General features: G+C 45.9%; 2 protein-coding genes across 3 annotated transcripts; one reads left to right on the top strand and one right to left on the bottom strand.

The window, feature by feature from the left end:
* Nucleotides 1–20,640: 20,640 nt before the first annotated feature.
* On the top strand, nt 20,641–107,785 carry CCDC149 (coiled-coil domain containing 149). Of its 2 annotated transcripts, none has more exons than XM_058670255.1 (12): nt 20,641–20,825; nt 48,415–48,576; nt 50,706–50,744; nt 66,199–66,306; nt 77,539–77,655; nt 78,376–78,548; nt 79,368–79,440; nt 80,721–80,805; nt 83,906–84,050; nt 92,151–92,227; nt 97,598–97,711; nt 107,167–107,785. In XM_058670255.1, exons 1-12 carry the CDS (start codon nt 20,778–20,780, stop codon nt 107,580–107,582), a joined length of 1,557 nt encoding a protein of 518 aa, XP_058526238.1. In that variant the 5' UTR covers nt 20,641–20,777; the 3' UTR covers nt 107,583–107,785. The 2 variants fall into 2 exon arrangements, with proteins under 2 accessions (XP_058526238.1, XP_058526239.1); XM_058670256.1 differs by lacking the exon at nt 20,641–20,825 and adding an exon at nt 33,299–33,368.
* A 6,619-nt stretch (nt 107,786–114,404) lies between these two features.
* SOD3 (superoxide dismutase 3) lies at nt 114,405–118,420 on the bottom strand. The gene is made up of 2 exons (XM_004579339.2): nt 118,266–118,420; nt 114,405–115,555 (listed from the first exon to the last, which is right to left on the bottom strand). The coding sequence occupies exons 1-2, from the start codon at nt 118,403–118,405 to the stop codon at nt 114,820–114,822; spliced, it is 876 nt and encodes a 291-aa protein (XP_004579396.2). The 5' UTR covers nt 118,406–118,420; the 3' UTR covers nt 114,405–114,819.
* Nucleotides 118,421–143,880: the final 25,460 nt, after the last annotated feature.

Genomic DNA, 143,880 nt, shown 5'->3' on the forward strand with positions numbered 1-143,880 from the left:
TCATTGAAGAAGATAGCTTTCCAGTGTTTTTCCTCCCTGACTCACTGGCCCTCGCTGCAGTCAGACCTTGGGCACCGTTGCAGCAGGAAGGCCGTCCTCTGGAAGAGGTTAACTGCAGCTCCTTTCATGCCTGGTTGGATCACAAAGGCGTAATTAGAACACAGCTCCTCTCCCCGATCATTGCTGTGATGATTTTAAATTGTTTTTGCACAGTTCCATTTTTTTTTCCTTACACGCACAGGACCTTGGCCTTTCTGGGTGTAGATCCACAGGGTTTGTGACACTTCACTCTGCAGCCACATTCTCCCTGGGCTGTTCAGGTATGCTGGCCTATGCCTTTGATCTTAGGAGCTCCAGGGCTGAGTTGTAATTTGATTTTTCTAACTTTTGTCTGTAGAAGAAGATTCATGGTCCATGGGAGGGGATTGGAGCTGATCAGGAACCCTGACTTAAGCAGGCAGACATTCTGTCCAGGGACCTGGATTCATTTAGAGAATTTGGGGTCTTAACAAAAGATCAATCAGGCCAAGCAGCCACACATCCCTGCTCCTGGTTAACAACCTCTTACACACCGAATCAAATACAATATGAAGAAAGTGGTTCTAGTCTTTGCTGTGTCTCATCTTTATTTCCACTGCCTTCCACCTGGGTGTCCCCTAGATGTCCCCAAAGTCTCCCTCTGTCTTCTGTGAAGCTCTGTCACTCTCTAAGGAGAAACACTTGTATCTCCTGGAATGGTTCCTGGGATGGGGGAAAGAACCTGGCCATGTTGAAGAAATCATGACAAGATCAGGTGTGCTGAAGGTCTTGCTAAGAGAAGCCACTGAAGCCACACAGTGTCTTCAGAATACCTGCCACAAGCCTGAAACTATAGCAGGCATTGATGAGAAATGAAGAAATGGATTATTGCTCTGTTTTACTCTCTGCTAACATGGCAATGAAAAAGGTAAGTCATAGCATAGGATAGTGTGAGTGCAGAACACACACAGAGAAACTAAACTGCCTGTGTTAGAATCCTAATAGAAGACTGTGTCTCCCTGTGCCCCGGTTTGCTCATCTTTAAACAGAGCACAGTAAGAGTGGCTACTTGTGAGGGCTTAAAAAAGTGGCTACTAATGTTCTTGCTGAGGGCCTGAAAGAGTCAGCAAACATAAGCAGGAAGATATCTGGCATCCAGTAAGTGGTTTGTATTTTATGTGGGTATAGATTATGGAGATATGCCTTTCTCTCCATAGAGACAGAAATTACCAGAAATCACCATGATCAAGGATAGTATAGACGATGCAGACAGTAGTCACGCAAAAGAAGCATTGTTTGCCACTCAGAGGAACCAGCAAGGCTTCCTAGAAAATGCATAAGGCAAGGACAACACGCTCATTAAAGATTACCCTTTCCTTGGCTACCTTCCAACCCATTTGCAATTAGACAGGTTCACATGACTGCTGCTGGTCAAGGGGATGTGTGTGTGACTGTGACAGTGATGGCATATATGGTGTCCTCTCTCCTGCTGCAGGGACTAACAAGTTTTCCGATCCCCGATGCTGCAGTTACACATGGCACAAAGGCCATCACCTAAATGCCAACATGGGGTAGAGACGTCCCCCACTGAAACACTGTGGCAAGCTCACCATGGATATGAAGCACGCATAAGTGAAACACAGGCCTGTTATGTGCTAAGCTTCTGAGGGTTGAAGCTTGACTTGGTATTGTGGTATAAATTGGCCTGTCCTGACCATGGATATCTGTGTGTGTGTGTGTGTGTGTGTACGTGCAAAGATCATATATTTCATGTGTACATTAATAGTAGTAACAGTGGTGTATAACAGTCTCCCAGACAGAAATAAGACAAAACACAGCAAATACAACAAATTTTTTGCCTGGAAATCAATATTAGGGTCACATCACAATAAGCCTCAAATTCTGTACTAAAGAGCTTCAATTTTATTCTGCAAGGCCACAGGAACATTCAGTGGTTCCACAGCAATTACACCAAGCTAGTAATACCAGGGATGCACTTTGAGACCAAGTGGAGAGTGACACCCGTGTAAGGAGGAGCCCTTTGCTTCCTCAGAACAACTCAGAACGTACAACATTGTTTTTGTTGTCATTGTTAAAGATGTATTTAATTTTATTGGAAAGGCAGATTTGCAGAGAGAAAAATCTTCCATCCATTGTTTCATTCCCCAAATGACCACAATGGTCAGAACTAAGCCATTCCAAAGCCAGGAGCCAGGAGTTTCTTCCAGGTCTCCCATGTGGGTGCAGGGTCCCATGGCTTTGGGCCATCCTCTACTGTTTTCCCATGCCATAAGCTGGCAGCCGGAAGGAAGTGGTAGCTGGGACACAAACCAGCACCCATCTGGGATGCTGACACTTGCAAGAGGGGATTAGCCAACTGACATATTGTGCCAGGTCCAACATTAGTTTTTGTAATTGTCAAAGTGATTGGGTTTTATGAGCACTCAGATAGACATTTCCTATCATAATTTCTTTTTTTTTAACATTTACTTTATTTGTATTATTTGTATTAGAAAGCTATACAGAGAGGAGGAGAGACACAGAGGTATATCTTCCATACTCCCCAAGTGGCCCCAATGGCTGGGGCTGCGCCAATCGGAAACCATGAACCTGGAGCCTCTTCCAGGTCTTCCACGTGGAGATAGGATCCCAAGGCTTTGGGCTGTCCTCTACTGCGTTCCAAGGCCACAAGCAGGGAGCTGGAAGGGAAGTGGGGCTGCCGGGATTAGAACCAGCGCCCATATGGGATCCTGGCGTGCGCAAGGTGAGTACTTTAGCCACTAGGCTACCATGCTGGGCCCTCCTATCATGATTTCTAACCTGTGTGGAGAGAAAGGGCTGCTTTCTGCATCTGCTGTTGGATCAGGAGCCAGGCCTCTGTGTGGCAGCTTTGAGGGAGAGCACCCCACACCTCGGTTGAGTCAGGCTCTTTGCTGAGCGAGAGCATTTCTGAGCATGGGATGGACATTCAACACCTCCCAAACTAAATTAAAAGTTAAAGATCAGCCTATCTGTGCCCAAAGTAGAAAAAAATCAGTTTTTCTAGTTATATCAAAGCCTATCAGGTAGGTTGAGATAATGCTAAATGCTATAACAGATGAACCTCAAAACAGGCAAAGGCTCAAACCTGGCGGACAGTTACATCCATTCGCATCAAATTCTCCAATGCTCTTCCTCACAGGTGAACAATTTTCCTGTAGTCATAATCTAAGGATGCAGCTTCTAGCTTGTGACTTTGTCAGCTTCCAGATATGGTTCCCCAGGTCACCATGCTAAACTGCATCAAGCTGGCAAGAGGAAACTGAGGTCATGGGGAGGCTTAACATCTGTTTGTGCTCCATTGCCCGGAACCCAGCTAAAGGTCTGCTGCAACCGGAAAATAGACAGAAAAATACCATTCGCCTGTGAGTCCAGAAGGGAGAGGCGAGGTGACTGGAGGGGAACCCCATGCATAGCCACATCTGGTGTTGTTCTCCACACATTTTTCTTTTCATCTTCGGTTAATTAAGAGGACAATAGTAACTTCCAAGTTCTTTCAGGAGACACTGTGTAGGCAAAATATAAAGCACCAAGTAGCAAAAGCTCCGGGAGCAGCTAAGATGAAGTCTGTTTGGAGGATGTCAAGAAGGGATGGAGAAGCAGGATCTTGGGATGATGGTGGTGGGTGGGGCACTGTGCAAAACCAGAGTGGAGCATGGAGTGAGATCGTGTAGTCTCCACTGCAGGAAGTTAGGGATTCACTGAGACTCCTCTGAAGGCTGAAAGAAGTGGAGTGAGCTTGAAACCTTCACCAGTGTCCAGTGCCTCAAACTCTCCCTGAGTGCAGGTGCCATGTGTTTCTGAGCAATGTCATGCAGTCAAATCTCACTGTGATGCCTATCTTTCATTAAGCAGGTCACTTGCTCCCTTCCCATTTCAAATGATCAGAGAGATGATCAGGGAGATGATAGTGGTGGTGGTGCTAGTGATTAGGAAATGGAAGCAATCTTGTGAAATTCTTTCGTTTTCACAGAACTCTCCCTGTGTTCCTGGGAGGAGGAGGCTTCAGCATTCATGAGTGACTGTGAGCCAGTGTATACATTCCCAGGAGCCCATATGAGCAATGTGTGGGGATGGTGGCCTGCTTGGGCGAATCAACAGAGCAATTAAGTTAGAATGTAGTACCTTCAGACCAAGTCTTATCAGGACAAAAATCTTTACTGAACTTCAACTTCACTTCTGTTGTTGAGATGGAATTTCCGTACCCTGGATCTTTTTTCAGAGCACCGTGGATAAAAGCTGGAACATTTACGCTACTAAGGTGCTGAGGCTTCCTATATACTAGGCAGACAGACCTATCCAATGTGTGACACCATTGCAAGCCAGCAGTGAGGTTCAGCAATCCCAGAAGAGTGTCAACATTGACCTTGAATATCTCTTGAAAGGAGGCATGTGCTGCCCAGCTGGGGACAAACACAGCTATTCCTGCATTGGGTCCTCATTACCGTCTAGACTCTTTATAGCTGCAAGAGCACAGAAGTGTCTGCTGCAGGTTCCTGGGGCTGTTGCAATGTATGACCCAACTTATGGGGCTCAAAGCTGAAGAAATGTGTTCCCTCGTGGCTGGGAGGGGTTCGGAGGTGAGAGGCATTCTGGTGCCTGACCAGTGTGGTTGCAAGAACAAGAGCAGCAAGGGCTGAGAGCAGAGTGCTCACTCTTCAGTTGGGGTCAAGGTCGCACCCTGACAGGAATAAGGAGTCAGCAAGTTCATCACAAACAAGAGGCAGCTAATGTTCAGCATCTACACATTTACCATCCTCTCTGCTGAAATTTCTAGGCATACCTTGAGCCTAGCTTATGTCCACTTCCTCTGATTCCTTTCTGTGTGTCCTCCCCTCACCATCTCCTCCTTCCAGGACAGCTGCTCCACCTAAACATCACACTAATGTCAACTGTTTAGTACCAGCATCATTCAATGCAGGCATCTCTAGAAAAGCATGCAGCACATGACTGTGGTTATGGTAAGTCCTAAAGGGTGTGTCCCTTTCTTATCCGTTAAACTCCTTACCACAACTGCAGGAATTTCCACTGAAAATCAAAATTGAATGGAATTTTTAGTAAAGACCCAGTTTATGTGTAGACGCAAAGAGGTAACAGAATCCTTTCAAAAAGCTCTCTTGCTAATGATAAATCTTTGGGAACAATGCATTGTCTGGCATTTTCAGACTCCCAGACCAGAGATAGAATATGATAGAGGGTAGAAAGGAGGTGAGGCATTTTATAAAGGTTCTTTGGCCCCACCCTCCTTGCAGACTATATCTTTATTCATGGGGCTAAGGAAGGAATTCATTAATGAAAGAACAGATTTCTTGGATGTGCAAGGCACAGGTTCCCTGATTTAATGTTCAAGATGCATTTTTGATATAAGAAGAATTATATTCACCCTAAAGGATATAAGGAATTTCAGGGGAATACAGGAAAGTTTGTGGATGCCGTGTGTGTGTGTGTGTGTGTGTGTGTGTGTGTATGTGTGTGTGTGTGTGTGTGTGAGAGAGAGAGAGAGAGAGAGAGAGAGAGGGTGTATGTTGGAAATGAGGGAAAGGGTAGCAGATAAAGATAACACAGTAACTTTAATGAGAGAGTGACATCATTATACAGGAAGGGGGTTGTGTGCAAGTAGGACACTCTTCAGGCTGGGAGAAGGTTTCAGCACCTGCTTTAATCAACCTTACAACTATTCTTATGAAGATTTACACTTATGGGAGCTTGAGTAGTTTTCCTGAGTTCCTTTCTTTTGCTTATAGTTTGGAATTTTTCCATGTTTTCAGACGTAAATAAATGCAGCTGTTTGCTCTGTAAGAGCTATGGAAAACATATATTTATGCTGCATTTGTAATACAGAGAATGTTCAATTGAGACTGAATTTGGCTTCTTGCCTTATGTTTCAACTTTTCTTTTTAATAACATAAGGTCCTTCATTCATGCAAATGACGTTATTGACTCATCAGTATGGTAGAGCAAAAAACAGGGGTCTGGGCATAAACAAAACCAATTTTCAGATCTGCTTTGTCAGGAGTGACCTTCCTGGATGTGGCAGCTTCATTCTCCACAGATGGCTTCAAGGCTCACATCTCACTGACTCCTTTCCAATGTCACCCTGACACCCCCTCACCAAGTGGAAGAGTCTGTGTCCCCTCCCTTAGAACCCAAACGGATTGTGATTTCTTGTAAGCAGAACAATGTGGTCAAAGTGACCTTGAAAGACCTTGAAACATGGGTCTTGAAGGCTCCTCTGCTTCTGCCTTGTTCATCATGTCATTTGCATTAGATACTGGGGACTGACTATCCCGAGTCAGCCTTATTGTCAGGAAGCTGAGTGCTATAGAGTGATCATGTGGAGCCTCCTAAGTAATAGTACTGGTCTTCTCCCAGCCCAGTTGCAAGACATTTAGTTGAAGAAGTCTTCTGATGACCCAAACTCTAGTCATGAAGTCAGGCTCACCTGCCAAGTATTCACACTTGAGGGCCCAGACTGGCCAGACAGTACCTCCTGCCATGTCCTTTGTGAACTGTTGATCCCTACATCTGATGACTACAATAAAATGCTTATTTGGTGCCATTATTTAGGGAAGGGTCCCCAAATTAAGAAGTGGATTTTAGGGAACTATTAATTCAGGGTAGCGGTGTAAGTTCCTTGGGCAGACACAACTACTATGTCCAAAAAAATCTTCCAGAAAGAGGAATGTTCTCTTCATTAAATAATAAGACTTCAAAAGATCTTCAGAGCTTTGACCCATATAGTCCTTCACACAAAGGCCCAAGATAGAGAAGAGCCTGATTCAAAGAAATATATAGATTTGGTTTTGTAGTATTTATTGCATATTGGCATGTGGTCAAAAGAGAACATTAAAACATGTTTTTATTGATTGAGAGGAGGAAGGGAAGAGAAAGGCACAAAGGGGGGAAAGGGGGTTGGAGAGAGAGAGACTATCAATCCCTAAGTACTAGCAATCAGGGATTCAGTCCAGATCTCCCACAAGGGTGAAAGGAACCCAAGTGCCAAGGGCTTGAGCCATCGCCTGCTGCCTTTCAAGGTACACATTAACAGGAAGCTGGACTGGAAGCAGAGAAGAGATTTGAAAACAGGTACTCTTAAAGCAAGATGGCTGAGCCCAAACAGCATTTCCATCAATGCTCCAAATACCTGCCTCAGGGTGCTTTCTTTTAAAAAAAAATTATATTTCTTTATGTGAGAAGTGGGGAGAGAAGCAGATAGGAAGAGAGAAACAGAGATTGAATCCCTATCTTCTAGTTTACACAACAGCTCTAGCTGGACCAAGATTGAAGCTCAGACCTGGGAATGCAATTCAGTCCTTCCGTAGAAAGGGCAGGAACCCAAGAACCTAAGCCATTATTTGAAGTCGGCAAGGATCTGCATTAACCGGAAGCTAGAGTCAGTACTCAGAACCGGGAATCGAACCTAGACGTTTTGATGTGGGACAAAGGAATTCTAGACACTAGATCAAACACCATTCCAATCTGGACAAATTTTTGACTGGCTCATAACCAAATTCATTTAGTGTGAGTGATGTTTCATGACTTCTAAGGAAAGATGATAAGAGGCCTTGGTCACGAGAATAGTAATTCTTGTAACTCCACAGCACCATGCGAGAAATTCCTTACTCTTGAGCTGCTACCACCCAGAGGAACCACCTGTAGGCACTCTGGCCAGCAGTCTTAGTGTCTTCCCAGATTAGATGACAGGTATGGGAAAGAACCAGCCCTTAGATAACTGCAGCCGTGGAGTCACATACACCTTTGAGTCCTCCTAGTGGGCATCCCATACATCATGGAACTGAACAAGCAGGACTCCTGTGTGCTTTCTGAACTCCTAAACATGAGCTTTGTGAACATATGAGCTATTTTACACCAAAAAGTCTGGGCTGGTTTTTTTATACAGCAACAGAAATTTTGTTTTCATTTATATGATGAAGAAGTTGGTCCAAGTGACTTTTCTGTTTTTAGCTACAAAAATCTAATTTTCTTATTCCTTTGGGGTTTAAAACTCCCTGGGTCAGACTGGTGCTGCTCCCCTCGCCTTAAATCTGCTTTGCTCCTTTTGGGAACCTGGCCTCTCAGTGGGAGAACATTTCCCATCCTCCTTTGAAGTGGTGTGTGATCGATGGTTCAGTTCTCACTAATGGAATATAAGCTGATGTGACATAGGCCCCTTCCCTCTCATTTGCCTAAAAGGAAATTACCTGGGCTTTTTCTCCTCCCATAGGCTGGAACACACTTGGACCAGCAATCCAGCATTAAGTCTGCCTAGAGGACAGTGTCTGAAGTGAAGCAGCAAGCTGCAAATGGCAGTGAACGTTAAGTTCTATGTGGTCTAGGGAGCAGGGCTGCCCTGCCAGCCTCTTGAACTGATGGAGGAGATAAATTGTGTCTTAGTCAAACCTTTATGCATTTGGATCTTTCTGGTACTGTGTCTTACACGAGATCCTAACACACCCTTCAAAGGACTTATGTGACAAATTCTAACTTCTTCAATATAGCTAAGGCTCTGGTCCTCCCTCCAGCCCAAGCAAGAGCCATTCTCTTTCCCACCCTCTTCCCTCCAGTTATGCCAGTCTTCAGGAGATGATTCTGTTCTCACACTCTTCTCTGCCTGGGGGTTATTCCTCAGGGCGTCTTCTCACCTACGTTTTACACATTCTTCAGCTCTTTCAATGACGGTTAGGTCCTCTATTATACATTTTTGGAACAACCCTTGTGTGTGGGTGTTTTTTCCTTCATAACACTTATCACCTTGATGATCAAATAATTGTTAGCTTAATTCTTTGAGCTTTCCCACCATATTATATCCATAATCAGGACAAGGCCAATATCCTTTACTTTTTTCTTTTTTATTTCTAGCACCTAAACAGTGCCTAGCATATACTAAGGATTCACAAACTATTTGTTGCATGCTATTGAATAAATTTTAAAATTGCAATTTGGGTTTGCAGCTGTAGAAATAAGCAAAACACCAACCTTCTCCGATGGAGACCAACTTGTGAGCTTGGCTCCATTGCTGTTATCAGCACAACCAGCTGATCTCACCCTACTATGCTATGGTTCTCCTGAGTTTCTTCCCCATAGCCCATGTTGAGTGTCATCAGGGACACTTCTGATAATAGGATCTCTCTCTTTAAAAAATTGGTTTATGGATGAAAAAGTCACAAGTATATAGGATGCTGAGTTTAGCAGAATCTGTATGTAAATTGGTATTTTGCTGGTGATCAATCTTATGCTAAAAATGGAAAATCAATAGAAAAAGAAAATCTAAGGGGAAAAATAAGTTGTAGACATTTTTGGTCCAATGAGTTTCCAAGTCTAAGGACACTGCAACTAAGATCAAGGTTACTGTGTTTCAGAAGAGTGTGCAGGAAAGCCAGACAACCATCTTACCTGCTCAGACCGCAGCAGAAACCCTGAGGCAGATGTGAGTTGCAGGGGCAAAACCTCCCTGCCTCACTCTTGGGGGACCCCTTTGTACTAGCTCCTTGGGATACTGTAAGAAGAAGGTATTCATCATGTGTGAATAGCAGACAGAATCTCTCAAGCTGCAAATTCCACTAAACTGATGAAGGGATGGGAGTTCAAGTGCCAGTCACTGATTATAGGAGCAGCAGGAGCTGACGGACATAGAACAGGCATGGAGAAGAATGGAAATAAATAGAAATGTACTATCTCACAGCCTTCATCCAGACAGCAAAATGGGTTGGTACAGTCGAAGTTAGGAATTGCACAGAGGAGGGCATGTTGCACAGATAAATGGATCAACACTAATCCAAACCACTTCTGTCTGAAGACAGGGAGGGGCACCTCAGGAATTATTAAATATTCATTGGGACCTGGTAGATCTAGATAATGTGAACTTTTCCTACATGATTTATGCAGACGCTTAACTTATTTGGTTACACATGGGAGGAGTTCTCTTTGCAATGCAAGAAACTGTCCCAGGTTGAATTGTGCCCCCCTCTCAGATTTGCAAGTTGAAGTCTCAGCCCGCAGTACCTGAGAATGAAACCTTATTTGGAAACAGGATCATTAGAGATGAAATGACTTAAGATGAGGTCATATTGGAGCATGGCAGACTCTTTATCCAGTACAGCAGATGTCTTTACAAATAGAAATTTAGACACAGAGTTGGATGCATACGAAAGAAAAATGATGAGAAGAAGCAAGTCAAGATGAGAGGCCTGGAACACATTCTTTACTCAGAGACAGCCAAGCCTGCTGACTTGACTCTCTAGCCTGCAGAGCCTGTAGACAATAGAAGGTTTGTGTTCATATACCAGGTCTGTGCTCCTTCATCAGAACATCTCTACAAAATAATACAAGGATGTGGTACGATAGTGGGTGTGTAGATTTTGAGGGATAATTTAGATCTAAATTCACAAGCTCCAAGACTTTGATAAAGTCCTTTAAAACACTTCCAAAAAAGTCTTCAAATGCAGATAATTAGGACTCCACAGCCATTAGGTCACATCCAATAAGGATGCAGCAGAAGTTGCCATGTCCACAAGTGGTCACACGAGAATGCCTGCAAGTACTGTAGTTGGCCCAGCATTGTAGCCTAATGGGTTAAGTTCTTGCTTTGCACACGCCAGGATCCCATACAGGAGCTGGTTCATGTTCTGTCTTCCCCACTTCATATCCAGCTCCCTGCTTGTGGTCTGGGAAAGCAATAGAGGATGGCCCAAAGCCTTTGGGACCATACACCTGCGTGGGAGACCCAGAAGAAGCTCTTGGCTTCAGATCAGCTCAGCTATGGCCATTGGGGCCACTTAGGGGATGAACCAGTGGTCAAAAGATCTCTGTCTCTCCTTCTTTCTGTAAATCTCCCTTTCCAATAAAAATAAATAAGTATTTTTTTAAGGGTACCATTGTCCTTGAAGATCTAGGTTCAGTCTTGTACAGCTGGGCAGGCATCAAGCATTTACCTGGGAGGTGTTAACACACCTGTAGCACAGTTCTACCTACCTCTTTGGGGTCCTGCCGTCTCAGGCCAGAGAAGAACACAAGAATGAGAGGAGCTCTTGGGTGTGAGGGAGACTCCTAAGTCATGCCCACTTGGGTCTCTCCCAGGCTGAGGTGCTGAGTAGGGGAAGGGGTGTGAGGTTCAGGAGTGTTCCCTCAGGAAACACAGAATAGCTGCTATTTATTAACTCAAATGAAAGCACTGTACTAGTCTAGCAACTGATAGAGACTTGCTGGCTTTCACCTGCTGAATATCTGACCTAAGGTAATTACAGTAACAGTTTTGTGAGGATCCCATGGGGTGACAGGCATCCAGTGCTTAGCAAAGTACTCAGCTTCTTGCAAGTGTTCACTAATGCTTATTTACTTCATTACTGAGAAGAATAGCGTTTAATTAGAGCTCAACAAGCATGCAGGAAGCACATGGTAAGAGCAGGTTCCTGTCCTTGGCACTGCATTGACGTGGCTACAGAACCAAGGGATGGCAGAGCTGAGACATTTTTCCTCCATTTCCCTTCTTTCCCCAAAGGAAGGGAATCCAGAGTCATCCAGTGTCTCAGTGTCTCAGTGTCTGCTGATTGGCCACCTTCCTTTTCATACTTGATGTTTTCATAGTCCTCAATGATTATTTTTTAAAACTCGCTCCGTTGCCATATTTTGGTTTAAATGATCCTCGATCAGTCACTTCTAAAACAGAAATACATCTATAAAGATATGCTATTTTGTTCACATCAAAATGACAATGTCAAGTTTGGTTAATATTTGCTCAATATTCTTTTTTCAAATTGAAAAAAAGGGGGGATACTTTGCGATAATTTTCTGCTTTTGGTTATTTATCCCAAAAGTCTGCTACACTCCATCTTACCCCTGCCTATCTTCATGGTACAACTCTACCCTCAGCTAGAATACATCCCCTTTTCCACCCACTTGAATAGACACAAAACAGTGAAAGAGGCTCTGCTGGTTCTAGAGCCAGCCATCAAGAAGACTAACAACTTCCAATTTCTGCTCCTGAGACACCAGCTCTTGGGAAGCTTCCTTGGAGGTCCAGTGCCTGCATCATGAAAAGCCCAACATGGACATCCATATTTCAGCTGATGTTCTCAGCTGAGTTCCCAGCTAGCAACCGAGAGTGATTTCCAGCCATGTTAGTGAGCCATCCTGGATGCCCAGCTCAGCTGAACCTCCAGATAAACACTATTCCAGACTCCATCTGACATCCACCCAGGGTCATATCACATGAACACCACCCAGCTGAGTCCAGTCAACCCCAAACCCACAAAGTACAAAAGTAAATATGTAAACCACTAGGTTTTGGGTAGCCTTTTCTTTTCTAAAGACTTATTTGTATTCATTGGAAAAGGTAGATTTACAAAGAGAAAAATCTCCATCTGCTGGTTCACTCCCTAAATGGCCACAATGGCCAGAGCTGAGCCCACGTAAAGCCAGGAGCTTCTTCTGAGTATCTAATGTAGATGCAGGGTCCCAAGGACTTGGGCCATCCTCTTCTGTTTTCCCAGGCCACAAGCAGGGAGCTGGATGGTAAGTGGAGCAGCAGGATCACAAATCAGTACCCTTATGGGATGCTGGCACTCGGAGGTGGAGGATTGCCAGTTGAGCCATTGCTCAAGTCCCTTGGGTGACTTTTTGCATAGGAATCTGTCCACTCTGAACTTCAAATAACTTCAACTTGTAAGCACCATGAAGGAGTCAGGGCAGGAAAATTGAGAGCCAGCTATAGCCCTGTTCCTAACACACATTGTGGTTACTGCCTTATCGATTGGATCAGTTTCTTCTCTTATGAAAAATAAAGGATCCTTATCTCAAAGATTCCTCACCTTTGCAATGTTCTAAAGTACTATAACCTTTCTTGGATGACTGCACCAGTTCCTATACTGATCTTTAGTATAGAATCTGATCGAAACGTGAATTAATCTCATAGAGATACAGGCCTTCATGATCTTCTGGCCCAGTTTGTACACCATGATACAGGAACACAAAGTCACATATAAGGGGACCAGCTCACACAATCACAATTCCAACCCACTGAATTCCTTCACTGAAATGTTGTCCAATTATTAATTTCTTCCTTTCTTTCTTTTTTTCCCCAAGTGTTTTGAACTTCAGCGAGTATTTTAGCTCAATTCGTTCTACATGTCTTTGTAGACTGGCCCCCTCCAACCAACTTTCCCAATAGACCTGGTTTTTCCTTCTTCCTTTTTTACTTCATCTTGTTTTAATTTTCTGAAGTTTTTCTTTTTTTGTCTTTTTCATTATGATAAATCAATATCTTTATACATTACAAAAGTTACCATTTTCAAAAGTTTAGCTGTACATGATGGGCCCCCCTTCATGGTTCATTCCCAGTTGCTGAAGAGGCTGCTGTGTGTTTCTCATGGGGAGTCCAACTGTGAAGCACTGCTCCAGGTTCTTGCTTGGGAACATGGCCTCTGCAAGAGCTTATCGGCAGAGTACTATGGCTGAGCTCAGTTCAGCACGTTAGACAAGCTCAGGAAACGCTTGGCCAGTGAACAAACAAACCTTACATTAGAGGAGAACCCTGTTGGCTCCCTTGAAGATCATTTTTCCTGTTTCTGGGGAACAAGCACAGTTCATGGATGATAACTACTGAGTCATAGGCAGACAGACAGGGACTACCCATGGCCTTTTGTGTAGGGGGTGAGCTCCTTGGTGCGCTAGCAAAGAACACGACAAGCCTGGGTGTTGACAATCTCTGTTTAGATAGCACATTGACTTGCTATTTTGAGTTTCTACCAGAGAACAGAGGCATTTGACCACATGAGGTCAACACTGGAATTGGTGTTACCTGGGGCTTACAGGTCCTGTCCCACACATGTGATCAAAGTGCCCTGCCCACTGCCAGCCTTGGCATCTGATGCCCAAAGGAGCCCAAAGACCAAGGCCATGGCGACACCTGCTCTGTCACCAGCAGACCAAGCAGGCTGGGGTCACTCAGGGCCCTAGAATGAAAGGGACAGGGACAGCAGGTGCAGTTTGGGGAGAAGGCCAGAATCAGTGCTGGGAAGATTCCTTTTGCACAAGGAAGGAAGGAACTGCCACACTTTCCAGCATGGGTCTGTAGCTTCATGTCCTGCACCTCCTGTTTCAAGGATGTGGCTGGCTAGGGGGAGGGGATCCACTCAATGGGAGCAGTTTCAGCTGCTGTCCTAGACATGGCTAGGCTGTAGGCTGCTTCCCGCAGGGAGGGGTGCGTGGCAGGATAAATGCCTTGACCTGGTGTGGGGGTAATGGGTAATAAAAGTCAGCATCCAGCTTTCTGAAGGACAGCCTAATGGACAATAACCATTTCACCAGCTGCAGCCTTTGATATAGAACGCCACCTTTTCACCCTCTCCATCAAATTGGTTTTCTTCCTCCAGCCCCGTTATTCTTTGATATTGAGAAGAGAAAAACATCACTCTTGCGAGCGAACTTTGTGCCCACAACAGGTCCTACATCATCTTCATTCTCTTGCCTCTTTTTCTTCCCTATCCATTGAAATCAGTTCTCGCTTCCCCAGGCCTAAGGCATGATCAAGGCGGGAGGACAATGTAGGTGATCCTTTTTTAGACATCCATCAGATTTGCGTGTTTACATGCCTTCCCAGCGACAGGGTCAGCAGCTCCTTTCCTGACCCGAGAGAGAGGCCACAGGCCCCCAGGCCAGCTGGTTCTATTTTCAGCTCCCCAAGACCAGAGAGCAGGAACCTCCACCTTGCTTGGGGCCACGCAGGCCACACCAGACACACCGACCTGCTGCTTCTGTCATTGCCATTTCCATATATTTACATTCGATTTATGCTGAATCACAGCCCCCACACTGGAGAAATGACCCCCATTATCTACGCAGAGGGTGGGTTGGAGTAAGTGGAAAGCCAGCAACTCTGCCTGTCTGCCTGTTTCCCATTTACCCCCTCCCAGGGCTCACGCTCCTCACACAGGCCTGGGGCTGCATCTCCTCCACCCACCCTGCCTCCAGATGGCCAGGAGCCCCAGGGTCCCTCCTTGTTTGCTCGCCAGGCTCCCAGCTCTCTTTCTGCAGCTCAGGTCGCTGCTCATCCTTTCCTGTGGACATCCCATGGACCCCTCCCACTCGCCAGCTACCTGTCTCATTGCCCAAGCTGTGCCCCTTTGAGTGGCAGTCCTGATCCTGGCCTGCCAGACCATCATGAGCCACACTCCATTCTCTCACCCGCCTTCTTTCCAACTTCTCCTCTGACCCCAAACCCTGCTGATTGGTGGCCCATGTGTTGGTGAGAGAGGGTGTCACCCACCTCTGATTGTTGGCCTGGGAGGGACATGGGAGGTGGGGGTGGGGCAGCTAGAGAGACAGGCTGCTCAGAGAGCAGATTCCAATCTTAATGCAGCAAGGCACCTCTGGCAAGGCCCCTGGTAGGGAATCCTTAGGGAAAGGAGCTCTGTATTTTATGTCATGGAGACCAGGGGCTTCAGGTTAGGTACCTGGTCTGGCTGCAGTGGATACTGGAACTCCCAGGGCCCTGTCCCTGCTAGAATCAACCAGGCCAGGGTGGCTCTGGCAGGACCTGTCATATGGCCTTTCCTTCACAAGAACAAGAATAGGGAGGCAAGGCTCAAATAGCATACATGACGCTCCCTTCCTCTGATGTCTCTGCATTGTGCCACCAGCATGCCCAGGCTTCAGAAATGTCCCCACTAAGAAAACCTATCTTTTAATTCCATTGTTTATGAAGTTTTCAAGTGACCTGGAGACAGACACACACACAGAGTAAATGAAAGTCATTGTAAGTCACTGTCTTCTCAGATTGGGTCTTTTTCTTTCTCTCGTAAAGATTATTTGTATTTGGAAGGCAGAATTACAAGAGAGAGGGAGGGAGGGAGGGAAGAAGGAAGGAAGGAAGGAAGGAAGGGGAGGAGGAGGGGGAAGAGGAGGAAAAAGGGAGGGGGAGGAAGGAGAGGAGGAGAAGAGACACAGAGGGAGATTCCATCTGCTGGTTCACTCTCCAAATGATCACAACAGCCTGAGCCGAGCCAGAAGTTTCTTCCATGTCTTCCATGTGGGTGCAGCAGCCCCAGCATTTGGGTCATCTTCTGATACTTGGTCAGGCCATTTGCAGAGAGCTGGATTGGAAGAGGAACACTGGAACTCCAACTGATGTCCATATGGATATTCTACAGGCAGAGGCTTACACTGCTATGCAAAGGCACGAGTCTTTGTTTTTTTGATTTTATTTATTTTAAAGGCAAAGTGACATGTGCTGGTTCATGCCCACAAATGGTCACAGTGGCCAGGGCTGGGCAGGGATAAAGCCAGGAGCCCAGGACTCCATCTAAGGTTCCCACGTATGGAAAAGCCCAACCTCTAGGATCATCCTCTGCTGCTTTCCTAGGCATGTTAATAAGGCACTAGATTGGAAGTGGCTCTGCTATGTGGGACTGGCAGTGCCAGTGGAAGCTTAACCCACTGTAGCACATGATGCTGGTCCCCAGGGTTGCTTGTTTGTTTGTTTGTTTGTTTGAACTCATGCCAAAGAAAATTGACTGAAGAATGGAGTATCAATGCATGTTGCCTCGATGATAGTTTAGAAAAAGCCCAGCCACAGTATCTCCTGGAAATCTGCTTTCTTTTCATTTTTTCTCTTTTCCTTTGTATTTCTTGCCCTCCTCTTTTTCTCTACCTCCTCCTTCTCTTTCTTCTCTTCCTCTTCCTCCTTCTTCTTGTTTTAAAGAGAACTCTGACATTGTGCAGCTAGAATTTGAACTAAAAATACTGACTGTGGTAGTTGGATCACAGACCTGCAGATTTTCCTACATGTCTGGAGCTCTTGGGACTGGCCAGAGCCACCTGCCAGTCAACAGCAAACTGACAAAGAGAGGTTAGGTCTAACAATACATACTGTCTGTTCTTTGCAATCTCTTCAGAGATTTTTTTTTTTTTTTTTTGAGGGCTTGCTTTGTTTTCATCAGTATATGCTGGTCCAATTTCTCAGATTAAGCCATTTGGAGTTTCCCCATCTAAAACCCTCTAAAACTTGTTAAAATTGAAAAATGCTCCAAAGCATTGAAACCCTTTCTTCTAGAATGATAGATGCATTATAAATAAATCAATACAACTGGTCCTGGGGCTATGATGAATATATATGGAAAAATTGGGTCTCTGGAGAAGATTTTTCCAAACACTCAGGGGATGTAAAAAGAGAGGCGCAAAAGCCGATGTCTCAATATGTTGTGCCGGGCTGGCAAATTTCAGACAAGGGCACCTGGGTTTAAATTGGCCCTGTGCAAATGGGCTGTCAGATGGAACATTTCACATACTGCTTTTATCAAAGGAAAAGATGGTTGGTGAGTGGTTTTATATTTTTCCTTGGAAACAGTGAACAATCTAATTGGCTTTGTTTGTGTCGGTCTGGACTGCTGCTGATGAGGTATCTAGAGGCCTTCCGGTATAGGTGCCTGAAAGCTTAAACTGCATTTAATTATAATTATTACTCAATGTCAGGCCACATAAATGAAAAGAGATAAGAAAGAATCGCTTGCAGCTACACTGCCTTGGTTTGTGATTTCATCTCATCTTACAACCTAAGCAGCTTCATGCTGGCACTTGGGGTGTGAAATCTCTAAGGACAACCCAGGCAACTAGAGATGCCATTTCTGCAGGGCTGTTAAGTCTCTCTAAGTGCTGGTGAAGGTGCAGACTTGCCCCTCTCTGATTCTGCTCTGTCCCCATCCCTACCCAGCTTTTTTTTTCAGATACCTTAATACGATCAGACTTATTTCAGGGAAGCGTATGGGGCAAGCGTATGGGGAAAATGGAGTCACACAGTTGTCTTAAAGTGCACCATCTTCTGGGGGAAGGGTACATGGCTCCTAGTGATGGCACGTCCTGCTGTCAGATATTGCGAGCGCTCCAAGGTAGCAGCGGTAGTGAGAGACTTAGCAAAACCAGGTAACCAGAAGGGGCTTTCCCTCCTGAAGGCCAGCAGAGAGCAAGACGCTGACAAGGAGGCCAAGGAAGGCAGATGGGGTAGGTTCTGCCCACTCATCCTATAGTCCATTTCATCGACAGGTCAGAAGGAAACCAGATGGCTTGCCAGAGGGCAATATATTGGCAGACAGTACCTTGATTTTTAGGCGGGAGATGTCAGCTGTTAGGAACAAGTGCTTGGCACTGAGTTAATTAACCCTACATGTTCAGTGCAAGGTTGACCTTCTTTCCACCTCTTTGGCTTAAAAAGTGAATGAGTAAGGGCCTCACAATGGTGAGAAGACCAGAAGGTTTGGCTTTATTCCAGACCTTTCTTCTTCTCCCCAGTGTTACCTTGTTTTACCTCAATGGTAAGGTTTGCTGTCCCTCCAGAGATCCTGGGCCACAATATTCTTGAACTGCCCCAAACTGAGTATAGTTTTTTTACACTGCAGGCTGACTAGTAGACTGACTCTCATAGGCTCTGGTCTTTCAGAGTCCACAAGGGCACTTTGACAAGTCAATAGAATATGGAATTCAAAGATAAGTTTAGTTTGGTGCAAAGAAAATTGAAAATCATGAGTAGTTTTTTTCATCATAGGCCTTTTTTGTGAACTCTTGAATATCCGGTGAGTTCCAGAACTTTCTTTTAAAACATATTTGAAATTCAGAGTCACAGAGTTAGAAGGAGAGACACTGATAGATCTTTCACCTGCAGATTCAGTCCCCAGACAGTTTCAATGGCCAGGAGTGAGCCAGGCTGAAGCCAGGAGCCAGGAGTTTCATCTGAATCTCCCACATGGGTGGCAGGGGTCCAAGCACTTGGGCCATTCTCCACTGCTTTTTTGTTTTGTTTTGTTTTTCAGGCCATTAGCAGTGAGCTAGATCACAAGTGAAACAGCCGGATTTTGAACTGGGGCCCATTTTGGGTGATGATGTAGCAGGCTTTACTTGCTACACCACAAAGCTGGCCTGGTGAACCCTTCTTTAGATGAAGATCCAACAGTTACTGATGCCAGGGGGCTATTTTTTTAATAGCTCTCAGGGAGATGCAGGCCATTCAGTACCTTCATCCTCAATGCCGTCAACTCTATCAGTCATCTGTTGACACAGAGAAAGCCATCCCAAAACATGGTGATTTAAAGAACAACTGTTTATTGAGCAGCAGATCATTTGCATCAGCAGACTGGGCAAGGCTCAGCCAGGCAACTCTTCTGCAGGTCTCTGCTGACTGGCTGGCAGTTGGCCGTTCTGGGAAAGCTGTTCTAGGATTTTTGCCCTGATCACAATCACAGGGTCCCAAGATCAGTAACCAAGAATAAGCCCCACTGCCCGGGTGCTTGACAAGCCTCTCTTGGTGGCCCATTTGCAAACACTGCTTTGGCTAGTCACTGAGTCAAAACTTAGAAACAATGGCAGAAACAAAGAGGGAGGGAACTGTGACCAACAAAACCAGGTCACAAATGGGGTTAGATGTTTCCAGTTCCCAGGGCCAATACCTCCTCCCCAGGCTCCCAAGATGTCAGGGCCAGAACTGCTCCTTGCAATTGCACAGTTCCTCCCCTCTCAGGCTTCATTCCTTCATCTGATCAGTGGGGATAACATCCACCTCACAGGGTTGATTCAGGTCCAACAGGGACTAAGCATGATTAATAAATGTTGGCTGGTGTCACAGATGAAGGCTCATCACCTATGTGCCTATCTGTACAAGTAGTGTTTCTGCAAGCACATAAGGTTCCCTGTGGGTGGTGGTCCCTGACTGCACCTCAAATAACGCGGACTCAGCCAGGACCTTCCCTTACCGGTTGTAGCTGTCTGTGGGTTCTCTGTCAGTCTTTCCTCTGAGAGCAAAGCCTAAGTTGGAAGCTGATGTCTTTAACGCCTCTGCTGATTCATGCTGGGCTCCACTCTCAGAACTTCTGGCCCTGTTTGGAATTCAACGATGTTGCTTTTTCAATTCTTTTGTACTTGCTTTCTGTAAATGTCAGCTGATCCTTCGGAAAACATAAGCAAACATTAGCAGCTTTACAAACAACTCAAAATATATAATAACATGTGGCTCAGGTACTTGAATACTCAGCAAATAGGAGGGTGAGCCAAAAAGCTCATGGAAAATGGAATTGAAACGTAAAGTTTTAGTGGTGAAAAAAATCTTGTAATCTGTGTCTATGAAAAAGGTCTTCAAAAGCTACTGGAAATGCATATTACTGAAAGACAGACTTCAATCAGTTTTGCACCCAAATGAACCTTTTAAGTGCATTGTCTACCACCTTTTCAATCACCAGAATGTGTGTTTTATGTGCCAGGATAGTAGCAAGCAAATCATCAGTGAACAAAGGCAGGCCTGCCTCTCAAGATGACATTCTAGTGGCCAGAGACCTGATAATGGTCAGGGGAGGATGGATTTGATATAGACTTGTCTCCAAGGCCCCTTTCTGCTCCGGACAGCGGTAATTATGCGTTGGGGAGTAGCGGGCTGGGTGAGACCCCCGGGCAGCCCTTGCCTCGAGGCGGGGCATGGAGCAGGAGGGTCCCGGAGCCGGGGTCTGCGGTCGCGGAGCGGGGCGGGCACGCTGGGGCTCAGGTGCGGCCCCGGCCGGTCGCGGCTCCTCCTCCCCTTCCTCCCGCGGAGGCTGACGTGGAGCCAAGAGCGCGGGCGGCCGCGGGCGGCGGCGGCGCGGCGGCTCGGAGGCGCCGGGCCCTCTCGGGGTGGCGCGGGCCCGGGTGCGGCGGCGGCGGCGGCGGCGGCGGAGGAGGGCGTCCCTCCCGCTCGCCGGCGCGAGGAGACCATGAACGGCGACCGCACCGAGAGCGACTGGCAGGGGCTGGTGAGCGAGGTGAGCCCGCGGCGTCGGCCAGGCGGGATGGGCCGCGCCGAGCGGCCACCAGCCCCGGGCCCGCGACCCCAGCGAGGGCCCGGGCCCGCGACCCCAGTGAGGCCGAGGCGGCGCAGGGACGCGCGGGGGCCGCGCCTTCGGGGACCCGCCGGATGCTCGCTTCTGCTCGCACTTCTGGGGCCCACGCCATCTGGTGCAGGCCTGTGGGGAGGGGCCCTCAGCTGGGCCCGGTTTGGCCTTGGAACGGAGGCAGCGCCCCGGGATCCGGGAGGAGGCGCCAAGCCCCACCTGCCTGCCTGGTCACCGCTGTCTTGGAGCCAAGCGATTGGACGCTGGTCCTGAAAGGGAAAGGCGGTGCCAGGGAGGAAAATACGGGCCGGGGGTAATACCTGGGCAGGGAGGGATTGCCTGCAGGTGCGGTGTTGGTGTTGTGTTCGTTGGGATCCTTTATAACCATTAATTTATTCATTGACTCGGTTCAGTCAACGCTGGTCTACTTGGTGCCTGGGATTATGTGGAAGGTGTGGGTTTATTTGTTGACAGAGTGGAAAACATGCAGAGAACACCAGACCCTCAAATGGGATGGTCCTAAATGTACCCTTGGGGTCCCCTGTCAGCCTCCTGTTCCTTAGTCCATCCGCCTAAGGTGTTTGTGGACGTGGGAGGAGCTGCTGGCTTCCTCAGGTGAGAGGAGACACTGATGTGGCCCCGTCACAGCTAGGCGTTTCTGGTGTAACCCTGCAGACCTGATCACCCCAGGCGAATTGCTTCTCCCCCAGCAGCCCCAAGACCATCCTGGCATTCCCAGGTTACAGCCAGGCACACATTGCCCAGTGGATCCTACTGGTTAGCTACACTTTTCCCTACTTGTGGAGTGTTAGAACAGAAGCTCTGTGCTCTTGCTTCTGGAGTCGTTTTTTGGACTTGAGGACACCACCTAATATTCAGTGTGTGCAGAGTACTGCACTAAAGATTACGTTGTAGCACCTCCCCTAGCTTAGCTGGTTCAGTATTGGTCCAACCACGCAAAAGGACCCAACATGGTGTTGCCAGCTGCCTCCTTCCCCTCCGATTGTTGACTGTCAAGCTTCCTGTCAAGGGTTGGGCCTTCTAGGGCAGCTGTCTCTGGACCCATCAAATATCACACATAGAAGAGCAGGCCCTGTACACTGCCAAGAAGGTGCTGCTTGAAACAGCTGTGTGTCCTTGTGGAGTGGCTGGGCTGGATCCAGCTTGATCACTTGAGTGCTTTGCTGTCTGCTACCTGGAAGGCCTGGATTGAGTTCTCGCTACCCGATTCCCATCTCTAGCCAAAAATGCGTCACCCTAGTAATCCACTGTTAGGTTGTGAAATTGCAACAGAGTGTTTGCTACTCCAACAAACATATGTCAGTGCCTGTTAGAAGACATGTGCATGGCTAAGTGTGTGAATTCAGGAGTCAGCAAGACAGACAACCCTTCCTCCCTTCAGAGAACTCCTAGGTTTACCGGAATATTCTGGAAAGAAATTCATGCAATAAACAGAAAGAGGTCACAAAAGGATTAATTGTCCCTGTGTGCTCAGTTGCATAGTATGTCCTTTAGTGTACCTCTGGGTAGTGAGTGCACCTCTACCTCGCACTGACCACATGGTATTGTAGTGATTGCCTACCAGACTGTGTTTTAATAGTTGTTTGTTGAGCCATCATAGATCCTGAAATGTGTCATCTAGGAACTGCCTTGTCCAGCCCAAGTTGGTTTTTCCCAAGTAGCACCTTCTTGTCTTTTGCAAGCATCCATTAGACACCATGATGTGGAGGTCACACAACGAGGGGCCATGGGAGTTATGATAATAAAGCAGTGTGCTTTGTGCTTTAATAATAACAATGACTATTTTTTGTGCATCCGTTTTATGTGGCCTAAGTTGGAGTATTCCTTTATATGCAAAGCGTGGCTCAGATGTAGGCTGCAAAACTTGTTCAGAGCCTCATAGCTGGTAAGTGGAAATGGCAGCATTGGAGCCTAGAGACTGGCAGGGGAAGGACTCGTTTTGAATATGAATCATTGGTTTGCCCGATTGTCTTCCATGAAACAGCAGAGCTGAGGGAATAGGTCTTCTCTGTGGACCCTCGGTAACTGGGTCAGCATTTCTCAGTGGGTGGCCTGCAGATCACCTCCGTTAGAGTCTTTCTGGGCGCTCATAATCTGCCAGGCTCCAAGTCTCACCCCAGATCTGTGGTAGTGGGCTGACTTTTGTGCCTCTTCCCTCCTCCAAGTTGTAATACTCAGGAGCCACGAATGTGACCTGCTTAGGAAATAGGATCTTTACAGGGATGATCAAACAAAGGATCTTGCAATGAGATCCTCCTGCCTTGATATTGGGCCCTAAATCCAATGACTAGCGTCTTCCTCAGAGAGACGAGACTCAGAGACCTAAGGGAAGAGGCCAAGAGAGGACCGAAGCACGTGGAAGGGAAAGGCAGGCTCTGCAGATGACAGAGATGAGAGTTAGCCAGCAGCCAAGGAGTGGCCAGCTACCACGGGCAGCTGGAAGAGGCCAAGGGCAAATTCTCTAGGAGAGACTGCGAGAGAGGCCAGGGCTGCCGTCCCCTGCATTGTGGATGTCTGCCCTCCTCACCATGGGAGAATAACTCTGTGTATGGATTCCTCAGTTTGTGGCACCCTTTTGCAGCAGCCCCAGAACCTTTGGCTTGATTATATCTGGCGTGCAGTGCCAAGTTGCCTTTTTCACAAACTTAGCTGTCAGGTGGTCCCACCGCCCATTCATGTCTGGCTGGCAGGGGCTCTATGGGTACAGACTCTGATACTCAGCTAGGTGGGATTCAGGGAAGAGTGGTCAGTGACTGCTGATGTTAGGAAGGGGTTTGGGGACCCAGCAGAAGGAACTGTGGAAGGCGTCATCAGGTATCTAGTGAAGGTTGGAGCAACTTCTGATGGATCTCACAGCTGTCTCTGCAGACGTGAGTTCTGCCTCCCACCTGGATTCTCCTTTTGTTGCCCTGGGAGCCCAGAGCCCCTGCCCCCATCAGTCACTTCATGTCCTCAGCTTGTCCCTAGGAAACAGTTCCCATTGCAAATAGTCTTTAGGTTTATTTCTATATTTTTCATATAACAAGCTGGAATTATAGCTTTCTCTTGGATCCTGAGGTAAGTACAGCCATGTGTGTGAAAGAGGCATGGCTGGTGCCTTATTCAGGAAGTTAAATCTCTGGGGCAGGGCAAATTTCTTGTAAACACCTGAGGTGAGCTTTCAGAAACTCAAATGCAACTGAGTAGAGAATCAATAACTTTTTATTTGCAAGGGGAAAGTCCTGGTCATCTCTTGGCCCACTGCCCCATGACACACAATGTATAATGTGTTACTTTGGATTGGTTAATTAGAGAGCAACCAATCTGCTTTCCTTGAACATGTTGTATGTAGTGGCTGTGAGGCAAGGAGAAGACTGCAAACTGTTAGATTTTACCCAAAGTCGTGCTGCTCCCCCACATCACTCCAGAACTGTGCAATTGTCCACATAGATATATCATACAACACTACAATTTGGAATTTGGGTCCAGGGAATTTGGAATGGTTTTTACTTCCCAAGAAGATTCCATTTGTTAGGATGACATATAAGCTACTGTAATTAAGAATCTTACCCTCAAAGTATGGTTATTTAAATGAGACATTGATTTGTCTTCCATGTGACAATGTGGGAGTCTGGGCTGGATTGGTAACTCTACTCGGCAAGCCATTGAAGAAGTCACGTTGCTGCTGTCTTGTTGCTCCACTGCACTGTAGTAGGATGTGGTTTTCACCTGCAACTAGATGTTGCCATGTATGTGTTCCAGCTCAGGGGGAAGGAAAGAAACATTGGGGTTAACGAGAGCAAGTGGGCTTTTCTTTTTTCTTTAATTGGGGATGACTGGAGAGCTGCCTGCATCACTTCTGTTGATAATCTCATTGAGCTGTACCTGGTCACCTGACCATACCTAGCTGCCAAGAAGTGGAATCCTTCATGGTGTATGTCCAACGTACAGTTGAGGGAGTTGTACAACAAAATAAAAAGGATGTAAGACATAGAAAACATAGATTGTAAAAGAAGATAATGGATAATGGGAGTTTTTTTAAATTAAAACTTTCTCTTTGAAATACTGCTTAAATAATTAAAGCATCAGACATAGGCAGAGATAAAATGCATGCAGAGCACCTAGCTTGCACCTAGAATATATAGAGAATTGTCACAACTCAATAACCAAACAACTTCATTTTTTTTTCAAGTGGGAGAGTTGAGTAGACACTGCCTTGAAGAGATAGTGTTGGTAGAGAAGTTGGTGGGGAGGTGCATGCAATCATGTCATTAGGGAGATGTAGGTGCAACCAGAAGGAAGAGGGCAGAATAGGTTGAGATGAGAAGCAGCTGTCAGCACTGGGCTGCTGGTTGGCTTCTGAGTGGACACTGTAGATAAGGACAGAAACTGTTATTGACATGGAGCAGAAACTGGGGTTGAATACCAGAGTGGACCAGAGATGGACAGGTTCAGAAGCCAGGTAACAGGGCACACTGATAACATGATGGGACTTGAGAGTCATCATGGAAGATGCAAATGAAAGATAAGTTTATTTTGGTGCAAGAGCCTTTTAAATCCATACATATGAGAATCCATACATATGAGGAGACGTTGAAAAGCTCATGAAAAATGCATATTATGAAAAATTTTGCATACATTTCAAATTTTTGGTGTCAAAGTAAATTTTCTTTTAAATTTTGTGTTCCATGAATTTATTGAGGTACACTTGTAGAGAAGCACTGGGTGCTTTTTTAGATGCAGTACAAATTGGTGCAAATACCTGGGAGAGATTCGTTTCTGTGGAACTCCGTGGTCATGAAGACTCTGTTGTTTGTGAGGCACTGTGCCAGGCAGGGCAATGTAAAAACAAACTTGCTGACTATGCCAAGAATCAGAAAGGCAAGTTGGGATGAACTGCCAGTAATCTAGTGTTTTCCGCCACCATTAATTCCTGGTAACTCCCCTTGCACTTAACTCATACCACTCACTGTATGGTTTCCTGCCTCAACTTCAACTTATCTGTTTCCTAACTAGACTCAGAAGTCTTTAAATTGTTTGAGAGTAACCATAGCCCTGTATCTTGTCTGTTTTAGATGGTGTGGTAAATGTAGAATAGGTGTTTGAATGGATGTTGGAAAAAATGGAGTGAGAATGCAGCAAAAGACATTACCGTGAGAAACATTTTGAAGAGAGACTCTTGTAGGACTTCATAGCCAGCTGGACTAAGAGGATAGAATATCATGAGCCCAAGGTGGTCCTGGAGGGGTCGCTGGAGACAGGTGGGACTGGGTAAGATCAGAGCCTTGGGGGCAACTGAATCTGGTAAGGAGTCTTATTTAGAACTCTGCATTGTTCAGAGTTCCCTGGGAGCACTTGACATCTTGCAAGGCAAGCTAAGTGCTTACTGGGAACATTTTTGATGAGCAGCTATCTTCATAGTGGCAGACTAATTTCAGAGTAAGTTTATTAAAATTAGCATGTGGGGGAAAGTGAGCACAACTGCTATTTTTAACTAATGGGATTCATGTTCGCTCCTGTGCAAGGAGATTCGCATATGTGCTTCTAAAATTGACAATTTCTACTCTTATTATGTTAAAAAATAATTTAGTGAGTTTCACATTGAATAAATACATTGGCTGTGGATTGGAAGAGGGCTTTACCTAGTTCCCAAATGGAAACAACCAGAGTGGCATTCTTGCTGCCTGCTTTTCCATCATTACACTATGGATGTTTTGGGTACCTCATGGCTGAGAACATGGCACTGTTGAGCCCAAACCTCTCTCTGACTCATCAGGAAAAAAAAAAATGGTGTCATGGTCACAGATATCTGATTCCACAGAGTTCCCTTTGGTTGATTTTCACCTTGAAGGCTTCCGTTTTCCTTTTACTTTTTCCAGGTGATGCTATTTCTTTTATCTTAAGCTGATTTACTGTAACAAGCATCCTAATTTTTTTAAGGATATCCGATCTTTTTCAAGCCAGTCTATCCTCTGTTATACTAGCCAGTTAAACCAGTTCTGAAAATTAAACAAAACTGTGTTTGTTTCACAAGATTCTCTTCCTCAGAAAATTTTTCTAGCTCCCTACTACCTGTATTGAAGTCCTCCTTAAGCGCTCCTTGACCTATCCTTCTAGCCGTCTCTTTGCTCTCTTCTTACATTGGCTGCTTCAGCCAAACTGGCCTTCCTTGAATTCTAGCTTCTATTTTCTCACACCCTGACCTCATCCAAATGATTCTTCTGCTTCTTTCATGACCAGAGCCTTTCATAAGTCATCAAGGTAGCATGAAAAGACACATCTCCCCTGAACTCATGCATGACCACCAAGCTAGAAGTGAGCTGAGCTCTTTGCCCTGCTGTCTTAAGGAATTTAGCTTAAATCATTACTCATTTAGAAGGTGTATGATGCCTGGGTTAAGAAGTTACTTTTGCCACACGTGGATGTTAACTACTAAAGAAGTACTAAGGGGAGGGACCCTGGCCACTTGTATAGGGGTAAAAGATAGGAATGCTGGAATGTTGAGGCTTCATGCTGTGATCAAGCATGATTTGGTGTCCTAGAACTCATGACTGTGGCTCATTTCACTTTCTCATTCATGGCAAGAACCTATTGGATGTGCCTGCTTGTATGTTTATCAGAGGCAGGCATAAAGATAGGGGCTATCCATCAGGATGGATTTCTCATTGCCTTAGGTTGACTGGTTGACATAAGGGTAACAAAACACCAAAACATTTGTCAGTGGGACAAGAGGGATAAGGGAAAAGGGTCAACATTCAAGGGGACAGGCATGTTCTGAGCACTCCTATGTGCAGTGCCTACTGTATGGCTGTTGTTCTCAAGGAGTTTATAATCCACTGTTGGTAGAGAGTAGGGATGGGGCTGCTGCACTGACACACCTTGTGATTGAGAAGAGCTGTGCGGGACATAGGATGTCAGCAGGTGGAGATGCAAAAGGTGGTACTCCAGGCACAAGGCTTGGGCTGCAGCAGAAGTGCTGAAGTGATGCAATGGGGGCTTGTTGTGCGAATGCCCAGATTGTTTGCTCTCTGGAGGGCAGGTGTGGTTTGCTGGGCAGACCTTGAGTGTTCTGTCAGCTGTATTGAGAGTGCTGGAGTGCTTTGTTCTGGAAGTGCCTTGGGATATGTTTGTATCCTTGGAACAGAGGTTGTCTTGAGAAGATCCGTGCCCTTCCAAGAGAGCATGTGAAGGTCTGGCCAGGGATAAGGGTTGAAGAGAGCACAGGGACTCTTCTGTAACACTTTACCTCTGTTCCCTTCCTCTTATCTACCTCCAATTCCCTGCAGCGTGCCTTCCATCCCTTCTTTGTCTAAGGAGTCCTGACACATGGCTGGTATCTTGGCAGGTTTCCTGGTTCAACAGTGGGTTAGCTACTTAGTTTTAAGAAACTTTTTTTAAAGCAGTTTTTCTATCATTTTCAGCCAGCTAATACATCTATTGTGTATCTCTCTCTCTTTTTAAAGATTTATTTATTCATTTATTGGAAAGGCAGGTATATGGAGAGAAGGAGATACAGAAAGATTTTCCGCCCACTGGTTGTTCTTCAAGTGGCCACAATGGTTGGAGGTAAGCAGATCCGAAGACAGGATCCAAGAACTTCTTCCGGGCCCCAAGGCTTTGGGTCGTCCTCCACTGCTTTCCCAGGTCACAGACAGGCAGCATTCTCAATGGGAAGTGGAGCAGCCAGGATATGAACTGGTGCCCATATGGAATCCCGATGAATGCCAAGGCGAGGATTTAGCCACTAGGGCATCATGCTGGGCCCCTTGAGCAAGTTTGAGGACCATATGTTCTCTGCACTCTGTGCACTAAGGATAACACTGCCTACCCTGAGTAAAGAGGGGGCATGTGAGATCAGATAAGACTGGGTGGGATGGAAAGACAGAAAGAGACACCAGAGGTAAACAAGGTGTTTGTTCTTTGTGAGCATGCACTGTATATTTTCCTTAGAGCACTTAAATCATATCACGTTCTTGGATCTGATTAACCAGGAGGATGTTGTATACATAAAAGTGTGTTGTTGGCCTAGTGTAGTAGCCTAGTGGTTGAAGTCCTTGCCTTACATGCGTTGAGATCCCATATGAGCACCAGTTCATGTCCTGGCTGTTCCACTTCCCTTCTAGCTCCCTGCTTGTGCCCTGGGAAAGCAGTATAGGACAGTCCAGTGCCTTGGAGCCCTGCACCCACGTGGGAGACCTGAAAGAAGCTCCTGGCTCCTGGCTTTGGATCAGCTTGGCTCTGGCTTTTGTGGCCACTTGGGGAATGAACCAGTGGATGGAAGGTTTTTCTCTCTTTCTCTCCTTCTCTGTAAATCTGCCTTTCCCATAAAAATAAATAAATCTTTTTTTAAAAAGTATGGTTTAAAGCTCCCAGTCCCCTTCAGCCAAGGTTACCTGTAGGAAATTCCTTTCCCACCATGTTAGAGAAATGTCTACAGAATGAGGTGCCGTGTCAGCTGTCAGTACAGTGTTATTGACAGCTCATTGAGACACACAGATTGATATGTCTGCTTGCTGTATCATCGGCAGACCTGCCACCAAGGCAGTACTGGCAGTGACAGAGGTGGGAGTTCCGTGCTTCAGGCCTGTTCCAGTTTGGTTTGGATTGACCCCAGCCAGGGAGGACTTCTGAGATTGTCCTCTTTCCTGTTTCCAGCACACTCAGACCTTCTGGCATTTTGGCAGGATGCTCCATCAGTCCCAGGCAAGTCCTGAGTTCTCAGCCTCTTCTGAAAATCATTTTAACCTTTTGACTTTGTACTTCTTCCCTTGCCCCCACTGTCATCTCACATCCAAATGATTCTGGTCCCTGGTCTTCAGGGCATCTTCTGTCCAATCTACTTCACTTGTTTGCTGAAAGTTTGAATAAGCCTTTTGTTAAACTGCTTTCAGTTCTGGGAAGAAAACCACAGCCCTTGCTCACGAAGAACTATCAGTGCCCTCCATCCCCAACTCCAGGATTCTGGCAGGTGCCTTGGTCTCAGCCTTCCTGCCACCTGCATCTCTTTCCATTCATTCCATTCTGCCCAACCAGGTGCCTGGAGGCAGAACTAACCAGGCATGCCTGCTGCTGCTGAAAGACCCACCAAAGCTTACACAGGTTCTGACTTTGGCCCAAGCTCTGTTATCGTTTAAGGCCTTTCTTACTTTCATCCACACTACATTTTGCAGTTTTATTTTGCATTTTCTCTTTGCACACATCCTGAGATCCTGGCACACTGAAGCACTTTTAATTCTCTGCGAGAAGCTGTTTCCACAGAGTGCATCCTGCACTCCTGGCACCTGAAACCACTTCCGGTTCTCTGCTGGAAGCCTATGTTTCCACACGTGTGGCATTTTAGGCTGGCTGCCTGTTAGATAGTCTGTCACGACTGCTTTGCTTGCTCCCCAACTGCATGCTCTCTGCTTTCTCCCTGATCCCAGAACTGTAGCCATATCCCTCAGGATCTCTCTGGTCACCCTGTCAGTTACTTGAGTTTATACCTTGCTTCCCAGTGTGCCCAGGGCAGTATCCTGCATGTAGTGAACAAATGAACAAGAGATGACAAGCCTCGTGCTTTCCAGTGAATCCTTGACTTGAAGCACACTGGAATTAAAATGAGGACACTCATAGCCATTTTTTTTTTTGCCCGAACAATGTCCTCATCTGCTTCTTCTTCTCAAAGTCCTCTCATATCCATTTTTATCCCACAGAACTTCTGACTTTCAAAATACAGATTGTGATCTTTTAAAGGTAAAAAATTATTACACTTTTTAACAAGTTCTTGGGGATTTATGAACTTTCTATGAATCTTTTTTCCCCTCCCACCCTTGTTTTCCTTCCTTCTTCCAGACTGTAATTTTATTATATCAGATAAATTTCTTGCAAAAAGCCATGCAGAGGCTGCAGGTGGGAAATCATTTGGTTGTAAAGAACCACTTTCTGTAATGGGATCTCTGACCTGTAGTGTAGTACGGGTCTGAACACACTCCAGGCTGGGCTCTGTGTTGAGTGAGATTTAAGCTGGTTCCAAAGGTTACTGGCCCCCCACGGTTGCTTCTCATGCAAAGAAGCTGAGAGATTTCTCTGCTTCTTGTGGTCCTTTTGAGAAATAATAACATGAGGAATTCATTATAGCTGTCCTTCCTCAAGGATGTGTAAGAAAATTTCATCCAAGAAAAGTTGGGGTACATAATTCAGCAAGGATGTTGTCACTTTCTTTTGTATTCCTCTATTGAATTTTCATAACCACTTGAAAACAAGTGGATGGTGTCCTCATTTTATAGAAGAAAAAGCAGGAATTCAGTGTTGATGAGACACTCACGAATTTATAATCCTTGTTTGTGGTTATTCAGGCAGAAGCTAGTATGTAGAGCTAGACTTCAATAGCAAGCCAGGCATTTCTCCTTCTGAGCCCTGGTTTGTGCTGGAACCTTGAGTGCTATAAAGAGGAAAGAGTTTCTGTGTCACAGTCTCATCACCATCATCATTATCATCATCATCAATCATGAACACAAAATAAGAGTCTAACTTGTTGATAATTTTGTGGGATTTTAACCATGTGTCATAGAAATACTCTGTGCTTGCTTCTCATTGTCAGAAAGTACCGAGATATGACATCAGGGATTCTGTTTACCTCTAGCCCCAGGTTCAGGGTCAGTGGTCTCTAGGGGTGTGTGGGTGTGTGTGGGTGTGTGTGTGTGTTCAGCAAGACTTTTCTATGCCTTCTTATACATCAATTTTATGCTGAATGGTCTAATCATTGAGCCTGTGTGTCTCAGCGGATACTCAGCATATAGTGTGAAGGTGTTTTCAGTACACCAAATTCTGCAATGCTAATTTATCCCATTTTACATCTTCTTTTAAAACTCTATTTTTATTTTAAAAATGTTTTGAAAGATTCATTTATTTTACTTGGAAGTCAGAGCTGAAGCTGGGAGCCAGGAGCTTCTTCTGGGTCTCCCATGTGGGGGCAGAGGTCCTGACCTTGGACATCTTCTGTTGTTTTCCCAGGCTATTAGCAAGGAGCTGAATCAAAAGTGGAGCAGCTGGGACTTGAACTAGCATACAGATGGGATGCCTGCACCGCAGGCTGTTTAAAGGAGATGAGAGTCATTGGACAAAGTTAATACCTGAGTTTATCTTTTCTTTAAATATTTTTGTTTATTTAAAATGCAGAGAGGAAGGGAGGGAGGGAGGGAGAGAGAAAGAGAGAGAGAGAGAAAGCGATGGGTGTAGGATGTAAGGAGACTGTCTCTCATCCCATTTGCTCATCTGCTGGCTACTTCCCTGAATGCCTGTAACAAGCAGGAGGCAAAACCAGTACCCAAGAACTGAATCTGAGTCTCGCATGTGGGTATCAGGGACTCAAGTATTTGAGTCCTCATCTCCTGTCCCCCAGGAAGTTGGACTGGAGGAGCCAGGACTTATACCAGGTACTTCCATGTGGGATTCAGATGTACAACCAGTATTCCTACCTGCCACACCCAGTGTGTGCCCTGATACCTAGGTTTAGGACGACTGTTGAGGGCAGGGAAAGCAGCTGTTTTGATGACTGGAATCATGCTTGAAGAAACTAACAAGAAACAGAGAAACTCCATTTTTCTCCTAGAAACACCTACCCAATACTGAGCAGTGGGGTTTGGCTTGTGCCTGCACTGGCTTTGCAGGTTGGAAGGCCTTTCGCTCTTCGCCTGCTCTCCGTTCAGCATGTGATTATTTTATTTCCTCTGTTACTAGGCTGCTGCTTTGCTGGCTAACTGGTCTGAGCTTGTATGGGTATAACAGGATTCCTGAGACTGGGTAATTTAGGAAGAAAACCAATTCATTCCTTATGTTTCTGGAGGTTGAGAAGTTCAATGTCAAGGATCTAGCATTTTGTGAGTGTCTTCATCATAACATCGCAGTGGCCATCACTGATGAAAGTGGGAAATGTGTGTGTTGTCTTCCTTCTCTTTCCAAACCACTAATGGCATGCTGTGACCTCATCCAACCCTGAACACTACGTAGGGGCCTTCCCTCCCAATACAAACAACATATGGATTTAAGGATCGAATTTCTAGCACATGAACTCTGGCAAAGACTCTCACAGTATTCCTCCCACTCTTACTGCCATTACTGATAGCAGAGAATGTACATGTCTCACTTGTAGTGTGCCAGTCACTGTGTGCAGCAGTTTTGTATGTAAGGCTCAGTTGAGGCACTTACTGAAAAGTAGAAAGAAATAGCTGATTGAATACATTGTAATGCTCCGGGCCCTGTGTCAGATGCTCTGCCCATGCTCTATGCTGTGTTCCTCACGGTAGCCTTGGGAATTAACAAACGTTACCCCCAGTCTATATATATGGCCAGGTAGCTAATGGATATGTAAATACAGGAATATGTAAACAATGTGTGAGTTCTAGAATTTTCTGATTCTGAAGCCCATTTTCCCAGCTCTGTCACAATATCACCAAACAAATGAGTGAGTGAAACAACTCACTCAGTATACCAATGGTATGTCGAACTGCCCATTTCTCAGGAAGGATGTATTTTGGGTTATGGTGCCAGAGGAAACCATCCTTTCATTTAAAACCTCACTTAATTCCCTGCCATGGGGATTACACACTTTGGTTTGTTAAAAATTCAATGTCAACTGTTAATGGTGATCTCAAATTTTGTTAGGAATCCAACTGTAATCTGAGAATATAAGGTGCCAGACTGTCTTCGTGTTAGTTGTTTGGGTGTGTTGGTATAGTATTAGGTTTTTTAAAAAAGTAGCTGTAATGCAAAACTAGAACAGAAGCATGCTGAAAGGAGGCAGCCTGTATTTCTCTCACACTGGCAGGATATTAGGATATGAGCAGTTGAGGGCTGGTGTGCTGGCTCACAGTGTCAGACCCATTTCTCAGGCCCATCATGGCAAGAGGCAGGCTTTCTGGGCAGGATGAAGAGGGTGCCTCTCCCTTGAAGGAAACATCTGGGAAGACTCACAGGACACTTTCTCTTCTGCCTTATTGACCGTTATCTATTTGTCTGGGATTATTGACGTGATCTCCCTCACAAGGCCTCATGCGGGTCATTTGAACTAACATGCATGCCCAGAGCGGTGCCTGCCATCCATGTTGTGGCTGATGCATCCATGGACAAGTCTGAGATCTAGGTCAGTCAGGCTTAGAGAGGTGCTTTAATTTAGTCTTTGAATCCCTACGTACACTGTGGATGACAACCCATGCTGATGGTATTTATGAAGATGATGACTGGAGGAGGAAGAGGCAAGAAGAGAGGAAAGAAGCAAGATGATTTCTTAGTTAATGGCAGCCTCATGCTGGCTACTGGGCTAAATACCTTGCTTTCTTTGTCTCATTTGATACCATCACAAGTGCTCTATGGAGATACTATCATGGTTTCTATTTCAGAGAGAAAATAGGCTCAGCAAGTGAACATTTGGCAGGGACTAGAACCAGGCAGAATGCAGATTGGAAGGTTCAGGGTCTTCCTTCAAGTTTCCACTGCCTCCCTCTCCTCTGAGGTCTCTGGCTCTGAATTTCATCTCCTTTTGGGATGTTCATCATGATTATACAGTTAGCAGTTCATTTTATGTGACTATTTTTGGTGATCCTGGTTTTTGCTAACCTTACCTGCATGAGGGCTTGTCTATGTGCATTTCTCCAAAGGAAATTTTTGTTTCGTGTCAGGCCCTGTGGCTCTACATGCTCAAGAGAAGGTTGAACAACCCACTTTATTGTTATCTAATTGCTCTCCTGATTAATGGTGACAACAGAGGCGGTGGTGGTGGACAAAGGCAGGCAAGTAAAGTTATGCCCAATATTGGCTGGTAGGCCATTGGTGATTTGCAGCTAGTGAAAAATTGGCCATCTTCCTTGAAAGCCATAATTAACTCAGGTCACCCAGGGGAGCCTTTTGCTAACATAATCAACCCATTTGCATAGTTAGCCAGAGAAACAGACCTGAATGGAGAGCCTGCCTTGAGAAGTGTTTACAATTTAGTTTGTTCTCTTCAAACTTCTCTGATTTGAATCACCAGGATGGGACCCAAAAGGAATATCCACCAGACTTTTTTTGCTGGGGGGCTGAGTTCTGAACTGACAGTTCTTGTTGAGGATAATTTTCACTCCTCAGTAATGCCTGAAGGTGGTGGGAAGATAATCACAAGGAGGAACATGAAGTCGGCAGCCAGTTAAGAGTGCTTAGAGAAATATGAGCAGGATGTAGGAAGAAGGAGAGAACAGCTCCCAGCCACAGGCATTGGCTGGCAAGCCTCCGTCCTGTAGGCGGAAATTCAGGACCCAAGTGGCCCCTTCGCACTGACTCTGAGGTTCTCAACCAGAGAGAACGACTGTCATGATCACGATTGGTTAAAATCTTGGCAGATGGTGGTAAGAGCTCTATTTACTTGGATAATTAAAGTGGTGATGGATTTGCATGGCTGATTTCAAGATCTCAGTCTGCAGATGAGTGCCTTGGGGGTGGACGGGAGGATTCACCTCCTCCTGTAAGAGGATGTGCACCTGACTTGAGGGGTCCCCTGCATGCGCCTGCGCCATGTCGAGCTGTTCTGAATCCATTGTTCTTGTTCTCTTATGGGCCTGTTTGTCCCAGTAGGGGGATGGTATTGCTCAGTAAGACTGCCAACAGACTTGGGAATAAGATGCTTTTCTTTCATTGAATGGTATAGATAACACTTTCTTTTGATTACTTTGATGGTGAGGTTGGCCTTTGGAGTTATGGAGTACTTTTTTTTTGGCATGCGTTGTTTACAGAACCATTATTCCTCTTTTTTGAGGCTGGTCTGTGTTCGAATCTCATATTTTCCACATATAAGCTTCATGATCATGGATTTTTGCTTTGTTTTAAGTACCAATTTTATTTCTACTTGAAAGGCATGGATACAGAGAGAAAGAAATTCAGAGAGAAATTGAGAGAGGGAAATATCCTCCATCTGCGGTTCATTCCCCACACGGCTGCGACAGCCAGGGCTGGGCTGATCTGAAGCCAAGACAGGAGCTTCCTCTGGGTATTCAGTGTAGGTGCAGTGGCCTAAGAACTTGGACCATCCTCTGCTTCTCTCTCAGGCCAAAAGCAGGAACTTGATTAGAAGTGGAACAGCTGGAATATAAATTGGTGCCCATATAGGATGTGAGTGCTATGGGTGGAGGCCTAACTCACTACGCCTTGATGCCAGCCCCTGCTTCTAATTTCTTGCAGCCTTAGACTTAGGCCAAGATAAAATCAGGAACCAGAAATTCAATCTAAGTCCCCTGTGTAAGTGCCAGGGAACAACTAGTAGTACCAAGACCGATTGCCTTGTAGGGTCTTGATTTGCAATAAGCTGAAATAGGAATTGGAGTTAGGATTTGAATCCAAGCACCCAAATGTGAGATTTGGGGGCCCAAGTGGCACCTTGACTTGGTACTCAATACCTGTTCTGGTTCTCCATTTTTTTAAATTTATTTTTATTACATTGTATTATGTGACACAGTTTTATAGGTACTGGGATTCCCCCCACCACTCCCCGAACCCTCCTCCCATGGTGGATTCCTCCACCTTGTTGCATAACCACAGTTCAAGTTCAGTTGAGATTCCTTCATTGCAAGCATATACCAAGCAGAGTCCAGCATCTTATTGTCCAGATAAGTTCAACGGCTTTTTGGGATGACCTTCTCTGGGTTCTCCGTTTTTAAAAGTGGGTAAGTATGTCTGCTTTTGGGGTGGCTCAGAGTGACTGGTTTGCACATGTGAAATATGCAGCAGCATCTGGGGCCGTGAGCAGGCTCCAAGGTGGTTATCAGAGCTGGGTCCTCACTGACAGAGGAGAAAACCGAGGTACTTTGGTGAGGGGCTGCTTGTCGACTCCAGGGCCAGTGATGACAGTGAGCCCCATGTCGTTCACGCCGGAGCCTGGGCACTTGCTCCTGTTCCTGATATTGTCCTGTGTGTGCCTTCTGCATCCTCATCTGTAAAAGTGCCGTTCTGGAATCAATTCCAATTCTGCAAATGCTGCCCTCTCAATATGACATCCATGAAGTGGCACTGCTCTCCCGAGTTTCCTTTGCTTCCTGGTCTTGATGAGCAGGTCTGATAGACCTGTAGGGACACTGGCCCCTGGCTTCAGCCTGACCCAGCCTTTGCTGTTGTGAGCTTTTGAGAAGTGACCCAGCTGATATATGTTCTCTCTCTCTGTTACTCTACCTTCCAAATAAATAAAACTTTATGGTCTGTTTCTGATTTCTTTTTGAGACAAGGCAAAGATGAGCTTCGGCGGTTTTACAGCTTTAAAGTCAGTTTGACTAAAATGTTGTCCATGCTTTGTTAACTTTTTACTGCTACCCAGCCCACTGGCAACACCCTACCCCCACAACTAAATAGAATTATTATCCTATAATGCAGGACGCATTCAGTGCATGCTTCCATCTGCTATATGACTGTCACATGTTCTGATATGTAATTGCACTATATAAGGGTTGGTGAGATACGCTTGTCAGCTCTTCCCTGCATGCCCCAGGTATCTGGTACCCTGGACATAAAAGGGGGAGCCTTGGACGCCTAGGTGATTTTCATATTCTGTCCCAAACACGTGATCTTTGGCACAGACCAGAACTGCACGCCCTACCATCAGCTTCTCTGCTCAAGGTAAGCTTGCATCAGGCTGCCACTGGGCACAGTGAGCATTCACTCTAGGCAAGTGATGATTTAAAATATAGAGAGTACTGAAAGGGAGTTCTCCGGCCCAGTGACGATGCATGAGAAGGGAAGCCCATCTTTTTCTTGCATTTGCTCCTCATTTTTATAGACCTGAAATGCACAGCGATGTAGTTGATACTCAGTGGTTACTGAAATGATTGGGAGAGGGAGGATTGAAATAGACATTCAGGCAAACCTTCCCTATTCAAAACTTGAGCTAACCAAAGCCATCAGTGAATTTCACATACCCCCTAGCTACTATAGTTCACATTATAAACTCTTCCAATTACCTGGAATCTCACTTAACTTAAATTTCAGCACATCCCTTGGGGCACTCAAATAATCAAAGTTTGTCTGTCAAAAGTAATGCCAGAGAGGGAGAAACTTGATGGTAAGTCTGGGAAAGATAGATCATAAAAAATTTGCAGAAAATGGCATTAGAATCATTAAACAAACCACCTGAAATTGCTGAAATGTGTATCTACAAGCTGCAGAGGTGAACACAGATGCAGCAAAGGGCCGTGGAAATACTCAAGGTGTTGAATGGAGTGTAGACCCATGCAGAAGAAGGCTGGCCCCCATGACCTAAGGATACGAGCATCATGGGCTGGGGTTCTCTGTGCCAGAGGGCAGGAGCAGTGTGAATGCCCCACCTAAGGTCTTCCTAAATCGCAGCTCACATCTGGAGATGTTAAATGTACATGCACCTCCAAGGGATAGTCCTGAGCACCTCCCTGGTGTTGGTGAGCTTGTAGCATTTCTCAGAATGAAATTGGTGAGGGGCAGACTACTGGTGCAGTGGTTCAGCTGCTGCTTGGGACATTCATATCTCATTTTGGAATACTTGGGTCTTCAAAAGTATTCCAATTCCAACTTCCTCATAATGCATGCTTGAAGAGGCAGTGTTGATGGCTTTAAGTAATTCGAGTCCTGCTACTCATGTAAGAGACATGGATTGAGTGCCTGGCTCTGGCTGCTGCCCAGCCCTGACTGCTACAACCAAACAAGAAAAAATAGAGGAGCTGAAAGTGAATGCAGGAAGGTGGGCTATGACAAGATACTGAAGGCTGTTATGTCTGTCGGCTCTCCAGTTTGTCTGAGATTTTTTTAAAAAGAAAATGAAGAGTGGCAGGGCTTGATTTCTGTTTTCCAAAGGGATCAGTCCGTGGATGAGATGCTGCTGTGATGGCTGAAGAGCCCAGTAGGGGTTCCAGTAATGGAGAAGGTGCTTGTTTGAGATTGGAGAAGGTGTGTCCATTGCTGAATGCTGTCTGCCTGGTGCTGCGTGTTGGATGGGAAGCTAGGAGTTACTGGAGAGAAATGGAGGACAGAAGAGGGGGGGACAGAAACAGACAGTGCAGGGCGACTCAGGGAGGAAGGGCCTCTGGGCAACGAGTGGCTCCGAGGGGTTCTGCAGTTGAAAAGTTTCTAAGGACCTCTCCTACCAGCTGTGTCCCTCGTCTTGCATGAACAACCTACGTAGACCATCAAGCGTGGTCTTTGCAGTGGCTAATGATGACCGGCCTGCTCCCATCAGAAAAGACCACTGAGGGACTTAGGCGTTATGGTTTGATGAGCAAGTCACTTGGTGGAGAGGAGCCCTCCCAACACCTCAGCCACTATCATGTCTTCCTGGCAGCTATCAGGTTGTAAAGCCATGTGATAGTAATGCAGTGTGTCAGATGGTCACTTAGTCATGGTAACTTTGCTGTTGCAATGAAGACTTGCTTTACAGTAGGTAACAGTTAAGGAGTTTGTCAACCCCTCCCCATGGTGAACGTTGTGGGTTTGGTGTCTTGTGATATGATGCCCAGGCTGCCTCCATGATGTTTGTATCTGGGTATGTGTGAGGAGGTCTGCTTTATGCATGTAGCTGAAATGCAGTCCAAATGACATTCATGTTTGAGTGGATTGTGAAAGTACTTCATACTATCTAGTATATTTGCCAACAGTTGAGCATAGAGTATTGAGGTTATTCCATTCAGGCTTCACCAATGACCTAGCCTGCTTGCTATATAGCTGTAACCTTTCTCCAGTCAGCAGGTGTTTCCCCAACTTCAGCCCTACATGTCTCCCCTTGAGTGTTTTTAGTAACTCCTAGTGCCCTGTCCATGTGCTTCTGTGTACAATTAGTAGAGGTTCAGAGATCAATTACAACAGAAGGGATTATCATCAAATGATCACCATTTTCTTCAACCTAAGGGGAACCTTGGCAATGGTGAGTATTCAACTCAGGAGAGTGAGTTCCTGCGGTCGGTAAACCTGGGTGGTTTTCTTACTTCCCAGCATTCATTTCTTATTAAAATCTGACCTTTAAGGGTGCAACCTTTGGGTATGGTCTCTTAATAGTAAGGACTGGGAACAGGTACCTGTCTCCTGCAGGCAAAGAGTGACACATAAGCAGCTACAGGCCACATGGACACCCCTGGACAGAAACAAAACACTGAAACAGGGGCGTTCAGCTGACCTTTGTGGACAACCTCTGTCCAGACTGTCCTTCTGTGGGATCCGTAGGGGGTGGGATTGGGGCTGGTGGCTCCAGCCCACAGTGTCTAAGGTTGCATTGCTGCCTCTGTGCTGTACATTTAGCTGTCTCCTCTTGGCAAGTCGGTGAACACTGATGTCTTCTACCACATTCTTTGTGTTAGAGTGCCACTACCAGTGCTCACGGCTGAGGCGTCTTGACTGGTAAGTGCAGATAGTGGACTGGCTGTGCCATTTCCCAGCTTATGATGAATGTGAAATTGGCCTCTTGGCACTCCTGTGTCCTCTCTAACAGCTCTTTCCAAAGGAGACAATGTAGATTAAATGCACTGTTTCTTATAGAACATTTTGGTACATTTTGTAACGCAATATTGAGCACCTCCATAATGGCTGCTGCTATTACTTTTCTCACCAAGTAAAGGCCTTTTGATTACTCTAGTGGTGCCTGACCTGTGGCAGAAATACTGATTTCTCTTCTCTTTTCCTTTTGCTGAAAGCAAAAAAAAAAAAAAAAAAAAAAAAAAAAAAGGACAAATGCATTTTTTCTTCATTGATGTTTGGAGAGGAGCAAAGATTCATGGCTCCTCCTCCACAGGTGAATTTTACCAGAATTAGACCTTGAATGAAGGAGAGCAGAGGCTCCTGTATCCCTCAGCCCCACTTGAGCCACAGGAAGAGGATTCTGTGTTTTTCCTGCTGTTTTCCAGGCTCAGCTCAGCTTTCCGGAGCATGTTTGGGCACCACGTGACCCACTTGCCCTGTTTTGTGATTCTGATGCCAGCTACCATGGCAGAGGCTTGGTGTACACATGGGCCTCGTTGCCTGGGTAGCACCCAGTCTGACAAAATTGAGTTAGATGAGGTGATAACAGGCCACGTTAGGAAGCACAAAGCCCAAGTGCACTTTGTGGGCCTGACTAATTAGATTGAACGGCAGGAACCAATGGCAAGTGTGCACCAGGGGCCTGAGTCACAGCCGCTTTCTCCTCCCCCTGCTAGCCAGGCAGCACATCCCACCCACACGGCACAGTTTAATGTAATTTACACCACAGGCTGTCAGGACAGAAGTTTCCTCCCAGGGGAGTCTTTTAATAACACTCTTCTACTCAGAGACCTACGGGGCTCCTGAATGCTTGAGGAATAAAATCTGAACTCCTCAGCCTCCACTGGCCGCCCTCTCTGACCGGGTCCATCATCTTTCCTGCTGCGTTGCACACTGCTTTCTTCCCACACTACTGCAGCCAGCCCTGGGGGTCAGCTGTGGTCCTGCCGATGTATCTTCCAGCAGGCTTCACACCTCTGCCAGGAGTATCGTTTGCCCAGTCACTACTGCCTGTTACAAGTGCCTCTGTCCCCAGACAACACGAGTCCCTCTAACCTGCTCTTCAGGTTATACTCTGAATGCCTTTGCTGAGCTGTGACTGCTCTGTGCTTGGAAAAAAAGCAGTGATAGTGATAAACACAAAACCCTTATGATTTCAAATATCTTACAGATAGCAACTCTTCCCGTGCCAGCCCGAGGAAGGCACTGTCATTATCCCCAGTGGGGGAAATCAAGGCACAGGGAGGCTAGGTGATAGATTGCTAGTGAGTGACAAAAGCAACATTTGAGTTCAGGCATTTTAATGCTCAGAATGCTCTCAATCAATTTGCCTTGTCATCTATCCCAGGAGTGCTGTTTGTGTCTCTCACAGCATTCAGAGCAGCTTGGTTGGTAGCTATTAGTGGGCACGGTGAGGCTATCTGTTGCTATTATGACCATCCATTCATTATCATAATTACAGCAAAAGTACCAGACACCATTGTAAATGTATGGACATTTTTCCCGCTCTCATTGATGATGAAGTTGCATTAACTTGGTAGCACAGAAAGAGCTCTAAGGTTGAGTGAGAAGGATGCCAAATTGAGGTTCTAGCTTGGGGTCCTAGTATCCTGCCTTGAATGAGCCACCCTTCTGGGTCCAGTTCCCTCCTCTGTGAAGAGCCTGAACCGAATGATTCCCACGGATCTTTGCTGCCAGTGAGTTGTGGATGTGGTGTCATATCTGCCATCCAAAAAAAGCCATGCTGCAGTAGTGTGGGGTTATTTCTCATTCATTATGCATAAGAGACACAGATCTTCATGTGTTGCTTAACCATGAGGAAGAGTCCTGAGAAATGTACCAGGTGATTGTATTGTGTGGCTATCAGAGTAAGTACATATACCAGTACAGATGGCTACAGTGCCACCAGGCAATGCACTCTTTTTTTTTTTTTTTAAAGATTTTTATTATTATTGGAAAGCCGGATATACAGAGAGGAGGAGAGACAGAGAGGAAGATCTTCCATCCGATGTTTCACTCCCCAAGTGAGCCGCAACGGGCCGGTGCGCACCAATCCGATGCCGGGAACCTGGAACCTCTTCCGGGTCTCCCACGCGGGTGCAGGGTCCCAAAGCTTTGGGCGTCCTCAGCTGCTTTCCCAGGCCACAAGCAGGGAGCTGGATGGGAAGTGGGGCTGCCGGGATTAGAACCGGCGCCCATATGGGATCCCGGGGCTTTTCAAGGCGAGGACTTTAGCCGCTAGGCCACGCTGCCGGGCCCAGGCAATGCACTCTTACGGGACCACTGTCATTGATGTGATTAGTCGTTGATCAAAATGTCAACATGGAGCACATGACTGTGAATACTCATGTGTATCTACACATTGCTTTGTGTATACATTCCCATGTTCTCATACACATATAAAGAGAATCAATGAAGAAACTTCATCTTTGTCTCATTCCAGTTTCATCATGCCTTGTGTGTGTGTGTGTAGCAGTAGCTATGTGCCATGTATTTTTCTTACCACTAAGGGGTCTGGAATAGATAAAGTCCCTGCTGCTGTGAAGTGGGGGAGAGAGGTGCTGAAAATAAGACAAAAACTTAAGACAAAACTGAAATATTTCCCTCAGAGTCAAGTAGTGATGAGTGCTTTGAAGGGAAGTGAAGCCATCTAAGGAGAGGGGGAGCCAGGGAGGCACAGGCAGGCGTGAGCCTCCTGGCAGGGTTGTTACCACAGAGCTTGGGATGAAGCCAGGGATGTGTCCAGCAGCACAGAGCGAATAGTGGTGCCCTGAGGTCGGGATCCAGTGCTTTGATTCGAGTCGGAGTTGTTTTAGTGATACCTTGTTGAAAATGTGACAGGTAGCATGTCGCCTTGCTCCTATTATCGTTGTTGTTTGGTGTCAGTCTAGAAGAGAAAAATGAGCTTGTGTGCGGGGGGAAATCCTAGGTGAACTGGCAGTTGTTAGTATCAGGGCCCTAAGAAAGACAGTTAACCTTTCTGACGCTTAGCTATTCTGTCCCCTAAAGCAACTCTCATCCCTTTTGGAGTAGTGTTGACTAACAAATGAGAAACAGTCCGTGAAGGTGCGGTGTTAGTTTTAAATGCTATAAAAATAATATGTTGGGCCTGGCACAGTAGCCTAGTGGCTAAAGTCATTGTCTTGCATGTGCTGGGATCCCATATAGGCACCAGTTTGTGTCCTGGCAGCCCCACTTCCCATCCAGCTGCCTGCTTGTGGCCTGGGAAAGCAGCCGAGGCTGGCCCAAAGCCTTGGAAGCCTGCACCCATGTGGGAGTCCCGGAAGAGCTTCTGGCGCCTGGCTTTGGATAGACACAGCTCCAGCCATTGTGGCACTTGGGGAATGAATCAACGGATGTTTCTCTTCCTCTTTGTTTATCTGACTTTCCAATAAAAATAAACCTTAAAAAAAAATACAGGTTAACATTTTAAACAAAAATTTACACAGCCTTTTAACCCAGCATGCTATATATCAAGCTCTCAGTAAATTCACAGGACAAGTATTTTTTCAAAATATTTGTTTAATTTTTTGAAAAACACAATGGCATATTGGTGACATGTGATAATGTACCGTGAATCTGCGAACGCACCTTGTCGGTAACGAGCTTCATCTCATGGCCCAGTTTTAACACAGGTGGATGCAGAACTTCAATTCTTTAGTCATTCTGGGTGGATCTGAGTTTGATATTCAAACTTTTAAGACAGTTTTTTTTAAGTTTCTATGTGACTTGAATTTTTAATCTTTCTGTAAAATATGTAACTTAAATGAACATATTATATGTGTATCTTTTCTTCAGGTACCAGATTTGATATAAACATTGTAAAATAGATGTGTAGGGCCTGGCGGCGTGGCCTAGCGGCTAAAGTCCTCACCTTGAACGCACCAGGATCCCATATGGGTGCCGGTTCTAATCCCGGCAGCTCCGCTTCCCATCCAGCTCCCTGCTTGTGGCCTGGGAAAGCAGTTGAGGACGGCCCAATGCATTGGGACCCTGCACCCGTGTGGGAGACCCGGAAGAGGTTCCTGGTTCCCGGCATCGGATTGGCGCGCACCGGCCCGTTGCGGCTCACTTGGGGAGTGAATCATTGGATGGAAGATCTTCCTCTCTGTCTCTCCTCCTCTCTGTATATCTGGCTTTGTAATAAAATAAATAAATCTTTAAAAAAAAAAGATGTGTAGATAGTGTGTCCTGAATGGAACTGGCTTCTTTATCGAGAAAAATATAATTCTGCATGAGGACTTAATGAATCCAAACCTGTCATGCCTGTGTGCATACCCAATTAAACACTGGAAATAAACTGTTTTGGTGAACTTAAATAAAAAAAAGAAAAAGAAAAAGAAAAACAGAATGCCAGTTCATTCACCAGATGGCTGCAATGGCCAGGGCTGGACCAGGTTGAGGCCAGGTGCCAAAGCTCCAACCAGCTCTTCCATGGGAACAGCAGGCGCCTAAGTCCTTGGGCCACCTTCTGCCTCGCCAGGCCTATGACTGGGGAGCCAGAGTGGAAGCAGAGATGCCTCCATTTGATCCTATGGTCCAGAGTGATGCTGATGTTGCGTGAGGCATTCTAACTCACTGCAGCACAGTGCCAGGCCCAGTGTAGGGCATTCATCAGGACTGTGCCTCCATCCTAGCCGGTTATTTCTGTTACCGAACAGTCTTGATTTGGATGCCTTTGACCCTTGCTGCTTGTTCTTCAAAATTCATTCAAGCATCTTCTCTAACGATTTTCCTCTCAGTGTCCACCCAAGCCTCTGTAGGGCCATTTTATTAAAAAGGTTGAGGGAATCTGGACAGACATGTGGTGGGCAGACTGGACATCCGGCGTCATCCCCCGCAGCTGGGATCCAGTGCAGGGCTTTGTTTTCAGCATAGGTGTCACTGTTCACGTTCTTCTGCTGAGGTAATCAGTGAAAAAGGAAAGCTTCCCATTTCAGAGCCTTCAGGAGATCAGGCACAAGGAGCCACAATGTTGTTATCTGGGTATCAGGTTTTTCCTTCTCATAATCTGGTTTTCTCCTCTTCTCTGCTTCCTTTGCACTCATGGGTATTTTGTCATGGGTTAGGGTTCCAAAGGTGTGGCTCTATCAAGAGATGGATCAAAGGCCGCCCTGCCCAGTCCTTTGACACAGGGCTTATCTTGAATCATCTGTACCAGGTGTTAAGAATGCAGCTGCCTGAAGTAGGCACCAGAGATTCTGCCTTGGCAGCGTTGGCTGGAGCCTGGTAATCTGCATTGGAACCACCATCCCAGGCTACTGTGCAGCAGTGTTTTCTAGGAGCCCTTGTGGGGCAGCTCTGCAGCAAAGGTGTCCCAACCCCACTCAGCACAGCTTCACTTGGAGCTGTTTTACACATGAGGCTTCAGCCTAATGTTTTCTTTTTCTGCTAATAAAAATAAATAACATGGAATGAAATGCGTGGAAGTCAGTGCTTTGGTCCATAGTATTTCTAAAGATTGTCCTTTTCTTGGAGAGGCTTCGCTAACTTTGCAGTTGCTTTCTTAGCTTTTGAGGGAGTCCGTAACTACTCTGTTTCCCACATCTTCAACTCCCCTTTTCAAATCCCCGGCCACTGGAGCTCTGCAGAGGTGTCTGTGCCTGGAGTCCATAAGGTTCCTGCAACGCAGGAACAGGCTTAAGGGAGGTTACCAACACTCTTTATCGCCCCTGTGGCCCACTTTGACTAGCATCTAAGAAAAATGGTTTCTGTCTTGGACTCTAAGAGATTGACATTGAAAATCAGGAACATAAAAATCATTCCAGAAGGTGGTGACCCTTACCTGTCCCCTGTAGGCACCTCTAAGCTTATCCTCTGAGGTGTTTCCGTGCAATTGACATGTTTTTCCCCTAAAGTTGAGGACCTGGAGTATCTTTGGGTCTCAGGTTTGAAACTGGTTGATTGAAGGGAAGGAGGTGGTCCTCTTCGTGCCTAGGTCCCCATGGCATTGGCAGCCAAGCCTTGCTGACTACAGAAAAAGCGGGGAGGGAACCAGGGCAGATCTGTTAAATTGTGTGTAAATGGTATTTTTTCCTGTGAAATCTCAATACTTCCCTTAGGACATTGCAGTTGAGCTTTTTTAGCTACTCTCCTCTGATATTTACTTGTTGGGGATTTTACTCTTGAGAAATCACTGTGGCAACAGAACCATTTTGCCTCCACGAAGACGATGTCAAAGCCTCGAAGTCCAGGACATTTTAAGGCAGGATTCCAACCTCATTACTGCAAGGAATGAGATCTGTCCAAGGTGGGAGTGTCCTCCCTCAGAACTCAAATCCGGCTCAGAACGGCTTTTCTTTCCCCTTTGTTTTTGAAGCTAAGCAATTACTTTTTTTTTTCACAAGAGAAAAAAATGTGCTAATGCACAAAACTCTTTTTTTCTCCCTTTCATTTATTTGAAATTGAACTTAACAAAGTCAGTTCCAAGCAAGCACTATATATGAGTAATGCTTTTTGTCCGTAAGAAAGCATTGACTCAAATGGTATGGGAGTGCTGACTCTCTCCCTGCTTTGTGTGAGCGTCCGTAATGACAAAGTACTCATGTCAGAGTGTATAATGAAACTATAAATTGTTTTCATGAATGCTCTGAATTTGGTCTTTTACGGAGCAAATTCAAAAGGTATTTAGTGCCACATTTCACATATACGAATAACAACAGCCGGTGCACTAAATTCAATCAAAGTAGAAAGTTCTCACTGGGCTCCTGCTGGTCAGTGTGGAGGGTGGCTGATTGTCAGGTTAGCGGACTGGGTTTACAAAGGAGGGGTGCCAGGAAATGCTGTAGCTCTGAGACAAGTGTTCCTGCCAGATGGGCACCCCAACTGTTTGGCGGAATTCAAAGTGTGCCTGGAACACTTGGCCTCTGAGTGGTGAGTGTTTACATTTGACTCTTGGAAGGAGTTTGACATAAGACAGCCAAATTATTGTATATACCTGCAAGTGAAAAAAAGTCTGTTGGATCACGTGGGTAGGTACAATCTGGTACAGAGTATTGTTCAATTAAATTACTTGTAACAATATTCTGAGTATTTTAATGGCTTGATTCCAGAAAATCTAGAAAATGCAGAAAAACAAAGAAAAATGATTAAATAATTTTACTAATAAAATTATAGTTAACATTTTTATAAAGTTCTAATTAAATATGCTTATCACTTTGTAAGATTTTAATTTACATATTCTTGCCTAGTCATACACACATACACATGTGTATGTTTAAATATTCAAATATTCATGAAATTTTTGAATTAAATGTATGGATATATTTTGGTACAAGAAAATAAATCTAAACCCATATATAACTTTTTCATAATATTCATAATGCATACATGTTACATAACAGAATTATTTTGCACTAAAATTGTTTTAGACTACAGTAAGCTCCTATTTGGAAATATTTGAGAGACAGAGAAAGAGATACAAACAGAAAAATCGTACTTCTGTTGGTTTGCTCTGTAAGTGCCACAACAGCCAGGGTGGGGTCAGGGGAAGACCAGGACTGGGAGTTTGATTTGGATCTCCCATGTTTGGGGTAGGAATCCAGGCTCTTGTGCCGTCACTTGTCATTTCCCAGGATACGCTTTAGCAGGAAACTGGAATTCAGAGTGTAGCCAGGACTCATATCAGACTCTCATATGTGAGATACTGGTGTCTTAATTGTCAGGCCAAACACCTCCCATAACTTATACTTTTATTTCCTCTTTCCATAACCCTTCTGGATGGTCTATAGAGACAGATACATATCCTTTTAAAATCAAATTGGAGACTTAGTCATCTCTTTGCCCATCTATGTAATTTTTAAAAATCTGTGTTTTAACGTATTCTCCAATTAAATGATTTATCTGCTGCCATTTGTTCAAATTCCTAAACATCCGAGGTTCCGGACTACATGTTGGATGCTGTAGTGGCAGCCTTTATAGTTATGTCACTTATGGACAAATGTCCCTGGTGTATGCCCTGCGGAAGTGACCAGGGCAAAGTGTGTTTTGCACAGTGTGTGTTCAGCTGAGGCCTGAGAGTGGTTGCTAACCTGTTACTCGGATCTATTTGCAGTACCTGGTGTGTAAAAGGAAGCTAGAGAGTAAGAAGGAAGCGCTCCTGATCCTCTCCAAGGAACTAGACACCTGCCAGCAGGAACGGGACCAGTACAAACTCATGGCCAACCAGCTGCGGGAGCGCCACCAGTCCCTGAAGAAGAAATACCGAGAGCTGATTGTAAGTAGGATGTCACCGAATATCCTGTCCATTATGACAGAAGGAGGGAATCCTCATGAGCTGTTTCTTCAGAAACTTGCTGGATACAAGTGATTCAAGGGGAAAACAATTCAGAAGTGGGAGGCGCCACCCCTATTTCCTGCCAACCTCGCCCTGATGGCTCATCTGTGTGCACGTTTCCAGGCTGCCTACCTGCTCTGGCGCCCATGAGCTGTGTACCTGTGGCTCCTTTATTTTCCAGGAGCTTCATTTGTTTTATAAGGGGATGTGTATTCTGTATAGTCTTTAACACAGGAGTTATCTGCTACACGTGCATATTTATCTTTAATTTTGAAATAATTAAGATTAAGTAAAAAGAAGCAGCACAGTTCCTTGGGCTCACTGGTTATGTTTTGTGGGCTCAATTGCTGCAGGTGGCTGCTGGCCACATAAAGAACGTGTCCTCCATGGCTGCTGTGTCGGAGAGTGGAGAGGCAGAGCAGCTCCATCACTGCCAAGTTCGGTTAAACAAAAGCCTGATGCAGTGTTGTTCTAAAAGCTGCTCCGGTAGCTCGGTACTTTAACTGGCATATCTTTTTACACCATACAGATTTAATTCATTTTTTAAAATATTTGCATAGTAATCTATAAGGTGAATATAGTCACATTCATTTTTTTGTAACCTTTTCCTTTTTCTGGGCTTTTAGATTTTTCTCTAGGTTTTCACATGGTAAGATGTTTTATTGGAAGTGTTCAAGAGGCAGGGAGACAGAGATGAATATAGACATATAGAAAGGCAGAATGCTCCTATCCACCAATCCAACTTGCAGATTACTGGAAGTCAATAACTCATTCCAGGTTTCCACGCCCATGTTGAGGGCAGGGACCCATACTCAGCTGCAGCCTCCTGAGAGGCACGGTAGCAGAAAGATGGGGCTGGGAGCGGAGCTGGGTCTTAGATACAGGCACTCTGATTGCCCCACGCCATATAACGTGATTTTTAAAGATGAAAATTGCATTGACATTGAGGCTACCAGTTGCACAGTGCTAGTTTGAATTCTTACTGCTCTTATTTCATTGATATGATCTCTTTTTAAGTGTTAACATTGTTGCAAACTGTGCTGGGATTGTTGAACTTTCTTGGAATAAAACTGGAATAGAGAGATTGCTCGTATTAAGATAATTTATATATATATGCATATATGAATGTATATATACATACATATGACATCAGTAATGAGTGTGTGTTCAGTGAGCATTTACTTTTTCCAGCTGAAATATTTATATTCCCAGATTTCACAAAAGGGGGAGGAATTTTAAAAGTCCAATAGCAGTAGAAGGTCTCAATTTTCTTTCATTTGGAGCAAACCCTGTCCCTGCTTTCCCTACCCCATTATTTTGCTATAGAGAAAACTCTGTGTGTGTGTGTGAGAGAGAAAGACAGAGAGAGAGAGAGAGAGAGAAAGGGATTTTTTGAATCTATTTAATAGAAAAACTCAAACCAAATGAAACATTATTTCAGTTTAGAATCTGATCATACATAATTTTAATAAATCCATGGAATTTTGTTGGTTATTGTTCGCACAGTTTTAGAAAAACATAGAGGTTTCATCCTAATTGGAACTTGTTCCCTAGGGGTATTCCCAAAATAACTCAGGCTGAGTTTATGCTTTTTCTCTCTTTTTTTTTCAAGTGCATTGGAGCTTGGTGCAGCATATTACTGGTTGCCAAGTGGTAGAGATGAGGAGGGTCTGATTTTAGGTTATATCCAACTCCTTGAATTTTAGCATGTCTATTTTTTTTTTAAAGTAAAATGAGATCTGGTATTTAGTTCAGCCTTTAAGACACTGAGTCATGTGCACCCCACACTGAAGTGTCTGAGTCAGGTCTCAGCTTCACATCCATTCCTAGCCTGTTCACACCCGGAGGACTGCAGATAACGCCCCAAGTTCTTGGGTCTCTGCTACCTGTGTTAGAGATGTGGATTAGGTTGGCTGCTGGCTTTGGCCTGGCCCAACCGTGGCTGTTGCAGGTATTTGAGGAGTGAGGTAGGAGCTGGAAGATCTCTGTTTCTCTGCCTTTGCAAATACAATTATAACCAATTAGTTGAAACTTAAACAGATAAATTGTAAAACTTGTTTTCTTTTCAGGATGGTGATCCATCACTGCCCCCTGAGAAGAGAAAGCAGGTGAGACTTGCCCCTGGCCTTGGGTAACTCTGCTGTTGTCATTGAAGATCCTGTGCAGTAAGCGCTTGGGGAAAGCAAAGCTCACGGCTGCCATACCTTTCTGTTGGATGAGTGCACATTACTGTTTTGTCCTTCAGGTTTTGCCATGTCCAGCTTTAAAAGCCATCTTCCATCAAGACTCACAAGCCACTCACTGCTTTCTCCCTCTTACTTGGTAGCTAATACTGCTTAGTGATGAGTCCGTTTGCTGACCACTGATTTTAGATACCCACTTCTGTAATTGGAGGAGGCCATCTATGTACATGAATCTATGTCTGGGCTTCCTGGCCTGTCCTGTTGAACTTCCATAGCTTGTCCTGTGCTTGTACTTCGTTGCTGTAAGTCTTTCTGAGTTATTCTTTGAATCTCTGCCTGTGCTGATCTCTTTCTTGTCCCTTCTTCAGAAGTTTTTATTTGTTACTTTTTCAAATTAAAACAGAAGCATTTTACCAAGTTTTATTCTGATTCTACACACACACACACACACACACACACACACACACACACGTCCTATTGGTATTGTGATTATAAAGTTTCATTCAATTATATACTGTAATTTTGTCTTATACTCTTTCTCTTTCCACCCCCCACCCCAAGGTACCTTGGTACCTTCAGTAGAGTTTTCTTTAACTTCATTTTCTCTTCACAGACGTGTCCCACCTTGCAGGTTTTGGGCTCGGAGCACAGGCAATGACAGTGCGAATGCCAGTGAGTCCCATGTGCTTGAGGGGGTGTCTGCACCTGTGCAAGCTTCAGAGCTGTGGGTGCAGAGGAGGACATGAGCTTGTCTGGTCTCTGCGTAGTGGTCATGCTTGATCCAGAGAGGCGTGGTGTCCTGCTCTGTGATGCCGCACCGTGTACCCCATGGAAAATCCTTGGGTGTGTTACCTGCGGATTTTTGGTCCTGAACGGCATGTCTGTCTCCATCCCAAGGACTTTGTTCCTTAAGTAACAGCTCACTGTGTTGTTACTCCCGCAAGCGTTTAATGCCGCTCCTTCTACACTCTCATCTTGTTTCATGTGATTATTTTACAACATTCCAGATCTGATCTAAAATCAGGTTTTTCTGTGGAGTTAATTAATGTTTTTTGCTAAAGAAAATTACATAGAAATTCATCATTGCTGTGTAAAAATTGGACTCTGTAATCTTGACTTGCTAGGTGTTTCTGATGGTTGTGACCAGTCGTGCGTGGTGCGATGCTGGAGTTTGTTAGTATTCATGAAGGAGTTTTACAGTTTTAAGTGCTTGCACGTTCTGTGACTTTATAACAGAAATTTACATTGACTGAGGAGAATCTGATTAATTCCAGTAAAATCTGTCAAGCTGCTTTCTTATAGTCCTAAAATACAAGATCAGTGCTCCACATGTTGGCATTTAGCTCTTAATATGGCGTTTAGTTTCTGACCCTTTAGGATTTAGTACGGTAGTGAGCATGTGGGCTGTGTAGCCTTCCTGTCTGGGTTGGAACCACTGATTTGCTGTATGAGATGGGATATTTTGTGATGCCAATGACAGACTTGCTTAAGCACTGAAGGAATAAGTCACCTTCTAGAACTCTTCTAGAACTAGGGGTTCAGAAGCAGGGCAAGCTTCAGGGGCTGTGTCCACTGTGGCTTCATGGAGTTGTATGGACTTGTTCTTTGCACTGGGTCATATTTAGTAAAGAAAATGCAAGGTGTCCAAGCATACTTGAATTTCATGTTGGTATTGAAGACATTTTTGTGTCCTGGAAGGTGTTATGGAGGAAAGCGTATTAAAACAATAATCATGGTCTATCTCGTTAAAATGTATCGGGACCTCCTGCATTTTAATCTGATACCTCTGTTGCTATGCCAACTTTAACATTAGCTTCCTTTGGTGGCAGGTTCCCCTTTGCAAGAAAGGCAGGAAACTCAGTAGCAAAGTAGAATTCTTGCATGCAATCTGGCTGGCCAGTGTAGGGTATGCTCCCATTCTTGGTCTAATACCATTTGCCCGAGAAGTGCTGCACACTCATTGGCTTAGATTCATCAGCTGGATGGAAGGGCTGCTAGGAGATCGATAATGACATCTGATGTACCTGTTATGTGGCCTAGGGAAAGCTGCTTTTGTGTCTTACCTATAAAATGGGGGAAAACACGGTGTCCATCACAGAGTGGCCATAAGGGACAAATGCGACAATGCCAGTGGAGCCCTGAGCACAGTGCTGGCTGGCACAGGGTGGGCCTTGGTGCCCGTTGATTGGCCTTGGCTGCACCAGCAGCTCTGTGTAAGCCTGTGTGTGTTAGAGTGTTGATTCTGTCCAGCACCGCCATGGGCTCTCTACCAGACACGCTGCCTTAATGAGCCCCTTTGATTAGACTTGGCAATTCCAAGTGGTGTGGGCCAAAGAGGAGGCTCCTGGCTTGTGGATCCTGAAGAGAGTTGCCTGAGTAGCCTTCAGCAGAGGCGGAAACATAGCTGGCTGGGGAGCAGTGGACACCAGGACTCAGGTGCTCCTTCTGTTGAAGTTGGTGTAGTATGTGTGTGGGGGGGGGGGGTAAGTATGTGTGTGCACACTGACCTGCACATCACTCCTTCTTCCTATCAGGGTGAAATGTGATTGCTGGTTCATGGGGGCTGCTGACCCACCCCTACCCTGCCATCTTTGACTACTAGAAAAAGGCTGCTTCCTGTTGTCATTCTTGTGGTGAGGCAGGTAAAGCCACCGCCTGAGATGATGGCTTCCCGTATCAGAGTGCAGGTTCAAGCCCTGGCTGCTCTGCTTTTGATCTAGTTGTCCTGTGAATGTATCCTGGGAGGCATCAGATGAAAGCCTTAGCAGCTGAATTGCTGTGCCTTACGTCAGAGACCCAGAGAGAGTTCTGAGCTCCTGGCTTTGGCTGGGCCTACCCCTGGCTCTTGTGGGGCATTTGGGGAGTAAACCAATAAGTAGAAGATATAAGTTTTTGTCGCTCTTCCTTTCAAATAGATAAAAAGAACTATTTGGAAAAAGGCCGCTCCCTGGGAATCAGGGAGAGCTCCCATAGGTCAGGTGCTGGTGTGGGTTCACTTGAGGGTCACATGGACAGGCCAGCATCTTGTAGCTATAGGATGACCCCTGATGTCACTGAGAGACAGCCCACCGTCTCAGCCTTCTGCTTCCCAGGCCATCTGAAAACAACCTGAGCACGACGAATGATGGTCGCAGCTGGCATTACTAGGTGCTCCCTCCCGCAGCATGCCAGATGCTCTGTGACACGGTGTGGATGAGCTCTCTGAATCCCTACCCAAGCAAGTGGGGTAGCAATCATCCTGGTCAATTTCATCTGCCCAAGGAGGAAATAGAGGCCTGGGGAAGTCAGGAAGATACCCACAGGAGCCACTGCCTGCATCTGCTAGTAACTGCCGAGACTCAGCAAGGACTTGGTGAGCACTGTGGAGGTGTCCCATGCTGTACGTGAGTGGCACAAGAGTGAGAAAGCCCATCCCAAATTCCTAGGATGTAGAACTTGTATGTGGCTAGGGTGGCCGTACCTCAGTGACCAGGACTGTCACCCTTTATACCTCTTATCCCAGCATCAGTTCTGGTAGTGGCTCTTTCAGGTTCCGAGGGACCTTGATTCAGAAAATCAATAATGCGGTCACCTTAACTCCAGGAGGAATATCAGATATAGACAATGCACAAAATAAGAACAAAAACAAACCAAAAATAAACCAGGTTGATATGTGGTAGTTGGTGCTAAACAAGCAGACATGAAACCCAGAGTTAGGGAGGAAGTTTTGTCTTAGTGATGGGGAAATTGTTATGGTAAGTAGTGGACGAAAGTAGCTCCAAGTGTTTGGGAAAAAGAAGCATGTTATCCTTGACAATGTATCTAAATGTTGTTTGAAGTTAGTGGGTTTATTTAAGCATGTGACTGATTTTGTGGTAAGTGATGCTAAGATGTACTCAATGTAGGGAGGAAAATGTGTCATCAAATGTTTAGGTGTTGGTAACAACAGACATTTCCATCTAGCCAGAAGCAGATAGCTTTGGCTTACCTGTACTGGTGTTGTGTGGGCAGACAGTTATTTTCTAGGCTGTTCCATCAGTGGGAAGTAGGTGGTAGTACACATCCTGACCTGGTATCTCCTCTATTACACTTCCTGTTTATCCCCAAGGTAAAACAACAGGTGCCATATTTACCCCTCCAGCTGCAAAGCCAGTGCATCTTGTACCATGGGAAGGCACTGGGACCAGAAACAGCTGCCAAGCTAACAGATGTAATTGGGAGGTCATAAGATGTGCAGACTGGGAAAGAGAAGTTGCCCATTGAGTACATCCTTGCCTGTCGGCCTTGATATGCTTCTTAGCTAGGGAAAAGGAACTTCTCTAATCTCTTCTTAGACAAAGCCCACACACCTGCATCCCATCCCACAGAGTCACAGAGCCTCTGAAGCCTGCAGCTTTGCCTTTCCTTGGTTGCAGCTGAGAGCTGCTGCCCTAAATGCTCTGAGGGTTTTCTTCAAGTGTTGATGGAACTCAAGGCTGTATCTTTAGACTTCTCACTGTGTGTACTTTTTCAGAAACCATGTACATGTTAGGGTACTTCCAATGGTTGTGGGGAAATGGAATTGAAAAATGAGTTTAATTTGATGCAAAAAAAGTTTGATCCAGTCCTTTTTTCATACTGCACATTTCCTTGAACTTTTTGAAGGTACTTCATATGTGTGAATCTCAAAATTCTTTTGCACCAAAATAAACTTATTTTTAAATTCCTTTTTCCATGAAGTTTTGAAAAATGTGTTTGAGAGAGAGAATGCTCCTATCTGCTGGTACATTCCATAAATGGCTGCAGTGGCTAGGGCTGGACCAAACCAGAGCTGGGAGCTGGGAGCTGGGAACTCAATCCAGGTCTGCCGTGTAGGTGGCAGGCACCCAATTACCAGAGCCGTTAGCACTTCCTCCATCCAGGATGTGCCTTAGCAGGAAGTTGGAATCGGGGCAGAGCCAGGACTTAAATCCAGCACTGATATGAGATGCAGGCATCTTAACCACTAGGCCAAATGCCTGTCCCTTCCAGTAACTTTTGAACCCCCTCACTTATGTATGCACATATTTGAGTCAGATCCCCACAGTCTTTGGCAAGAACACTGGTAAGTAGACTTTTCATGAGTTGCAAGGCAGTGCCCTGGACAGTCTAAGAAATAAGGGTTTGGTTCTGACATCCAATTCAAATTGAATTGTTCCATTTGCTGATGGGTGAGCTAGGGCAGCTATGTCTCATCTGAGCCTGAACTTCTCTCTCTTCAAAATGGACATGATAATGAAACATATTCACCAAGGTTTATGTTTATTAGAAAGTCAGATATACAGAGAAGAACATTTTCTGTCTGTTGATTCACTCACTAAGTGGCCAGAGCTGAGCTGATCCAAAGCCAGGAGCCTCCTCCAGGTCTCCCACATAGGTTCAGGATCCCAAGGCCCTGGGCTGTCCTCGACTGCTTTCCCAGGCCACAAGCAGGGAGCTGGATTGAAAGTGGGGCTGCTAGGATTAGAACCAGCACCCATAAGGGATCCCGGTGTAAGGTGAGGACTTTAGCTCTAGGCTACCCCACTGGGCCCTCACCAAGTGCTTTTGAACTTAGGGTTGTGCAAAATTAAAATCTACTATTGTCTTATATTTTTGATATTCTCATTCAGGTTATTTTTCTAAAATATTTTTTAAAGATTTATTTCTTTATTTGGAAAGGCAGTTACAGAGAGAATGAGATAGATAGAAGATAGATAGGAAGGAAGGAAGGAAGGAAGGAAGGAAGGAAGGAAGGAAGGAAGGAAGGAAGGGAGGGAGGGAGGAGTGATTTCTTCCCTCAGCTAGTTCACTCCTCAATGGGTAGGCCTGGGCCAGGAGCTTCATGCACATCTCCCACTTGGATGACAGGTGTCTAAGCACTTGGATCATGCTCTGTTATCTTCTCTTTTATGTTATCAGGGAGCTGTACCAGAAGTTCAGCAGCCAGGCTCAAATCAGCACTCATATGGAATTCTGATGTTGCAGGTGGCAGATTAACCAACTGTGTCACGAAGCCCCTAGAACTTTAAAAAATTAATTTCTGTGTAGTTTGAAATTCATAGGGGAGGGAGGAGAGAGAAAGAGAGCACTGCCATTTACTAGTTAACTCCCCAAATTGTGGGATCCGGATCCAGGCTGAGGTTGAAGCTGGGAGCCAGGAACTCAATCCAGGGCTCCCATGTGAGCGATCGAGACAACTGCTTGAGCCATCACTTGCTGCCTCCCAGGGTTTGCCATAAGCAGGAAACTGGAATTAGATGTGGGAGCTGGGAATAGAATCCAGGCATTCAGATGTGGGATATTTATGGCTGGGCTTAATGCCCATTCTGTCTGTTAGTGCAAGTTTTTGTTCTGTATTATTCTTGAGCTGGGGGAGGCCGGGGGGAGTAGGGGAAGCCGTACTCAACATTCAGTCCAGTATGCCCTGGAAGTCCAAAGATTCAGTGCTTTCTTCAAAGTCCTCTGCTTGGTAGGTGTGTCCCCTAGACATTGAGCCGGTGATGTTTACCTCACTGTCTGACCATCACGGCTTCTGTTTCCCTCTGTCTCCTCAGAGAGCAGGCTAGGACTTGACGCTTGTGGCTTTAGAAATATAGCTGTTGGGGCTTTCTTTTGGAACTTGGGATCCTTTTTAAAACAACTCAATTTCCAATGGCAAATCATCCGTTACAGAAGCTGTGAAGGAATCGTGACAACAGTGATTGCACTAATAGCTTCTCATGGGATATTGAAATGGAAATCGCTAACTCCCAGGCAGGAGTGTGTACAGAGCGCCCCTTTGCTCTGCCGCAAGAGAGCACCCTAAGATCTCCAGCGATCCTTTCAATATTTTTCTTTTGCTAAACAAGCACTTCTTCCAAAGCAGACAAAGGGGAATTTAAATGTTCTTGGGTTAATCTCCTTCAAAGATGGCATTCTTTTGGGTTGTGGTACATTTTCCCCTGGTGCAAAGTCTCTGTGCATCAACAGATGTGTCTCTAAGATCTTTGTCTTTTCCGGTTTTGATTTCAAGCCCAGGAACTGTGGGAAATACCCCTCCCTCATCCAGGAGGGAGGCATTGCTTTCTTACTGCTGCAAAGTGATGGCTTCTTTAGACAGTGACGTGTGCAAGATGCTAAGCCCAGAGACAACAGTGTGCATCCAGTGGTCCTGTGTGGGGGTTGGGAACCTTTTGTCTCAGTAGAAATGTCTTCTTGGTCAAGCTTCTTTTAGTCTTCTGGGGCTGCAAATCAGAGTGGCTTTATATGTGTATCCTGGTTTGATGCGTAAAACCTCAAACTTCCTTCAAAGATCTTGTGACTTTACTGTTACCCTGGAAAAGCTGGATGGGAATCCAAGATCCAGTGGCCCCAGGCCACCCACATCACGTAACAGCACCTTCATTCTGAACATGCGCTGTTTGACTCCTACACCGATTTGGGGAGGGGTAGTGGGGACACCCCTCGATTTGTAGATAAGGACATATAAGCTCAGTGCACCTGAAGCATTTGGGAGGTGTTAAGGGAACTGGTGAGTGGCAGAAGAAGAGTCTGAATGGCCGAGATGAAGCAAACATTTATTTAAACAGCAACATCCCCACCCTATTCAGGAGTCTTTGCCTATAGGCCTGGAAATGCATTCACTCACAAGTATATGGTTCTGAGACTAAGGTGATTGGGGAGAGGAGGGATGTGGGGATGGGGTGAGGAGAATAGCATGCTGATGGCTTCTTGCACAGCTAAAAAATATGTATGGAATAAGCTTTCGGGTAGTTGTTTTTTGTAAATAAGAAAGCTGTCACTGTAGCCGAGGTCATCACTTTGGCAGTTGCTCTGAAAAGGGGCCCTTGCTAAGCAAAGCAAGTTTTACTCTATTCCTATTAACCCAGGAGTCCCCATCAGACCAAGCAGCAGATGAGAAATTGCAATTAAATGTGCTATCAATCACACCTCTCAAGAACCCTTGATGTTCCATCAGACCTTTTTTTCCCCCTAACATATTCTTGCTTAATCGTGTGCTTTCCTCTATCGAAGGTGCAGATTTAAGGGGCCCAGGGTATCCATTTTTCTAATGCCATGCAGTTGAGCAGTAGTTTCTAAATCTAGCCTCTGCCCCTCCCCCTCTCCTCTTCTTCTCCTTGAGTCTTGAAGAAGCACCCAGGTCAAGTGTTTGCTTGTGTGTGTGTCTCTCTGATGTTGTGTTTCTTTCATTTTTGAGTCCCAGTTCTGATACTGATGTCTAAACAAGGCGAAGTGTGTAACAGGACTTCCTGATCTCCATCATTTTTATGTTATGCTATAGAATAGTTTTTCCATGGTGAGGCGAAGATGATATGTGTCTAATAAAGTCCAAAGGTTTAGGATGACCCGAAGGATTGGTTCCTGGAATGTTTGCCCTTCCTTTCCTGGCTACTGGTCTGAAATAGCTAAAGACTCAGGTGCAAACGCGTGACCTCCCCTTCTCCATATCAGAGGAGTGCAGCTTTAGAAGGTTTACCTTAAACTTCTCATCACTTTCCTTCTGCTTTGTTTTTATCTGTCACTAGAGGTAAAGCTTTTCTTATACCCTTTTGCATTCAGTGACTGTGGCCTGCAAATTTAAATGACAAAGGACAGATTAAGAGGAGAATAAAGCATATGATTTTATTGATTTTTATGTGTGCAATGGGAATTTGCAGATAAGAAGTGAAACTCCAAGAGGTGGTTAATAAACTTGGGGACTTGGAGACAATCTTAAAAAATAGAAAGCAATGGCTAAACAGGTTTATACTCCACTTGCAAGCACCAGCATTCCTGGCTGTTCCGTTTTCCCATCCAGCTCCATGCTTATGGCCTAGGAAAGCGGTGGAGAACGGCCCAAATCCTTGGGATCCTGCACTTATGTAGTAGAACCGGAGGAAGCTGCTGGTTCCTGGCTTTGGATCGGCTCAGCTCCAACCATTGTAGCCATTTGGGAAGTGAACCAGCAGATGAAAGGTCATTCTTTCTGTTTCTCCTCTCTGTAAATCTTTCAAATAAAAACAAATACATCTTTAAAAACGTAGGAAAGTGTTTAGGTCTTGAGGGCTGATAAATACTAGCTAGTGGGAAATATTTGGGGGCGAATAAGAAAACATATGCTTTATTTGTGTAAGATTTGCTTATGAAAACACATCTTGGTTGCTGACTCTCCGTCTCTTGTGAGAGCAAGCTTCATCATCCTCCTGGAAATACCTTCCCAGAGGGAAATGTGTGCTTTGCTGTCAGACTAAAGGCAGAGAACTGTTCCTGGATCTGTCAATTGCCAGTTGCCTTCAGCTCCACATACTTTATGCCAATGTTGTGGGCCCTGAGAAGGCATATCCCCTTCGTTTGCTATCTTTTCATTTCTAACAGTAGGCCTAGAATGGTAGTTAGTATATTCTTTCCATTTCTGAAAGATTGAGGGCTTTTTTTTAATCAGTAGCCTCCTGAAACCCTCTCTTGTGGGCCCATGTTAGTGACTGAGCCATTGAAAATGGCAGTTCCTCACCCTGATGGTCACTGCCAAACCTGATTCATAATTGTAAGAATATTTCGTCACTCCATCTGTAGTGTTGCATCTGAGGTATTTAAATTGTGAGAAGCTGAGACAGTAGTAGAGGCAAGAGCTGGGGTTTAGGCTGAGTAGGAACGGGGGCAGCTGCAAGGGCAGTGCTCAAGCCCCACCATGTAGCTGTCTCCCCAGGTGAAAAAACTTCTGCAGCCAGGTGGGGAAGAGGCTTGCGGTGAGCTGTCACTGCCCTCCTCGCTGCCTGAATCTCAAGACATGGGTGTATCATTCCTGTGCAAAGTTTCCAAGGATTCCGTATCCCATTCTGGGGGTTGGCTGTGGGGACTCCCTGAGCACACCTGTTTGCCGTGACTGGGGTGGGACGTTCTGGGCAGGGACAGGTGCTCCAGGAAGCTGAGCTGTAGCCTTTCAGCTCCATGGTTCTGGCCTCTGTTTTCTTCCCTTGTTTCCCTGTCATGGTGTTCATAGATAAACTCACAGCTTGAGAAAGTAACTTTAGTGTGTGGATTCCATAGTATGCCCCACTATTTGCAGCATCCCCCTATTATCAGGATGGAAATGTCAACCTTTCATGTCGGCCCTGGCTAGATCTGAATATTTCAAAGACACTCCTTCAGAAGCCTTTTTCTGTTTTTGCTATTTATGCTACCTCCTGCCCCAGAGATTTAGAGGAAATAATCTCTGGGTTTTGTTTTCTTTGCCTGCAAAACCCTTCCCAGTCTTGGCAACCTGTCACTTCTTCCCTGACATTTCTTTTACATAGCGCTGCTATTCTAAACTGATGGTCACACAGTCCTTCTCAATAACACAGAGACAAAGCGCTCTGCATAGCTGATAAATTATTAGCAGGCACCGTGTGTGAGCTTGATGGATTGTTATAGTGAATGTGTGTGAGTCATGGGTGTTATTTTTGGTCAAAAGACTTGCATGAACTTTTCTCCTCTATTTGAGTGCTTTGAAATGTACTACTTTTTTTTGTTCTTTAAGATGCATGTCAAAGAATTAGGCACCATATCAGAATAGTCATTTTCTAGTTTCCAAAGTTATTGTTTTGGAGTTGAGGAGGTGGAAGAGTTGAATAGAAAAGACTGGTGTGTTGACAAGGAAAGCAGCCTGTTCAATGTAAGGGAAAATTACAGTCATCTGCTTTATGGTGGTGCCTCCCCCATCCCAGTCTATCTAAGGGTCAAGTTGAATGCTGGGCAAATTTACAGTGAAGTGGCTTGCAGGCATTGTGACTTTAATTGACCATTGTTTTGTGGCTAATGGAGAAATGCCTGCATTTATTTTGGTAGCTATCTTTTCAGCGGGGCTGCAAAGAATATCACGTTTGATTTTGATGTTGTTGGTCCCGAAGTCGCTGTTTCTTAAAGCAGCCCAGCCTTCTACCCCAGGTATTCCCAGAATCATTGACCTGTCATTATTCCAGGCACCTACTGTGCCAGTACAAAGCTCATGGACAATGTATATTTTAGGACAAACTAACTGGATTTCCAAGGGCTTTATTTTTTTTGGCACCAAAATCAATTTATTTTTTGCTTCCATTCTCTGTGTGTCTGATTTTTTGGAAATCCGCTGCTCTCTATGGACACCCTGAATGCATCATTGCTGAGCTCACAGCTTCTTAGTGTGCCCCAAGCCCCGGGCCAGGAAGCTCAGAAACTGAGAGCAAGTGTGCTGTGACGTTGATGGTGATTTCACAGCGCGATTTTATGTCTGTTGGATCTTGATGTCTTTTTAAATCCATTTCCCTAGTAATTCATTTTGATTGTATTTTGCAAAAGTATCGATCAGCCATCCCTTATGCTGGGGGATTGGGCTGTGCAGGCTGGGCTACAGTCAAGGCACACACCAGGGTCTTTCCGCTGCTGTGAGGGGGCTCAAACCAATTCTGATTTACAACAAGAAAGTTAGAGAAGTTGTAGGTTCATTTTTGTTTGTTTACTTTAGCTTTTGTTCTATTCTCATCGTTTCATTTCTGAGCATCTCTCTGGTCATTGCAGGGCAGGCTCCAGGAGGAAGGGTGGGCTTTACTCTGCAGACGGGGATGCCTCCGATTGCCTGGTTGGGTGCAGGAGACAGAGGGCTCCAGGCTGAGCTAGTAGTGCTGTGCTGTGGCTCCTGCCACTACCCTAGGCCAGTGGCTCCACCTGCTCGGTAGGGATTCTGTTTGCTGCCCCACGACAGGGTCCATGAGCTAATGTCTAGGAATGTTTTAGAGCTGCAAGGAGGAAAAGCAGAGGATGCCCGCTTGTGAAGGATGGAGGACGGGCACCAGGAAAAGGAAACCAAGGAGTGAGTCATCTGTGACGTCACAGCCATGCCCGTGCCAGCCTGCCTTGTGGCCTTGAACTGTTCTCCTGAATGGGAAGCCTGTGATGGTGGAGAGAGGCAGGGAAGCCACTGCACCTCTCCTCCTGCCTACACTTGTCCTTCTAGGAGACCTGCAAAACACCCTTTCGCTACCTTCCCAAATCTGGGTTCAAAGGCGGCCCCAGGGAGGCCTTTTTTAAAAAGAGATTTATTTGAAAGACAGAGTTTGGGAGATTTTCCATCACTAGTTTCCATCACTCTCTAAAAGGGCAGCCATGGCCAGGGCTGAGGAAAATTGAAGCCAGGAGTGTGAAACTCCATCCAGGACTCCCGTGTGCGTGACAGGGGCCCAAGCCAGGAGGGCCACATTTTGCCGTTTTCCCAGGCACATTAGCAGGGAGCTGGATCAGACGCAAAGCAACTGGAACTCATACTAGCACTCATGTGGGATCTTGCATTGCAAGCAGAGGCTTAACATGATGTGCCACAATGCCAGTCCCCACAACGAGGCCTTCCGGAGAGTTTTCCCAGCAACTCTCTTCTCTTTGACTGCTTCATTTGTCTTGGTAGCCCTTCATACCCATTGCACTGAATCTTTACTTAGTTTGTTGTAGTATAGTGGAATCCAGGTCATCAGCTAGCTTGTAGGTTTATAAGAGCAAAAGATTTTGTCTGTCATGGTCACTGCTGAATCTATAGATCTGGAACAGTGCTTGGCACAGGGCAGGCACTGTGTCGGGTCATTGAATGAATGAATGAATAAAAGGTACATGAAACAGTGGGAACATGGGAGCCCAAGGGGGCACCTGCCATGCCCGCACATCTCTTTCTATTGAGTGATGGGTTGGAGCCATTACTTGGGCTCAGTCAGAGGAAGAACCAGCATTTAATGAGCACCCACTGTATGCCAAGTAGTAGGGTGAGCATTTGTGTATGATTCCAAAGCATCAATTCACCACACACAGTGTGTATTATTAGCTCCATTTAACAGATAAGGCAGGTCATGCAATTTCACCTAGACCAGTTAGTGGCAGAAGTAGGATGGGACTTAGTTGGCCTGACTTGATCCAGAAAGGTTTCCAAGTACAATCAGTTGGTCACAGTGTTTCTTTGCTTTCCTGCCAAAAGAATGGGAATTAATTTTCTTCACCCATCACCAACATTTTATCTGATAAGAACAGACAACTAGGAAAATTGGAACCCAAATATTACAAGATAGGAGTTTTACAAATACAAGCCTGAGAAATTAGATTGAGTTATTGAGTAATGTCCACAAATGAGTGAGTGGATGGAGATGAGGACTTAATTAATTCCAGCCAATAGGGACCAGTATTTTCACTTCTCATAGGGCTCAAGTACAGGCCTGGGCCTGCGACCAGAGTCTCCAGACCCGGCCTGCTGCCCCATTTTTACAGTACGTATGGGACAGCTACTAAGTACTCAGGAGAGAGGTCAGTAGTTAGAACAGAGTTCCTTGCCCTTCATGGAACTTATATTTGAGGAAGGAGAGGGAGACAGGAAATAGACAGTAAGCAATAAAGCATGAAACAAATTATATGGTGTGTTAGAAGATGGCCAGTGCTTTGCACGGAAGAAAGAGTGGTGGAGAGTCACAGGGAGAGTTGGAGTGGAGCTGGTCCAGGTAGGCAATCTGAGGAAAGCCCTGAGGCAGCAAGGTGGGGAGGGGGTTCCAGTCCCAGCTCCGAGATGGGATCGGCCTGCTTTGCTGTGAACAGGGAGGAGGTGAGGGGTGGTGCACCTGCTGGTGCTGACAGCAGAATGTCCTTGTAAGTGAATCGCGATGGGTGAGGCAAAGGAAGGATGGAGCCCAGGCTGGCTTTCTTTTTCCCTTTGTTCTCGTTAGCGTCTAGCAAAATTAAACATCCCCCCAAATATTCATACTGAGGTCTCTGGAGATTTAGACAATATAGTGGGTAGTCCCCTCAACATCCTGGGCGTGGAGTTTCTTCAGCAACAACAGGAAGAGAATCTATGAGATAATTGCCAGGCTCCCTTGTGTGGCTCATGTAAATGTCGCTTCTCCCTTCTGCCTGCATTTATCTGGCGTACGTTATTCGAATGCTTGCCGACACACAGGCAGGCACAGGTTGAGGAGGTGGGACCCAGGAGGGCTGCTTTGCTGTGGCTGGCGGTCCCTTCACTTAAGGGGATGGGGTGGGGATGAGGACGGGGAGATGGAAATCAGAGTGGTTACAGCTAGCAAAGTGCTCTACAGGACAGGAATCCCAGGGCAAGGTGGGCAGCTGACTCACAGGCTGTCAGCCATGGGAGCTTATAGCAGGCTGAGGAGAGGTAGGAATCTCAGATCCAGGGGAAGGGCGTGGCAGGTGTCCTTGTACCCTTGGACACTCTGGAAGGGAGAGCTGGCTGACAGCCACCCACAGGGGCTCCTGGGGCCCCAAGTGGCCAAGGCAAGTCTTAAGAAAGGCATGAGTTCAAGAGGTGGGGACGAGACACCACCAGCCTGGCTGCAGGGTGCCGGGTGCTGGCTGCTAGGTGCTGGCTGCTGGGTGCTGGGTGAGCAAGAATACGAGTGAAGCAGTAGGAAGTGCAGCCCAGAGCCTGCTGAGTGGCCTCTGCACCACTGACCTCTTCTGTAGCTGCTTCCTGGAGTTGTGGTTGACTGGTTCTGGACACTGAGGTGCAGAATAAATAAATAAATTAAATAAATAAATAAATAAATAAAACTTAATTAAAATGTTTTTGGAGGGAAAAAGTATCTAAAGGAGGAAGAGAAGATTTTCCTTTATTATTGACCCAAATTTTAGAATTTAGCTGTGACCATTTTTAAGATTAAATGTGATGAGATCTTAAAAAAAGGCTTTTTAAGTCAGTGACCAGCAGTGACCAGCAGTGGTAGGTTAATTTAACACCTGTGATGCCAGCAATACCATGGGTGTAGGTTGAGTCCTGTCTGTTCCACTTTCCCCATCCAAATTCCTGCTAATGGCCTTGGAAGAACGGGAAAAGATGTTCCACGTGCTTGGGCCCTTGTCACTCACGTGGAATGCCGAGATGCAGCCCCGGTTCCTGGCACTGACCTCACCCACCCCTGGCTATTGCAGCCATTTGGAGAATCAGCCAGAGGATGGAATATTTTGTCTCTCTGTGTGTGTCTCTCCCCACCACATCTCCATAACCCTGACTTTCAAATAAATCAAACAGGGCCTGGCACAGTAGCCTAGTGGCTAAAGTCTTCGCCTTGCACATGTTGGGATCCCATATGGGCGCCAGTTCTAATCCCGGCAGCCCTGCTTCCCTTCCAGCTCCCTGCTTGTGGCCTGGGAAAACAGTCGAGGATGGCCCAAAGCCTTATCCAAGTGCCTTCTGCAGTGAAACAAAGACCTTGCTCCTGCTGCGGTGACAGCTAGCCCCAAGCCCAGTCTCCACACAGCTGCAGTGGCATGATTTGCACACACCTGCCCCCTTCACAGATGAGCTCCCTCTGCTCCAGTGTGCCTGGGACACCCACATCCTGAAGCCCACAGAACTCACTCCCACGTCTTTCCACTTCTGTATTTCTAATTGCATTTCCTGGTGTGTTGATATTTCCAGGCTAACCTGGCACAACTTTTGCGAGATTCTCAGGACCGAAATAAACACCTGGGAGAAGAACTTAAAGAACTTCAGCAAAGGCTTGGAGAAGTCCAAGGTGACAATAAGGTACCATGGACATTTACAGGGTAAAGCTCTGCTGTGCAATCGTGCATTAGAGGTTTATACACTGTGTGTCAGAAAAATGTAATGCCACATTTGTTAAGAAATTTGTTATAGATTTTTGCATTTGCAATGAAAATTCACAGTTTAACATCTCTTATATTTATTACATTCCCTTTGTGTGTGTGCGTACACGCCTGTGTGTGTTTCTAGAGTGCTCTAAAATATTGTCACAACCCATTGTAGAAGTTTCATTATGTTCAGCTTGGTGGGGAATAGCATTGCAATTGAGGGCGAAATAAAACCCAGACGCTATACTTTTCCCCTCCTATACAAATAATGGATTTGTGGCTCAGATGATTTGGAATTATTCACATTCAGTTTTGAATTTTAAGTAGTCATCCCACTAATTATGTTCACATAACCAATTTATTTTATTGCTAAATTTGGCAATTTGTATGGAACATTGCTCAAAATCCACTGCTTGGTATTAATCAAACTCCCCTGTTGGCAACGTTAATTATAAAATATGAACTCATAAACTCCAAATCAAATGTATGCACACTCTCTCTCCCAGCTGAAACTGTGAACAAAAGTACAATTGAGCAAGAGAAGAGAAACCAGTGAAGTTCAGTTCTGGCCTGCAGAATAATTTCCCGTTTTGTTGAGATGGATTCATTTCTAACTCCTTGCCAGAGGCGGCCTTTGAAACGGAAATGGTGTTGGAGTTTCACTCAAGAAAATGATAGTTGTTTGTGTGTGGGGGTGGGAGGAAAATTCGAGGAGGGGTGCTTTCTTGGGGAAATGTTTTCTAGATGTGACCAAATTCCTTGAGAAATGATGGCGATTTGCATGGTTACCGGAATTGTGGGTTATTGGAAGGTGCCATTTTGAAAGATTCTCGTTATTTGAAAAATGCCCAGAATTGTGTGGGAGACCATTGTCTAGGAGAGTTCTTCCCTGACACGAAGGCAGAGGGGACTATGCCTGCTGCTCAGTGGAGAGACCCAAGCTTAGGGCGTGTTCGTGGCTGCCATGTCTTTGTGTTGAGCTCATCTCCCTTCTTTGTGCCTTAAAATGTTGTTTTTAACCTCTTGGGTTTAACATCAAGTTGGAAAATTCATCTTGACTCTCCCCAGTCATAAAGTAGGGGGTGAGAAAGGGTCTGATTAACACTGGACAAGCTAATTAGGCCTCCCCTGTCGTTTTATGCACCATTGAAAGGGTGTAAGCCCTGTAACCTACTTGTTTGGTCAGTGATGAAAGGCCAGATCTGCTTAGTCACTTCCTCAAGTGGCGGCAGCAGGCCATGAAACCAAAGAGGTCCAGGAGTTCTCTTGGAGCTGCTCAGAATGCCAGGCATTTTGGAGCTATCCCAAGTCCACCAAAGACTGACACATTCTGCAGGTGTCGTTTTTGGATTCATGAATCTTCTTGATTGATCTTTTCATTTCTGCTTTGCCTTTTTTATTTTATTTATTTATTTATTTTTTTGGCTGAGCTGTCTTCTTTTCTGCCCAAGTTTCCAAAGTACCCTTATGCTTTATCTCTTGGTCACTTTTTAGTTCTTTTGTCTTTTAAGCAATTTTAGACATTGATGTCAGCAGCTGATATTTCAAGAAAAGAATGGGAAGAGAGTGTTATGAATATGTGATGGTATGTATGTGAGTGTGTGCACATGTCTTCATGAATGTGTGTCTGTGAGATTACTTGTCTGAATATTTGTGCATGTATGTGTTTGGGGGGGCATTGTCTTACACCCATGCACAACTGGGGGCTCCTTTGGCAGTTACAGCCTGGACTTCAGGATTTGTTCATGCCGTGGGTCTTTATTCTAGTAGCTGCACACATTCATCTACTCTGTGTCCTCATCCAAGGTTTAAAATGCAGTGATGCACACTCATGTGTGGGAGATCACCTTAGCAGGTGCCTCAGTAGCCCACTCTCCCCCTCCTAGATCAGCCTTAGCCAAGTCAGGGGGATGCTGTATTTTCGGGTCCTGTGAGTCATGGACCTGACCCCAGTTCTCAACACTAAGGCCAGATGACTCATTTGATAATGATGGCCCTGGGCCTCTGAGGCACTCAGAAGCCCCTGCTCAAAGGTGACTGTGACTGTGTGTTAGAGAATAGGTTCAGCCATAGGGTTTCATTGTTTGATTTATTATTATTATTATTCATGTCTCTTGTTGCTACAGCCCACCTGAAACCTTCCAGATCCAGTCCCTGCTCCTGTCCCACTGCCTGGCTTACTGATCTGCCCCCGTTTGCCTCTACCTCATACTCGGGCCTTCCAGTGCTTGCTTCAGCTGCTTGCTGAGCTATGATATTATCATATGCACCTGCAGTTTGCTCCCTGAAATTCTTTTCCCTTCAACTGCCCCTTAATTATCTACTCATCTCTCAAGTTCTAGATTAAATGTTGCCTTCTCCAACTCTTAGGTACTGTTTATGCCCACAGGGTCCTGCTTGCTTGTTCTGCTGGTTCTTGTGGGGTACCACCAATCCAAAGGGTCAACTCCTAGGGGACCATATTCATACCTGTCACTCCTGGATCCCTACAACTGGCCTTCTTAGTTCTTGACCTGGAGCCATTATTTGAGAAATCTTTAGTGAAGAGATGAATGGATGAGGAGTGACTAGAATGAATAGGTAAAGGGAATGAAAGGAAGAATGATAGGACTCAGAGAAGTGGAAAAGAGAAAGAGCACCAGATGTAAGTAAGGAGTTGTCTGCTGGTAGGCTTCAGCAGCTCATGGTGTTGCGAAGAGGAGATTAAAGAGCAAGAAAAAGGCAAACTGTCTCAATAGCAAGAAAGTAGCCTGAGCTCGAAGGTGCTACTAGGAAGGCCTGCAGAGAGACTGGGGCTAGGGACTGAGCTGGAGTAGACAAGGATGGTGTCTGCTCACCGAGTGCTCCTGTGCAGAACACTTAGTGACTGCTGGGATGGGACTCCCAACTCCAGAGCCCCACACAAGGGTCCAGGGAATCATTGTAGGAGTAACTGTTGAAGTGGCAGAGTATAGAACTCTGCATTGCCACGGTAACTCATGACCCTGTTCCATGCTTTGGGAAGGCCCAGATTCTCGATGCTACATCCATTTAGAAAACAAGGTGAGAGGAAATGACTTGCCTTGGGTATTTTAGGGTAGACTAATTTTTCCATTTGTTCAGCTAGCGCCGTGGAACCCTATATGCCATAAAGCATTTGCAAACAGCCTCTTGAAAGATTTGTTGTCCCCCTGGCATATAAGTAGCTTAGCACCTGCATGGTGTTGAGTGCTTGGGGATTGCTGTGACCCCTCAGCCATCCGTCTACTCTATGTCCAGAGAATCCAAGGGCTCCCACACTACACAAACCCTCCAGTGTAAACCCAGTGCATGCTGTGAGACAGAAATCTACTAGCTGCCTTCACTTCACAAGAAATTCAAGTTCTTCAAGGTTCCCGGGAGAAGAGGAAGCCTTTGGGAGCAGGCGGGCTCACAGCACCACAGATAATCCTGGGAAAAGGCAGTTACAGGTGGCTGTCCATGTATCTGTGATTGGAGAATAAGGACCAGTTTATGGGGCACCTCATATCTGAACAGGAACCCACACAGGCAGCTGCACTGCCTTGTGAGGGGCCCTGCCCCTTCACACTTTGCTTCCTCATCTGGGCACTGAGGGAAGAGTGGATTCAGAGGATTAGCATTTGAGACTATGAAACCAGCAGAGTACACTTGAATCTTAAATAACCAGAGGTGAGCCCGTGAGAACAGCTGTTGGGAGAGAGCTGGTTGTGACACTGTGCCAATTTCCACAGGTAAACACTGATGCCATGACTGGGCCTGTTTGCCCATGTGAAATCACTTAACTTGTAAAGGTTTGCACCCCCAGAAGACCTAACTTTGGCCTGTTGTCACAAGACAAGTGGAGAAGTGTTGTCCAGGACACGCATCTTTGGACATTGCAAGACCGAGTTTGTAATCTAGGGCCTGGCACCACGGTATAGTAGACTAAACTTCTACGTTTGGTGCCAATATCCCATATGGGTGCTTGTTTGAATCCCAGCTGCTCCACTTCTGATCCAGCTCTCTGCTTATGGCCTGCAAAGGCAGTAGAGGATGGCTCAAATCCTTGGGTCTCTGCACCCATATAGGAGACCCAGTGGAGGTTCCTGGCTCCTGGCTTCAGATCAGCTCAGCTCCGGCCCATGGAGCCATGTAGTCTCCCCAGGAGGGAACAGTAGTACAGGTGAAGAGGCTGACATCTGGCACATGGATCCTGCACAGCTCCCCCTCACCATCCCAGGCTTTGCCTATGTTGGGTGTTATTGTTTTGGTGCAGGACTCTTCAAAGCTGCTTTGCATACCATGTGCCCCCCTTGTATCCTAGAATATGCTAGAAGCAGAAACTCATGTTCCTGTGGGGCCAGGCAGCAGGTGGGAAGGTCTCCTCTCTGTTGGTTTTGTTTTTCTTTACTTCTGAAGTTATGACACTTTGATGCAGAAGACTGGCAATGCCCTGTGTGATGGATTCAAAGGCCAACAAGGCCAGTGGCACAGTGGCCCCTACCAGAATCAGGCCTTCTTGTTTCCTGGGCCCCCTGCTGGCAAATGTGCATTGAGCTGCTGCTATAGTCAACTAGCATGGGGCTTGCATTTAATGATGGTGGTTTCTAAGAACCTCAGTTACTCCAGCTGATGGTGGTTATGAAGTGCAGTTCTATATGGTGTTGGCACCGAAAGACAAGAGCACTTTTTGTGATCTTCCATTGGTGTGGGACTCTGTAGTGGATGCAGCACGCAAACCAGTTATGCCAAAGCCGTGAGCTAATCAAGGCAAATGCGTGAGTGTTGCTGGTGAAGCAGGTGCATATGGAGATTTAGAAGCAGCAGAGAAAAGGGCAGGCCTGGGAGAGACCCAGAAGAAGTAGGATCAGAGCAGAGTGGATGCATCCTGCTTAGCAGGCCAGTGGCTCAGTAGAACTCATTGATGAGGAATTAGCAGGATGCTGGGGTGCTTCCCCCACCCCTGTGCCCCCTATCTGCTGTCTTAACTGCGATCTTCAGTGTGAACTATGGACAATGCTCAGCTGGTGTGACTTTCCTGGGGGAGCTCTTATCAATTGAATCAGATGCTCTCAGTCCTCAGAGAGCCTGCATGAGCTGGTGCTGGCTGAGGTGAACCATGTGGCTAAATCAGTATGATTCTGTGTAGTCATCAAACAGGCCGTTGCACGATAATTCTGCTTCTTATCAGACATCCCTACCCAGGACTTACTTGATCTTGTACCTTCTCCAAACTACACACAGAAATCCAGAGTCATGACTTGTTAGGAACTGCCACAGGGGGCGTTGTGAAAATTGTGATGCCGGGAGCAACGTGTGCAGAGGGCCCTTGGTGCCTTTGTTCCCCCAAGCTTGCTGTGCCTCAGGGCCCTTGCACCTCCCCTCTTGCATATCTGACCATGTATCCCCAGACTTTCTTCAGGTATATGAGCTCTGTGCACACTGACAGGGGCTTTCCTAATTCAGGGCTCTGTGACCTTGCCCGAGGTTCTTGACTTCTGTGGGCCTCAGGTCCCAGGCGTCGGCTGTGATAACAGCAGTACTTATCCCATGGGGGTGTTCACTTCAGCACAGGGTTTTGGAAGACCTGGGGATGGAGCTGTTCTCATTTTAGTAGGGATAGAGGTGCAGGAAGTGAATGGACTGCTTCTGTCTCCCTCCCTCTGAAAGACACAGTTCTTCACATTCTCCTGTCTGATTCAGTTATGGGTGTCTTGTGGGTATGGGTAGCACTTTTTCTCCTCTGCGGAGGTGTGGAGTGAGGGATGGGGCTGAAAGTGGACAGAGTCTGTACATTGGCTGAAATACAGAATAGTACATCTTAGGGCACTGAATGCTAAGTTCGGACCAAAAGCAGAGACCTGTGGTTAGAGAGGGCTGTCTGAGCAGGCTGGGGATGCCCCTGCTGCCAGGGCTCTGGGAAGCCTTGGGCTTGTGTGCACAGGGCTCTGACACCTCCAGCGAAGGTTGCTTAGTGGGAGGCAGTCAGAATGATGGAGGGTAAGGTGCAAAGGCCCTGAGGCATGAGCAGGAAGCCAGTGAGGGTGAAGTATCGGAAGTTACTGCCAGCATGCAGCCCAAGATGGGTTGTGTAGAAGCAGTCGCTAAATGATGGCTACTGTTGGCTGCGACAGGGGAGCCAGGCAGCAGAGAATCCTCCACCCAGACTCCTCTGCTGCTTAGCCTTGCCACTCCCAGGCTGTGCAGCTCAGCTCACCTACGTTGCCTCTGTATGTCTCAGTTCACCTGAAAAAGGTGACAAGAACAGAGCCTGCAAGGACTGTTGGACTGACACGGGTCAGTGTGGGTGAGTATCAGAGAACGATGCCACCATCCTTCTGCCCCATCCACGGTTAGCCAGGTGTGGCCAAGGGTGCCAAGGTGTGTCAGTGCATGGGACAAGTGGGGCTCCTACAATCCTGCAGCTTGCAGCTGGGAGGGCATAGTAGGTGGACAAGGTCATGTCTGTACCATGAGAATGACATGGATGTGAATGATTACAGCTGGGGAGGGGGCAGGGAGGGCTTCTCAGAGGAGGTGACATTTCACCTAACACCTGAGTGGGCTGAAAGAGGCAGATTCTAGATGAATCTATGAGTGGAGGCAGTGCAAAGGCCCAGAGACAGGCATGAGTGAGCCCCTGCAGAAAAGCCACCATGATGGCCGGGGCAGGACACAGGAAGATGATTAAACAGGAAGTGGTAGGGGCTGCTCCTGCCATACATCTTCAGCCTGTCAAAGGCTTTGGCTTTGACCTGAATGCAGGAAACAGCTGCTGGAGGTACCCCATCAGGTGTGTAGGGAGAGCTACAAGCATGCTCCTGGGAGCTCATGGCCTCTGTGTGAGTGTGGGCCATGCCCTGCAGAGCCTCAGCAGGCAGTGGCTGTAAACAGCACTTCTGTGCAGTTTCCAGGAACAAATGATCCTGTTTCCAGAACTCCGTTACCCACAATGCAGTGGCCCACCTGGGGCCTTTGGGTTCTCACTCATCCCGTTTTTATCTGGGGTCATTTTTGAAAGGTCAGAGCGAGCCGCAGAAGACATCAGGAGAGCTAACAGGAAAAGTTAAGGAGTCCTGATGAGGGTGCTACCTGCTCATTTGCCCAGCCCAGCACAAAGCCAGATGAATGTTTAATAAATGCCGTCTGGGGCTGACCTCTCTGCGGGTGTGGTATTTGCAGCAGAATACAGGACTGGGGTCCTGGAAGGGCTCGTGTCCACTTCTTGCCAATCATTTTCTCATCCAGCTCTCCTGTGGTCCTGCTAAATAGAGTGCCACTGTATGAGAATTGCAAGCATACCAGCGGTCCCTGTACACAGGCCCGTGAAGAGTGATCAGTGCTTTTTATCTCCACATTCTGGGTCTGGACACCGTATTCAACCCTCCCTGAATGGCAGTGCGCAGCCTGGGCAGCCATACGTAACCGTCTCAACTACAAGTTGCCCTGCATCTCCATGTTTATAAAACTGACCAGTCACATGTAGTCACATGCCGCAGTGTGGGGCAGCTTTCCGGGGGCATGCAGCTAGAATTAGCAGAAGCAGGAGCAAGAGAGCAGGTGCACTTGCAGCTTGCTGCCTCTCCCTGCCAGTGGGTGTAGGCACTGAAAGCAAGATGAGGTAGGGAAGGCAGAAGACTGGGAAAAGCAGTAAAGGAAAGAGCAAGTCCTTGCAACATGGGGTTGGGGGTGGGGAGGCAGGCCTCAAGGACAGTCTGCTCAGGGCCTTGGTGAAATGGGGAGGGCACCCCATAACCCTTTCACCATGTTGCTTGGCACCACAACTGTCAACCACATCCTAGCTGCACCTCATCCACCTACACTGTAACTCACTCACAAGCATTTATGTTGCTCTTGATCAGCAAACAAGTGCACGTGCTGCTGGTTGTATGGGCACTGCCCAGGGTGCTGCCCACTCTGCAGGCTGGCACAGGGAATCTGGGTGTTGCACGGAATGCAACATCCTGAGAGTCACCGCAGAGCCAGTTTCCCAGGCATCACCTGTTGGCTCTCTAAAGATAAGAGGGTAGGGGTGAGGGTTGGTACTTGGCCCCCATCCCCTGGTTTTCCTGAAGGCTTCTGTATGGGGAGCACACACACAAAAGGAGGAGGTGGTGATGACAGCCATTGTGGAAGTGGCCAGGGCTCATCCTGAACTTTATGTGCCTCAGGGAAAGTGACCAGGGTCATGCATGCCACCTTCCCTTACATTGGCTTGGTTTTAAAGACAGCGTATGATGGGCAGGCAAGAACTTGCATCTTACCCCATTCCTCTTAATGACCTCTTCATCTCCAGCTTGTGGCTGCATCTCCACTGCTACACGGGAGTGTTGCATGTTTGTATGACCAGTGTGGCACTACATACTTGGCTCATCAATCACTCCCCTGCTGCCTTCCCAGGCAAGCAAGGGCAGGAGGTTGAGGCTGCAGTCAAGGGGTACAGGTTCCACTGTTGCAGTCACTCCCCTCATACCCTCATCTCCATCTGTCTCTCCCTCTTTTTGGTCACCGTATTCTTATGACAAACCCACATGTGTTATGTGCTCACTCAATGAGACAGCCCTTGGGCAAAGAACTGTATCATTTATAGAGAAGTTCAGACAAGTCCCTAAGGTTGCATACCCCAGGGATCTGTGGAGCCAGGGTATGGTCCCTGAGCAGCCCTGCTCCTGATCATGCGAGCTGTCACTGGGGAAGGCATGAGGATCTTCATGGATTCTGCGGTGCCTTCAGCAGTGACCTTCTTATGCTGCTTTTGTTGGCTACACCTGAGGTTCAGGCACTTTTCATAGTATTTCAGGACAGGTGTTGTGACACACCAGATTAAGCCACTTCTTGGGGTGCCCACATACCATATCAGAGTATTGGGTCGAGTCCTAAATGCTCTGCTTCTGACCCAGCATCCTGCTGATGTTCCTGGGAAGCAGTATTGGATGACCCAAGTACTTGGTTGCTTGGGTTCCTGCCACCCGCATGGGAGATGCAGATGGAGTTCTAAACTGCTGGATTCTGCCTGGTCCAGCCCCAGTTGTTGTGACCATTTGGAGAAGGAAGCAGCATATGGAAGATCGATCTCTCTCCCTCTCTGTCTCTCTCTCTCCCTCTACCACACCCCATCTGTCATAGTGTCTTTCAAATAGATAAATAAATCTTCAAATCAAAATAAGTGTTTCTACCAGGCCAGCCCTGAGACTTAACAGCCAATATTGTATGCCCATTAAACACCCAATGATTGCTAACATATTTATTGAAGCTCAACAGGCATTGAGTGTATAAAAGATGACTCTCTTATAAGGCTGTCAGACCTCAACAACCATGTTTAATAATTAATTGACATTAGGCAAACATAATTGTGTGATTCTAAATTAAGTATTCAGTGAAGCATATTGTGAATGGAGAACCACCATAGTGTTTTATTACTTAAAGCTCAGGCTATCACGCTGACTTTTTGCATATCATGGAAATGCCAGGATTTTCTGGGCGCAGCTCCTGTTTCCTGTGGCTCTGGCCCCACACCCTCAAAGCTGAGAACTATTCCCTCTTGGCTCGTTACTTGTTTTCCTGTCTGAACTTTTGGGGTTCAGCTATCCTGAGCCGAGGATTAGGGAGTGCCTATAACCTCTGGGTGAAGCCAACACTGAGGCCTCTCCCAGGAAAACACAGGGGCCAGGCATTAGTGGGCTTCTGGCCAGCTGTCTGTCACCTGATTAATCACAGGGTTGCTATTGGAAGCTGCTTTGCTTAGCACTAATGGTTCCTACAGGGAACCTAGAACTTCAGCAGCAGTAGCAGCAGCAGCAGCAGCACTGTGCCACATGTAGGCCTGAATTGGGCCTAGGGACCATTGTAAAGTGGGAAGGTAGGTTAACACAACACAGGATAACAGATAGACAGAACTACCCTGGGATCCAGGAATCCCTCTGTCCTAGATATATATCCAGGGGCAGTGAATTCATTATGTCAAAGAGATGCCTGAACACCCATATTGCAGCAGATGTCACAATAGCCACGATATGGCATCAGCTTTTCTTGGCTATTGAGTGTCCATTAGTAGATGAATAGATAAAGCAAATGGGGAATGTAGAAGCAACGGAATGCCATTTGTCCATCATGAAGGAGGAAACTGACATTTTCAGCAACTCAATGAGTCTTCAAGACATTGAATTCAGTGACATAAAGCCAGATGCAGAAGGACAAATCCTACGTGATCTCACTTCTGCGTGGAGTCTTGAAAGGCTGGTTTTTATTGAAATGGAGAATAGAACTGTCTGCTCTCAGGAACTGGCAAGGATAGGAGATGGCAGGGCAGGGTGGGGAGAGGAGTTGGCTGATGGTGCAGAGTTAGAACTGGGAGAAATTAAGGCTTGTATGCTATCACCCCATAGCGCAACTGTAGTTAGCAATAATGTCTTGTTTATTTCAAAATATCTAGAAGACAGGTTTTCGAATGCTCTCACTACAAAGAATTGCTGAATGTTGGAGATGACGGATATGCTGATTACCTGATGGGATCATTCCACAATTGCAATGCACATTGTGCCCATAAATATGTACAACTATTATGTGTCAATTCAAGGAAAACAGCAAAATCACCAAAAACAAAACTATGAAGATGTGAAAAACATGGCGCTAACTAGACCGTGAAAAGAACAGTTGTTTACAGTATGAGAGCTGAGTCAAAAAGACAAAGGCGGCCTTGTTCGACCTCAGCTGGGAACAAACGGGCGTGTCAGGTGCTCACAGTTTTCCGGCTGCCTTGCACATGTCCAACAACGACCATAAATGCACCTGGAGTATTGATTTGGGATTAAAAATAAATTTTACCAGGTAGGCATGTTGGCAAGTATAGAACCTGTGAGTAAGGAGAAGCGAACAGAACATGATGTCTTGAAGCACAGCTGACTGTATGCAGTGCCCTGTGTGGCCTGCCAGGCCTCTGGGCAGTGGTCCTGCCTGCCTGGGCCACAGGTCACCCGTCTCCATTCTTGGTTGCCTGTAAATATTTGTTGAATCTAATTAAGTAGTTTTCAAATAGACTCTAAAGTACATGTCATTTGAAAACATTCTTGAATCATGATTTCTTTCTAAGTTCATTGCTGTTATTTATTATTTCCATGGATTTAATTAATCCATGGGCTTTTGTTTAGAGCTCTTCACTCTCTCTCTTTTCTTGTCCTGGGAACTACAGCTCCTGAGGATGACAATCGCGAAGCAAAGGCTGGGGGATGAGGAGATCGGCGCCCGCCACTTCGCGGCCCATGAGCGTGAAGACTTGGTCCAGCAGCTGGAGCGGGCGAAGGAACAGGTCACAGGTCACCTCTTGAAGCCAGGGGATTGCGCTGGCCCAACTGGACGTGGAAGAGGCGACTGTGTTCTTGGTTCTGAGTTAGGGGATGGGAGTCAGGGTCACAGGCTAAGTCCTGTTCCGGGTCCTCAAGCTGAGCCAAGAAGAGTGCCACTCTTCTGAATACAACAACCAAAAAATTTCCCCCTACCCAGTATAGACAGGGAGGGACCAAAAATGTAACAAACTGGCCTTAATTTGCAAGTTTCCACTAAAATGCTGAGCTGTGCTTCTTAGGCAAAAATCTCAGCGGGTCCTGAGCCCTAGTTAGGGAGCAGCTGAGCGGGCCTGGATTTGGTTTTCCTCTTCTGACTAATTGATTTTGAAGAGCAGAACAAGATTTCTGGATCTAGATCAGGTTGGAAAAAGTCTGCAGGACCCTGGCAGCCTCTTGCCATGTCTAGATTTGCCCTCCCAGAGTGGCTAACTTGGTGGCCGGCTTCAAAGGATGGGGGTTTCGTTCTAGTTTTCCAGCAACTGCTTGTCTTCCATCTGATATAGTGAGGGTCTGGCAGGAAGGCGTCTCTTGGGTTTTAGCTTATTGTGTCCCTGTATGTGTCGCATGCAAGTGGTACTCACAAGCCCTCCAAAAGTCTGCCGTGCAAGCAGGAGGCTGTATCTCTGGTCAGAAAGCCAGTGGGCGAGCTGCTTGGTGAGTAAAGGTACTTGCTTGGGTTTCAGATCGAGACCTTGGAGCATGATCTACAGGCCTCGGTGGATGAGCTCCAGGATGTCAAAGAGGAGCGCTCTTCCTACCAGGACAAAGTGGAGAGGCTAAACCAGGAGCTCAACCATATCCTGGGTGGCCACGAGAACCGCATCATCGATGTGGATGCCTTGTGCATGGAGAACAGGCAAGTGGTTGGGCCAGGTGTGAGGCTGCGGGAGTCCGTCGCAGCCCTGGTCACAGGGGAGAAAACTGTCTTACAAAGGAAAAGAAAGGCACCCTTCTCCCCAGAAATAACTACAGCATCAGCTATCAGAGGTCTTCTGAAAGTTCCTGGGAAATATGTATTATGAAGAAAAAAAAAGTGCATGGGTTTTGAAAATGGTTCCTGTAAAACAAATGTGTTTTCTAATTCTGTTTTTTCATGAACTTTCTGAAGTGTCCTTGTATTTGTTGTAAAACTAACGAAACCAGCTCTGCAGACTTGTCTCTGCCCTCTTTCTCTGCCCTCCTACTTCCCAGCTTGGCATTGGGGGGGGGTGGGATGCAGTCAGCACCGGCTTGTTATTGCTGTCAAGGAGAGGGAGAAGTGTTGGAAAACAAATGGAGAAATTCCCTTAGCTGTTCCTCTTCCCCCAGGCAAATTGCAGTGCGTGTTGTGTCTGACTTAATGTTACGTGTGGTGTTGCCTCTTCTTGCCTTAACCTCCCAGTGGAGTTATCTTAATGAGAATTGTGTGACAACAATGTTGGTGGCCTCCAAGGGATCCCCGTGAGCACTGTCTTAAATGGGGTGTCTGCGACTTGGGCGTGTCTGATCTTGATGACATCCATTAGAGAAGAACCCAGAAGGATGCAAGTCCTGCTCCTCTTCCTCTCTGTGGGGACAAGACAGTGTTTTTTGAATAAGCTGTGTATAGGAATAGAAAACATGTTCATTGTTTCCTCTTGTCCTTTAGTGGATGGATTTTATTTCATCCCCAACACTTCCTCATATTCTTTTCCAGGTATCTTCAAGAGAGGTTAAAACAACTGCATGAAGAGGTCAACCTTTTGAAATCGAACATTGCCAAATACAAGGTAGCAAAATCACAATGCTGGCAAGGGTGATTCACTATTGCACAGCCAAAAGTCATTCCATGTTCATTTTTTTATGTGCCAAAAATGTCCTGGTATTTGCCTATCCTCCCAAACAGAGTCCCCTAAGAGATTTCACTGCAGTAACCAGTGAAAAATTAAACCCCAAACAAGAAACCAGACCCAAGCCGCTTGCACAAGAAAACCTCCTTTCAGGGCTGGCACCTGGGCAAGGTGCACAAAGACCACCAGAATCCAAACCCAGGGACTTGACAGCCCCCATCTATGTGGAATCAACTCTTCCCATTTTCTCCATCAAGCATTCAAGCATCAGATGCTATTTGTCTCATAATCATCTGTAAAAAAAAAAATGATTTCCGAGGGATGGGGAAACAAAGATTGGGAAATCATGATCGCGGGGATAATGTTCACGTCACACTGAAAGGACAAAGTGTTTAAATTCTCCTCACTGTTATTTAGTCTAATTGCAGCACCATTAGTTTGATAATATCTATTTCTGCAGATGTTAGTTGTAAGTGTTATAATTAGAAAAAAATCTCCTGGGTTTCTCTGCTTTGAAAATAGATTTCTCTTCCTGAGGGTGAGGTTTCACAGCCGTCTGGATGCGAGGGAGAGAGCCTACTCATTTTCCTGCTTGTTGCTGGTTAGTTTTGTCCTCAGAGTTCTCCAGGCTGTTCCGTTTTGTGGGGACCCACACTTTACACCCATCTGTTTATACACATGCAGCCAAAGAAGGATGCAGCTTTTAATACACAATTCTTAAAAAGTGTGCGGTTGCAATATTTATTCAGTTCTACATGCCAAGTGCTTGTCAGTTGTAGTGTAAGAACGTGCTGGAGGGTTGACATGCAGGCGGCACACCTGCATTGCCTCACTCTGGTGTCCATGGCAGACATCAGTAACGGATCACAGCTCTCTTTCCAGGCCATTCACAGAACATGGCACATACCCCGCCCCCCATAGGATAGGAAAGCAGCCTGTTTTCCATCTCACATCTGTCCTGGTGGGATTTCTGTAACTTGTGATTTCACACATAAGTCTGCATTCTTGCCTTGGGTTTGATTCAACTGAACAACCTGCATGGAGCACCTTTTGAGTTCAGAGGGCACTGGTGGGTGTCGCTGTGGGTCCCTAGCATCCATCACTCTTTGGCAGGGATTCGGGGTGTAATGTTAAGAAGGGTTCCTGTGTGCTGCATCCAGATGTTCTCCATCACTGGCTTTTCTTATGGAAGTTTTCATTCTCTCCCCATGCTGCTTTAGAATGCTCTTGAGAGGCGGAAGAACTCGAAGAGCCAGGGGAAATCAAGCAGCAGCGCCTTGACTGGGGTCCTTTCGGCAAAACAAGGTGGGATTTTCTTTCTGCTCTGGGAAGGACCTCTCATGAGCCAAGAATATCAGGGCTACAGGCTCAGTGGGGTGGGAGGCAAGGCCCTGGAGAACAAGAGCACCCAAACTACAGGAGAGCTTGTCCAGACATGGAATGGCGGGCTCCATCCCAGAGATGCTGACTTGGACGGCCTCAGGTGGGACCTGAGAGAAGTCCGCTGGTGCTGGCTTGGGGCCTGCTGGGAAATTCTTCCTGGGAGACTCTCCTTTCAGGAGTGCTTTCTTCCGCTTAACCACCTGTTTAGCATCTCCAAGGATGGTCTCACTTTCCTTGAATATCTCCTTTTCCAGGCCTTTGCCATCAGGAAAGTCCCAAGTCATTTAATCATAGCAGTGCCTTTTTCAGGGAAACTTTTACTGATTGTAAGCTTGTTCCTCCTTCTTGTCAATTCCAGTGAAAAATAATGACCTTCCAAGAACAGTCCTGGGGAATAAATAGCAGAAAACTCGCTGCTGACACTCAATATTTGGAAATCTAGTTCTAAATCAAAATTCCCAGCCAGCCATGCTCTCCACTGGCCCGCTTTTTTTTTTTTTTTTAAGATTTTATTTCTTTTTATTGGAAAGGCAGATTTACAAAGAGAAGAAGAGACAGAAAGAAAGATCTTTCATCCACTGGTTCACTCCCTCAGTGGCCACAACAGCCAGAGCCAAACCAATTCAAAGACAGGAGCCAGGAAGGAGCTTCTTCCAGGTCTCCCTGCCAGTGCAGGGTCCCAAGGCTTTATGCCATCCTCCACGACTTTTCCAGGCCATAAGCAGGGAGAGGAACTGGCTTCAGTATGGGATCCTGGTGCATGCCAGGTGAGGATTTAGCCACTGAGCCATTGTGCCGGGTCCCATCGGCTCACTTTTGGCTAGGACCTGTGATGTGGCTGTCTTAACCAGAGTGAGAAAGGTAGACCATGAAGTGCTGAGTCTCCAGGCTGTCCAACAATCACGGCTCTTTTCCCAGCAACTGCTCTTTCGCACTCAACTAGAACCTAGACTTGTGCTTAAAAAAAAAAAGCTCTTTAAAAATGTCTAGTAGCAGCATCTCTGTGTTTAGCCCTGGGGACCACACACAGCAGTTGTCTTTGAATGCATACCCACAGGGCACTGGCTAAAGTGAGAAGGGTCAGCCACACTCAGACCTGGGGACAGAAACAGTAAGTGTGACATGACCTTTCTAGAACACTGGCTATGGAAAGCACGGCATATGATTTATGGGCATGGAGAAATGAAATCCACATGTGAACGTCACTTTATATTGTCAAACCTTAAAACAACTGCCTTTGAACCAACATGAGATAATTACAGACACATGTAAATGCCTGCAACAAGGAAGTTCTTCAAATACCAGATATAAATAATAATGGAAACAACATATATATTCAGCAATAAATAATTGTATGTCTGTACATGGACCACCAGAGCAGCCACAACATCTTATGCTTTAAGTGATACTAATGACAAAGAATTTTGCCAAGTAAGAAAAGCAGGGCTTTTTCCCATTCTCGAACAGAAACTGTGACATGAATTTGTATGTCTACCATTGGTTTTCAAAAAGGTACAGTGACAGATTTTTGCTGTCTTTATTTTTTTTTTCTGTCTGATCCTAATACAAATGGTGGTTGTCTTTTGTGTGATTGCTCAGCTTATCTACCCTCTTTAAAAACATGTGTTACCTTTGTCATAAAAGTGGATTGAGGACTATACTTTCAAAACCCAAAGCAGAGTTGAGGAACAGACTCTGTAGGCAGAAAGGAAACATAAGCAGGAATATGACAATGCCCCTCAGGTCGCAAGGCAGTAGGAAAAGAATTAAGAGTGCCCGTGTGGACCAGGCCTGTGCTGTGCTTGGGTCTGGCTTCTGAGAGCTACCAAGCCCATTCAGAGCTCAGCCAGACACAAATGGTGGAGCAGGGTGTGAGGAAGAGGGCTTATGGAGAAGTCGGAGATTTGAGCAGATGCTAACATTATCCATCACTGGTGTCTTACTGCCAGAGGAGCCAATTAAATTTCGCACTAACGAAAGTGTGATATTAGGATCCTATTGTATGCTATGTAAATCCTACCATACTTGAAATACTCATTTTTATGTAAGTGAATTGTAGCGAAATCAGAAAAAAAAACTATTTAGAAACTTATAAAACTGGACAAAAAGCAGAACTTCCTGTCAGAGTGCTCCCTGCATGAGCAGACATTGGGATACAGAGACTCATTCCGGGCAGGGCATGCACAAGACAGGGATCACTTTGCATGGGTCTGGGTCCTACACTGTTAAATTGTATGCGTTATTTGACTTCATTTTTAACTTGGCCATGAACATGATTTGGTCGTTTATAAGGTAACAAGCATTCAAGAATAACTAACATTTGTATAATATACCCTTCCCAATATTTAGATGTTTGCAGTCTGGTATTTTTTTTTTGGTGCATCTTTAAATAATGTATGCTATTATTTGCTAAAGTTTTTTCTTCTAATCTGTTTTAAAGTGGCGTGTTTGACTTGACTTTTCTTGTGTTGTAGCACCTATGGAAGCACTGATTACTAAGGCCATTTATATTCTCTTCTATAATCCATTCAAATAAATACATAGCTATTAAAGAGCAGCAACCGTTTTGCATTTTCAATGATATCTGAAATTATCTTGCTTCCTTCCAGGGTGTCACAGCCTAGGGATACAACAGGGTGCTCAACAATGTGAGTCATTGTCATTTACATGGCTATGTGGCCGGCAGTGCTTGCTGTCCATGAACTAGAAGTAACAGTACTTCCTAGAGTTGCTCCCATCATGAGCTAAGGAGTATGAAAGGTTTTGAGCTATTCAACAAGTCCAAATATGAGTGTCCTTTTCAAAACGAAGGCTAAAAGTGCACAAGGACTTTGTTTAACCTTCACGTGGAATTTTGTTCTGTTTTACCCATGACATGGAATCCACTGTATCAGTGGACTCTGATGCAGTCTACGAGCATTTAGAAACTGAAGCCCTGTCGATATCCGGAAGAACCGATGCTGGTTTGCATGCTGTTATTGCTGAATCAAGAACTGAGTTGTCCATTTTATGCCCTCCCTAGTTCAGGACTTACTGTCCGAGGGTCACGGATGCAGTCTCCCGGCTACTCCACAGTCCATCTCTGACCTCAAGTCTCTGGCCACAGCCCTGCTAGAGACCATCCACGAGAAGAACATTGTCATTCAGCATCAGAGGCAGACCAACAAGTGAGTGGCTGGGCCCTTGCCATTGGGGTGGGAAGAGAAGAGGGAGACAGTCCCCTGGTCTGGGGGAGGGCTCAGGCTTTGTGGGAACAAGGGCAGAACCTCGGATCCAGAAGGAAAGGACAGGTGTGAAGTGAGAGCTGTGCCTCTCACACTGCTTGATGCAGCCTCTTTTCTGCCAGCTGCAGTCAAGCCAGGACGTCCCACCCGGAGACACCTGCAGACTGCCTCCCATGAGCCTGTGTGCTTTGTGGGCTGTTTCTCTAGGATAACTGCCTGGGTACCTTAGCCTACTGCTCCCTTAGCTCCTCTTGCAGGGGTAAGAGCTGCCTCAGTGCCAGTTGCTGTGTACCCTGCACCCTGGCTCGAGGGGGGCTGATGGTGGGAACCACCCCAGCGTTGACTTCCATGGGCAGCTGGGCCTGTCAGTGATCCTGACGTCACCCAATGAATCAGCAATAAGCAGTCAGTGAAAAACGAACAGTTCTTAAAACACAATATCTTGGTGGGGTGATTCCCAGTTCAAACGAAACTGTATCACATAATACAATGTAATCAATGAATAAAAAAAAAACACAATATCTTACAGAAGCTCTTACGTCAGCTCTGTTGTGTGAAATCTAGTGAGTTCAGCGAAGTTAAAGTAGCCATTGGAGATGGAAAAAATTGAATTGAACGTGTTCAGAGGATGATGAACAAACAGTAAAGACACCAATATTACATGCAGGGCTTGTTTCACCTGGCGAGACAGCACGGCTGTGCTGGTTGGGTCCCTGTTCCTACTGTGATGAAGGCACTGTCAGCCATCATGGATGCCCTACCATGCTAACCACCCAACCTCCCCCCGCCCACCCCCGGCTGCTTCTGCTAAATACCTCCCAGAAGTCTGCCTTCAAATTCTGTGAAACTTGTGTATTTGGGAATTAAGTCTGTCACATGTGAGTTTTCTGATGGACACATTTTGAGGGCCAGCCTTGTATTTGTCTGATATTCTATTGTGAAATTCTCGTTGATTTTCTTGCAACAGGGGTCCCCTGCTTTTGTTTGGGGTGAGTTCCTACAAATTATGTAACTAGTCCTACTTTTAAAAAACTGCTCTGGAAAGCAAAATGAAAGTGCAGAAGAATGGAACAGCAGCCAAGAAGCTCTGAACTTGAAGCCCAAAGAGGAGGAATCAGAATGGGGAGCTGGCAGAGGGGGCAGGTGGGAGAGAGGCAGCTGGAGAGTGACTGAAAGTATTATGGAAACAAAATAGGAAGAAGAGAAGATGAATGAAGGGAGGATTGTCCCAGAGAGTGAGATGTGTGTGGAAGCAGACAGGGTGCCTGGCAAAGGAGGCTAAGCAATTCCCAAAGAATGACAGGGGGTGGGGTATTAACGGCAGATTGCAATGTTCTTGGGAAATACAGCAGCCAGATGTCAGGATGTGGCTGCTGCCAATGCTGTGAGGGTGCAGGAGAGGGAGTTGGTAGCTGTGGATGTCTGTGTCAGTAGCCCAGGTCTGTGTGATTCCAGCAGCGCCCCCAGCGGCATAGGGCATATGCCTTGTCCATCCCAGCTCCCTCTACAGCTGCCCTTCAGGGCTCCTGGGTTCTTTCTTCTAACGACGGGGCTGTACTCATATGCTGTAGGTGACCTCAGCTCCTCACTTGCTGAGAAGGCCACAGCGCTGAAGCCTGGTATCTTCCCCACCTCCTGTCCCCAGGAAAAATGCCAGTCACCCACCTTTGCATTCTCACTATCTTTGCTCCTACATTGCTTCACCCATCTGAGATTCCTCTCCCAGTCTCTCTAACTTCCTCCCTTCCTCTCACTCCTGTTTCTCCCCCACTGAATTCCCCAAAGCCTTCCCCGCCCCATCCTTTCTTTTCCTCTCCTTCACAGCCACCTGTCACCAGGTCACCTATGGTAGAATGACACAGGAGCAGATCAGGGACATATGCAGGAGGAAAGCTCAGGGTCCTGGATTTTAGTAACCACAGGCGGGTCCACGCACAGCAGATAGATAACCTTAGCTTTCACACCTTCCTGGACCTTTTCAGGCCTTTGTGGCTGCAGTCTTTCTTTGAGCCACTTGCCAGTGTCTCCAAGCTCTACCCTTTGTTCTGTAGTTCCTCTTTTGGTTTCAAGATGGGAACTTGAACTTTCTGAGTGACCTCATTTCCTTTCCCTGTCCCCTCCATCTCCCACCAAGGCCTGCATGACCTCCTTTCTCTGTCTTTATTCTCTAGCCTCATTCTTTCTCTGCCTCTCATCCCTTGCACACTCTTCTCCAGTCTCTCGAAGAGAGACTCCATCTGTCAGGTTGAGTTTCTCCCAATACTCTTGCAGCTCATCAAGTTGAACAAGTCCACAGCCTGGACCATCACTCATTCCTTAATTTTTAAAATGTTCATGCCATTGACCCACATGTTCTGCTTCTAGGAATTTATCCTCAAAAAAAAAAAAAAAATCCAACTGATGCCCTAAGATGTATATACAGGGTCATCCGCTATGTTCTTTTATGTATGAGGAAGTCATTTATAAGAGTGAAGAAAACAGGGACCATGTAATTATCTTTTAATGGGAGGATGGTTAGAATGGTGGTAAATCTGTCTAATGGACTCTCATGCCATCATCCCAAGTATGAAGCATTTTTACTGGACTCTGCTCACTGTCCTAACACTGGGGTTCCACTAATCGCGCCACCACTGGGGCTATAGCAGTCCCAGGGCCAGAGGCGCTGTCCCTAATCACAGACACAGCTTTCTCCCAGTGCCTAGGGCGGTGCCAGCCCACAGTGGGCACTCATGAGAGCTCAGAGATGCTTCATTTTTTTTGAATATTTATTTTGTTCTTATTAGAATGGCGGAGTTACTCAGAGAGAAGGACAGACAGAGAAATCTTCTATCCCCTAGTTCACTCCCCAAATGGCTACAGTGCTGAAACTGAGCCGATCAGAAGTGGGAAGCCAGGAGCTTCTTTCCTGGTCCCCCACATCTATGCAGGGGCCCAAGAACCTGAGAAAAACTGTGCTGCCTTCCCATGCCACAGACAAGGAGCTGGATGGGAGGTAGAGCAGCCAGAACATGAACCAGCACCCATATGGGATGCTGGTGCTTCAGGCAGATTGGCCTCTTATGCTACATTCTGGCTGCTTGAATTATCTTCTGATTCTGTGTTCCTGTTCCAGAGCACTCGCTTACAAATGGCTGTTAGGTGACAACTTCCTGCATCTGTTCTTTACTCTGCTTATCTGGAGTGCTTGCCAGGGACTTCAGCAACCTGTTCTACTTGCCTCTGTCTCGTCTCAATCAGCTGCATCCTCAGAGTCCAGTCCACCTCCCCACCTACACCTGCCTGCCAACTCCAGATCTGAGCAACAGCCACGAGCAGAGCTGGGCTGGTCCCTGCTGCCCACCTGAGCAGTAGCCGTGGGCTTCCATGGGCTCCTCTCCTGCGGAGAACCCAGCCTCTGGGGACTGATTAGTTTTCTGGCCCATTCCTAGCTGCCCCCACTGCAGATTCAACATTCCCTAAGCCCACTGTTGAAAGAGTTGCTTTTGTTTGGTCTTATTTGTGTATGTGTGCTTAACGTTAAAATAACAAAATAACTGTTGAAGCTTGTTAGCTTCAAATTTTAAAAGATTGAACAACAACATGTCCCCAAAAACACTCTTCTCAGTACTCAGATTCCCTGAAAGAAACAGCCCTTCCTCATTTCTTATATGTCCTTCCAAAGGATGCAAATATAAGCAAATGCAAACTACAGGAGGACTTCTTGGAGTTCATGGAAATGGAATTAGAAGACAAATTTATTTTGATGCAAACAATTTTTGAGTCCGTGAATAGATTTTTTTCATAATATACATGTCAGTGGACGCTTTGAAACATTTTCATATTTATATAACATGTAAATATTCTATTTACATATAAATATATTTAATGGCAGCTAATATTTACCCCTTCATCAGAAGATTTTTTTTCTCATTGTTATGCACCTTGCTTTTTTTTTCCTTCTTGTAATAACTCTTGGAGACTGCTTCATATCCATAGATAGAATATCTAAAAGTGCTATTGGTAATACTTGGAAAGCCTTATATTCCTTGGTTTTAATATCTGTTTTATTTAAAGCATTGTGTAAGGAAACCAAATATACTCTCAGTGGAGTAAGGACTGAGAACAGAGTGTGAATTTTATTTGCTTCTAGTTAGCCCTGTAGTTTTGTCTTTTGTTCATGAAATAATAGAACTTTGGGCAGAGCCCTGTAGAATGGAAGAAGGGGATATTCCATTGGCAATCATTTGCACCCCCTACTGGTCATGCACTGCCTGACAAGCCCCCTCCCCCGAGGAGAAGGTCTAGTGGGGGCCATCTTGAAGATCTGATGAAAAAACCTATGACTTCACATTTTGAGTGACATCCAGTTCTTAGGCAGTTTTCTTGGAGGGCCTCTTGCCAAAGCTGATAATTGTATGATTGTTGCTAAAGAAAGGGTGAGGTTCATCTATCTTAACTGGTGATGAAGCATTAAGAAGAGACAGTTAAGTTGGAGCAATGTTCCAGTGAACACCGTCTTCAGCCCTCCAGTCCTTCCAGCCAGCCATGCTCCTGCAGTGGTCGGCAATAAATGAATACAGAAACTGCCTTTCCCTCAAGGCCCCTCATTCAGGATACCTGCCAAATGAGGTATCTCTAGGGCAGGTGCTACCATGGCCACTGTCTGAGTTAGCTCTGTCTTTGCAGATTCCTAACTCCAGCCCCAGGGTTTCTGTGTAATCATAACCCTCTGTTGGAAAGTCCATCTTAAGAGTTTTCTAGACTGCCAGGTGAACATAGGCTGAAATGTCTCCTTTGCTACAACAATCCAAAGCTTGTTGTGAGGGACCAGTGCTTACAGTGACTTACATGGGACACATGAGATTCATACATTTATTTGCTGTTATTAACCCTCTGCTAGCGCTGGGCATTCATGGATGTGTGTATTTGCGCATCTCTGTCTCCTATCAGACTTTGAGTCCCTCAAAGACAAGGACAGAAGAGGTACTTGACTAGCAGTTCTGTGTTGATTGAGACATCCTCCTTTGATATTAGTCCTTGGGTTGAAGTCCCTGCTCGGCTTCCAGTTCCAGCTTCCTGCTAGTACAGACCCAAGGAGGTGGCTCAGGCAGTTGGGCTCCTGCCAAAATGTGGGAAAACTGGATCAGGATTCAGTCTCTTGGCTTTGGCTCCCACCCACATTTGACCATTGCAGGCATTTGGTGGGAAAAACATTAGATGGGCTATCTCCTACCCCACCCCATCCCGTTCCACATCCCAAGTCAAATAAATAAATAAATATGCTTTTTAAAAGTAAGTTAGCTTCTCTTTATTGTTCCCCTCCAGGCTTCCCATGGGGGTAATCTCAGGGCTTGGTTGTCGAATCGGTCAAACTGAGTGCATGGGGTCTTGACCATGTGTTTCTTCCCTCCCTCTTGTGTTGGCTGCCAGCCATTAAGCCTCAGATAGCTACTTCTCTGTCCCTGAGCTCCCTCACCAGGTTGGGTGGCCCCTACCACACTCAATGAATGTAAAACACTTAAAGCATCTTGAATTCTGTGATTAGGCACAACAACTGTGGCCTCATTCATACTTTAGTACAGTTTCAAACAAAGGCACAAGAAGGGGTATAAGCAGGCTTATTTATCAAGGGCTATTAAGGGATGCTGGCTAAGAGCTTGCATTTTGGAGGAAGGTGGAGGCCTGGGTTCAAATCTAGGCTCACCACCATCTGAATCTGAATCTAGCATGTGGTTTTGGTCAAGTTAATCTCTCGTGTCTTTGTTTGCTACTGGGAGGATGGAGTGTGGTAGGTGAGATCCATGGGGGTTAGGAAAGGCCAGAACTTTGAGATGCACTGTGTGTCCTTAGTCAGTTTGCCAAACTCTTCTGTTCATCGTGGTCTCCGTGTGCGAAAGAAGAGCAAGAATGTCACTGATACCACAGGGCTTTTGTCAGGTTAGATAAGACAATGTAAGGCACACAGGGTTCAGCATGGGCTCCGACTCACACTGAGGACTCAGGGAAGCTGAGTTGTTGTTGGCAGAAATGCAGTTATCATTGTGGTTGATGGTGGTATTGTCGTTATTGTCAGCACCTGTTCTGTGTCTATTTTACCACCTGCAGCCCCAATCGCCTTCCAATGTCAGCCCAACGAAGCAGCAGCTGCACTGAAAAACAGACACCTGAAACTCGGTTGTTGAGATCAGCAGCAAATTCATTTTTTTTCCATCTCTAGAGCAATGGCCGTGTTTCCTAGCTCACCCCAAAATGTCTCTTTGCCACACCTCCAAACATTGCCCAGATCTCAGCCCCTTGCATTCATATCAGTTAAGCCTTATCTTATGTTTCCAAGAGGAGCCAAACATGAATGATCTGATTTTGTTAAGAAACAGGCATCAACTCAAACACTGTTGTGATTGCATCTCAAGCCCATCAGCAGGTGAAAAAAGAAGCTTGGATCAGAAGGTCTGAGCAAAAGATTGAAAGCAAGATTAGGAGGCATAGTGTCCTGTTGAAGGGTCAGGGGCAGGAAAGCAAAACAGAACCAGCAAATGGAGCAAAAATGGAAAGTCATTGATAAAGAATATGCAGAATGTTAAGATTTAAGAAGAAAAGCAAAGCTCTAAGTACCTGGGGGAGGAGAAAAAAGCCACATAGAGTAACGAGAATATTAATTAAGATGCTACAAGTCAATTCAGGTTAAACAAGAAAGACTCTGAAGCTTTGTGTATGTGCAGATCTATACATATTCATGTCTCTGAGCATATGTGGGTGTGCGCAGCTATCTCTGGAACACAAAGAGAGGTGGGGGAAATTCTGGCGTTCCAATTTATTCTGCTGAAAGCAATGAAAACTTTGCTCTTCAGGTGATTTCCAAATGGTTTTAGCACAGCAGAGTCAAGAAAATCCCTCAAATAACATAAAGACTGGTTTTTCAATTGCCAGGCCAGTCGAAAGTGATTGAAGTTTTAGATGACTGTCAAATAATTTTACAAGTATATTTAATTTTCAACAGATTGAAGGAGGAGATTATGTTTCATCTCTGCATGCAAGGGAAGAGAAAGTGAAGAACAGGGTCTCCAAAAATGCTCATTCCAAAAGTTACATATTCTGGGGCAGTCACCTTGGAGTTAATCATCTCCATGATTCGACAGTTATGGAAAACGCTTTTGAAAAACTTGTTTTGTTTTCTGCAGACAAAACTACAAGTCATGAAAAAGAAAAGGTTTGATTTAAACACCTTCCAAATAATTAATTGGCTAGATATCAAAGATAGGATATCAGTAAGTTGCAGGTTGGGTCTAAGTTGTTTCATGGACTCAAAGCAGCATTTCCAAGCAAGGCCACCCACCCTATTTGGCTGTTTCCAAAGATCACATCCACTCTCAAAACCAAGCTGAGGACACCAACATAGTTATGTTAGTGGTGAGCCATTTCCTCGGAGAAATTCCCCATGATGTTTTGGGGAGTGGAGGAATGATTGTTTCGCTTTCCAAGTGAACTACCTGGAGGCAGTTGAGTCGCCTGAATGACATCTTAATAATTTTATTCATTCACGTTGGTTTCCACTTTCATATGTGCTTTTGATACAGTGCATGTCATTTATACATAAATCCTCCATGTTAAACATGTTTTTTTTTAAAGATTTATTTTTTTATTACAAAGTCAGATATACAGAGAGGAGGAGAGACAGAGAGGAAGACCCTCTGTCCGATCAGTCACTCCCCAAGTGAGCCGCAACGGGCCGGTGCGCGCCAATCCGATGCCGGGAACCTGGAACCTCTTCCGGGTCTCCCACACAGGTGCAGGGTCCCAATGCATTGGGCCGTCCTCAACTGCTTTCCCAGGCCACAAGCAGGGAGCTGGATGGGAAGTGGAGCTGCCAGGACCAGAACTGGCGTTCATATGGGATCCCGGTGCGCCCAAGGCGAGGACCTTAGCCGCTAGGCCACGCCGCCGGGCCCTAAACATATGTTTTAAACCCCAAATCTTTTTCTCTTTGGACACAGGGGGTTTTCCAGTGGTCACCCCATAGGCCTGAGAGTAACAGACATTTTGTCATCATCTTTTCCCCTTTTCCAGAATCCTAGGGAATCGGGTAGCTGAGCTGGAGAAAAAATTGAGAACTTTGGAAGTTTCTGGTTTGTGGAGTCTCCCAGGTAAGCAGAACTTCATGACAATTGTTTTTGGGAGAAAATAAACCCTGAGATAGTTTGCAAAGAAGAATATGCATTTTCCATGTCCTTTTATTTGAAGATCAGTTCTCAAAGAAAATCTATGAAAGTTTCAAACTTGGAAACTATCTTTTTGGGGGAGCTAGAGAGAATCCGAAAAATGCCATGGATTTTCAAATTCTCCCGTGTGGAATGATGAGTTTTTGCTCACCCATACTCTGAAATGTGTCTGTATTTCTTAACTTTTGTCAATGTAGTGAGTTATGTGATTTATTCTAATCTGCCTACCAGTATTTTATAAAGATTCACTCAATACCATCATTACTCCCAAAAATGAAAGTGCAACTATACAAAGATGTGTTCAATTTAATCATCAATCCCCAAAATGAATATGAGAACTTACAAAGATTTGTGCAATTTAATCATCAGTCCTAAAATTGGATGTGAGGAGGTACAAAGGTTTGTGCAATTTAATCATCAGCACTCAGAATGGATATAAGAAGCAACAATTTGTCTAATTCAAATGTACATCACAGCCCCCTGCTCTTGCCTCAGAATGTCCTAGAGACATTTCTTTTAGTTATAAGGAATGTCTGATTTTTCACTGTAAATCTATTTTTCCAATTTATCTTAATAAAAATACCCCTGTCAGCTGTTCCCCATCTTTCCACTCTTAGCATTTTCCCCACCTCTTCCCCTGGACGCAGAGTTGTGCATGTATTTTAGTCGGGTAGCCTTTCTGCCCTGGTCTCCCTCCCCTTGCCTCTTTTGGGCTGCTTCCCTATTATGTGTGATAAATGACAATAGCCACAGGGAAGTGGACAACAACAAGTCTTCTTCAATGTAAACTTGTAGAGCTGCCTTCAGTCCTCCGCAAGTGTGTTTCATCAATTGGAATTTTTAACAGCGATTTCTTGAACTTGATGTCAAAGACCTGACAGAACTAATTAGTGGCAAGTGCCATCCTGGGGATTTGAATGAACCTTTTGATGCTGTTAAAACCTCATCTTTTATGAAGGCCTCTCCTTTATTGCATTGAATTTCAACTTAGTGGGGGTGAATTTATCATTTATTTGTACAGTCAGATTAGCATTTCTGTGCATGTACTGGAGCTTAGGCTCACAATGACTCAGTGAAAGTTCTCGATGTTTTATTTCTACAAGCTATACAAAGAAATGGAAGTTGAATGCTGAGGATTTGCACTCTCTGGTGTGATTTAATCTAGAAGAGACTTCCGATTGTACACTAACTGTGTTTCTTTCCTTCCTTCTGCTGCTGGAAGGCCTGAGCTACAATGTTTCCATAGGATTTGGGCGTATGTTCTATTTGAAATATCTGTCTCTGTGGCCGGCATCAGTGGTGCAATAGATGACCCCTGCATGTAAATAGGAAGAAAGGCATGATCTATGTTCCCTTGAACTTTCTGGCTAGAAGAGTCAATTGAAATAGAGAATTCAATTAGAGCAGAGCAAATATTAGAAGGTAAAATTAGCTTGGAGGGAGCCAGCTGAATGGATTTGATCCATGGCCATGTTTATTCTGGTGTCTGGCCTCCACGTAGATAGAAAGAAGAGCATGTCCCCAGTCTGAACCCCTTTATGTAGCAGCAGCAGCAGCAGCAGCACCATAGTACATTAAAGAACCCTGAGCTTTCTAAAATGGGGTGTGAGGTAGGGTGCTGAGAGCCTCTTCCTGTGCAAATCTGACCAATCCCTTCTGCCTACTCATTGTCTGTCATTTGTCTCCATTGGCTTCCTGAATGGTGGAGGGAGAAGGAGTGTGTTCTCCCTTCCCCCACTCTATAATCCCCCCTGTTCCTGTCCCTAGTAGGAGCCATGTCATATGTTTGTCCACCTGCCAGCATCTCATATCTGCTAGAATCTCCAAAGAATCGATTTCCCTTCTAATCTACCAGCCCACCAATACACTGATACCTTTTGGAGCTTTTTGAATGTGGTGCTACACTGGATGTTCCAGTTGTGCCCCTTCCCCTAGAGACTACAGTCCAGCTAGGGAAGCAAGATATACAAGCTTCAAACAGTCAGAGGAAAAGCACAAAATGCTACATGATGCTAAGTAATAATGATGTCAGTATGTGAAGGAGGGATATGAAGAGTCAATGAATGCTCCACCTAGAAGACTAGTTGAGAGCACAAAGTTCAAGGCTGCCAAAGACTTGGCCTTTCCCTGTATGATAGGAAAGGGGTTTGGGAGGTTTCTCTCTTACTTCTCCAACCCTAGCTTGACTGAGTGTGAATGAAGCATGGCTTCTGTTCCCCTTCTTTGCATGCCAGATGCTTGAATTTCTGAAGTAGTCCAAGGTTCTTGGTAACTGGCAACTTTGAGGTGCTCATGTGGAGTGGACAATGACTCTGGCTGGGTAGGGCCAAGGAGATACTCTGCCCTAAAGATGGCTCATGACCTCAGGGCCTCTCTGAGGTTCCTCAGCTACAGACAGCTCCCACCTCTGCCCATTATGCTGATTCTTTGGCCACTGAGACAGAGGGGATTGAGAAGGCTGGTTGGAACACAGAGCAGTGGAGTGTGTCACCTCCTAAGTCCCACCTGCAAGGGAGAGATGGATGGGTTAAGAATACAATCCTAACTTCAACCTGAAGACGGTGTTGTCTCGACAGAGACAAGTCAGAGAATTTACCATGGGAGTGGACATTTGCCCTACTGGTGAAGACAGCCCTGTCCCACTGAAATACCTCCATTCAGTGCCTGGCTCTGGCTCCTGACTTCAGATTTCTTCTAATGCAGAACTTGATCCTTTGAATGCATGATAACAATCCAGTGGGAACCTTGAATTGTATCAACAACTCTCAGATTTGGCACTGGCCAAGCCTTGTGTGTTGCAGGCGCTTATGCAGTGAATGAGCACATGGGAACTTACTGTGTCTCTCTTTTTCTGTCTCTGTGCCTTTCTAATAAATACCTCTATGCTATTGATTCATGGCATTCAAAGCCTAGTCCCCACTAATATATCAAGGTGCTTCCAGATGATATCTTCACAGCACAGAGGGAGGCCGATTGTGTTGACCCCGCTCTGAGAGGCTGAGCAGCTGATCAGTAGTGCTCTTTGGGCAGCCTTTCCAGGCCATGGCCATGAAGACATATCCCTTGGTGATACAGAACTTCAGGGTCAGCTCCTGTCAGGTTGTACTCTGTATAAACTGTGACTGCCGAGAGCACACTCGGTCCACCCAAGGCAGCAGCAAGCACCATGCCTGCCAGGCATCTGGAGTCCCAAGAATGTATCAACCCTGTGCCAAACCTCTTCCACAGTCTCAGAAACTAAGTTAATAAGACATGGCCAACTAGGAAGACCAGAAGGAAGGACCTAGAAACACAGGGATGGAGTTGCATTATGAGTTCACTTGCTTTTCCCTCCAAACAGGAGTAAATATCTTCCCACACCTGCCATTCTATGCTCAGCTGAACCAGAAACTGAGACTTGGTCTCACAGATTTAGCCAGAATCTTGCTCAAAGACAGACAGCTGCCCATTAAAAGAAGCAATAGGTGAAGAGACATCAGAGAGATTGGGAGAAAATATTTACAAGCTACTTTTCCAATGAAGAGCTAATACCCAGAATCTATAAGCAACTCAAAGACAGATAAAGAAACAAACAAAAAAACCTCAGCAACAAAAACAGTCAATTCAGTTCAATGGGAAAAGGACTTGAATACGTAGTTTTCAAAGGAAGTACAGATGGTGAAGAACGGCATGTGGAGAAAGGGAACGCTTATACGCTGTTGGTGGGACATAAGTTCGTGCGTGACTGTGGAAAGCAGTGTAGAGATTTGTTTGAAAATCGGAAAAGGACTTGTCATATGATCCAGTGAATCCATTAATAAGTATAAACTCAAAAGGCGTTAACCCAGGACGACAAAGAGATGCCCTGTTCATCATAACCAAAATTATGGAACCAACGAAGAGTCCATCATCAGATGAACAGCACACCCACAATAGAATATTCTTCATCCTTTAAGAGAATGCAATCCTGTCATTCACAAGAAAAAAAAAATGGATAAAACTGGAGGACACCTTGTTGAGTGAAATAAACCAAATGCAGAAAGATAAAAACTCCATGTTCCCCCTTACACATGGGAGCTAATTAAAAATAAATCATGATAACTGCTCAATCTGAGTACAGAATGCTGATAACGAGACGCTAAGAAGTACAAAGGGTTTGGATAGACACGGTAGGCAAATCTGGGTGTCATTTGATAATTATCCTAAAGAACTCATATTAGTGATGTTATGGGGGACACAGGGTGAGGAGTATATAGGAACTCTTTGTATTACTACCTCACAATTTTTATTTTGAAAATTTACAACTATTCTGAGTTAAAACCTTCTTTTTTGAAAGTGGTATAAATACCAACACTTTAAAAAGAAGAAAAGAAAAATCTAGGACTGGAATACAGGCTGGGTTTCATTTGGTGTGAAAGGTATGGTTCTTCCCGCTGAGGGACTCCTAGGCCTCAGCTTGGGTTTCTGTCCTACCTGTTGTGCCCTCAGGACCCCTGGGGCAGCCTCTCTCTATGTCCCTGTGTTGTGTACCTGTATCCATCCTGCTCATGTGTGAAAGCCACGCTGCCTGGTCCTGACCTCCACAACTAACTGTGGCCTCAAAACAGGATTAATATGCTTGTCCAAGCATTCTCTATCCACTTACGGAATTCATATTCATTAGGTAGAAGGGATTGGCTGGTGTGGGGCTTTATTGTCTAAGTGAAAGTTCAACTAGGATAATTTGGGGACCTTTTCACTACCCGTCTTATGTCAGAGTTATTGTTCAATCTAAATGACAAAGTGGAATTAAATTGGATACAATATGTGTGGCAGCATTTATTGTATGTGTTGACTAAACGCCTAAGCACTCCATTTGAAGCAGTTCACTTTGATCTCATAACTACAGAACAGGGTAGCAGCTATGAATCTGGCTCATTTGATGATGAGGACGCTGAGACCCAGAGAGGCCAGGTGATAGGTGATGGGGTCTTGAGTCCAGACACTGTAGTGTGGCTCAAAGCCTGCCCTCCTAAAGCCTGCTGCTGTTGGGGCTACTATCTTGTCACCCAGATCATAGCTACCCAGCTTTCAACCTGCACAGTTTCCCCTTAGCAGTGAGAGACACCCCTGAGCTAATGTTCCCAAATGACCCACGTCCATCTAGCACCGGGCCTCTCTGCCCTGTTCTCACACTACCATACTTCCCCTACCACCACATGCACACTGTTTACATGTAGCAGAAAATTCCATATTAGCCCACATAGCTAGTGGATGGCATGGGACCAGCATACCCCAACTCCAGTAATGACAAAACCATTCCCTTTTTCATCACAGGAAGCAAGGACACCATACTCTTTAGTGACTCCACTCTTCCCACCAGACAGAGGTCGAGGTCCCCCCTGCTGAAGTTTGAACCACCTGACAACAACAAGGCCAATGTCAAGGATGGTGAGTATCCCCATGTTTGCCCAACCCTTTCCTGCCACGGGCGTGGGGCCCAGTGGAAATCAGTCAGTCCCCCTCTGCAGCCTCTGGAGCACCCCTGAGACCCTTACATGTCCTCTTGCTGCTTCTGTCATCCATCTTGGTGGGAGGTTATGGCAGGTCCCTGCATTCTGGGTGTAATGACATAAGGAGAGGGTAGGAAGGAGGGCTTAGGTTGAATGGCTTGGGTTCATATATCAGCACCATGTCACATGGGTATAAGAACTGGTCTCATGATTCAGCCTTAGTTTCCTATCCTGTAAAGCAGTGACAAGATAGAGACAACTTCAGGGAAGTTTCTGGCATGTTACCTGAAACATGGCAGGTGGTTTGGCAACCAGCAGAATGGAGATACAGCTTCTCCTCTACCAGGCAGGTGGTCCTGGGAGTGAAGAATTCGGTAAGGGACCCACGCAGACTCTCCTCTCAGATGTCAGTTTTCTTTGACACCTTTCATAGCTCTGCTTCTCTTCTTCCTCCACCACCAGGATGGTAGGCAGCTTCCAGGATAACACCAAGTGATTCAAGCCCTTATGTAGTTCCCTCCCACCTTGTAGCAGCATTGGTCTGTGTGATTCCTCCATCAGCCATGTGAGTTACCATCTAGATGGCAGATGCTCCAGCACCAGCAAGGCCTTCAGATCACTGTTGTCCCGTCAATATTTGGATGAGAACCTCATGAGAGGCCATGAACCAGAAATGCCCAGCTAAACTGTTCCCAGACTCCCAGACTGCAGCTTGACTTCAAGCAGTAGATAATGTACTCAACATGGGACTATCAAGGGTCTGTATTTACTCCCCAATTATTTATTTCTTATTTATTATTTTCATTTTATTTGAAATACATATATAGAGAAAGTTCCCATCCTCTGGCTCACTCCCCAAATGCCAGCAACAACCAAAGCCGTACTGGGTCAAAGCCAGGAGCCCAGTTATTCTATGTATTCTGTAGGTAAAACATCAACTTTTTCTGCCTGCTCCCCTTTTTGTTACCCTTTTGGCTACTCAGGATTCACTGGTCATTGTCATCTTCACTTTCTCAGCAACGTTTAGTTGTGCCAGGCTCTTTCTGTAGGATTTCTTGCACCTTAGTTACTCCTGCCTCTGACTAGGTGGAAGGGGAAGGGGCTCCTTCCTTGGATTCCTGCCCCTAGACGCTCCTTGCCACCATTCTTGCTACTGGGGGAGAGAGCTTCTGGAGTTTACCACCATATTTGTATCCTACTCAAAAATCCTCAGTAGCTCTCCACTGTCTTTGGCTTAAAATCTCAATTCTGCAGCCTTTCTACCTTCATGATTTTCTGACCTAAAAGCTGTGCTTTTATCAAAATGGACTAGCCAGCTGCAGCCATCAGCTCTTATCGTGTAACAAACCACCTCAATGCTTAGAACTTCAAGTCCTGGTGATGGAGTATTTAACGTGGGCTTTGAGTCACATGGGCTGATCTGCTGCTCTGTTACTCATGCCTCTGTACAGCTGTGGGTTTTCTTTAAAGGTTGATTGATTGATTGATTTGGAACAGAACAAGAGTCAAGGGAAGCGGCAAGAGAGGGAAACAGAGAGACAGAGTAGGGAGAGAGAAGTTGTCCTTCTATCTGTTGGTTCATTCCCTAAATGACTACCACAGCCAAGGCTGGGCTAGCCCAAAGCCAGAAGCTGGGAACTCCATCCTAGTCTCCCACATGGGTGACAGGCACCCAAGCACTTGACTATCTTCTGCTGCCTTCCCTCATGCATTATCAAGGAACTGAATCAGAAGCAGAGCAGCTGGAACTCAAACTAATCTCCAACATGTGGTCCTAGGAGGCAGTCAATCTACTGTACCACAAAACTAGTCTCTATACAACTGTATTTGAAACCTGTTCAAACCATTGATAAAAGTGTATCTACAGGCTAGCATTATAGCACAGTAGATAAAGCCACCATATACAGCACCAGTATCTCATATGTTTGCCAGTATGAGGCTCAGTTGCTCCACTTCTGATCTAGCTCCTTGTTCATGGCCTGGAAAATACAGCATAGCAAGACCCAAGCACTTGGTGGCCCTGCCAACCATGTGGAAGACCCGGATGAAACTCCTGGCTCCAGTTTATCTCAGCCACAGCTGCTACAGCCAACTAGGGAACCAGCAGGTGGAAGATGTCCATCTCTCTCTGTAAACTCTGAGTTTCAAATAAATTCATGAAAATGAAACAAACACACACAAAAGAGTGCATGGAGTGATAGGAGTCACCACCAGAGCATGGACATGTGTGGGGTTTCAACAGAAGGGTTCCCCAAGAACATGTTGGAGGAAATCCTGGAGAGTGCCTGACTCTAGGAGGCCCTCCCCTGGCCAGGAAACAGGTGGGGTTTTTGCAGCCCTCAGCATGTGCCCACTGTGTGACTTGAAGCATGGCTAAGCTGCTGGGCTCCCCTTGCTAGCATCCATTGTCCTGTCCCCTTGGAGATCCACTGTCCTGCTGCTGTGGGGCTGCCCTGCCCTTTATGTGTTCCGGGCTCTTGAAGCCCAGGGCTGGGCCTGGGACTGCTGCAATGGAACCATGGAGCGTGTGCCCGCGTTTTAACACAGGCAGCATCAGTAATGGACTCATTCAAAATGATAGCTTCCAGACTTCCATCATTAGCTCTCATTGTTCCAACCCGTCCCTCAGCAGCGCTGGGTGGGAACAAGGATGCATTTATGCAGTGCTGTCAGCATCAGGACAGCCTCATCACCATGGCAGCTCTGATGAATTCCAGAGGAAAGCTGGAAAGCGGAGGATAAAGCCCATTAGGGATTGTGGCACAAAGGCAGGCCGATGTCCCTTCAGGGCCAAAGGAGGGCGGTCCACAATTTTAGGGGCCCAGCAATCTCTTCCCCTCAAGCAACACTGTTTCTTCCTCTTTCAGAGAAAATAGTTTTTCTTTCCACAGTTTGTGTCATCGGTCGACTGCCTCATCATTACTGATATGTGCATTGTGATTAAGTATTAATGATGCTAATTGTTTGCTAAAACAGCACATGGTAATTACTATTATTTGTGATAATATTTTCCTACTCTTCACTTGCTCAGAATTCCTTTGTGGAGACAGCAGTGTTGTGTGTCTGTTCTTCTAGGAAAAATACAATTCCTACATTATGAAGAATTAAGGTTCTGGAATCTTAGAGCTAAGGGGGATTTTACTGACAACAGCAGGTATCCTGAAGTCCTCATGAACAGTTGTGGCACCAGCAGTAATTTCTGTCTCCCGATCATGACTGGAGGATGCTCTTTGTGTATTTTTTTAGTCAAGCATAAGAGGAGAACTGGTTGATGCATCCTGTTATTAGTCCGTGATCCATTCATGCCCAAAGCCTGGCTCCAATATCTTTGTCTTGTGGCTCTGAAAATCTAGGTTTCTCAGGAAAAGTCAAGGCCAGGAGGACTAAGTAACATTACCAGCCTGTTCCTTCATTCCCTTGTTGAGGATGACAGCAAGGTGGTTCCTCCCACCCCAAGAGTGTTGGAGTTCTCCCTGGTAATCTCAGAACTTTGTCATCTTAAAAAACTTTCACAATTGGACACAAGTGGAATGTCACCCAAAGAAATGGCACAGGCAAAATACCATTGACCAAAAGGCCCCCGTATAATTTAAACCACGCTCACTTAGATGTAAATTAAGGTAGAGAAGATTAACCTGACCCACAGTAAAAACACACCACAAACGGTTTAGGGGTTAGATTGTTATGGGTAAGGTTAATTAATTTTTCAGGGGCACTAGAATACAGTATTAAGTGTCCTGGAAGAAGTCATTTCATAAGAGTAATTTCCAGAAGGAGTTTATTCATCTCATGTGGGTGAAAAAGTTAGCTGCAGGAGGCACTGTAATTTACTCGTGTTGAATCGAGGCTCGCCACGATGCTGGAACCCCGCTTCTTCTGACTCACTTTCCCGTGTCCTCTATAAAACCAATATAAAAATGCTCATCTGTTAGGATGACAATTATGTGGCTGTTCTCTGAGCTACGTTAGATGTTACTAAATGTTTGTGGAGTTAGAAATTACCATTCTTCTGTAACAGCTTTTAGAGTAGCAACCTGAATACAACCTGCAATGACTGCTATCAACTTCAGAATTATTTCATATATTAATGCATGGTATTTAAACATTGTGCCAATATACTGCTTTTATTCATGCATTCCAGGCCATGTGTTCAAATACTCAATAAGCTTATTAGTGAGCTCTCACTATCAAACATTGACACAATTTAAAAATTAGGCAAAATGTTGTACTTGAGGTAGTTATAAGTAACCATTCATTATGGGGACAGGAAAATAAGAGAGCACTATGGCCAGGTAGAGCGCATGGGAATTCACACGCTGGCAGTATTACTTGTATTAATCCAATAGGGAAGGAGATGGAAGCTGATTCTTGAGGTTCCTCATCGAGAATGATGGTCATGAAGGAGTTGGCCACCTAAGCAAAGGCACTGGGGTAAGCAAGGGGTACCCAGAAAAGCTGAGAATGGCTGGAATGTGGAGCTGCAAGGAGAATTTGGAATGTCAGGTGGAGAGGGAGTAGGATTATAAACCTGGGCTTGTCCTCCAGTCTCTGAAGATTTTGTAGCTGGGGAAAGGTCTTATGAGAATGATGCTTCAAGCTCAGTGTGTTTCAAACTGGAAGATGAAGCCATGTGACCTGGGAGCCTACTGAAATGCAAATTCTGAGCCAGTCAGTCTGGGATGGGGAAGGCCTCAGCTTCTGGACAAGTAACAAGCCCAGGGAGATGCTACTGCTGGTCTATGGACTGCACAAGGAGACCACAGCTTTAGGGAAGAGTTGAAAGCTATACCTGGGTGAGATCCAGACCAGAGGCAAAGGAGCCTGGGGAGACAAGCGTCCTGTCTGGCAGATCTGGGTAGGTCGAGGTTAAGTACTCAGGCTGACTTTACTCCCTCAGTTGCACACTCCTGCACCTCACTGTAGGCACAGGCAGTGAGTTCACATTCAAATACAGTAATGCCAGGAAAGCATCATGGTATGGTTGGTCTGTGACATACCCACGCTTCTGGAGTCTGGTCAGAAGTTCATCCTGGGGTGTTGTCTGTGGTGATCAGGGAGGAGATGAGAAAGTGAAAAGCAAATGAGATGGCCTATCACTGGGGAAGGCCCACCTGAGGACCACGAGGACACGTGCCTTAGGGAATTAGAGGCATGACCCAGGGCTCGCTCAGGTGACACCCACACTCCTCTTCCCCATGACTCCAGTGTGTCTGTCATCAGCGCTTCTGTCAGCAGTTAATCCCTATGCCTTGTTTCCTCCCCACCTCTCTTCATTTGACGGTTGGATTTCAGTTTTATTGCCCATCTAATGTCAATATTTCATCTCTACTGGAGTTTCTCAGGGGGTTTTTGTTGTTTTCTGTTTCAGAAAAAAAAAGGCTTAGTGTATTTATTTTAAAGTCAAAGTTATAGAAAGAGGAAGAAAGAGACAATGATATCTTCCATTTACTGGTTCATTCCCCAAATGGCTAAAATGGTTAGGGACTGGGCAGAAGCCAGGAGCCAGGAGCTTATTTAGGTGTCCCACATGGGTGCAGGAGCCCAAGCGCTTAAGCCATCCTCCACTGCTTTCCAAGGCACATAAACAGGGAGCTGGATCAGAAGTAGAGCAGCCGGGACTCGGATCAAGCCCATATGGAGAGCCTGCACTGGTGCCATAGGGCCAGCCCCACTGCATTTTTAACTAGACTTCAGCCATACAAAATGTTTGACACATAAGAAGCATACATATGGGGTGCAGGGTGGTATTTTAATACATATATACATAGGATCACATCTGGACAATTGGCATATGCCTCATCCAAGATCTTTATCATTTCTTTCTGGTAAGAACATTCCAAATCTTCTACCTTGGCTATTTTAAAATCAACAAATAAATGTCAGCCATAAAGCCATTTTTAAGTTTCTTAAAACTTTAAATACTTGATTAGGGAAAAAACTTTTAAAAACATGTTATTTAATTAAAGCAAGAAAATTTTTAAATCCCATGCTAGTCATATTAGTAAATACTTGTATACACTGTATTAAAACAAGAAAGGATCACAAATGTAATAATGTTACATAGTGCAGAATTGCTAAGCTACATTTTAATTAAGACTTTAGATTATATCTACTTTTTACATTATCTAAGTATTTAACTTCAAATAAATATCTAACCAGAGACTTCGATTTTTGTGTTTTGAAATAATCTTTCCAAACTCACATTTAATTCTCACAGCCATCACCTGCCAGGGTCTGGATTTCAACAATATCTGGCATGGCTTGCACTTGCCTTCAGGATGCTCTGGTGATGATAAAAGTCACGGCCAGCTGAAGCTTGGGGAACTGGGTCTCAGTCTTCGATACCCAAACTGTGACGGGCACCTGGCAGGAAGAGTGGGCAGATAAAGCATCATTGGAGTGTGTTGTGACACAACACCAGAGACAGGGTGCCTGCAACAGCCCTACTGCTCCCAGTTCTAGAGCACAGGAAGTCCAGCATCCAGCAAGAACCCTCGTCCAGGCTTGCAACGGCTGCTGCCTCATGTGGTCTCACATGGCAGAGACAGAGCTGACCTCATGTGACAAGCTGCAGTCTGAATGAAGACACACAAATAATAATGTATAAAGTTACCTTCAGGCTGCATGTCTGTCTATAGTATTTGTGAAACATAAACGGATTTCATAGTTCAACTTGGACTCCCTCCCCCAGATACCCCCTTGTAACATTCAACAACATTCAAACAGTGCTACATCTGACAACCTGAGACCCTTTTGGTCCAAAGCATTTTGGAAAAGTGATACTGAGCTTGTACCACTGGAGAAAACTTTGGGTTTGGTTAACATACTCCTCTATTTTGCCCTGATCCTCTCTTAAGTTTCTTCTACTAAGCACTGCTGTGCTGAACATCTGGGATGTGTATCTTAAAATATTTGAGCTGACAGATGTAAGTAAATTCCTAATTATGGAATTATGGCATGAAAAAGAGTTTTGCTAATTTTTATTCTCCTTTTTAAAAAGAGTTCTTATTTATTTAAAAATCTACTTACTTATATGAAAGGCAGAATGAAAGAGAGAAAAAGAGATCTTCCACCCATTGATTCACTCTCAAAATGCCTGCAACAGCCAGGGCTGGGCCAGGCTGGAGCCAGAAGCCAGTTAGTACATCTGGGTCTCCCATGTGCGTTACAGAGACCCATATACGTGAGCCATCGACAGACACATCAGCAGGAAACTGGACTGGAAACATGAAGTAGCTGGAGCTAGACCAGGTACTCCTACATTGGGTGTGAGCATGCGAAGTTAATTCATTGAGGTGCAATGCCAAGCCCATTGTTCTCTCTGCGAATGAGTGGTTCTGTCTGTTCTGTACCCTCAACAACACTGAGCTTTGTCTCACCTTTTAATTCTTGCTAGTCTGAGATGAAGACAGCATCTCATTGTGATTTGGGGTACTAATAATGAGTGATGTTATGAATTAGTTCTTGTTTTTGGTCCATTGGTATTTCTTTTGTTGTGAACTACCTATTTTCACTTGACATTTAGATGTTTGTTCAACATTGTGGTGAATGCAAATTTATGAATCTATACATGATGTAAGTCTCATAAACCTTTTGTGGATCAAAAGGAATGAAATACAAACAAGAATCCGCATAGTAAGAGCACTATAAAAAGTTTAAAAAATGAATTATTTGTCCACATCTCCTATCAAAATGCCTGATTTTGAGTCCCGGCTCCGCTTCCAATCCAGCTTCCTGCTAATCCAGACACTGGGAGGCAACAGGCGATAGCTTGAGTCCTCTGGTCTGTGTCACCCACAAGGGAGATGCAGGTTTTGTTCCAGATTCCTGGTGTCAGCCCCTGGTCGAAGCCTATCGAGGCCATTTGAGAGCTGAACCAGCAGATGGGAACATATTCACTTACTCTTTCTCTTAGATAAATGTTTTAATGAGGTGAAATAATTACAGTGAGGAGAGTGGTTACCTTTGGTAGAAGGAAAAGGGGACTGTGAAGTGTTTGTAGAGTTGGTACTATTGTATTTCTCATTCTAATTGCTATTTATTGTGAGTGTTTTCACTGTGTGGAACTGCATGGAGCTGCACACTTACAAAGTATAAAGAACTCTATATGTATGTTGTACTTTCATTAAAAAAAGGATCGTAAGACACCATTGTTTGAATATGGTTGAATTCTTAGAATGTGCAAGACACTGTGGTTGAGTCAGATGAGGCTTCTGTTCTCACACGTCATGCTCTAGGGTAAGGTTCACATTCCAGGCACAGACGAGCCCACAGTGTTAGCTAGTGGACTTCTGTTTAGACAAGAGGTGAACTGAACCCTGTGTGTGGAGACCTGAAGGGCTGTGTCAGCAATCTATGTAGGAGGCTGGGAGGAGCAGGAGTGGATCAGCAGGATTAGGGAAGGCTCTGGTGCTGTCTCAGGCAGGAGGATGTAACCAGTACAGGTTCTGGGTCCTGTCCGGCCATCCCATAGGTCTGCAATCTGATTACCTTGGGCTATTACCCTATTATAGTGGCCCCTCTGGGCATACCAGGAAGTGTATTCAAGGCTCCCCCAATCCTAGACCAGGACCTATACCCAGTCTACAATCGACCCAATGGCTTGGCCTCAGGGCCAGGAACAGATTGGCTTCTGGGGAAACTCAGTGAGTGGCATGGTATGCCTACATGCAGGCACTCGGAGTTCACTGCTCCGAGCTGCTCGGCTGTGATGCAGAGCTACCGCTATCGGGAGATCTGGGGGAGACTCCACTTAGGTCATCCTGATCCCAAAGCTCACAGGAGGGAGAAGGGGACCGGAACCCAGCTCTCCATGCCAGAGCTCTCCCACTGCCTTTCGGAGGCAGCACAGGCATTTCTGTTTATAAGGAAGGGACTTGAGGTTGGGGCACGGGAGCTTGATACAGCCTTGCATACGGTGCTTCACTTGAACTTGCGACATTCACTTTCTATATCCCAGAGTGAAGCACTGATAGTTGAGGAGAGGGGATGGATGGCACAAATTCTTCCTACATTGTCTGTTTGTCTCCTACTCTGAAGGAAGCCAGAACCTTCATTCTTATTAAAGAAACTGAAGTCTTCCCCAGGCTGCAAAACCTGATCCTTTGTTTCAGTATTTCATGGACACAAAGAGCAACATCAGAGATGGAAATGGGGGATTTGGTAGATGCTTCAAAGTCCTGGTTAGGATGGTGGCTTGACTGTCCCTTTCTAGATCAGTGACTCACAATCACTTAGAGACCTGGCTTGCTCCTACCTTTTGGTCCTCTGGTACCCTGGGCCACGGTGCCCTCCACAGCATTGTCCTTACTCGGAGCAGGTACCGTGCCTGGGTGGGAGGCCAGCAGCTAACTAGGCTGCAGCAGTCCCATGCTGTCTTTGTTCTGTTTGCAGGGGAAGCTTCCAAGCAAAGAGACGAAAACTGTGTGGCTGTTTCTGAGGGATTGACAGTGCCTAAGGATGCTGAGAGACCCACTGTGGGCTCCCCTGCAAACCTGAGCCCCAGCAGCCAGTGCAAGTACCTTCATCCTGCCTTGCCTCCATTCCCTTCTGAGCAGGAAGAAGGAAACAAGCTGGGAATGGAGCTCATAAAACTGGCACAGGGACAGGTAACCTCAGAAGCAGACCGGATCAGCAGAGAGCACCCCACGGAGATGCAGAGGAACGAGCCTGGGCCAACCTCCCCTGGTGACACCAGCGGTGGGGAGCTCCTTACCTGTTGCTCGGACGTCCTGGAGTGCAGCCAGCCAGCAGTGGAAGTTGCTCCTCCGGAAGACAGCCTGAGATGCCTAGAGGGTGGAGGCACATGAAGGCCTGAGGGAGTGGAGGCGCTGGCATGTTGAGGGCACCAGGGGCAGGAAGGGAATGATGACACATCACAGGTACGCAGCTCATGCCACTGTCTTCTGAAACAGCCTCGAGCCTGCAGGTGAGAGAAGCTCCAGGCCCCTCGTGAACTGTGAATGTCCTGAGGATGGCTGAAGGGTCTGAGTTATTAAATGTGGCACCTTGAGCTTCTTGGTATTGTCTCTTTCTGTGGAAGCTGCGTGGCCCTTGTGTCTGCCACATGGTCATTTTCAGCACCTGTCTTTCCAGCAGCATTTGTTTCGTTGGAGATAATGATGTTTTCCTGTTAGTATTTGATGTTGGCCAGCAAAGTGAGTGGAAGAGCTGGTGACGGGCAGGGTAGGTGGTGGCAGACAAAGGTGTCACTGAGCGCAGCATGGCTGTGGGGCCCCTGCCGGGCTTCAACATGTCAGGACCACCGCATGAGTGCTCCTGGCATGCTGCCTGCAGCCTTGTCTGTCAAGGTGCAACTGGCAGGTGAGAAGGGACTTGAGGTCTGAGGCGCTTGGGCTGCCATGTGCAATCCACAGCCCCTGTTGAGGTCTGGCTGCTGACTGCTGGGGCTGAGCTTTCCAGCCTGTAGCTGGGAAGACTCATTGATCTGAAACGTTGGTGGTGGGGCAAGAAGACGCCCCGGCGACAGTGGTAGCAGCAGTGACAGCCTTCTGGCTCTTTGTTTCTGAGCAGTGGTAAGAGATCCAGCCCAAGTACTCTTTAGAGCCCTTTCAGTCTGAGGAATAAGCTAGTTGCTTAGGGCTGGTCCAGTTTCCTGGATCATTTGAAATTTCAAAACTTTGGCCCCCTCTGTACAATGTTAAGGGCGTCCCCTTTGTACCCAAGGGACTAGGATTTTGAAAACCAAATGCAGAGCTCTGAGGCTCTGTCGGGAGAAGAGAGAGGAAAACTAAAATCATTCCAGCCTAGTGGCTGGGACAGGGGAACCAAGAGGAAGGCCGGGGATGGGAGGATGGGAAGGGCAGTCCTCCTTGGCTTTTCTTTGGGGGTTAAAATGAGCTTTGATGGGAAGCATTTGGGGCTGGAGAAGCTGACAAAGTATGGCCGTTTGTCAGAGCTGAACTCAGTTCTCACCCTACCCCCTCCCCGACCCCCCGAAGCCTAATGCCAGGGCACACAGCACAGATCTCTACTTTGAGAAGGGTAGTGAGGCCAAAAGTCATTCTGGAAGCCCCACATCTGTACCAGGCTTGTGATCCAAGGCGTGACACCCGTGTGTGAGTGGCCATCCGGGGGAAAGTTCCTTGCCAGTTTGCACTTTCTGGCCTCAACGCTGCTGGGAGAATGGGAGCCCAGCCAGACCTTGTGTTGCCTCACTCCAAGCAAAGGCACACACAGACCAGAAGGGCGCTGTCCAGATGGGTGGCTTCCCAGCTGCCTTCTTCCCCCTCACCCAGGCCACGCCCTGGCAAAATGGGGATCTGGGCATCATTACCCCTGGCAAGAATACACCAACACCTCCTGACCACCCGTCCCCAAGGCTCCTTCTCCCTGGCAGCCTGTCTCCCACCCATGCCCACTGTTTCCCTGCAGGGGAAGTCACTTCTGCAGCTGCAGAGCTTACTGGGGCCAGCAGGCACAGAAAGGAATTTCCTGTTGGACTGGCTCTTAAAGTGGCTGCAAATGTTCAGCTCCACTGCCTAAGCCACAAAGCCACCAAAGGAAAACACATGTAAATGAGATACATGGAGAGACAAAAGAAACGCTCCTGCCCCTGCCCCTGCCAAAGCCCTAGTTTTGACACATGATCAGCCAGGCTCATCCATCCTCTCCTAAGCAGGATTTATCCTGAAGTCCCAGCAGTGAGTTCCAGACAGGTGAGGTTCAAAGGTCAATTTTGTGAGTGCAGTCAGTTTTGGAGGATGAGGGTGGGGAGGTCTTGTAGCATTAAATAGAATAGGGGCCAATGAATTGATCTTAGCACATGTGTAGCTATGACAGCATCCCATGCACAAAAGTGACACACTCCCACCTTTGCTAGTCCCACTCAGTGACTGGTTCTTCTGTTCCACAAACATTAGAGTTTTAGCAATGATTTAGGATTAAAAAGCCCCGGTGAAAGCATGCTGCATGCCTTCCCTCCCCTGCTGTCACCAGATCACACCACATCCACTGTGGTGTTCTCAGCTCCAAGCTGTCCTTGCAGATATGTAGGGAGATGAACTCTACTGCAGGAATTCCAGGGCTGGTTCTGCCAAGAAAGTCATCCACAAACTGGGTGTTGGCCTTCCTCCACCAGCTACTCCCTCACGATAACAAGGGTTTAGATTCATCCAGGTTGACTGCCTGGGAGGAAGGACCATCCTGGACAAGCAGTCTCAAAATTCATGTCTGGGGAATGATAGGAAAGTGGGGAGTAGATGTGGATTTGATCAGGCCACCAACTGTATTGTCTTCCTACCCACCACATCTTCTTTTAAAAAGCAGGAACTACAAGTGACTGATAAGTTTAGAGTTGCAGGGAGGGGCAGCTGTTGGGTTGACTAAACTCCCATCCCCCTCCCTGGGTCCCTGGCTCCCTGGGTCCCTGGCTCCCTCAGGACAGCTCTGCTTTGTGGGTGGGATGTCCCCACCCCCGTTTGCCTCTTCAAATGGGTTTGTCTTTTTCCAGATCACTTGCCAGTGGAATGCAGAACAGTCTTTAAAAATGAAGCCGAGCTGACAGGTCTCTTAGTGAAAGCTTGTTTGCTCACTCTGCATTTCCTGTGATTGCTCTATACCTTTGAGCTTCTAAGTGTGGATTTTGTATGTATGAGTGTGTCTTCCCTGTAACTAAGGCCTGTGAAAATGGACTGGGGTTTGTAAAACTGGGCATTTCTCATTCCTAATTCCTTTTTCCGTGTCTCCCCTGCTCACCATCCTTTCCCCATCCTCTCCTACCTCCTGCGGTTCCCACAGCTATTGCCAGAGGTCATGGGGCCTGGGAGGCTCCTAATGCTGACCTCCCGGCTGGAGCCTCCTCTTGACTACCAACCTGCACCTCCGTTGGTGGAGTTTGCCAGTCAGTGCTCTGCCTTTGCAGCCTCACTCTTAAACATGCACTGCCATCCCGATGCACACGTCTAGACAGGGCTCTCCTATTAGCTGTTCCCCATGTAGAAGTACATTTCTGTTGTGTTACCCCTGCTGGGTGTATTTGCACCCAAGTTCATTACATGGTCTGCCAAATTCAGTCCCTTCTATAAGAAACTTTCAAGATCAACTTCTTGCTCATTGAGGTCCCTTAAAAACGACAGGAGGAACCAGTCATTTGGCCTGGTGGTAAAGATTAAGGTGCAACATGTCACACATCAGAATGCCTGGACTGAATTCCAGCTTCCTGCTAATGGAAGGAGATGGCAGGTGAAGACCCAAGGGATTGGGTTCCTGATATCCATGTGGGAAACCTGAATAGGATACCTGGCTGTTGGTTTTGGTCCCAGCCTAGCCTCCGCTGTTCCAAGTGTTTGAGGAATGAACCAGTGGCTAAGATCTCCCCCTCTCTCTCTGCCACTCAAAAGTAAATAAATAAATAAATAAATAAATAAATAAATAAATAAATAAAATGACAGCATGGCTGTGCCCTCTGGTTTGCCTGCCCCTCTGATAACTGGAAGCCCTCCTGGCATCACCATGCTTCTGCAGCCTAGTGGATGCCTTGGTACCCAACTTCTCTTTGAAAGAAGTCGCTATTTGAGCACCTGCTCCCCCTGCTTGCATTCTGGAAGCCTGCATTGGAAATGGTCCTCCTCCTTCCTAAAGGGTGAAGGCTGCTTCGGATGGCTCCAGGTGAGATGTCAAAAAGTCAAAGCGTAGCCCTCAGCTCACTACTTTAATATAGTCCTGTTTCCCCCGGCTGTCTTTCTGAACAGAGAAAAATGTGAAGATCAGGGAGCTGCAGTTGGGAGCTCGGAAGTGAATCTAATTAGAAAGAGAAGCAGAAAAACTAAGAAGGTTCGTCTCTCGGTATTACAGCTGCTCACAAAAGCAAAACAAAACAAGTGGATGCAGCATGGAGGCAATTTAAACTGATGGCTGGAGCTGTGCTGCTTGGCATTTTCATTTTGCCTCTTTTCCTTTTGGAATCATAGGGGAAGTTTGCATCACACCTAAAAGTTTGTAGGATTTATGTGTTTGGGGAGCTTGGCTGTGGCCAGTGATGACCTATATTGGCTTTAAAAAGGAAAAAAAAGCTGCTGTTTTATGGTTTTATTGAAAGGAAGAAGTAACTTGTAGTCATTTGCAGGCTTTGCTGTCTTGGATTCTAGCATCATCACGCATCATTGTTGTATCATTTTGTTACCTGAAATAAAATTTTTGATCATTTTCCTGATAGAGATGATGAATACCTTTACTATCTGCACTGTTCTCCTGCCCACCCTCACAGCAGGCCAAATGTGAAGCAAGCATTGCTTGTAGCATCTTGCAGCAATATGTCACCTAAAGTCATTTTATCACATGGAAGTCTTGAAAAGCACAGAGAATGTAAAGATTTTATGCATTCAGTTTAAAAAAAAAGCAGATCTAAAATCAGTTGGTTTATTTCCTGCAATCTCTGGAGTTGACCAAAGCACTCACTGATTTGCTCTATTTTCTTACATTTTTAGTATTTCTGTACGTATGCACTAAAAAGCACCACTTGGAGGGAAAAAATTACTGCAATTCTGAGAAAAAGCTTATCCTAAACATCTAAAGATAGCATTTCTAATTATTATCTACATTGTGTTTAAACTATGCAAAGTTGAGCATTATTCTCACTTTACCAGCTGTGTCTAGGTAGAGTCATTACTTCAAACACTTCTAATTTTACAAAAAAACCAAAACAAGTGTGTGTTTAAGTCCCAGTGACAAATGCAAACCCTGTGAGTCAAATAGGCAAACTGATTAGCAAGCTGGCTGGGAAGTCAAAACAGCGAATATAAGGAGATTAGCAAAATAGATCTGGAAGCGGAGAGGAGTAAAAATAGACTCCGGGGGTCAAGTGGGGTCCGATGGGCAGCCTTGGCTGCACATGTCAGGTCTGGCTGAGAACCAGCTGTCTGCCTTAGGGCCCACAATCTTCCCTTCATCTAAGCTTCGTCTCCCCCAGAGATCACAGGATTCATCACATCCAGCCTCTCATGAAAGCTGAAATCCTTCTTAGAAACCCCAGAGGTGTCCATCTTTCCCTCCGTTGAATCCTTCTGCCTGCGCGAGCCTCACTGCCTCACAAGGCGGACCAACACACATACTTGGTGCTAAGTAGGTGAAGGCGCCACACTGTGTTTGCTTCTCATAAATGACAATATAATCTTCAGAGCAGTCCAGTGTGATGGAAACCCAGGCTCAGAGACATGAAGTGGCCTGTTCAGGTCACACAGCATGTAAGTGTGGCAGAGCTGGGCTCTGAGCCTGATCTGCCAGCCTCTGTGCTGAATGCCCTCCTCTGCCCTGGCAGGGAGCTATGATTTGCTCTCCTGGCATTGCTTCTCTTTACATCAATGGCATTCTCATTTAGGGGCAGAAGTGGAAGGGGTCTACAAGTGGAATCCTTCAGTACATGCCTGGATTCAAGGGGAGTAAGCCAGGAGGCAAGGGACGGGAAGGAACCTACCTCCTGCTGCAAAATAAGTCACAGTTCTCTCAATTGTCCTGAATCAAGAGAGTGGAGCAGAGTGGAGGGCAAGTGGAGCATTTTACTCCTCTCTACCATGTGTTGCTATGTCACTGCTGTCTCACTTCCCCAGATTTTAATTGTAGGTCTACTCAGCCTATATAGAGACTCCACTTGCTAATTACCTCCCAGTGCAGACCCATGAGGTTCCAGTTAGCTCAAACCCATTGGAACCAGTTGGCAGAGCAGAGCCAGCAGGAAACTGCCTCTCTCCTGTTGTCACCTTGAGTTCAAGGAAGGACTTTGCAAATTACAAGTTAATCCTGGTTAGCAGCAAAAACCACCACTGGGGATGGGGTGCCAACTGAGGTGCCATTTCACGTGTGGCCTTGTGAGTATGGGAGGACTGGGAGCTGCCTCTGAGGGACCGCTAGGGGAAGGTAGACAGGCCACGTGTGCCAGGGAGACCAAAAAGAAAGGGCAAGAGGTTTGTGCAGGAGGAAGCACAGCGGCCTTGGGAGCAGCCCAGCATCCGTGAGCATCACAGCTCCAACAGCCCACCGCAAGCTGGGAAATGCCAGGAGAACCTCCCTGGCCCTGGCCAAGGGTGCTAGGTGCTATTATTGTGGGCTCCAGAGTTTCACCACTCTGGATAATGAAACCCTGGGAGGAATTTGGGGGATTTCATACCTGGAAATCCCTTTTTCCATCAATATCCCAGAAGAGGGAGGAGAAGCATCGGGAAGAAGCACACTCTCTCCCCACATAAACCCCAGGCTGAATGTGGAGTGGCCACGTGCTCACAGTTTGGCCTGACAAGCTGCGCACGCAGCCTGTGGGATGCCCACCTCACTGAGCTCTGCTGGCTTGCTCACTGCCACCCTCTGTCTCACTCCTGGAGACCTGGTGAGACAAGGACCTCTATCCAGCCCACATGAGAAAGCCACAGCTAGCAGGTGGGCCTTAGCCTGAGAGATCGTCTCCTACCCTTTGGATTCCACAGCTCCGGGAGGTAACCCAGGAAGCCGTCTTCTTCTGGAATCTTTCGGAGTGAGTCTGTTACCAGTGGCCTTGGGAGGAAAGGGGTGAGGAGGCCCGCAGGGATTCGGGGAATACGTTTGTCATATAAAACAAACCAAACTGAAACAAACAAAAAACCCAAACACCTAAGCCTCTAACAAACACAAGGACCTATTGGTGCAGGACTGACTGCAGTTTTTAATGTGCGAGGCGAAGATGATTAACCACCACCCCTCCCCACCCCCAAAGGGCATCTCCCTGTGGAGTGGGTGGTGGCTGGTGGACAGCAGGGCCCTGACTCAAGGCTAGGCACGCTGTGGGAGATGGGTAGGTAAGGGAGAGGGCCCTGGGGCCTGGGAGGAACCTAAGGAGAGCGGGTTCTCAGGCTCTCGGGGTGGGAGCTTGCAGGGTGGGGGTGGAGAAGGAACCTCAGGGACTTTAGGAGGCTCCAGGGTGAACAGGCCTGGGGAAGGCTTGGAGGAAAGGAGAGGGGGCGAGGGGGGTGTCTCTGCCTACATGAAAAAGGGAACGTGGGAGAGGCACGGGCTTCCTGGAGCCCTGGCGAAGGCCTGCGGCTGCGCAGCCTAGCTGTGCTAGGCGGTCTTGCACTCGCTCTCGCGCCGGCGCTTTTTGCGTTCCACGTGCTCCTGTGCCTGGCGCGCCCAGGGCCCGGGTCCGCTGACGCCCACCACGCAGCAGGCCAGCCGGCGACCCGCGTTGCCGTTCTCCAAGCTGGCCGGGTTGCTACCATTGCCCATGTCGTCCTCGCCGGCGTGCACCACCACGGCGCGGCCCACGATCGAGTGAGGCCCGGCGAGCGAGGCAGCCAAGCCTGTGCGGTGCTTCCACAGGCGGCCGTCGCCGCGCACTGCGAAGTTGCCGAAATCGCCGGGGTGCTGAGGGTGCGGCACGGCCAGCGGGTTGTAGTGGGGGCCGGTGGAATCGCAGCCCTGGCTCAGGTCCCCGAACTCGTGCACGTGGATGGCGCGGCTCGTGCTGTTGGCCTCAGCCGGGAAGCCCTCCAGGTCAAAGAAGGCCTCCAGCTTGGCATCCGGCCCCTGCTGCCTGAAGACGATGATGCCGCTGACCCGCGGCTGCTCCGCGTCCAAGCTTGCCGATGGCTGCACCTGGCAGGAGGCGTACAGCACCCCAGTTGGCTGGTCTTGAACCACTCGCCGCTGCGTGAGGGCCTGCCAGATCTCTGTCACTTTAGCGTGCATGTCGCGGATTTGCTCCTCCTGGGTGTGCGGGACGGTCCCGGAAGCCGAAGCATGGGCCACCAGAAGCCAGCAGGAGTACAGCAGCGCCAGCATGGCCAAGGTCGCGCACCTGCGGGACATCCCTCAGCCTCATCACTGGCAACGTCCCATCTCAGAAAACCGTCCTACTCAGCTTCACTCCCCCACCCCCCTAACACATACACACACCACGACCACTGGCCAGTTCCCTTAGGCAATAGATGAAAGCACATGTTCTACTGTGCTGGGCGCTGCGGTTGAAGTTCAAGTTCAGAATGAGACCCACTCTGCAGAAAGTCACAAGAACCCAACACCAGAGTGCCACAGCCCCTGGTTTCTGTGGCCACAGTGTGAAGGGACCCTCATGGTACAGTGCCCTCCCAGGCCATTTCTCCTAGTCTCCCCACATCCCCACTAACTGCCTGCCGACAGCCTTGGGGTCCCTGCGCATAGCCTATGTCTGGCAGCTTCAGCCCAAGAGGAGGCAGCAAAGATGCTTTGGGGAGACATCTTGAGTAACATGATTGAGGTGTAGCAGAAGGAGCTGTTTGGGGTGACTGGGTTCCCCAAAGCCTAGTCTACAGGCTTGGTCAATGGTACCACGCCCCCAACCTGGGCCAGCTGAGGGTGAGATACTGCCGATACTAGGTGAGGCAACAGTAGAGGGATTTGGCACTTGCAAGAGGAGGCAGAACTGACAGGGGCTCTGGTGAGGACTGCATGATAACAGACACTGATTGCTAAAATTCAGATGACCAGGCCTGAGCCCCAAAGAGTCTCATTCTGTAGGCCTCGTTTTTGTTATTTTGTTTTGTTTCAGCCACAAACCTATTTAGCACTCCCCCAGGATCTAGCAAGGGGGGAGTGAGATGTACTGATAAGTTTGCGCACTTCCCACCTGACAACTACTCAGCCCCTTCTGACCAAACTCCTCAGTCGTCCCAACCCCACCCCCAGCCCCATCTGTAACTGCAGAACTGGACGGTGGCCCACTTCCAGCCCCACCCAGTAAAGCCCTCTGCACCTGCGAGAGCAGCCTTCTCAGGCGTATCCTCTAAGAAACCTGAGCTGGCTGTTGAGTCGCCTCTCTCCAGTCCCAACTTTTCACCACCACAGTTTTCCATCTCTAATGTAGGGACCCCTGGGTTCCCTCTGCACACAGCCGCTACAGAAAGATCGCTTAGTGTGGTGACAAAAACAATGAATGCTGGGACTTGCCTTCTGAGTCTACTGCCATTCTGAGGAGCAGAATAAATGCTCAGCCTCTAACTGTGCATGGTCCTGCCTGCTCACGGAGCCGCCATGTTATCTGCAAGCAGGGCTAGTGTGACGTACCTCACACACTTGGCCTGGGGCTTACAAAAGACAGCTGGCACAGCTGGCATCTAGGAAACACACTGTGCATGTGTCAGTCCTCACAGAACCCTACACACTTATTCCATGCCATCCTCATGCCCGTTTTAAGGTGCAGGCAACTGAGGCCCAGAGAAGCAAGAGTCATGCCCATTGTACTAAGTTTACTAAGTAGCTGAGGGCAGGATTTGAAAGCGTGTGACCTGCTCTAAACCCAAGGTTTCAGAGCCACATAGCATGTGCCTCTCTACTAGGGTGTTTAATGCAGAGGCCATACTAGAAAGTTCTTAGCCCATCGAAGCTCTTTGCCATCAGAGAGAAGCTGCTGCAGGAGCTTTGGGGACCATTAGCAGAGATCCCCTGTGGCTGTCCTGCCACCCCAGAGGGCTTTGCAGCTTGGAAGGTTTTTCCTTAAAAGCCTGGCACATAGACAGTCTGTGCCATATCCCTGAGCCTCTGTTCCAAGAATGCTTGGGTAATTTTAGACACTTTAAGAGATGTTTTTCTCTTGAAGCAAAAACAAGGGTGGGTGTTATGGCACAGCAGTCAAGCTGCCACCAGGGACATTCACATTCCTATTAGAGAGCCCAGGAACCAGCCCTGCCTCCGCTTCCATTTTGACTTTCTGATTCTGCCCACGCTGGGAGGCAGCAGGTCAGGGCACCAGGACTGGTTCCCTGCCAGCCAAATGGGAGACACAGATGGAGTTTCTGCCTCCCAGCCTTCGACCTAGCCCAGTTCCTGACTATTGCTAGTTAATGGGGAGCAAACCATCAGATAGAAAATCTCTCACTTATATATATGTGTGTGTGTGTGTGTGTGTGTGCATGTCAGCCTGCTCTTCTGCCTTCCAAACAAATAAATCAACAAGAAAAAGAAAATTCATTTTCAAATGCAGGTAAACTCTTGGCCCACCCTGGAAGCCACCTGCAACCAGTTCCTTTTCCTACAATCTCCCACCCTCCCAGTTTGAGCTGTGAACCACCAGGTGGCTTTTGGGGGGCCTACTTTGTGCATGGGCCTAAAAGAGGATTATGTGGACATCCAAGAAGGGGGACAGGAACCCTGGTCCTGAATCAAAGAAGGCCCCCAAGTTTGGGTAATACCTGCTCGTCTCTGGTCATTCCCACACCCCCACAACCTGCCTCACTGGCTGAAATTTCTCTTTTCTAAATGCTGAGCTCCTTCTGGACTCCTCCTTGAAGTCCAAAGGTGAACCAGCTTCTTCCCTGTCCCACAAGCAAACACGCATCTTTGTGCCCATCTCCCTTGTCCGCAAGGTCCTCAACTCCCCACTCAGCACCACTCGATCCTGCTTTTAAGTGTACATCTCTTCTGCAGAGAAGGGCCAGATATTTGGCCAAGGAGAGAATCCTGCTACACCACTCTAGTTCCCACTTTCAAACAGGCACACACAAAACCAACAAGAACTTGAACTTGGCACCCACCTTGCCAGCTCTTCCAGGAGAGCTTTGTTGCCTGAAAAGTGCGGAGCAGCACCCAGCCGGACACAGGCACAGGGCTGACTCCGGGAGTCTGGGCTGTTTGTGGGAACCCACGGAAGCCTGCCCAGGGGAGTGGTCAGCATGAGGGAAGAAGGTCATTGGGCTGCTTCAGGGAGGAAAAGCCAGCCAGACTGCTCCTTACAGAACTGCCTCTCCTCTTCCTTCTCCTCTTCCTCTGGCTGAACTCTCCCCACCCTTCCTATCCCTGATTTCCTCTGCCAAGTCTTCATTTTTGTGACTTCACCAGCTCCTGCAGACGTAGCCAGTGACCTTCGGCACCCGGCACAGGAACAAAAACAACAAAGAGCAGTGTCTAGAGAAGTGCACAAAGGCTCTCTGTGTTAGAAACCTTGGGTTTTCCCCTGAATGCTGCAGTCCTGGACTCATTTTTGGCCCCGGATGATGTATATGATGTTTCTTCCACACCTCTCAGAGATATGCACAGGTGTGGTGATGGCAAAATGCCCAGGTCACAGGGCCCCAGCCACATTGCCTTCTGTGTTTGAAACCAGCAACCTCGGTCCTGGTGCCTCACTGGTGGTGCCTGGGAAATGGCGATATGACACTGCCTGGAAGTGAATGCTGTAGTGAAAGCTATAGGAGGTAGTCATACGCAGAGTGTGGGCCTGGAGACTGGCACGCCTAAATGATGACATGATGGTGTCATGAGAAACAACAGTGGCAGCCCCACCATTGCCCATATTGTCACTACTGTTCCTAAAGGACGGAGTGAGTGTGAGTTCACTCCCCCCCTCCCCATCCTTCCTTCCTTCACAGCCATGAACTTTTCTCAAGCACAGGAGTCCTTTCCAGATATGGCCACAGGGGAAAAGGCAGCTTGCCTGCTAGCTCATCTCTCTTGCTGCAATTGTTCAACAAATGCTTATCAGGTACTCATTCCATGCCCACCACTGTGTTAGGCACCAAGTACCCAAAGCCACATGAGCTGCTGCCTTCTGATGGTTCACCCAGAACCCCCGGGAGGGAACCAATGGTGGCTGCAGATACAGCCAGTCCAGGGTGGCTCAGGGAGAGAGCTCTGGGGTCCTGTGAGATGCTTGACAGCAACTCTTGCAGTAGCAAAGCTTCGTAAAATCTGGCAAGTATGGGGGACTTCAGGAAGTTTAAGGGAAGTGGACCAGAAAGATTGGTTTAGAGGCTAGTATTTAGTATTTCGTATTTAGATGTTAGCACAGTGGGTAAATCTCCACCTGGAACATCAGCCTGTAGGAGTGTTGATTAAAGTCCCCGATGCAAAGCTTCTGCTCTGGCTTCCTGCTAATGTGCCTAGGAAAGATCTGGCTTTGGTTTTGGGCTGACCTAATCCGGGAATTGAAGGAATTTAAGAAGTGAGCCCATGTATGGAAGATGGAAGGTCTCTCTCTCTATCATTCTCCTTCTGAATAAATAAATCTCCATGCAAAAAAATTATTTCTGTGCAAAAAGAAATGGAAAGCTATGCATATAAGAGGTCTCTAAGAGTTCATGGAAAATGTCTATTTATAAAAAATGTATGGACTTCAAAATGTTTGCATAAGAATATACTTAGCATTTAATTCCATTTTATCCACTTTTTTTAAATACTCTTGTATATTTTACAGAGAAATAAAATAAGGAGGAGTTTGATGATTTCCAACACAAAGAACTAAGTTTTGAGATGAGTGAAACGCTAATTATCCTGACTTATCACATGTTATGGATGTGGGGTGAATATCTTGTTGGACCTCACAAATGTGTGCAACTAGCATGTGTTAATTAAAAACAAAGCGAGATGAACAGATGCTCATTTTAGTGCTTGAGACACCAGTTAAGGATATGTGTTTCTGGCATCCAAGTGTCTTGATTCAATTCCAGGCTCTGGCTCCTAACTAATGCAGATCCTGGGAAGCAGCAGCTGATGGCTAAGGGTCCTTGCCACCATGGGGGATGTTTGAATTGGATTGCTGGGTTCTAGCTTTGATCCCACCCGGGGTCGCTACAGGAATGTGCTGAGTGAACCAGAGGATAGGCACCTCTGTCTCTCTTCCTTCCTCTCAAATAAGTGAAAGCAACAAGTTTTAAAACAAAAAGTAAATTTTAAAATAAACACAATTATAAGCCTTTGGGTTCCACCTACAGGGAGTGAACTGGCTGCTGGCAGGCTTATTACCACAGAATGATGTTACTGAAATCCTAGTGATTATGATGGGCAATCATGTTTGGGAATCCCTGCCTAGCAGGCTGAAATACTGAGGGGCCTTGAAAGGAGCAGCCACTCCAGAGGAGACTTCGCGGGCCATCAAGGGCCCAGACCCTTGCCCTGCCCTTGGGTCTGGGGTTCCCTGAGATTATCCCCTTGCGGTCCTACATTCTGCCAAGCTCTGAGTTCTAGATGCCACTCCCACCCAACCCCACCCCACCCTACAAAACTCCACTTTCACATTGTGAATCTAATATCCAACTACAAAAATGTATTTTCATTGGATTCTTGAAACAATCATTGTTTAAGTTCATAGCTGTGGTTTCAAGTGGTGTTTCCTTCACTTAGCCTTTACGGCACAGGAAAGCACCCCTCCATTTTGATATTCCACATCGGTGTTAAGACCCATATTTGCTTTTATTTGGGAGACATTCTGAGGAAAATTTACACTTTTCCTCACCCTTCCAATTTCCTTCCCTTTCTTTGGTACCCCAATTTCCTTCTGAGCCAACAGATGGTGTTGGCTCCAGGTTTTTTTTTTTTTTTTGTAAGATTTATTTATTTTTTTTGGAAAGTCAGATTTACAGAGAGAAAGAAACAAAGCCAATCTGAAAACAGGAACCAGACGTTTCTTCCAGGTCTCCCATGTGGGTGCAGGGTCCCAAGGCATTGGGCCATCCTCTACTGCTTTCCCACGTCACAAACAGGGAGCTGGATGGAAGTGGAGCAGCCAGAATATAAATTGTTTTCTACATGGGATCCCAGATGCATGTAAGGCAAGGACTTCAGCTACCAGGCTATTGTGCCAGGCTCAGCTCCAGTTGTTACATCACCAGGAGGCTAGTGGCTTAGGTATCAGGAAGCACTATGCTGAACAAATCTGGAAGCTCAGAGCTCATGAGCTTCCATAACATCTTGGCTGGAATTGTTGAAAGAGTTGCCTACTCTTCTCCTTCTTGCTGACCTTGACCTTGGAGTAATATGGCAGAGTTAACCATAGCCACCGTGCCACACTGTCATCATCTGTTTCTGTTACTATGATGATGGGCCTGAGGAGGACCACATTACAAATAAAACTCAGGTCACAGTTTCGGAACTCCAAATGCAAGGTGTCAGCATCAGCTTGGCCCTGGGGAAGGCTTCCTGGGGAGGTGGCATGGGAAAGAGCAAAAGGTCATACCCCAGGGAAGGAAGCTGGAGAGAAGCTAGAGCTGCTCAATCCCTTCTGAGGGCATGCCTTTAACTGAGCTGAAGCTTCCGACTAACCCTTAAAGGTCCACCATCGTTAGCACTGTCACACCGGAGATCAAGGTTCCATGGCGGCAAGCCACAGCCAGTCCGCAGCACTGGGGGCACTAAGGGAAAGCAGCCCACCACCATTCCCACCAAAGATCAGGCCAGTGTCGTAGGTGGAATAAAATCTGAACCTGGTGACAGTGGATATTTATAAGTCCTGCTTTTCTCGTGTGAGTCAATACAGCCTCATTTTCCTTAAGTTTTTCAGGTTGCATTTTCTAACTTGCAAGTGAACACTCTATAAAGCAGTTTCTCTTGTAGTGTGTGATATAATACAATCATTTTGCATGGTGAATATGAATTCAGATACTTGGTAGATAAGGAAATGGGGTTCAGAAACAAAAAGCAATGGGCTCAGATTTGCAAAGCTGGCAGATAGCAAAGTTGAGGTTTAAACTCATGATTCTGATTCCTAAGACCAGCCTTTTAGGAATTTCATTTTGTTACCTCCTAGCCTCATGAGAGATGAAGGCAAAGTTAGAAGAAAGTGACAGATGAGGACACACTTGATAATTTCCTCTGTGATACCCATGATTGCTTTGTAAACAAGACACTGACCAGACTAGTCATTGATCTCTTATCCTCTCTGCTTAATACACTGAAAATTAAGTGAGCAACCTGACCTTGGGCCTGGGGGGTTAAACTTATAGCAGCCTCCTGGCTGCTGGTGGGTCTCAGGACGACATGTCTCATGCCTGGATCCCACACACCAGCCAGCACGTGCAAGTGGTGAGCTGTCCCTGGGCCTGCCTGGGCTCTGGGGGCTGCTCCCTTCAGGGTGAGTACACTGAGGGGTGAAGTCTCCGTGACTGGGCAGGTCCGGGGCCCACCCACAGCCCTCATTGGGTGGTGAATGGGATTGGGGAGGGGCGCGACCTTGGGCCTGGGGGTTTAAACTTCCAGCAGCCTCCCGGCTGCTGGTTGGTCTCAGGACAGGGCATCTCATGCCTGGATCCCACACATCAGTCACCACATGCACGTGGTGAGCTGTCCCCGGGTGGCCAGTGCACCATTTGGTGCCAGGCTCCGCCTGCTGGCTGCCTGGCCTGGACCTCTGGGGTTTTGGTTCTTTGAATCGCTGCTTAGGTAGCTCCAGGTTGAACCCACTGTGCTTCTGGGATCTGAGTCAGGCCTAAAGATTCCCAATGGCAGTAACTCTTCCTTTGAAGAACTTGTAATCACTTAATGTTGAGCACCGAACACCAGTTCATGCAAAAGGTAAGGCTCGAGGCTTGTCCAGCAGGATATCCTATTACCTGACATGATGATGAATCAGCGACAGGTTACATTAGGCAGGGCCATGACATTAACTAGCACTCGAGAACCATATCTGGGGGTAGATTCTGTGGGGGATGTGTGGGCCACACCCTGTGGAAATTCTAGCCCCACTGGCTAGCTCAAGAGTTTGGGTGGTGATGGACTAACTAGGTGTGACCAAGGAGCTTGCCATCAATCACAGGTAAAGGAACCCACAACAGTCTGGACTGGTCAAGGCAGCAGCACCCGAATGTGCATCCTGATAGGGTGTGGGGTGGGCTGGGCTACAACATTCACCAGCTCATACATGGTCAAATGGAAGGCCAGACTGCGCCGGGCACTGGCCTAAAACCCATTGGCATGTATGAGAACTGGGTCTGGGAGTGGATCAAGTGGAGGAACTTGGGAAACTCCCCTGGCGAGTCATAGGTCCCACTGGTGAACATGTGGTCCAGACCTGGGGGTCAGACGAGCTGGGCAAAGTAGCTCCAACAGCTGGCTAATGAGTGAATTGGTAATGGAACGGGGTGTACCGGGCAAGACTGAGCAAACCTTAGCCCACAAGCAAAACTAGAAACTAGCATGGAGTACAGGTCATGCTGAGCTAGGCTCTTGCACCTACTGGTCTGCATGAGTCAGGGACGCTAAGCCACAGTGTCTGAGGCAGAGGCCGGGACAGGTGAGGGGCTGAGCTAAGCTGAGTCAGCAATCACTGGCATGCGTGTGATCTATGGCTGGGAACAGGCCCGGTTGGGGAGCTAAGGGGACACCCTAACTGGGTTGAGATTCCCTCCAAGGAGCGTGTGGGCTGGAATGGGGGCTGCATTCTGATCTGGAAACGATTGTAGTCTCCCTTGGCACAAGTGTGGACTGGATGCACTGGGCCAGGCCAGACCCCAACACTGTCTGGTGTCCTGGAGGACCAGGGGAGATGTGGGATGGACTAGGCGAGGTCTCAACCCCCTACTGAGCCATATGTGAGCCGTAAGTGGATATGGACGAGCCATGGCTGGGCTGAAACATCCAACAGCAAGAACCAGATTGGGTTGAAGGCCAGTCAAGAAAAGCCACTGATCCTGCTAGGACAGGAGGTGAACTGAGTAGTGCTGGCTCATGGGCCTCCTGGTATGCGCAAAATCTGGCATTGGGAGGGGTTCTAATGGAGCAGCCTGGGCAACTCCTCTGGCAGGACACAGTCCCTAAAGGTAAGCGCAAGAAGCATGATAGGAAACAGCCCAGAATAGGCCATGGAAAGTTTCCCACTGACATACATTTGGCATTGGTCAGGGGCAGACCAGGCTGAATCAGTTCATGTCATCCACTGGCAAATCCGAGCACCAGAACAGAGTGTGAGTCAAGCCAGGTTCAGTCGCGACAAAAACCAGTGCACAATGTGGAATGCCAAGGTGAGGTTGCCTGTACTGGATGTGACCGCAGCGCCCAACCAGTACACGCGTGAGAACCAGGAAGGGAGGGGGCAGAGCCAGCAGGGGGAAGAAGGGGGGTCCCCTTGCCGGACAGCTACTCCCTCTGGAGAGCTTGGGCTGGGATGAGGGCAGACCAGACTAAGCAGGGCTACAACACCTGTGGGCCTCATGTGGACTAGATCAGGGAAAAGCCCAGCTGGGTTGATTGTTTCTACTGGTGCAGACAAAATTAGAGTAGGTGAGGGCTGTTTGGGCTTAGCCGCAGCATCAGCTGGCAGAAGCTGGCACTGGGGCTAATTCTGTCAAGTTAAACCACAGAACCACCTGGAGAGTGCATAATCCAGGAGTGAGAGAAACCTGGGAGGGAAATAGTGGGCTCCTCCCACTTGGGTTACCACTTCCACGGGAGGGCATGAAAACTAGGACAGGGGCTGGGGTGACTAGACAGATAGGCACTCAACAACATCCATGAGGGCTGGATAGTTGAGCTGGTTAGATATAACTAAGCTTCAATACCCATCGACATGTACGAGAGCCAAATGGGATGTGGGACAGACTGGACTAGTCTGCTACACATACTGCCAAACCAGGGTAGGGGGAGGGCCTGGTGAGGGTTATTGTGGGTCGCTCCGACTAGGCTGCAGCTCCCACTGGTTTGTGTGAGGGCCGAGTATGTGCTGGGCAGAACCAGGCTGGACTGCAACAGCCATTGGGTCCAGTGGAAGTAGGGGCTGAAAACAGAACCAACCCAGCAATTGCAACCACCAGCTGATTGGGATGATGGACTGTGCTGGGCCCTGTGCTTGCTAGAACACACAAGAGTCTGGTCTGGGAATATCTCAAAGTTTCTTTGGGGATCTCCTCAATTGAAATGCCAGACTCAGAACCCTAACCAGGAAAAGACAGAAGACAGAACAGGTCAATCAACCACCTCAGCTACATGTTGGCAGTGAAATGGTGGGCAAATGGAGACTCTATGATGGACTATGTCAATCAGTGGATTCTTCAACGACCTCATCGTGCTGGGAATGGCGAGATTGGCAGTGATTCATAACTGGTGAACTATCAAAACCACTTGAGCAAGACCCTTGGAGCATGCCCACATCCAGGACCTGGGGTGGATGGGAAACTGGGTGGGGCTTCTCCCTTAATATCCCCGTTTGCCTCAGATACATGAAGGAAACAATATGGAAATAATAGTCTTACCCACTTTCCTATAGCCCTTGAACCTTTTTACCCTGATTAACTATGTAAAGATTGTCAAAAATAAAATAAAAAAGAAAAAAAAAGAAGAAGAAAAAAAAAAGTGAGCAACCTAAAACAGCAAACAGGAGTTGCAGTTCAGATTCTCCAAGGTAGGAGCAGGCTTCTGCTATAGAACTTCATCCCTTTTATGCAGAAATGTCAGTTGTTGATAGCTTTCTTTTGGTAGTGGTCAAAACACTGAATTAAATTTCAGCAAGGAATGGAGTAGTTACTATGAGGAGAAAGTTTTTGAAAGTAGTGATTGGGGTTTCAAGTCACCTTCCTTGGAAGTTAGGTTGCCTGGGATGAGTTTACCTAACTGAAGCACTTCAAAGCATCTGAGAAAACCTCAAGCGCATCTCACCTGCCCCAGGTTTTCCCAGGAATCCCCTGGAGAGCAGTAACAGAACCAGGGAACTGCATTGTTGAACCCTGGATTCTGTCACTTTGTCCCAGCACTCCTGGGTAAGAGAGGAGATAGTGCATTCCTCTTGGCAAGATGGGCAGGACTAGGGCTACAGATAGATAGGGACACTGAACATTTCACCCATGTTTCCTGTATGCCTAGCTTGTCTCCATTCCTATTGGTAGTGCCACTTCTTGATGAGGAAGAAAAATTGCCTTGTGTTCCATGCCTTGTTGAGGAACACATCCTATTCCCCTTTCATGTCAGACTGACATGTATGAAGAAGAAAGTTGGATAAACCAGTCAGAACCAGGAAATTTCCAACTGGTTATGCTTGGCTGGCCACAGGAGAACAATGGTCTCCAGGAGGGCACAAAAAATAGCTTTTCTGATCTGAAGGTAGCCATGCAGATCATTCTCTCGGGAAACACCAGGGTGAAATGCTCCATGCTAGGTGTTCCATTGACTCCGACCCTTCTCTTCCTTTCCAGTTCTACCACACATCAGAGAGAGAAAACACAGGTTCCACTTCTTCTCCACCAGATAAAACAAAACAACATGATCACCTAAAGCATATCCATCAAATCATTTCTAAATACTGGCATAGTACTTACTGCTCAGGAAAAGAAAAACATAACTACTCCAGTGGTCACAGGTCCCAGCTGCAGCAAATGAGATGGAATTCTGATGCGACTTTGGGGAGAACTTTTGACTTTTTCATAAAAAGAACAAGAATGGATGGTGTCTTTTCCCCTTTCTCTTACTTGGATTTTCAGAGTGATGGCTGGTGATGTGGTGGCCACTTTGGATCATCACTCAATAATAATAAGAACACAAGACTAGCATCTACATGATGGTAGAAGGAAAAGACATAAGAACTCGCATCCGAGACACTCCGTCAATCCCAGGACTGCTCTAAGGCTCCTCGTCGTAATGAACCTTGAAGCATTGCACTCTCAGTGGGTTTCTGTTACCTTTCATACCCAAATGCTACAGTTCTATGCAAGACCCTACATTGCACACCATGACTATGAAAATGTAGAAATCATAGCCCTATTTCAGAATTTGGAGAAACAATTATTTAAATAACCATAGAATATTCCCAGTGTCATTTCCTATTTTATAGGCCAAAAAAAAAAAAAAAAAGATCAGCGTGGTTAATTCATATGTCCATTGTCACTCATGTTAGCTGCAGAGGAAAAACTTAAACTCCTTTGGTCAGCAACCTTCAAATCCAATCCCAGGACTATGTTGACCACCTCCTCGCACATCCCCTGTGATTTTACCAGAGGAAATAATCACTCCCCCGAGTCTGGAAGCTAGCATGGCCCAGTCTCTTTCCTCAACATCCCCAGAGTGAACAAAAACCTCAGGGGGCTATACACAAGGCACACACCATGCCATACATAGAGGTTGGGATCCAAGAACAGAGCAGAAAAGCATGCTCTGTTTGGGGCTTATGGAAAATCGTTGCTGGGAGGAAATGAAGAGGAAAGAGGTCCTCTGACTCAGCCTCTATTTTAGAAAAGTAATTAGGAAGTCGCTGCTGGCAGGATTCACAACGCCTCAGAATAAAATCCCAGAAAACAGCCATGTGCCACCCTGATAATAGATGTCGCATGGTTCTGGCCCTTGTGAAGTGATGGTCCCAAGCAGAGTGGGTCACAGTTCCAGTCACAGCCTTCAAGCTGCCACCCCTGCTGTGACCACCCAGAAAGAGTAACCCCTTGGGAATGCAGGGCCTGGGAGAGTGGAAGATTTTGTGTTGGAGCAATCTTACAGGCTCCTGGACAGTGGTGTGTGCAGACTTCAGCTTACCCTTGCAACGTGGAAGACATACGGTTGGATCTTAAGACACCCTCCTCACGGGGAAGATGTCATGCGAGCTGCCTACAGCCCCCATCCCAGGATCAAGTGTGCAACTTTTAGAATGACTTCCCCACTTCTGTCCAACCTAGAAGAATCTTTTCACCTGGATCTTTCTCCCCACAACTGTCACATCCTCCGAGGACCTCTTTCTCATTCTTTCTCCATCAAAAGCCAAGGCCGAAAAGACAGCATCTAACTATTGGCTCTGTTTCAGTGATGCAGACATTTTTTTAGCAGAGATAAGTCTTCTGGTTAGGGTCCATGACCAAATCAAAGCTGTCGTCTCATTGCTGATCATATTTTTAATGTTTAAGCATCAGTAGAAGTTTGCAGTCTCTTTAGAGGTATATTTATAGGGAGAGCACAGCCTTTTGTAAAAGAAAATGCCCATGCATAGGCAGAAATCATCCTGTCCTTTAAAAGTTCTCCCCCCTGAGAGTTAGATAATCTCAAACGGAGGTTAAATATTTACTACCCTAGGAAATAAAAAGCTCAAACATCTCTGGGGAACAGGTACCATATAATGGATAAAGGAGGCTGGCTCTGTGTCCTCCCCCATTTGTCTTTAAACCCACAATCTCCTTATCTACATTTTGTCTTCCAATTTTAGTGGAGACGTCGACCTGAAGAATATTTCTCTTCTATGAGGAGAATAAGGGCCTACTGAAAAATGGCAATTCAACCATTTCTAGATTGGATTTAAAAAAAAAGCAAGATTCAACTATTTGCTGCCTACAAGAGATAAATGTCAAATATAAAAGCGCAGAATGGCAGTAACTTGATGAAATAAAGATTTACCATGCAAACAGTGAGTGCTAAGAAGGGCATAATGATACCAACATCAGCTAAAGTCATTGTCAGGACAAAAATGGTTGCTGCAGATAGTCACAGCAATTGGCCGTTTCATAATAACAAGTGTACTTATCAGGAAGACCTAACCATCTTGGGCTTTACATCGCACTAACAAAGGTTCAGAATTCAAAAAAGGAAACCTTTTAAAAGACAGAAACAAACAAATCATTTCTTACTTGAAAGGCAAAGAGACAAAGCAGGCAGGCTGTTACACAGCTTTCATTCACTGTCTGCTCCCCAAATGCCTCCAGTTTCCAGGGTGGAACTGGGGTCAGCTGAGACTGCGCAATTACTGAGGTAAGAAAACAATCAGCTAGGATATAGATGATTTGAACAACCACATTAACCGACATGAATTATTGTTTTTCTAACAATTGCAGAACATTTATCTCAAATTTACATGTGTGTTTACCGAGCCAGATAATATCCTAGGCCAAAGAATAAGTTTCACTAAATTCCAAAAGGTTAAAACATTGTAGAGAATGTGAGGCCAAAATAGGTTATATGGATTATTTAGAAAATCCCCAAATATATAAAAAATAAATAATGTATTTCCAAATAACAAGTCATTTCTAAATGCACAATGAGTCAAAGAAAAAATGAAAACTTAAGTATTTAAAAGTAATTCTGGGTAAAGCTTAGTAAAAACAATATCTCAAAAATTAGGAAATGAAGCTAAAGCAGGAAAAATATATAACTTTAAATGACATTGTATAACTTTAGTCATCAAGTCAGCCTGCTATTGACTTAAGGACAAACTTATACATGGACGAGTCAGAAAAAAGCTCAAAGTAGAGCTACATATGGATGGTCAGTTGACTTTTGACAAAGATGTTGGTGTAATTTAGTGGACTAATCTTTTCAATAGTGCTTAAAAGTACTGCGTATCTATACCAAAACCAAAGCCATTTCAACCTATTCTCTTACAACACTCACAAAATATTTTTCAAAATCGAGCATATACCTAAATGTGAAAATGAAATTATAAAAGTTCTCATGGATAAATACAAACATTGCTTATTAGAACACAAAAAACATGAGCCATGTGAGGAAAAACTGGGCTTCATCCCAAGCAAAAATGTTTGCTTCTCAAAACAAATATGTTACCAGGACTGGGAAAAAAAAATATTCCTAAAGCAGTTTTCAAAAGGCTTGTCATCAAAATGTATAAAGAAATCTTATAACTCAGTTGGAAGAAGGAAAAAAAATAGGTCAAGGTCAAACTGCCACTTGGGATAGCCACATCATGTCAGGATGTTGGTTCAAGTTTGGTCACTGCGGGCTTCCAATTCAACGTCCTGCTAATGCACCCAGGAGGCAGCAGATGACAGCCCAGGTACTTGGGTTCCTGGCGCCCACGTCAGAGAACTGATGGAATTTCTGGTTCCAGATTTAGCCTGACAGACTTGGCTGCTGTGGGCATTAGCAGGAGGGTTGGGTGCAGGGAATCAGCAGATAGAAGACATGTCTCTAAGTCTTCTCCTCACTTTGTGTCATGATTCCTTTCACAAAAAAATAAATTCATCTTTTAAAACAAAGGGGTGTCGATGTGGTGGTGGTGTAGCAGCCTAATCCTCCCCTTGCAGCACCGGCATCCCGTATGAGCACCGGTTCGTATCCAAGTATCTACACAGGATGGCTCAAGTCCTTATGTACCTGTACTCAAGTGGGAACCCAGAAGAAAGAAAAATCTTAAAAAAAAAAAAGAAAGAAAGAAAGAAAGAAAGAAAGAAAGAAAGAAAGAAAGAAAGAAAGAAAGAAAGAAAGAAAGTGATTGCTAAGTTGACCTTTTTGGTGTGAGGATTCCAATTATTTTCCATGCAAAGTCATCCAAAGAGAATTTCATATTCTATGTTGTTGGTTCTTAAGATTCCTCTTGCAGAGCTGGAATCAGAAAGAGCAAGCCTTCTACATGAAAATGGAGAGCATTTCTTTCATTGCAGGTACAACTGTCTTGTTGAGTCTCTAAACAATCCTGGCTACACAGGCTGGACACGCTGATGGCCTGACGGAAGCCCCCAGAGTCTGACAAGAGCTGCCCTGCTGACCTCAGGCTGTTCCTGAGGTTGTTCCGATACAACATTCATCCACTCCATTACCTGCACATGAAGAGGCAGGATTGTGATTGCATGTGGGTGATGTCTGTCAGGAAGCTGGAGATGTGTTTCTGTATGTGGCAGTCACCACCTTCTGTAAATGTGCTCCCAGGGTTTTGAGGATCATTCATTTTGTAAAGTGGCTGGAGGACACAAAAGTGTCAGCAGGGAGGTGAGGAGAGTTGGGAATATAAAACAATCCCTCCACATTGCCTCGCACTGCCTTGGGCACTTGTTTCTTCTCTTTAGGACTCAGGATACTGGTACTTTGCATTTCTATATTAGTTCCATCTCCTTGACTTGTAAATAATAAAGATGCAACCCAGGGAAACTTTATTGATTCAGGTACCTGAAAAATCTGGGATCATTCATTCTAACAGCTCTGCAACTTTGTTAAACTAGGTCTGTTCCGGGTGGGGTAGGGACAGGGGCACAGACTCTGAAAATCCCTCAGAGCATTATTAGATCCACCTTTGGAAAATGGAGGACTATTTCCAATATTAATTCATGACTTTGTCTTGTTATTAAGCAGACTTTACAATCTCTTTCTTCACATTTAAACAAGGTCTGGGAAACTTCAGCACCTCCCTTTGGTGAGCTGAAGATGGCATCATCGGGAGGAAGCAAGGAGGGCTTGTGTGTTTGTTAAAGTGTTCCACTATTACAAGTATGCTATTTGGTCACTTGGGACACTTTAATAGTTTCCTGTTGTGAGACCAGTCAAGATGAATGAATTCTTCTGTTCACTTGGAAGCTATAAACACTAGGTAATGGACAAAAAACCATCCCTCCCTAATCCCTCTTCAAATGGCAAACAGAAAATGCCTATTATCAGTGCTGGTTGTAGTGTGACATCATTGTTATCATGATCAACATTTTATTTCTGGGAAGTTTCAACATTTTTCCAAGTGTTTATATTATGTGTTTAGTGGACCCTGTTGGTTTCCTGTGATTCCTGACCCATGATTTTCCTTCCTAACAGGAATCTAGGTTGCTCCAGCAGCCAAGTCTGCTCCATAGGAGTCAGGATTCGTCACGAAAAGTTCAATTAGTACGTGGCAATTCCAAGGCATGGCTGTGGTCTAGGCCCTCAAGGTCCCCATGGTTCTGCACATTTTCAGTCTGCACATTTTCTGTATGTTTTCAGTCTCTAGACTTTTTATCCTTAGATATGATTATGAAAGTTAGCGCAACTGGGTTCTTCTTTAGTTGGTATCTCAAATGAGTGCAATCTGTCATACTGTTCTGTATCCTCATGATTTTCTTCTCTTCTTTTTTTAAAAAAATTATTTACTTTTTTTTTTTTTTTTTTTTTTTTGGGAAAGTCAGATATACACAGAGAGACTGACAGGAAGATCTTCTGTTCACTGATTTACTCCCCAAGTGGCCTCAATGGCCAGAGCTGAGTTGATCCGAAGCCAGGAGCCAGGAGCCTCTTTTGGGTCTCCTACATGGGTACAGGGTCCCAAGGCACTGGGCTATCCTCAACTTCTCTCCCTAGCTACAAACAGGAAGCTGGATGGAAAATGGAGCATCTGTGATACAAACTGGCACCCACATGGAATCCCAGTGTGTGCAAGATGAGGACTTTACCCACTAGGCTAACTGCTGGGCCCTATTCTCATGATTTTTATGCTTTTTGCTTTATCTGCTCTGGGCCCAAGAATCAACCATGCAGTTTTCAATGGGATCAACCCAAGAGTACTAGCGTGCTTCAGAATGTTCCGGGACAAATGGAATTAAAAGAGGTTTATTTTGATTCAAAACAGTATGAAACCGATGTGCAATCTCTTCATAATGTACATCTGCCATGAAGCTTTTGAAGATCCCCTTGTGTGTAAGGAATTCAAATATGTTTACACCAAAATGAACTTTAATTTAGCTTTCTGTCATAATTTTGAGGTGCCCTCATATCATCTAAACGTGCTTTGGGCTACCAATAACAGGAAACATGACCAGAAACTGCTAAAATACTTGGGCATTTGTCAGAGGAATCCAAAGTCCAGAAGTAGGAAGTGGCTCTGTTATACCTGCAGGGCTCAGAACCCAGCATCTTCCCGATGTATCAGTGCTGGGTATTGAGTTCTGACCTCACACTGGCTGCATCCCAGGTATAAGGTGGTTTTTATACCTCCAAATGTGGTGATTCATTTCAGGAAGAAAGAAAGGGAAAGAAGTGAAGCCTATTTCCAAGGCAACTTCAATTTATGTCTCATGGCCAGAAATATATCACAGGGCATCTTGAGCTGCACGGGAGTCTAGTAGAGCAAGTGTTCTTAGCTGAACACATCACTACCCTAAGAAATTAGATTTTTCTTACAAAGAAGGAAAGGGAAATTCTATTAGGTAGGTAGTCAGCAATGCCTGCTGTACCGGCTCAGACATTTATCAATAGTACCCTAAGTAGTTAGGGAAATTTTTTAATTGTAGATTTTTTTCAAGATGGCAAGAAGACAAGTTGGGAAGGGCTAAGCTCACTCCATGCACTTAGTTGCTTACAGGTAACTAAAGTATGAACAAAGAGACTTCAAGCTCCAAGCAACAACAGCTCTAAAGTCTTCTGTCTTTTTACGTGTAGGGAGTGATATCAATCTGCACCAGGTGCAGCTGAGGGAGACATTTCAGCCTGAGTCTTCAACATCCCTCACCATCCTGGCTCTGCACCTTTCACAGACCTTCCTCTGCTCTTTCAACAACCTATGGTTGCTTTCTTCTAGCAGAGCTGGCAGACAAACCGTGCTTTCTCTGCCCATCACAAACATCAATCCATCCATTTCTCCACTTATTCATTCAAGATAAGTGTCCCACATTCAATCAAAGTACAGAGCCTTGTCAGCAATATTCTCAGTGTTAGCTTTGCTGCTGCCAAGGCTACTGTGCAGTTCTGTGTAAACGTTGCTTCGATGTGCTTCTGGATGCTCTGTTGGGCTTTACTTCTATCTCAGAGTGACACGACTGCGTTCTTCCGTTATTCTGAGTCAACTCATCTTCCTGAGAGAGTGGATGTTTTCTGCTCTGCTTTAATGTTCTATTAAGATTAATTTATTTGAAAAAGTAAGAAAGAGAGTGGGTGGGACAAACATCCACTGCTTCATTCCCCAAATAGTTGCAACAGCCTTTCCTAAGCCTGGCCCGTGCCAAGAGCCAGGAACTCCATGCAAGTTTTTCACATAGGTGTCAGGCATACAAGTACTTAGGCCAACATCCCTACTATCTGAAGTGAATTAGAAAGAAGCCAAGAAGAGAGAATCAAGGTGGTGGAATAGGGTAAGGACACGTTTAACTGAAGCAGAAATATTAGCCAGTGTGAAGCAAAGACAACACATTCCAGGAAATAGAAGAGGACAAAACAACAGCAGAGGGTTACCTGGAGACTGACAGATACAGGAAAGCAGCGGACGCAGCAGACGCAGCGGACGCAGCGGACACAACGGTGTGGTGTTGCGGTGACTGATACCCCAGCAGCATTCAGCGAATGGCAATCTAAACTCCACCAACAGCTGGAACTACACCAGCAACAAGGTAGGAAGGGACATTTACCGGGAGCTCCAGAGGTGAACCCAGACAAAGAATTGCCAGTCCTGCTGGTCTATTTGACTTGACCAGGAACAGAGACAGAATGGCAGGTCCCAGACAGGTGGTGTGGGAACAGGGTGGATTTCACAGCCCAGCCAGCCTCCTAGAGCCATTTTGAGCACCATTTCATTTAAGGAGGCAAGGGCTATGGGGCAGGACCGTGCAAGAACTGAGCTGGAGTGAACTCATTTCCGCCTCAATGAACTGCAACAACCTGGCATCCTACAGGTTCCACCCAAGACAGGTCTGGGTAGACCTCAGACCTGATGGCTAGCAGATCAAGAACTCTAGTGATGGCACATCAGGCACTATTTCTTACAGTGTGGCAAAGAATTTAAGACTGTAGTGGACACCAATAAGCTGTGTATATGCTGAGCTCAGGGAGAACTCACTGAGCTCATTGCATTGCACTGGTCCCACAAGGAAAATAATACCAAATATGGCATTATATGGGTCAAAATAGGTCTGTGTGGCCCTCAGACCTAACGGCCAACAGGTTCCAGCAAGATCAGCACCAACAACAACCTAGCTATATAGGACTCCTGGTGTCTCCCTAATCCTGAACCTGCTCCGACCGGAAGTGGGAGATAGATTGTACAGACAATGGTGCAGCCTCAGCATGGTATCACAGGAGGTGGACAATGGTGATCCAGGAGCTGGGGCTGTGGAGACCACGGTGGAAATCTAACATAAGAACCCAGACCTGGAACTTGCTGGAGGTTGTGGCACAAGTGACTACAAACAAAGAGCTGTGTGCCAACTGCAATAAATAAAACTGCAGACCTGTGGGTGACACAGCTTAGAAACCTGCACTAAGGAGAAGAATCTGCTAACCAGAAGTGCAATGACCAACAGCAAAAGAGGCAGAGGCACAATGAATATTACTGAAAACTCCTCGGCAAAGGAGCAAAACCCTATGCCAACCTCAGAGTTAACTGAGGAAGACATTGAGAAAATAGGAGACACAGAATCCATAAAACTAATTTTAAAGCTTCTGATCAGAAATGAGAAGCACATGCAAGAGTTCAAAGAGTTAACTGAGGAAGACATCGAGAAAATGGGGGAATTCAAAACACTTGTTATAAAACTTCTTATCAACAAGGAAAAGCACGTAAAGCATGCATTCAAGGAATTTAAGGAATATGTCACACTGGAAATGAATCAAATGAAAGTTGATATATCAGAAATGAAGAGTACAGTGCAGCAAATTAGAAGTACAGTGGAGAGTCTCCAAAATAGAATGAGGCAAGCAGAAGAAAGAACCTCAAAATTGAAAGATACTTCCTGTCAGCAGGGGGAAACAAACAAAAGCTGGAAGCAGAGCTGGATCAGGCCAAAACAAGTATTCAAGAATTGAAACACACTATTAAGAGGCCAAATATAAGAGTTATGGGAGTCCCAGAAGATGCAGAAAGAGAAGCTGGGCTTAAAAATGTATTTCACAAAATAATAAGGGGAAATTTCCTTAATCTAGAAAAAGATTTGTGAAACAAGATCCAGGAGGGGCACAGAACTCCCAACAGGCTTGACCAAAAGTGATCTTCACCAAGACACATGATCATCAAGCTCTCTTCAGTCGAACATAAGGAAAAGATCCTTAAATGTGCACATGAAAAAAATCAACTGACATATAAAGGAATGCTAATTAAACTCACAGGAGACCTCTCACAGGAAATTCTAAAGGCCAGAAAAGAATGGAGCAACATATTCCAGATTCTAAAAGCAAAAAATTGTCGGCCCAGGATAATGTACCCAGCATAACTTTCCTTTGTCTTTGAAAATGAAATAAAATTCTTCCACAGTAAAGAAAAGTTGAAAGAATATGTCTCTTCCAAACCTGCCCTACAGATGATACTTCAAGATGTTCTCTTGACAAAGAGGAATAGCACCCACCAAAACCAAAGGCAAATGCAAAGAACATGCCAGTAAAATAACAACAGAAGACTGAATCAATCAACAACCCATTGCTAAAATGACAGAACCAAATTACCACCTATTTGCATTATTCCTGAATGTAAATGGCTTAAGCTCAATCAAACGTCATAGATTCGTAGACTGGATTAAAAAACAAAACCCATCTATTTGTTGCCTACAGGAGACATATCTCACCAACAAAGAACGGCAGAAACAATATCTCATGGGTTTTGATTTTTTTGTTGTTGTTTTTGGTTTCATCTCTTCAAAACACTTTCTTCAATGACTCATAGATCACACCGTAGCATCATTTTCTTCAAGAAGTTTCTTGATTTTCTTTTTCATTGCTTTCAGCGACACATTAGTCATTCAGTAGCATGTTATTTAACTTCATGGTGTTGCTAATTTCTTTTTATTTTCTCCCTGATGTTGATTATGTTTTGTGGCTTTTCATTTAAGGGGATGTATAGTAACAGTGTAATGGAGACTGTCATATCCAGATGTGAGGCTACAGTGCGGTATAAATCTCTACTTCCAGACAAAGATGAATTCCAAATGAAAGTGTTTACTATGTCTTGACAATAAGCTGCTGGACTCTCTGCCATTGTACATGCCCACAATGATGGACATATGATTGTGTATGAAGAACTATAGTAACTATAGGGGAACTCAGTGAGGGGGGAAGGGAAATGGGGAGAGGATAAAGAAAATCACACGATCTATGGCACTGTATCATAAAATGATAATAAAAAGAAGTAAAACTTAAAAAAAAAAAGAAAGAGAAGAAGCCAAGGGCCATGAATGGTGGCTTAGCGGCTGAAGTCCTCTCCTTGAACGTGCTGGGATCCCTTATGGCGCCAGTTCTAATCCCAGTGCTCCCACTTCCCATCCATCTCCTTGCTTGCAACCTGGGAAAGAGGTCAAGGATGGCCCACAGTCTTGCGACTGTGGGAGATCCGGAAGAGGTTCCTGGCTCCTGGCTTTGGATTGGCTCAGCTCCAGCTGTAGTGGTCACCTGGGGAATGAATCATCAGACAGAACATTTTCCTCTCTGTCTCTCCTTCTCTCTGTGTATTGACTTTGTAATAAAAATAAATAAATCTTTAAAAAATAGAAGGAAGCTGAAAGGGAAGCAAAGAAGTGTGGTTTCAAACTGGCATCTAGTATGGGATGCCAGTGTCACACGAAGTGGCTTAACTCATTGCACCGCAGTGCCAGCCCCTGTCTTGATATTTTATGGGAACAGTTAAGCATTTCAGCATTTCTCTTTTCTCTTAGCTGGAGTCTCATCTCCAAAAATTCCAATGAATCTGTTTATTTTTCAAAGAAATGAAACCAGATCTTCTTCAATGAACATGTGTGAACACACAGGAATGGTTTCTCAACAGGTGCTAGACGCCTTCTCAAAAATGCACACAACCATCGTGTCTTAGTCAATTTGGCTGTCATAAGAGAATATTAAACAGCAAGCATTTACTTCCCGCAGCTCTCAAGGCTGGGCTGTCCAAGGTCAAGGTACAACAGATTTGGTTTCTTGGGCGTGCCCTCTTCTTTCCTTGTAATTGGCTACTTTTTCTGCCTGTGCCTTCACATGGCGATGAAAGAGAGTCCTGATTTCTCCTCCTCTTCCTTTTTTAAAGTTTTGTTTTATTTATTTGAAAGGAAGAGTTAGAGAGAGAGAGAAAGACTTTTTGTCCACTGATTCATTCTCCAAATAACTGCAATGGCTAGAGCTGGGCCAGGCTGAAGACCAGAGCCTAAAAACCCATCTGAGTCTCCCATGTGGGTGCAGAAGTACAAGCCATGTTCTGATTCTTTTCCAGGCACATTAGTCAGTAACTGGATCAGTACTAAAGTAGCTGGCACTGGAACTGCTACTCAAATGAGATAGCTATATTGCAGACAGTGGCTTAACTCATTGCGCCACAAGGCCAGTGTGCACACACACACACCTGTATTTATTCCATCATACAAGGCTCACCCTGCTGGTTTCATCTAAACTGGATTTCTTCCTAAGGGTGATTGGAGCATCACTATATGAATTTGTGAGAGGATACCCATCATCTAACATAATAGGTGGTCAATGGAGGCTCAGAGGAATTCTAACAGTGAAAGGGTAGAGAGTTGGATTTTCTGTGCCTTTACATTACATAACCATAAAGCTTAGTGGCTTTAAGCAGTAGCTATTTTATCACAACTCTTGGCTCTGTGGCTTTGCTAGAGATTTGCTGGTGGTTCCTGTAGGGGTTTTCCTTGATTGCATCCTGCAGTTGTAGTCAGTTCTCACCCAGGGCTGCCACTGGGTTGCATGCATAGGCCTCAGGTGTGTTAGAGTCATCTGACCTCTCTCTGTTTGATCCTTGATCCTTCATGGCCTCACCATATGGTCTTGTTCTACAGCAAGTCTTCCTCCATGATGACTCAATATGTAGCCAAACGTTCTAGGCCTTCTCATTGCCTGGGCTCAGAAACCCATATATAGGACTTTCTTCAAATTCTTCTGGCAAAGCAATCTTGAGCCCGATCCAAGTTCAGTGGAAGGGAATGTGTACACATGCAACAGGAGCTTTAATACTTGCACTGTCATAAAGAAGAAAAGAGAACAGTGGTCAAAACTTGCTTATCCTACAACTTGGCTTGCAGTTCGCACCCAGGGTCCCAAAGTCAAGTTGTTTAGGAGACAAATTTGTCTTTGGAGATCTGGGTTGTGAAATAGAGTTGTGCAAGAGTTTGCATTCAGGCTTGTAGCCAGAGAGACTTTCAACGGTACACACATTTCCTCCCTATACCCCACATGTTTTTAATAATTCTTTCCTCAGGAGGAGAATGGGGCCTGCTTGGAATCATCAGAAGAGAAAGGAGAGAAACAGCATTGTTCTGCCAGGGCCCAAGAAGCTTTCGTGCCACCTATAGCAGTGCCTTATTTAAACAAAATGTGTTGCTTATTTTTAGCATAACTTAAGCCCCAGGAGTCTAATGAGGAATTAACAGTGTGTGTTAATTATGTGATTTTTGTTGTCTTCATTAAAGTTAAGATTCTCAAGCCTATTTGCCACCTGAAATCCCAGTGGAGCCACATCACTCTTCTGACCCCAGAATCTTCTCGTTTCCCGCAGTTCACACAATCATGTAAACATATTCTGTTTCCCCTGCAGAGAATCAGATGAGCTCAGCTCAGACACTCAGAGACCTTGGAATCTCCCTCTTTAATTCTCATCCATTTTCAATCTCCGTGATTATTTTGTTGGATCTTAACAGTAAGTTCATAGTGCAGGAAGCAAGCAACATGAGCCATTTTTGATCATTTGGAACTGAACATACTCCATTCAATAGAAAACTGCCAGAGATTGAACACAAGGAAGAAAGAGAAGCATCCAAAAAAATCAGCTTTTGCTGCTTTACATCAGCATTTTCATTTACCAAGGCGTTGTGTTGCACACACAGGATTCCAACTATTCTAAACTTGGGCAGTCTATACCCCACCTCTGTCCAGAGCAACAACGCATTCTATCCTAAATAACTTTCCTCAGAAAAAGGTAATCACCTCCACCAGACTCATAACGAGCAACCAACATCTCTTTCATGATTTTGTCTGCATTACTGATGCTCTGAAGAAACTTTATTTGGCAATGGTATTGGGGGCCTATTGCAAGTCTAGGGGTAATGGAATTCGGAATTTTGGCTGAAGATGTCTTAATGACAGCTCATCAGGGTGTATGAAGTTGTAACGAAAATAGCACATTATGAGTCTCCCTAGTAATTAGAGTTGTCTAAAAAGGGAGTGGGTTGTCACATGAGGTGGTGAGTTCTCCATCAGAAAGTCAGAGACATGGCAGTGGAGGTTTTAGGTCTGTCAGGGATTAGACCCAGCAATCTTTCTTTCATCTCAGTTCTGTGATTGCTCTGGGCCCACACAGTTCAGTAGTCTTGACACTGGCAATTTGTAGGGTGGGTTCCATGATGGAGTGTGACAGAGTAGAAAGTCACTCAGTCCTGGATTCAAATCCCTGCTCTGCCACTTAACCAGCATTAAGTGACCATGAGTGGGTTACTTCAATCCTCTGTACCACCATAAATGAGGACTGAAATATATTGCTTCTAGGGCTATTGTAAGAGTTGAAAATAATGCTTTTAAAATATGAGGCCCAAGGTAAGCACTCAATAAATCACATTTCTAGTTACTCATAGGAGTCTAATTCTTTCCCCTTTTTATTCACTCTCCAAAGAAACAGTCTTGGATTGTAAAAATGGAAGAAAACAAGGGTTTATAAGCCACATGATTGGGGATATGCCAGTGCCAAACCTGTTGAATGAAGCAGGCCTACCTAAGTCACAGCTAGAATTTCCTACAAGCAGAGTTCTACAGCATGCCCCCTCCTTTTTTTTTCTTAGAGATTTATCTATTTTGATTGGAAAGGCAGATACACAGAGAGAAGGAGAGACAGAGAGAAAGATCTTCTGTCTGCTGGTTCACTCTGCAAGTGGCCCTAACGGCCAAAACTGGGATGATTCAAAGCCAGAAGCCAGGAGCTTTCTCTGGATTTCCCATGTGGGTGAAGGGTTCCAAAGGTTTGGGCCATCCTTGACTGCTTTGCCAGGTCATAAGCAGAGAACTGGAAGGGAAGTGGAGCAGCTGGGATATGAACCGGCGCCCATAAAAGATCTCAGTGCATGCAAAGCAAGGACATTAGCCACTAGGCTACTGTGCCAGGCCCAGAACAGCCCCTTCTTATGAAAGGACATTAGCCTTGCTGTACTGTTGTCATAGCACAGATAGGTATGTATTTCCATATCTCTTGGTTATACATCTAGGGATGAAATTGCTGATTCATATGATAGTTCTCTGAATTGCGAGACATCCAGGGTTTCACGCATGTAATCCCACCTGTTTTTCTAAGGTTGCTATGACATGACTCTGAGGGGCAGATCTGATTGTCTCCATTTTAAAGAGGAAGAAGCAAGCTCAAATAGGCTATGTGCCAAACTCAAGGACCTAAGGGCATTCTCAAGACCTCCTTTACCCTCCTTCATATCAGTACTCTCAATATTTAGCTGTATGCTTTTTTCATGGGGCTAGGTAGATCTAGGTGCCCAAGTGCCTTCTGAAAAAGGTACCCCTCCCTCCCTGAAAGGATGTGGAAAAGGAAGGCTAACCAACGAGAGCTTCTGAAAAGTTGGTGGTTGGAGGATTGAGCTATGGCCTGAACCTATGAACTCACAGGTTTTTAATTAATTGAATTTACCATTCACCCATTGACTTTCGGTTTTGTAGAGGGATGTACTTGTCTACCTGACCTTCATATCCCCTCCTGCCCACATGTTCGAAAATTTTGAAGGTACAGAAAGGTAAACAATGAAGTCATGTTTATACTCTGTCTCCTGGGTACCCAGTTCTCTCCAGAAACAATTTTCTAGTTAACTTTTTTCCCACGATCAGGTAAGTTCACATAACATATAGTTGGCAGATTTCTAGTATACAATTGAGTGGCTTTTAATGGACTCACAATGCTGTGCCACTTCTACCACTCCTGTGTTTCAAAACTTTATCACCTCCCTAGAGTTAAAGCACCAAAACTAACATTACCCATTGAGTAGTCCCTCCCCATTCTTCCTTCTCTCCATTCTGTGGCAACCACTCACCTGTTTTCTGTCCCAATGGATTAGCCTATTATGGACTTATCATATAAAAGGAACAATACACCAATATTTTATTCCTTTTCAAGGATGAATAAAATTCTGTTGCATGATTGATCCCGTCATCCACTCATTGTTGGACAATCAGGTTGCTTTCTCTTAGTAGTAGCTGTGAACAGTGCTTCTATAAATGTGAGTGTCCATGTTTCTCTGGGGATGTACAGCTCCTATCTCTTGGGTTATAAATCTAGTAGTGGAATTGCTGCATCTGTGGTAATTTTCTGTTTAAATTTGCAGGCATCTAGTTCTTTCCTATACGTAATTTCCCCTATTTTTCTAAGATTACTAGGATATTATACATGTTGTGTTGCTCTTTATCCCCTGGATGAATTTTCTTAAGATCTATTTATTATTCATTTGAAAGTCAGAGTCATATAGAGAGAAGGAGAGAAAGGAGAAAGAGAAAGAGTAGAGAGAAAAAGAGAGAGAGAGAGAGAGAGAGATCTCTGCTGGTTCATTCCCCAGATGGTTGCAACAGCCAGGGCCAGGCCATGCCTGAGTCAGTAATCATGAGATTTCTCTAGGTCTCCCTTCTGGGTCGTCGCCCATGGCTTTTTCCAGGCCATTAGCAGGGATGTAGACTGGAAATGGAGCAGCAGGACACAAGCCAACAACCATGTGGGATGCCAGCGATGTAGGTAGCAACTTTACCCGTTTTGCCACAATGATAGTCCCTGGATAGTGAATTGTAGGGACTTTTCTTTCAGTGATGTGTTAGTAAATGTTTAGCAACCAGTTTTCATGGGGTGGGTTGTACCCTAATTTATAGCATTTATATTTCTACCGACCAACTTCTATCATAAACAATTTCAACCCAGCTGAAGTCATTGACTGCAAAGGCAGAAGAGATGCTAATGACCTACCCTGCTAAACTGCTCCAAGCTGGCTCTAGTACATTATTGGATTGTTCCACATCAAAACTGAAGCACTACCTCATCGCTTTTTATGACTGTGTAGCATGCCATTTTAAGACGTACTATCATTTTTGATCAGTTTCTGATGGCAGACAGTTGGGCAATTTCTAGTGTTTTACTTCCACAAACAAAGCTTTAAGATATAACTTTATATGCATGTCATTTTGCTCATATACAAACATACCACTCTAGACACGATTGTGTGACTCAAAAAGAATCACCATGAGAAGAAATTTTTAGGAGGTGATTTATTACTCCACTGGAAAATTCTGACTATTAGGAAGAATTTTGTGCAAAGGAAAGGTCTTCTGTTTCTTCAGTCTTCTGTGAGTAACAAAGAGGCAAACTAGCCAGTAGTCAATGCAAAAAAAAATTGTCACAAGATATTGAAGTGAAATTGAACAGCATGATTTTCCTTTTGAAATAAGAGAATTTTTTTGTAAATACAATGTCACATGGTTCACGTGTGGTGCCCCAAACAACTTTCACAAGTAAGTTACTGAAAAAGAAAAATAACTCTCCCAAGATATTGGGGTCCTATCCAGAACCCTGCAAAGGTGAAATTCTCAGCAAAAGGACACAATAATCTGATTAGGATATAGGATAATTAAAGGTTATTAGCCCTGTTTAGAATAGGGTTTTTTTTTCCCCACCAAGGAATGACAAAACACTAGTTCTCAGCCTGAGCTGGACTTCAAAATCACCTAGTGTCTGGTACTTTTGTACAGCAGATTAAGTAAATCTACCATGCCTACATCCCATAGAGGCCCTGGCGCAAGTCCCAGCTGCTCAATTTCTCATCCCACTCCTTGCTACAGGAAAGCAGCAGATGA

This window comes from Ochotona princeps, chromosome 11, assembly GCF_030435755.1.
Source record: "Ochotona princeps isolate mOchPri1 chromosome 11, mOchPri1.hap1, whole genome shotgun sequence".
Lineage (NCBI taxonomy): Eukaryota > Metazoa > Chordata > Mammalia > Lagomorpha > Ochotonidae > Ochotona > Ochotona princeps.

Excerpts from the sequence above, each read along its gene's own strand:
- CCDC149 (XM_058670255.1), top strand. The coding sequence starts at position 20,778 with ATGAACGGCGACCGCACCGAGAGCGACTGGCAGGGGCTGGTGAGCGAG. Across the intron at positions 50,745-66,198 it reads CCCCTGAGAAGAGAAAGCAG|GCTAACCTGGCACAACTTTT; the intron begins GTGAGACTTGCC and ends TGATATTTCCAG. Across the intron at positions 66,307-77,538 it reads AAGTCCAAGGTGACAATAAG|CTCCTGAGGATGACAATCGC; the intron begins GTACCATGGACA and ends TGGGAACTACAG.
- SOD3 (XM_004579339.2), bottom strand. The coding sequence starts at position 118,405 with ATGCTGACCACTCCCCTGGGCAGGCTTCCGTGGGTTCCCACAAACAGC. Across the intron at positions 115,556-118,265 it reads CTCCTGGAAGAGCTGGCAAG|GTGCGCGACCTTGGCCATGC; the intron begins GTGGGTGCCAAG and ends GATGTCCCGCAG.